Source organism: Rhinopithecus roxellana, chromosome 11, assembly GCF_007565055.1.
Source record: "Rhinopithecus roxellana isolate Shanxi Qingling chromosome 11, ASM756505v1, whole genome shotgun sequence".
NCBI lineage: Eukaryota > Metazoa > Chordata > Mammalia > Primates > Cercopithecidae > Rhinopithecus > Rhinopithecus roxellana.
In genome coordinates, this window is record NC_044559.1 from 124,263,064 (window position 1) to 124,407,242 (window position 144,179).

At 42.3% G+C, this 144,179-nt stretch overlaps 1 protein-coding gene and 1 pseudogene across 3 annotated transcripts; one reads left to right on the top strand and one right to left on the bottom strand.

Annotated features, from left to right (window-relative positions):
- The first annotated feature begins 269 nt into the window (after positions 1 to 269).
- On the top strand, positions 270 to 89,018 carry CUL2 (cullin 2). Of its 3 annotated transcripts, none has more exons than XM_030941101.1 (21): positions 270 to 475; positions 19,081 to 19,221; positions 28,226 to 28,328; positions 30,543 to 30,637; positions 37,585 to 37,690; positions 41,363 to 41,445; positions 51,745 to 51,841; positions 51,939 to 52,049; positions 57,600 to 57,762; positions 61,414 to 61,538; positions 64,357 to 64,464; positions 65,122 to 65,181; positions 66,000 to 66,128; positions 66,233 to 66,319; positions 68,310 to 68,462; positions 69,029 to 69,106; positions 72,482 to 72,548; positions 81,180 to 81,382; positions 83,768 to 83,869; positions 85,611 to 85,727; positions 87,136 to 89,018. In XM_030941101.1, exons 2-21 carry the CDS (start codon positions 19,103 to 19,105, stop codon positions 87,265 to 87,267), a joined length of 2,238 nt encoding a protein of 745 aa, XP_030796961.1. In that variant the 5' UTR covers positions 270 to 475; positions 19,081 to 19,102; the 3' UTR covers positions 87,268 to 89,018. The 3 variants fall into 3 exon arrangements, with proteins under 3 accessions (XP_030796961.1, XP_030796962.1, XP_030796963.1); XM_030941102.1 differs by lacking the exon at positions 270 to 475 and adding an exon at positions 522 to 723; XM_030941103.1 differs by lacking the exon at positions 270 to 475 and adding an exon at positions 859 to 1,006.
- A 34,866-nt stretch (positions 89,019 to 123,884) lies between these two features.
- On the bottom strand, positions 123,885 to 125,099 carry LOC115900494 (annotated as a pseudogene).
- Between the last annotated feature and the right edge of the window lie 19,080 nt (positions 125,100 to 144,179).

Genomic DNA, 144,179 nt, shown 5'->3' on the forward strand with positions numbered 1-144,179 from the left:
AGGATTGTGGTGTCTTAGGATATTCACAGAGGTCTGAAACAAGGAAAACATACTTCTGTTGAAAGCACCATTCCAACATATTGTTATTAGCAGTCCCTGGACTAACGGGTAGTGAATGGGTACTGTGTCCATCAGCTCAGCGAACCGCAATTGTCTCATTGACAGCAAGCCCAGCAAGGAATCACTTGGAATATTAATTTTCGTGGCCTTTTGCAATCACACGAAGCTTGGCTCCCTGCGCTTGCCGTAAAGCAGCCTCTACCATTGCTTTCCGGCGGCGGGGGGGGATTTGGCAGCAGCGGAAGAAGGAGACCGGAGGGTGTGTGTTGGGGAAAGCCGGAGGCAGAGGAGGACGATTGTTTTACGGATCCCGTGATCGGCCCGTCCTTCTCCCCTTTCCCCCCTCCCTACCGCCCCTGTCCCGCCGGGCAGCGGTGGCGGCCTTGGACTTCGCTGTCTTTCCTCGCGGAGACAGGTGAGTGTCGGCGCGCGGGCTCCCCGGGCTTCGTTCCCCACCCCCCGCGTCTCCGGGGCCGGTGGCGGCGGCCGGCCGGGGAGGCGGCCTCGGCGCACAGTAATGGCAGCGCTGTGAACAGGGGAACGCGAGCTGACAGCCGCCGCCGCCGCCTCCGCCCACCTTCCTCGCCGGGGCTTCGTCTTTCAGTCCTTCGGGCTGCCTCCCCCTCCCCCTGTCCCCTGCCCCTTGCCCTGCTTCTGCAGAAGGTAACCCCGCTGAGGGTCGGGGAGCCGGGCTGCAGGCACCGGGAAACTTCCCTTCCCGGTTAATGGGTGGCGGGGCCGGGGCGGAGGAGAGGAGTTGGGGGCGACGAGGTGTGGGGAGAGGGATGTAACGGGGAGGTCCGGTAAGATGGTATCCTGTAAGTGACCTCGGCTCCCGAGAGCGCTGACCCCTAAGCCCTGCCACCCCCTGGACTGGATCCCGGGCCTCCCCAACCCGATCTTGGCCGCCTCTCCCGCGGCCCCATTTTCCTCCGAAGGAGGGAAGGTGAGAGTGCGTGTACTCTTCTAAATATCTACGTGCTCACACGAATACACAACTCTGTGTGTTTGTGTGTGTGTGTGGGGGGGGTGTATCTCATGCATCCTTACCACGAGTGTTTTCACTTTTGTTTCTGCAGAATGCAAAGATTGATAGCTTTGGGGAGGAGTATCCTACGTGCATGCTAGCTAGACCTCTTCTCTCAACACTTAGGGTCTGGTGAAATAAGATCCTCACACGCTTTCTAGCACTTGCTTATCCTCTAGGGAGTCTGGACCATTCCCTACCATTACGTGCAAGCAAATAAAACATCTGTGAATTGCAGACTGTTATTAATGTTAAGCCCACATCTTTGCCCCATGGATTAATATTAACAGTTGAAGGCCAGTACCCTGGGCGTTTAAATTTTGAAGATGCAAAATATTAACATTCGCTATAGATTGTGACTGTTCAACGTAAACGTCTTTGAACTAGACCTGGCCCAAGCCTACCTTCGTAGTAAAGTATGAGAAATAATCACTTTGATCTGATTGACAACTGACTACACAATAATCGCTTAAAAACATTCAAAATACTGTTGCCTACCCTTTAGAATCTTACATCCCTTTTCAAGACAAACACATGAACAAATTAGCTATACTTTGCTTCTTTTGCCCGTATACAGTATCTGGAAGATGCTTCCAAAAGAGTCACCTGAGGTAACAGAAGTACACAATTTTTTTGTTTTGAGATGGAGTTTTGCTCTTGTCGCCCAGGCTGGAGTGCAGTGGTGCGATCTTGGCTCACTGCAACCCCCGCCTCCCAGGTTCAAGCAATTCTTCTGCCTTAGCCTTCCATGTAGCTGGGATTACTGGCATGTGCTACCACGCCCGGCTAATTTTGTATTTTTAGTGGAGATGGGGGGGGGGGTCTCACCATGTTGGCCAGGCTGGTCTCGAACTCCTGACCTCAGGTGATCCCCCTGCTTAGGCCTCCCAAAGCGCTGGGATTACAGGCCTGAGCTACAGCGCCCAGCCCACAGTATTTTGAATTACTTGTTTTTTTCAGTTGCTGTTTATGAATTGGGGGAGCATTTCTACAATGTGCATGCACATAGCGTGGGAAAAATTCCTTTTCAATTGCCTTTTGAGTATTTGGATGTTCTCCTGCATCTAAAGTACTCTTCATTCTCCATCCTTTCTGGTGGCTTTAAATGTTGTATAATTGTGAAGATTATCCATGTCTTTTACCATCACCAGTTTGTCACTAGATTAAATGTTATGGACCTTCTTTAAAGTTGTTTTTGTGTTGTCTGTCAGTTGACAAATATTTATTAAGTACCTGGTTTCTTTGTCAAGCAGTGCTGCAGGCATTAAAGATACAAGGGTAAACAAGACACATTACATTTCTTTTTTTTTTGAGATGGAGTCTCGCTCTGTCACCAGGCTGAAGTGCGGTGGCGCCATCTCGGCTCACTGCAACTTCTACCTCCCAGGTTCAAGCAATTCTCCTGCCTCAGCCTCCTGAGTAGCTGGCACTACAGGTGCATGCCACCACGCCCAGCTAATTTTTGTATTTTTAGTGGAGACTGGGTTTCAACCTGTTGGCCAGGATGGTCTTGATCTCTTGACCTCGTGATCCACCCTCCTCAGCCTCCCAGAGTGCTGGGATTACAGGCGTGAGCCACCATGCCTGGCCGACCCATTAAATTTCTGTCCTCTTGGAGTGTCAATTCTGGCTTGGGATGGAGAGACAGACAGTAAATAAGAAGTAATCTCAGAGAATAAGTGCTGTGTGGGAAATAAGGTAAGGAGTTGTGGTAGTAATTGGGGGATTACTTCAGATACTGTGACCGGAAAAGACCTTCCTGAGGTAAAGTTTGAAATTCTGAGGGGAAAGTTTTCCTGTTTTAGGGAGGAGCAAATGGAAAAACCCTGAGATGTTATCAAACTTGGATCCGACAAACTGAAATTGGCTTAAGGTGGACCTTTATAGAGATTAAAGGTGGGTCCTAGCCAGGGGCTGGATCATGTTGGCTTTTGTTCTTATGATACATTAAAAGGCTTTTGGAACTCTTCTAAACTGGGAGTGATAAGGTCTGATTGAGAATCAGACTCGATTGGAGAAGAGGTGAGAATCAGACTCGATTGGAGAAGAGGAGAGACGCAAGGAGACCAGTGAGGAGAGCAGTGGCTGTGGAGGGTTAAGGTACAAGTGAAAGGTTTTGAGATTTATTTTGGAGTTGAAGATACTTATTGAAATTGTCATGTTTTAGATGAGCATGCAGTTGGGACAGGGGTCACTCCCGGGTTTTTGGCTTCTGCTGAAGAATGATGATGCTGTGTACTGAGATGAAGAGGAGGGTGGGGGAAGCAGGCTGTTGTATGGGATGGAGTTGGGTTGGACATGTTAAGTTGGATCTCGTTGTTCAAGTGGAGGTGAGAAGTAGGTGATTGGAAATAAGTGTGGAACTTAGTGAGAGGTTGAGGAGTGATTCACTCATTCAACAAGGGCTTCTCAAGCACCAGCGTTAAACCAGATGTGTGGATATAGTAGTTTAAAAATGTCTGGCTTCATGGAACTTAACTTCTAGTGAAGAGAGAAAGATGGATATGGAGAGTCCTCAGCGTTTACTTATTGGTATACTAATGTTTTTAATAAAAACTATATTCACGTGGCTCAAAATTTAAAATGTTAGTCTGGGCAACATGGTGAGACCACATATCTACAAAAAATAATTAAAAACAAATTTGCCAGGCGTGGTGGCACATAACTGTAGTATCCACTATTGGGAAACTGAGGCCGGATGCCCAGGTTGGAAGTGGCAGTGATCTATGATTGCACCACGGCACTCCAGCCTGAGTGACAGAGTGAGACCCATTATATATGTTTGTTTATAATATATATGTTTGTTTAATATATATATATGTTTGTTTTAAACAGACAGAAAACCAAAATATACAACTGTTAATAGGAAATAGAATGAAAATCTCTCTCCACTTCTTGCACCCTTGTCATCCAGCTTTCCTTGGAGCCAAAAATTGTTAGCTGTTTCTTAGATATCCTTGGAAAAAAATATTTGTAGACATATAAGCAAATATTGTCCCCACTTTGCAGAAATGGTAGTACACTTACTTTGACATTTGTATTTTTTAGAGTTTAAATAGTACTTAAGTTACGAAATAGGATGAGAACACAGAGAATGTAGAAAGAAGAGGAGAAAACGGGAGTACTGCAGTATATTCTGATTTGGTCCCTGCCCTTGTTAAGTTCATTTTATTTATTTATTTATTTATTTATTTTGAGATGGAGTCTTGCTCTGTCACCTAGGCTGGAGTTTGAATTTTTAGTAGAGATGGGGCTTCACCATGTTGGCCAGGCTGGTCTCGTTAAGTTTTTGACCTACAGGTGTGGAGTTGCTTAAAAGGCTGTTTCCGGCCAGGTATGGTGGCTCAGGCCTGTAATCCCAGCACTTTGGGGGGTTGAGGTGGATGGATCACTTGAGCCCAGCAGCTTGAGACCAAGTTGGGCAACATGGCGAACCCTGTCTGTATAAAAAATATAGAAAGTAGCCAGGTGTGGTGGTGCATGCCTGTAGTCTGAGCTACTAGGGAGGTTGAGGTGGGAGGATTACTTGAACCCAGGAGGTGGAGCTGCAGTGAGCCACTGTACTCCAGCCTGGGTGTCAGAGCAAAGAGGGACTCATTGTGTTACCCAGGCTGGTCTCAAACTCCTGGGCTCAAACAATTCTCCCACCTCAGCCTCTGTAAGTGTTAGGATTACAGGTGTGATCCACTGTGCCCGGCCTTATTTCTTTTTTTATTTGAGACGGAGTCGCTCAGGCTGGACTGCAGGGGCTCAGTCTCAGCTCACTGCAGCCTCCGCCTCCCGAGTAGCTGGGACTACAGGCGCCCTCCACCACTCCCAGCTAATTTTTGTATTTTTAGTAAAGACGAGGTTTTACCATGTTGGCCAGGCTGCTTGTTTCTTTATTTTTACCTTTTTGAACTTTCATTTTAGATGCAGGAGGTACACACGTCGGTTTGTTAGCTGGGTATATTGTGTGATGCTGAGGTTTAGGATACAGTGGTGCCGAACATAGTACCCAACCGATTTTCCACCCTTACGCCTTTCCTCCCTCAATGCAAAAAGCTGTTTCTTTTTGTGAGACTTTACAAAAGTTTGCACTGTTTCTTTTGTGTTCTACCTTATCTGCCTGTTCTTTGTGTATTCTGGAAAAATGTCTGGCTGTGATTGAAAGCAGTGTTTCATATGCACTATCAGGTTTGTTTGTTTTTTTGAGATGGAGTCTCGCTCTGTCTCCGCCTCCCTGGTTCGCACCATTCTCCTGCCTCAGCCTCCCAAGTAGCTGGTACTACAGGCACCCATCACCATGCCTGGCTAATTTTTTGTCACCATGCCCGGCTAATTTAGTACAGACGGAGTTTCACCACATTAGCCAGGATGGTCTCTATCTCCTGACCTCGTGATCTGCCCACCTCAGCCTCCCAAAGTGCTGGAATTACAGGCGTGAGCCACCGTGCCCGGCCCAATCAGTTATTTTTATTTTTATTTATTTATTTATTTTTGAGACAGAGTCTTGCTCTGTCACCCAGGCTGGAGTGCAGTGGCGCGATCTCAGCTCGCTGCAAGCTCTGCCTTCCAGGTTCACGCCATTCTCCTGCCTCAGCCTCCCACGTAGCTGGAACTACAGGCACCCGCCACCATGCCTGGCTAATTTTTTGTATTTTTTTAGTAGAGAGGGGGTTTCACCGTGTTAGCCAGGATGGTCTCAATTTCCTGACCTTGTGATCTGCCTGCCTCAGCCTCCCAGAGTACTGGGATTACAGGTGTGAGCCACCGCGCCCAGCCAGTTATTTTTATTATTTTTTGAGACAGAGTCTTACACTGTCGTCTGGGCTGGAGTGTAGTGGTGCAGTCTCGGCTTACTGCATTCTCCGCCTCTGAGGTTCAAGCAATTCTCCTGCCTCAGCTTCCTAAGTAACTGGGATTACAGGCTGCCCAGCTAATTTTTTTGTATTTTTAGTAGAGATGGGGTTTCACCATGTTGGCCAGGCTGGTCTTGAACTCCTGACCTCATGATTCACTTGCCTCAGTTTACCAAAGTGCTGGGATTAACAAGTGTGAGCCACCACGCCCGTCCTACTCTCAGTTATTTTTAAGTAAATTGGTGACAGGATCAGCCCTAGAATCTTAATATTAGGAAGACTTATGACTGGCTCATGTTAAATCTTGGAAGAACAAGCAGTGATTTGGAATGTTGTGAGATTTATAACAAGTTATTGATCTATGAGATGTATGACTGAACCCTCTCTCAGTAATCAGTTAATCACAATATCTATTCAGAGTAATTTGGCTCTGTGCCTGGGTTTGAATCTTAACAGTAATGTATCTGTCATATTGCAGTTAGCATAATCTTTGGGTTACCTTTAAGAATGTATAGATTTCTATGTCAGTACTTTATATTTGGCTTTTCATTGGGAAAGGCTTATTGGAGACAATTCCTTTGATTCTTAAAAGTTTTGAGACAGTAGTATGTTAGGTTAAGATTGTGGTGTTGAATCTGTAGAAACTTTTGGGATACCTTGAACCCTGTTGATTTTTCTTTTGGAGGAGGAGAGGTGGGGTATTTTCTTTTGCTTTAAGGTGGGGTATTGTCTTGTTTGGTTGTTTGTTTGAGACAGAGTTTCACTCTTGTCACCCAAGCGGTAGTGCAGTGGCCCCATCTCAGCTCAGTGCAGCCTCTGCCTCCTGGGTTCAAGTGATTCTCCTGCCTCAGCCTCCCAAGTAGCTGGGATTACAGGTGTCTGCCCCCACGCCTGACTAATTTTTGTATTTTTAGTAGAGATAGGGTTTTGCCATGTTGGCCAGGCTGGTCTTGAACTCCTGACCTCAAGAGATCTGCCCTCTTCGGCCTTCCAAAAGTGCTGGGATTACAGGCGTGAGCCACTACGCCTGGCCTCTTTTATATAGTTTAACATTATAAATAATATTAGTTATATCTATTAATTCAGTGACTTAGTCTTTTTCTATTGTAGGTTGCTTTTCAAATAATGAAACATGGATTTACCATATGTAAATTTTTAAAAGTATCTTAGCCTTGTTTTAATTCAGTTGAAGGAGAGAAAGTACAGATTATACTCCAGGCTGGTTTTGAACTTCTTGGCTCAAGGAGTCCTCCTGCCTTGGTCTCCCAAAGTGTTGGGATTACAACAGGCATGAGTCACTGTGACCTGCCTATGTTTTATAATCTAATCCTATCAGTATTTTCTTGCTCTGATTTGTTCCATTTTTGACCTTTAGTTTAGCTTATGTCCTTTCGACATGCCCCTACCCTCATTTTGTGGGGGGAAAGCACCTTCTGTTTTCTGGCATCATAAATGTTCTAGGTTCAACTTGTATTTTTCCTGCTTCAGCCTTGGAATCAATCACTTTTCCAGGGAGGAGCTCTGGTTCCTTTTATTGGAGAATAATATTTAGAAACCAACATCTGAGTTCTATGTGTGCTTATTGCCACTGTGGTGTCATTGCTCCTAGGCCCTTCTCAGTGAACAGAGCTAGAAATATATGTATATTCATCCAAGCATACACAAACATCTATGTGTATATCCTTTTATCTTCATGTATATGTGTGTTTGTGTATTCAAAACCATGAGTTTGTAAATGATGCCTTTGACTACAATTCATTACCACAGGATTAATGCTTGCCTTGCCCCTTTATTTATAACTGCTGTTTTCTGATGGTGGGAAATAGAAGATAACTTTCTTTTTTCTCTTTCTTTTTTTTTTTGAGAGGGAATTCAGCATAGGCTGGAGTGCAGTGGCTCAATCTTGGCTCACTGCAACCTTTGCCTCCTGGGTTCAAGCAATTCACCTGCCTCCACACCTGGCTAATTTTTTATTTTTAGTAGATACGGGATTTCACCATGTTGGCCAGGCTGGTCTCGAACTCCTGACCTCAAGTGATCTGCCTGCCTTGGCCTCCCAAACTGCTGGGATTACAAGCATGAAGCACTGCTCTCAGCCAAAGATACCTTTCTAATAGTCATAGTAATTATGTAAGTAGTGTATGGTTACCAAAATAATGAATAATGTGACATCAAGAGAAAGATCCCCAAGTAGTCCTGAGCCTTCAGAAAAATTTTATCTCAAAATATTTCTCTTTTATTTGATAATAGTCTGTCTGAACCAAAAATAATATTTTGTCATCATAGTTCCAAGTATTGTTTTGATTAGAATGCATCCATTTAAAAATTTTTAGAGAACATTTTGCAGTGAGATTCAGATACTTCTCTGACATCAGAACTTTGTACCTGTGATCTAGTTTTTAAGCACTTAAAACGTGCATAACATAAAATTTACCAATTTAACCGTCATTAAGTGTATAGTTTAGTGGTGTTAATTGCATTTACAGTGTCATTGTGACCCTCACCACCATTTCCAAAACCACCATTTCCAAAACTTTTTCATTACTAGACAGAAACTGTGCAACCATGAAGCAGTAGCTCCCCATTTCCCTTTCCCCCAGCATCTGATAACATCTCATCTTCTTTGTGAATTTGCCCACAGATATACTTTTGTTTAAGTAGGACCATATTTTTCACTTTGTGTCTGGTGTATTTGACTTAGCATAATGTCTTCAAGGTTAATCCTTGTCGTAGCATGTATCTGAACTTTTTATTTTGAGAGACAAGGTCTGGCTCTGTTGCCCAGGCTGGAGTGCAGTGGTGTGATCATAACTCACTGCAGGCAAATTTTTTTTTTTTCTTTTCAGTCAAGATGATGTCTTGCTGTGTTCCCAGGCAGGTCTTGAACTCCTGAGCTCAAGTGATCCTCCCATGCTGGCCTCCCAAAATGCTGGGGTTACAATCTTGAGCCGCCTCACTGGCTCTCTTTGGGATTACAAACAGGAGGTGTCAAGAAAGTTGCTAGAGGGATAATTGATATGCATCTGCCATGACTGTATCCCGTTTAATTATTCTTCCGTGCCTTCGTCTTCTATAGCAGTGTCAGGACATAGTTTTTAATGTATTATATAGAAGCCAGCAAATACAGTAGATTGTAGTGCTGCGGTCACATCCTGGGCTCAAGTGATCCTCCCATCCCAACCTTCCTCGTTGCTGGGACTACAGGTGCATGCCACCACACCTGTCTAATCTGTTTGTATTTTGTAGAGGCGGGGTTCACCATGTTGCTCAGGCTGGCTGCGAACTCCTGGGCTCAAGCAATCTGCCTGTCTTGGCCTCGCAAAGTGCTGGGATTATAGGTATGGGCCACTGCACACAGCCAAAAAATGTGTTCTCAGTGTTTCGATAATTTGTGTAAAGCCTGGTTGGTTCTAACTTTGTCTAGTATTCATACAAAATGGGCTTGCTTGTCATGAGGGACTCAGAAATTCAAATTCTCTAACTTACCCAAGATCGGGGATACATATATGAGAATAGTTTTTAAAAAAATGTCAGTTGGTTTCTTAAATTCATTGACTAGATTATTGAACAAAAAGTGAGAAAGCAAGTGAAAATGGCATTAAACTTCAAGCTGACAAGAGCGATGTGAAAACTTAAAGTACAGACTGTGCAGGCTTATATGGAAGTCTAAAGTTCATTGCGGAGAGGGGTCTTTTATTCTGGTGCAGTGGGTTTATTTTTGGAAGCAGGTAGCTGCTTTTTTGAGACAAGATCTTGAACTTTTGGCCCAGGCTAGAGTGCGGTGGTGCCATTGTAGCTTACTGTAACCTTGAACTCTCCCTGTGCTCAAGCCAAGCTCCCACCTTAGCCTCCTGAGTAGCTGGGACTCCCTGCGGGCATGTGTAACCAGAGGGCCTAACTACTGTAATTTTATTTTTTGTAAAGACCAGGTCTCTCAGACCTCTCACCAGGTCTGTTCACTCTTTTTCCAACTCATTTCTTTTTTAAAAAAACATACTACTGGCCAGGCGTGGTGGCTCACACCTGTAATCCCAGCACTCTGGGAGGCCAAGGCGGGTGGATCACGAGGTCAGGAGTTTGAGACCAGCCTGATCAACATGGTGAAACACCATCTCTACTAAAAAAAAAAATAAAAAAATTAGCTGGGCGTGGTGGCACACGCCTGTAATCCCAGGTACTTAGGAGGCTGAGGCGGGAGAATGGCGCGAACCCGGGAGGTGGAGATTGCAGTGAGCCGAAATTGCGCCACGGCACTCCAGCCTGGGCGACAGAGCGAGACTCTGTCTCAAAAAAAAAAAAAAGAAAAAAAAGAAAAAAACGTACTACTAGAAATTCTAGGCTGGGTGCAGTGGCACACACCTGTAATCCTAGCACTTTGGGAGGCCGAGGCTGGTGGAAGCTTGAGGTCAGTAGTTCAAGACCAGCCTGGGCAGCATAGTGAAACCCCATCTCTACAAATACAAAAAGGTAGCTCAGTGCAGTGGGTGTGCCTGTAGTCCCAGTTGCTCAGGAGGCTGAGGCAGGAGGATCACTTGAGCCCAGGAGGTCAAGGCTGCAGTGAGCCAGGATCATACCACTGCACTGGGCGACAGAACAAGACCCTGTCTCAAAAATAAATAAATAAACAAATAAATAAAAGTAGGAATTCTAAAGCAGGAGAGTCATGATGGAAATGACGTTTGTGGAGTACTTAGAGCTCTGTGGGTCAAACCTTACTGCAACAAAAAACTTTGCACCCTTAACCTCCAAGTAAGAAAGGGAATTCTTAGTTATATCCAATGGCTTGCTCATTTCATACAGCAGGATGAAAATGTTTAGATGCATTCTTGGAGCTTATTTTAATATTAAATGATGGCAACATATTTGGTCAGTGTGCACCATTGGGAGCTTTGGGTCCACCTATGGAAATGGAAAATAATGCCAAGTTAATATGGTATTCCACCTGCCTGCCTCCCTTATTCACAGTTTTGTTTTCTGCATTTTAGTTACCCATGGTCAGTGGGGTCTGAAAATATTACATGGAAAATTTCAGAAATAATTCATAATTAAATTCTGTACTGTCCTCAGTAGTGTGATGAAATCTTGCACTGTCCTGCAAAGACATGAATCATCCCTTTGTCCAGCATCTCTACGCTGTCAATGCTTCCTGCCATTATTCAGTTAGTAGCTGTCTTGATTATCAGATAGACTGTTGCAGTTTTGCAGTACTTGTGTTCAGGTCACCCTGATTTTACTTAATAAGGGCCCCCAAAGTACAGGAGTAGTAATCCTAGCAATATGGATACACCAGAGAGGCTTCTGCCACAGAGTGCTTCCTTTACGTGAAAAGTTGAAAGTTCTCAATAAGGAAAGAAAAAAATAATAGGCTGAGGTTGCTAAGACCTACTGTAAACAGGTCTAGTAAGAATTTTTTTCTGTCTTCACAATTATGAAAGAAAAGAAATTGTAAAGAAAGACAAATTCTTACTAGTTTTGCTGTCAAACCTCAAACTGTAAAAGTGATAGTTACATTGTGTAATAAGTGCTTAGTTAATTTGGAAAAGGCATTACACTGGTGGGTGGAAGACATGAGCAGAGACAAGTTCCACTTGATGGCAACATACTGCGCCAGAAAGCATTGAGCCTATTTGAAGACTCAGCAAGGTATCCCCAGAAACGAATGACACTAAGCCATTTACTCTAAGTCAGGGATGGTAATACATATTCAAGAATACAGAAGGTTAGTAGTGAGTAGCCTAATGCCGACCTTCTGATGCTTGTGTCACTCACCTTACTTCGTCTCATTACATAGCATTGTATTTTCTCACACCTTCACAAGAAGGGCAAGTACAGCACAGTGAGATATTATGAGAGACCATACTCATATAACTTTTATTATAGCATATTGTTATAATTGTTATATCTTATTGCTAGTTATTGTTAATCTCTTACTATGCTTGATTTATATATTGAACTTCATCATAGGTATGTATGTATGTATATGGAAAAACATAGTTTCAGGCATCCCTGGAGATCTTGAAATGTATCCCCTTGGATAAGGCAGGGGACTACTGTAAGGCTCTTTATTGGATCTTAAGTATTTTCTCATTTTGTGCATTTAGAAGGAAATCTGCTCTAAGCCTGTTGAGTGGCATTTAAAAACTAATTGTGGTGTCTTAACTATCTGAAGTCAGTTTAGAGCACTCTATTGTATCTTACTGGTAATTTTTGGATGCCAGATTTTTATTGCTGCTAATGATCAATACTGAAATAAATCATCATTCAGGAGTTTTATTCACTATAAAGAGAATCAAAATAGTAAGAGGTTAGCCATTTACATTATTGATAATTATACTTTTAGAAGGTAAGTAAAATACGAAACACCAAAATCAATCTTTTGAGAGACTGTAACTTTTACCTGCTGAAATTATCTAAATTGTTTATTTTTGCTTCAGCAAGTGAGTTCACAGGAACAAATCTCTTTATATGAAAAAAGTCGGGCTGGGTGCAGTGGCTCATGCCTGTAATCCCAGCACTTTGAGAGGCTGAGGCAGGGGGATCACCTGAGGTTGGGAGTTTGAGACCAGCCTGACCAACATGGAGAAACCCCATCTCTAGGAAAAAAAAAACAAAATTTCCCTGGTGTGTTGGCACATGCCTGTAATCCCAGCTACTCAGGAGGCTGAGGCAGGAGAATTGCTTGAACCTGGGAGGTGGAGGTTGCAGTGAGCCGAGATTGTGCCACTGCACTCCAGCAGCCTGGGCAACAAGACCGAAACTCCATCTCAAAAAAAAAAAATTCATCTGATCTTAAAAATATATATATATTTTTTTATTTCTGCTATTAGTAATTTAAATTTTTGGGAGGTGGACATTTTTGTCAGGCTATGTTAACATATCATGTTTAGGGACAGTACCATGTGTTTTGTGAGCTCTCCTACAACTTTAGAAACCTAAAACTCACAGGAAAGTTAAGAGTCTCAGAAGGGAAGAAGGTTAGTAACACCTTTCAGTTAGTAAGAAATGATGTGCTTTCTCCCCTAAAGTTATGAAAATATTAACGATGTTTATGAGTAGGATTTTTAAATTCCTTTATTATGGAAAATTGTAAACACATACCAACAAAAGAATACTGTAATAAATCCCCATGTCCCTGTTATTCATCCTTGACAGTTATCAACTCATGAGCAAGCTGTTTAATTGTGAAGCAGATTTCAGAGAGCATATCATTACATCTGTAAATATATATTTTTATTATTATTTTTATTTCTTTTCCTTTCTTTCTTTTTTTTTTTTTTTTTGTTTTTTTTTTTTTTTTGAGACGGAGTGTCACTCTTGTTGCCCAGGCTGGAGTGCAATGGCGCGATCTTGGCTCACCACAACCTCTACCTCCCAGGTTCAAGCGATTCTTCTGTCTCAGCCTCCTGAGTAGCTGGGATTACAGGCATGCACCACTACACCCGGCTAATTTTGTATTTTTAGTAGAGACAGGGTTTCTCCATGTTGGTCAGGCTGGTCTGGAACTGCTGACCTCAGGTAATGCGCCCGCTTTGGCCTCCCAAAGTGCTGGGATTACAGGTGTCAGCCACCACATCTGGCCTGATTTTTATTTCTTTTTACTTTATTATTATTATTATTTTTTTGAGACGGGATCTTGCTCTGTTGCCCAAGATGGAGTGCAGTGGCATGATCTCGGCTCACTACAACCTCCACCTCTCAGGTTCAAGCGATTCTCCTCCTCAGCCTCCTGAGTAGCTGGGATTATAGGCAGCCACCGCCACACCCGGCTAATTTTGTTTTTGTTTTCGTTTTTGAGACGGAGTCTTGCTCTGTCGCCCAGGCTGGAATACAGTGGCACGATCTCGGCTCACTGCAAGCTCCGCCTCCTGGGTTTCTGCCATTCTTCTGCCTCAGCCTCTGGAGTAGCTGGGACTACAGGCCCCCACAACCGCACCCGGCTAATTTTTTTGTATTTTTAATAGAGACGGGGTTTCACCATGTCGGCCAGCGGGTCTCAAACTCCTGACCTCAAGTGATCCATCGACCTTGGCCTCCTGAAGTGTTGGGCTTACAGGCATGAGCCACTGCGTCTGGCCCCAAATATACTCTTAAGAGAAAAAGGCAGATATATAACAATGTGAATAGTATACCATTTATGTAAAACAGATGAAAAAAAGACCATGTTTGTATTATGTAAAAGGGAATAACAAATCACGTATATGTGTAAAATACACCCAGGAACATATAACATTGCCTCTGGCGATGGGAGGTGGCAGCCAGGTCATACACGGGAGTGGTGGGAGAGAGACTGAGATTTCAGAATTTTATACTAAACGACCATGTGGATGTATTGATACTTATTTCCACCTCATCCCCATTAAATTGCTCTAAAATTTTTGGTAGGATTTTTATAAATCATTTTTAAATGTATAGCAGCTTTATTGAGATATACATCACATACCATTCAGTTTACCTATTTGAAATATACAATTCAGTGGTTTTTAGTATATTCGCAGAGTTTTGCAGCTGTCATCACAGTCAACTTTAGAGCATTTTCATCACCCTGTTGGCAGTCATTTCCCATTTTCCCCCCAAGTTCCCTAGGCAACCACTCGTCTACTTTCTGTCTTTATAGATTTGCCTATTCTTGATACTCCATATAAATAGAATCATACATTATGTGGCTATTTTGTGGCCCTCTTCATTCACTTAGTAGAATGTTTTTGAGAGTCATCCATGTGATAGTGTGTATCAGTACTTCATTTCCTTGTATTGCCAAATAATAATTTATTGTATGGATATATTGCATTTGATTTAACCATTTATCAGTTGATAGACACTTGAGCTATTTCAAGGTCCTTTATGAGTAATACTGCAGTGAACATTCGTGTACCAGTTTTTATGTGAATATGTTGTATTTCTCTTGGGAGTTTTATTTCTCTTTATACTTTCGGAGTGGAATTGCTGGGTCATGTGGTAACTGTTTTATAATTCACTTTTGTAATTATTACTGACAATCATGCATATTTAGAAATTATGCTGTGAGGAAATCAAATCTACAAGTGTTTTCAAATGTAACAAAAATGTTGCAAATATATTAACGTTGACATATGTTTTCTGGAAACAGATAATTAAATAGAAATTTTTATTTTGCAGTTTTTTAAAATGTGGAGCGTGTGTGTGTGTGTGTGTGTGTGTGTGTGTGTGTGTGTGTGTGTTTTAGGGCCCATAAGTGGCCCTAGCCAATGTAACTGTGTGCCTAAAACCCCATTGTTGGAAGAGTGTAACTCACAAGAAAGCTAAAGGGAACTGTGGTGATTTCAGGAGATTTGGATTTTTGCAGTTACTTGATGGGACACAATCTGAGTGCTCATGGGAATCTTGTTAAGGCACAGGAATGAAGAACAAGACTGATATATGAGTTGTTTGACAGCTTGGGAGGTAGAAGTAGTGTGACTGTGGTCCTCTTTCTTCTTTGCTGGGTCTCTTTCACATCCTTATGTAAACTTTCCCTAAATGTTATTACTAAGCAATTTCAAGGAAACAAAGAAACTTAATTTTCCTAGTTATGTGAGCTTTCTGCTGGGGAAGCAGAGAATCTGATGGACTGTCTCAGCATACTTCCTGCTATTGGTTTGTCAGTTTTCAGTGGGTTTCAAGGGCTGGTGCTTCTCGCACCTTGGCTTCCAGATTTTCTGTCCATCCAAGCATGGATTGTAACTGTGTATTTTCCTATAGTACCAGAAATCTATCAATCTCAACAGATAAGTCAGTGTCAGTCTGATTCCATAAAGCCAAAAAAGTCTCTGCAACTGTTAAACTGATTTACAAGCAGTATGTATAAAATAATTCCATTTTATAACAGGAGAAAGTGAACGTGAGGGGAGCATTGCCAGCTTTTTGGTATGCAGTTACAGAATTGTCCGCACTCTCAGAAACACTCAGGTAATTACAGTTCAGAGTGATGAAGTGCTCTGATAGAGGAAAGTATGGAGTTCTCAGGTAATACCTATGCTAGGACACCTTACCTAGCTTAAATGGTCCAAGAAAGTTTCTTAAAAGCAGATGTAGGCCAGGCACAATGGCTCACACCTATAATCCCAACACTTTGGGAGGTCAAGGCGGGCGGATCACTTGAGTCTCAGGAGTTCAAGACCAGCCTGGCCAACATGGTGAAACCCTGTCTCTATTAAAAATATGAAAATTAGGGTGTGATGGCTCATACCTGTAATCCGAGCTCCTTGAGAGGCTGAGGCAGGAGAATTACTTGAACGCGGGAGGCGGAGGTTGCAGTGCACTCCAGCCTTGGTGACAGTGGAAGACTCTTTCTCAGGAACAAAAACAACAAAAAGCTAATGGACCAAGTCCCAAGACTGTCAGTGGGAGTTAGGTGGAATGGGTGGAGGGGGCAGCTAAGGAAAAGAAGAGCACTTCAGGTAGAGAAAATAGGAAGGGTAAAGGCAAGTGTATGAATCAGGCTGATGGTCTCTAAGCAGAGAGAAGTTCCTGGATTGTGATGTCACGGTAGGGAGTACCAGGAGGAGAGGAAGCTTGGGTGCCATGTTGCAGTTAAGCCTAAACTGAATACCGTCTATAGAAGGAAACAACAAACTTCGTACTTTATGTACAATGTAACATGGCCAACTTTTTGGCTTAGGTAGGTTATTTTTGTGTCTTTGATAAGGGCAAGGTCTGAGATTCTGATCTTGAAGTCAAGAACTTTGTTTTTGTCCACTGTATCCTCAGAGCTTGGAATGGTGCCTGGCAAGGAGTAAGTATTCACCAAGTATGTTAGTGAGCCAGCATGGTTGCACACAGCAGCCGAGAGCACCGGCTGCGGCGCGGGTCTGAATCCTGATGCCACCATTACATAGCTTTGTGACCTTAAGCAAATTTCTGAATCACCTGTGACTCAGATTTCTTATTCAGAAAATGGGGAGAACACGACAGGCACGGTGGCTCAAGCCTGTAACCCTAGCACTTTGGGAGGCCAGGGCGGGTGGATCACTTGAGGTCAGGAGTTTGAGACCAGCCTGGTCAACATGGTGAAATGCTGTCTGTACTAAAAATAAAAAATTAGCCGGGCATAGTGGTGGATGCCTGTAATCTCAGCTACTTGGGAGGCTGAGGCAGGGGAATCACTTGAACCTGGGAAGCAGAGATTGCAGTGAGCTGAGATTGCACCATTGCATTCCAGCCCAGGCCGACATCAGCGAGACTCTGTCTCCAAAAAAAAAAAAGAAAAGAAAATGGGGAGAACAGTGGGACCTACCTGTCAGAATGTTGGAAGGATTAAATGAGTTTGCACAGGGTACTTAGACTAGTGCTTGGCTCACAATATACACAATGTAAATATTAACAGCTGTTACTCTTTCTGCTGAGGGCCTGATTCTGGAACATTTGTGGGGCTACACAGGTATGGATGGATTCAGGAAATACTCATATGCACAGTTGATGATAGGATGTGGTAAACGAGAAAGAGAAGGAGGCATGGTTAATTCCCTTATATAGAGCTTAGGAAACTCAGTAAGTTCTCCCGCCACCTCCTCTCCCACCTTCCCAACTTTGCACAGTAAAATCACTGCTAATCTGTTCTAGATCAGGAATGAGTTGAAGGCCAGGAGGTGGAGGCTTTGGTATGTTGAGGAAAGAGGATGTGATTCCACATGGCTTACCCTCTTTTGGATATTTGGCTTTTCTCTGATCTTTTTCATTCTTTTCCATGGAGTCTATTCCTGAACTGTCTTCTCAGCTGGGAACGCAGAAGGGCCTCTCCCAGGCCGTGGCTGGCGGTGTGGCCGCCATCCTCCCCACTCCCTTTGCTCGTTCTCTTTATGCATCATTCCCTCCTCCCATTCTCTGCCTCCCCTTTCCCCCATGGTGGAGGACAAGAGAAAAGATGTTTCATCCTTTTTTGGCCTTGGCTACAGACTAGGTTGGTGCCTCACAATCCTGCTAATAAGGGGAGACTTGAGGGAGGTTGTTAAAACATTTGCCAGAAAAATGTTCCTTAGAGCAATTAAATTTAACTTACAAAGTTTCTCTTTTAATTCTGATCATCTGATGTGATATTGGAAAGATTTAGAATCTAGCTTGAACCAAGTTTCTGTAACCTTGGCACCCTTTTGTTCCAGAAACCAGCTAATTCCTAAATGCAGTTTGTCTGTGAGGCAGGAGTCTTTGAACGCCCTTAAAAGCTCATTCAGGGCTCACGCCTGTAATCCCAGCACTTTGGGAGGCCGAGGCGGGCGGATCACGAGGTCAGGAGATCGAGACCATCCTGGCTAACACGGTGAAACCCCTGTCTCTACTAAAATTACAAAAAATTAGCCAGGTGTGGTGGCAGGTGCCTGTAGTCCCAGCTACTCGGGAGGCTGAGGCAGGAGAATCACCTGAACCTGGGAGGTGGAGGTTGCAGTGAGCCGAGATTGTGCCACAGCACTCCAGCCAGGGCAACGGAGTGAGACTTCGTCTCAAAAAAAAAAAGCCCGTTAGGTTCACTGGAGCCAGGGGTTCCATGCTAGATCCATGCTTTTCATTAGACCTGGGAGGTAGATATCCCAAGAATCTGGGAAGGAGCCTTAAGCTCTCCAGTACAAACCTGACATTTCTTTGGAATCTTTTTTTTAATCTTAAAAGGTCATGGGAATTTTATATTCTACTCCATAATTCATCCCTGTTTGGTTTAATATAAATGTAAATTTCTTCCCTAATCTTATGCCAAAACTGATGCTCCAGGAAGGTAAAACCTTTCATTTTCTTGTGTCTTCTCACAAGGATTCCCTTGCATGCTACCTCATTCCCCACTTTCAGGAGTGCAGAACACAAGGATTTGGGGCCAAAACTTTTCGGTTGAATGTCCTACATTATTTCCCATGATGGAAGTTAGCTTGTTAAGTGGGTCCCCATTTCTTTCCCTCGAGATAAATGAGGACTATAACTCTTTGAAATTATACCCTTGATCATAAATAATTTGTACTAGAAGCTTTCCATTTCCTAGAGTTTGTAATGAATGTAAATAGTCTATGAAATTTCTTGTCTGGATAGTCATGAAAAGATGGTAGTTTTCTCACTCCTTGCATATATCATGCTATTTAATTATGTAGCTCTTTAAAAACAAATAACTAAGCTTATGGAATTAATGCTAACATTGTTATTGTTTTTAATTGACAGATTTCAACACTACACTTGCACAATGTCTTTGAAACCAAGAGTAGTTGATTTTGATGAAACATGGAACAAACTTTTGACGACAATAAAAGCTGTGGTCATGTTGGAATACGTCGAAAGAGCAACATGGAATGACCGCTTCTCGTATCCTTTTAATGGCAGCTCGATCAGTGTTCTCAAATTGATAAACTTGTTGAAAAGTGAGAAGATGTTCAATGTTATGAAAGAACTTTCCTATGTAACTATTTTCTAATGTATTATTATCTACATTTCCAAGTTCATCACCTCTTTTATGGCAATCAGTATTTGATAACCTTTCATTCAACAAATATTTATTGAGTACTTAGTATCTGTCAAGGACTACTTTAGGCTTTGGGAATACAGTTGGTGAACAAAAAAAATACCTTTCTATTATAAAAATAGAAACAGACACTAAGCAGGTTAAAAAAAATCTAATGTCATTGCTTTTAAGAAGAGGTCGTGATAAATGAAAGCAGGATAAGGACGTGGGGGAGGCTTGGAGTACCTGTATGTGTGCTGCTCTTTTAGAATGGGTGGCCAAGGAATGCCTCCGTGAGGATGGTGACATTAGAGCAGAGACTGGAATGCAGCGAGGGAGCAAGCCATGTGATTTTGGGGGGAAGAGTGCGCTTGGTGGAGAGTGAACAGCAAGTTCAGTGACTGGGGTGGAAGCGTGTTTTTTTTTTTTTTTTTTTTTTTTTTTGAGACGGAGTCTCGCTCTGTCGCCCAGGCTGGAGTGCAGTGGCGCAGTCTTGGCTTACTGCAAGCTCTACCTCCCAGGTTCACACCATTCTCCTGCCTCAGCCTCCTGAGTAGCTGGGACTACAGGTGCCCATTACCATGCCCGGCTAATTTTTTTTCGTATTTTTAGTAGAGACGGGGTTTCACCATGTTAGCCAGGATGGTCTCGATCTCCTGACCTCATGATCTGCCCGCCTCGGCCTCCTAACTTCCTGGGATTACAGGCATGAGCCACCGCGCCCAGCTGGAAGCGTGTTTTTCATTAGATTGCCTGCATTTGTGAATTGAGAGCTTTATGTAACAATGCAGATTGGTGATTTCTCTAGGATACCCTGAAGCCTGGTTCCCTGCATTCCTCCATGACAGTGATCTGCTAGACCTAACTAGTGCTGCCCTCTCTAGTAATCTTCTGGGGCTACAGAAGGGCTGCCCTCATTATATGGGGCATACATTCTTTTTTTTTTTTTTTTTTTTTTTGAGACGGAGTCTCGCTCTACCGCCCTGCCCTGGCTGGAGTGCAGTGGCCGGATCTCAGCTCACTGCAAGCTCCGCCTCCCAGGTTCACGCCATTCTCCTGCCTCAGCCTCCCGAGTAGCTGGGACTACAGGCGCCCGCCATCTCGCCCGGCTAATTTTTTTGTATTTTTTAGTGGAGACGGGGTTTCACTGTGTTAGCCAGGATGGTCTCGACCTCCTGACCTCGTGATCCGCCCGCCTCGGCCTCCAAAGTGCTGGGATTACAGGCTTAAGCCACCGCGCCCGGCCAGGGCATACATTCTTTAGAAAAGCTCTGATTTCATAAGATAGTGGTTCAGCTTGTTCTCAATGTCTAATTCAGTTGTTAATATTAAGCTGAATGTGGATGCAAGAACAGTAAAGTTCTTTAGACCAACAGAAAACCATTTAATTCCTTACAACTCCAGTAGGCAGTAAGGGAAGTTTGTTAAGCCAACTATGTTCTGGGCACTGAAGACATGTAAAAGGGTGATGACATTTCGGAAGGCTTCACAGTTTGCAAAGATCTTTTATATTTTTTATGCTATTTGATATCTCAAACAAGTCCATCAGATCAGTGGTGCAAAAATAATTACTTGACTGTAACAGATGAGGAAACTGATGTCAGAGGTAAGGGACTTACTTGTCCAGGGTCACATAGGTAGTAATTGATGGAGCACAGACTTGAATATAGTATCTTAAACATCCAATTTCCCATGCTTTCTAGTATATCTAGAGGATAACCAATGCAGATTCTGCCTTTGAATTAGATAGCTGATCTTTCTGTGGAACCTTATGGATTGGGACAAGAATCTTAATAAAAGTTGAAAAAGTGTTGCTACTTGTATGTTAGTGAGATTGGTCTAGGCATGTTCTTAGGTGCTTTGAAGGATATTTTAACTAAAGGAGTGGAGAGGGAAGAGGAGTTGGTTATAGATGACTACAAGACGAGCAAGAGGAGGGAAAATGAACAGGAGGTAAAGAAAAAATAATTAAAATGTGTTCTCATTGTTATACAGAATTGACAATTTCTTGGTTTTTAAGTGGTTTTGAAATAGATTACTTCCCTGGAAAGTGACCCCTTCAGTCACTGTTATTTCTCTGATGTTATTTGTTTGATCCATCTAATATGGTTTAGTTATTATTATTATTATTATTTTTTAATCTTTACTTTTTAGAGACAGGGTCTCACTCTGTCACCCAGGCTGGAGTACAGTAGTGTGACCACAGCTCACTGCAGCCTCAACCTCCTAGGCTCAAGAGATCCTTCCACCTCAGCCTCCTGAGTAGCTGGGACTACAGGCATGTACCACCACACCTAGATGATTTTGTTAATTTCTTTGTAGAGATGAGGTCTCACTATGTTGCCCAGGCTGGTCTTGAGCTCCTGGGCTCAATCACTTCTCCTACCTTGGCCTCCCAAAGTGCTAGGATTACAGGTGTGAGCCACCTTGCCCAGCTGGTGGCTGGGCCAGTTATTCTTCACTTGATCCTGAATTTTCTTTTCCCCCAAAACAAAAAAAAAATCTGCAAAAATAATGATTAAAGAGTATAGACTGGGCACGGTGGCTCACGCCTTTAATTCCGACACTTTGATAGGCCGAGGTGGGTGGATCACGAGGTCAAGAGTTTGAGACCAGCCTGACCAACATGGCAAAACCCCGTCTCTACTAAAAATAAAAAAATTAGCCAGGCGTGGTTGTGGGTGCCTGTAATCCCAGCTACTTGGGAGACTGAAGCAGGAGAATTGTTTCAACCCTGGGAGGCAGAGGTTGCAGTGAGCCAAGATTGGGCCTGCACTCTAGCCTGGGCAACAAGAGCAAAACTCCATTTCAAAAATAAATAAAAGGCTGTGTTACTGATTGTTATAAGGTAAAATTCCATTATTTTCCCTGTTATTTTGCCCAAGAATATAAAGTTCACTTCTGACCCTGAATATCTTAAGTAGACATTTTAAGGGCCATACAATGTAAATATTTTGAAAAGGAAAAAACAGGTCCCCCCACATTGTTTCAAATATGCATTATTATTTGAACTTTTAGCATGCATTTGTGGGGAGTGTGGATATATATATAACACAAATATGGACAAGTTCATAAAATACACTGTTGCACAAATAATTATAATGCAAGCAATTATGTTATCAATAGAACATTGAACAATAGAACATTGTCAACATTCACTATAACCCCCCCGAGACACGTGACCCTCTAAGTTCACAATCCCACCCGTTTCTGTAGGAGCTAACTACTATCTTGATTTTTGTGCCTGTTGTTTTTGTGGTTCTTTTTTTTTATTAGACATAATGCAGTGATCTCAGCTCATTACAGCCTCTACCTCCCAGGTTGAAGTGATTCTCATACCTCAGCCTCCTGAGTAGCTGGGATTAAAAGTGCCTGCCACCATGCCTGGCTAATTTTTGTATTTTTGGTAGAAATGGGGTTTTGCCATTTTGGCCAAGCTAGTCTCGAACCCCTGGGCTCATGTGATCCAGGCACCTTGGCACTTCCGAAGTGCTGAGATTACAGGTGTGAGACATGGAACCCAGCCTTTTGTGGTTCTTAAATGGTGAATTCTTTGATTCTTGGACTTTATATAAATAGAATAAATAATAATGGTGAATCTTTTTTTTTTTTTTTTTTTTTGTGGCAGGGTCTCTGTTGCCCAGGTTGGAGTGCAGTGGTGTGATCTTGGCTCGCTGCAGCCTCCAACTCCTGGGTTTAAGTGATGCTCATGCCTCATCCTCCTGAGTAGCTGGGATTACAGGTACGTGCCACCATGCCTGGCTAATTTTTGTATTTTTGGTAGAGGCAGGGTTTCACCATGTTGGCCAAGCTGGTCTTGAACTCTTGATCTTAAGTGATCCCCCCCTGCCTCGGCCTCCTAAAGTTCTGGGATTACAGGTATGAGCCACTATGACCAGCCAATGGTGAATTCTTTGATTTTTGGACTATGTATAAATAGGCTGTACCTGGCCCTGTTCTAGTTTACTTTTACTCAAGGTTTTCTCTCTTTTAGTAGCTGTTAGGACAGATTTCCAGACTCCAGCAGCATAATGTAGACATTTTCCTCCTTGAGGAGAAGTAGCATCTAAAAGGTTATAGTAAGTCCAAAGTGATTGTTAGGGGAGACTTAATATTGCCTTCCCTAAACGTACTTCCAGGTAGGAAAATGAGTTCATCCTCCCATTTAAACCCAGGCATACTGTTGTCTTCACTTGTTTTTTGTTTGTTTGTTTGTTTGTTTTTTTCTGAGACAGAGTTTTGCTCTCGTTGCCCAGGCTGGAGTGCGATAGTGCAATCTTGGCTCACTCCAACCTCTGCCTCCTGAGTTCAAGTGATTCTCCTGCCTCAGCCCCCCAAGTAGCTGGGATTACAGGCATGTGCTATCACACCCGGCCAATTTTGTATTTTTTTTAGTAGAGACAGGGTTTCACCATGTTGGCCAGGCTGGTCTTGAACTCCTGACCTCAGGTGATCTACCTACCTTGGCCTCCCAAAGTTCTGGGATTATAGGCATGAGCCACCACGCCTGGCCATCATTTCTAGTTTGTATTCTATCAGGCATCTCTTTCAAACATAGACCAATTTTGATGTCATTTGAAAATATTGAGGCAGGTCATCTGTATCCTTGACACTTTTCACAAGTGTTAGGAGAAGGTCTTAGTAGCCATGGAGTCTGTACGTAGCAGCCCATCATTCTTTCTTGGATTTTACCAAGAAATGTAAATGTAACATTACCATTTTAGAAATGTCAGCAAATCTGGCAGGGCACAGTGGCTCACGCCTGTAATCCCAGCACTTTGGGAGGCGAGTGGATCACCTGAGGTCAGGAGTTCGAGACCAGCCTGGCCAACATGGTTAAACCCCATCTTTACTAAAAATACAAAAAAATTAGCCAGGCATGGTGGTGCTCAACCATAATCCCAGCTACTCGGGAGGTAGGCAGGAGAACTGCTTGAACCTGGAGGGTGGAGGTTGCAGTGAGCCGAGATTGTGCCACTTCACTACCTGGGCAAAAGAGCAAAACTCTGTCTCAAAAAAAAAAAAAAAAAAAAAAAGTCAGCAAATTCCTTTTCACTGTTAATTTAATTTAATTTTATTTTTTAATTGTCAAATCCTTTTTTGGTTGTCTTACCATTTTCAATTTTTTAGATAACCTTTACTTTTACTCCTGTTGCAAAACTCTTACTGTTTTTGACCCACAGCATAATAGAGTTCATACTGTTAAATCTCAAAATTAAGCCCAAGCATAGGAAACACCTTTTAATAGAGAACATGAAATAAGATAAATAACTTCGCTGCTGATTAGGACTATCTTTTGGTTGCAGCTAAGAGCTTTCATTCTGGAACAGCTTAGTTTCTGACTGAGACATTTTTAAACTGGAAAGTTCATAAATAGAAGAGTTTTTGTATTCTGACTCCCTAAAAAATGACTTAGGAAAAGATAAGTCTAGTGAAAGAATGTTTAAGTTGAAATCTGACCTCTAATTATTTTGTGTTTTGTTTTTTTGGTTTTTTTTTTGAGATGGTGTCTCACTCTGTTGCCAGGCTGGAATGCAGTGGCGTGATCTTGGCTCATTGCAACCTCCGCCTCCCAGGTTCAAGCAATTCTCCTGCCTCAGCCTCCCGAGTAGCTGGCATTACAGGCATGTGCCACCACACCTGGCTAATTTTGTATTTTTAGTAGAGACAGAGTTTCACCATGTTGACCAGGATGGTCTTAATCTCTTTTTTAAATTAATTAATTATTTATTTATTTTGAGGTGGAGTCTCGCTCTATAGCCCAGGCTGGAGTGCAGTGGCGTGATCTCAGCTCACTGCAACCTTTGCCTCCTGGGTTCACACCATTTTCCTGCCTCAGCCTCTCCAGTAGCTGGGACTATAGGTGCCTGCCACCACGCCTGGCTAATAGCTTTGTGTTTTCAGTAGAGATGGGGTTTCACCATGTTAGCCAGGCTGGTCTCAATCTCCTGACCTCGTGATCTGCCCATCTTGGCCTCCTAAAGTTCTGGGGTTACAGGCGTGAGCCCCCCACACCTGGCCTCGATCTCTTGACTTTGTGATCCGCCCGCCTTGGCTTCCCAAAGTGCTGGGATTACAGGTGTCAGCCACCATACCCAGCCAACGTTTTTTGTCTTTTAAAGTGTCTTGTCTATAATCGAATCATAGCTGAGTGTTGGAGGTTGAAAAGCTCATTTTTGTAGGTGTTCTTCATAAGGGCTAAACATTTCCTGGTTGGTTGGATATTTGAATAGGTTAGAGAAAAAGAACATATTTAATTGGTTAAAATTATACAGTGGCTTGAGACCCAAAACTATGGTGAGTTAAAACATGAACTTTAAAATTTTATTAAGGTGGATTCACTCCATTAAAAAAATACGTATATTCTGGAAGAGTCCAACAGTGCAGAAGTACTATGTATGGAATGAAGTAGGAGAGTCTACCTGTACCACTTCTCTTGTGTAGCTCCTTTCTGCTTAAGCTGGAGATGTGACACAAATCCTTCTAGTAGATTTTGTTTACATTTACATGCAGTGGATATATTAATTTTGGCGTTGTGAGACATTTGGGCACATAATTAACATGCAAAAATCGTGGTATTGAATAGTTTTAATTTTTCAGTACCAATTAAGTCATATCTTTTTTTTTTTTTTTTTTTTGAGACGGAGTCTCGCTCTGTTGCTCAGGCTGGAGTGCAGTGGCCGGATCTCAGCTCACTGCAAGCTCCGCCTCCCGGGTTTACGCCATTCTCCTGCCTCAGCCTCCTGAGCAGCTGGGACTACAGGCGCCCGCCACCTCGCCCGGCTAGTTTTTTTGTATTTTTTAGTAGAGACGGGGTTTTACCGTGTTAGCCAGGATGGTCTCGATCTCCTGACCTCATGATCCGCCCGTCTCGGCCTCCCAAAGTGCTGGGATTACAGGCTTGAGCCACCGCACCCAGCCTAAATCATATCTTTCAGAAGTAAGTGTGTATATGGCTTTAGGAAGACATAGTTGGAGCAAATAACATCATTATGTTGTATGAAAATTCTAGAAGTAGGTATTCAGAACCATAAGACATAATCTTTGTTAAAAGGTCCACATAGTCTTTGTTAAAAAGTCTACGTAATCTTTGTTAAAATGATTTAGTTACTAATTATTATTAAAAATAAGTAAGGCTGAGTGTGGTGGCTCATACCTATAATCAGCACTTTGGGAGGCCGAGGCAGAAGGATTGCCTGAGCCCAGGAGTTTGAGACCAGCCTAGGCAACATGGTGAGACCCTGTTTCTACAAAAAAATGTTTTGAAGTAAAAATATAAGTAAATAAAGCTTAAAAATATATAAATAGAACCGATCAAAAATTTATAAATAAGTAAATAAATGTGGAGAGGGCTGCTTGTGCTTTCTGGGGTAAGGGAGCATGTGAGATTGATTTTCCATCTCCTTTCCTTCGGTAGGATTTAATAAATCGTCATGTGCTAGGAACTGTGCCTGGGAGCTGGCAGTATGGAGTTGATGAAGGATAGGCTAATGTGGATGGGAAAGGTATAAGTAAATTTTACTGTATAAAAATAAATTTTGTAGAAGAATATATAAAGTGTTGGGGGGGACATAGAGGAGGAAGAATTTGCATCCTTATTTTTAAGTTAATGTTTTTATTTCACAGTATTTCCTAATCTTTCTATTAAATGTAAGACTTCATCCTGAATCATCAGCCTTATTTTCAGTTTGTATCAGCATCTTTAGTTAGGCTGATCTCAGGTTGCTCATAGGTCCTTTATACATTTGGTTAGTGATGGGCAGTTTATAAAGTACTTTAACATATATGAGTTTATTTGGGTAAACTATGGAGATGTCAGGGAAAGGTTCCTTATCTTTACCTTGGAGACACTTGGTGGTGGTCATTGTACCGATCAGATGGCATAGCTTTATCATGGAATAGTCCTGGAGTATAACCACCTGGAGGTCCTGACCTCTGTGTTGCTCTGGTGTCAGTGTTCCTGTGGACAAATGAGCTGTTACCCCCAAAATGCCTTGTCACAGTGGTTGGAGGCAGCATATGAAACACCTAGTTCCCAGAATCATAATGTATTACCGTGTCTGGCCCCAAAGTTGTAAATGGGCTTTGCCTTAAGTCTTATCTTTTGTTCTTCTTGGTCTATAATGTTTCTAATTATTGGAGATGTTGAGAAGATCCAATAAAGCAAAGAATATTTAAAAAAAGAAAAAAAGGAAAAAGGAAATGCCACCCCAGAGAGGCTAGGAAACTGGTGAAGATCACTGGCTAGTGAAAAGTCAAGTCTCAGGTCTTACTTCTTTCCACCCCTCCTGTTATCTACCTCCGGTGAGACTTAGCAAGGTACTTAGTTGATGTTCAGAAACTTAATTGGTATTCCTATTCATGGTATATTTCTTCTGATAGAGTAACGGTAGAGTATCCTAACTGCTGTGATGTAGGAGACTGTGTCAAATGAATAATTTTTGTTTAGTTTCTCAGAATTGCTTAGACATATCTGCCTCTTGTCATATTCCATAGCCCTTCATTGATACTATGCTAATATCCATTCTAATATCAATCTTATTTTGTAGGATTCTGGGTAATTTGAATTTCCAGAAACTCCCTCTGGATTTTAACCTCTCTGATAAGAACCGTTTTCCTTACAGTGTCTTCAAATAATTCTCAGTAAATACTTGTGGAACAAATAAGTGAATGAATCTTATAGTGCTTTTTAAAGTAAGCATGGTTATGTATTCTGTCTTTGTCATATGTATAACAGTATTATGTATATTATAAGCCAAACCATGGAAAGAAGTACTGTTTTTTCATTTTTTAATGCCAAACAAGGTAAATCTCATTATGTTTTAAAGTTGTCTCCAATAAATATGAAAACCTTAATAATTTAACTAGAGATATCTATGCTTTATGTGTGGCCTATCCTGAACCCCTGGGAGAAAGACTTTATACAGAAACTAAGATTTTTTTGGAAAATCACGTTCGGCATTTGCACAAGGTAAGCAATGATACATACATGATATAAATATGTTGATAGTTGTGTGCCTTACTAGTGTACTGTTTTCCAGTGTAGAACTTTTATCAAGGTGAGCTTGTTTTGCTGCTGCTGCTGCTTTTAAAATTTTTTTTATTTTTTTATGTTTTTGAGATGGAGTCTCACTCTGTTGCCCAGGCTGGAGTGTAGTGGTGTGATCTCCACTCACTGCAAGCTCCACCTCCCGGGTTCACACCATTCACCTGCCTCAGCCTCCTGAGTAGCTGGGACTGCAGGCACCCGCCACCACGTCTGGCTAATTTTTTGTATTTTCAGTAGAGATGGGGTTTCACCATGTTAAACAGGATGGTCTCGATCTCTTGACCTCGTGATCCACCTGCCTTGGCCTCCCAAAGTGCTGGGATTACAGACATGAGCCACCGTGCCCAGCCTGCTTGTTTTAAATACAGGAGTAGCTGAGAATACAGACACACACCACCACACCTGGCAATTTTTTTTTTCTTTTTTTTTTTTTTTTTTTTTGGTAGAGACGGGGGTCTCACTATATTGCCTAGGCTGGTCTCAAACTCCTGGGCTCCAGTGATCCTCCCATCTTGGCCTCCCTTGTTTTTGCTTCTTAATCGGCATTTAAAAAATATATACATATTAAGATCTTTGAGTCAAGCACTGTGTTGTTAGGGAAATCAGTTTACTTGCTCAGCATCTTGTAATTAGTAAATGAAGGAGAGGGTCAGCTCAGAGTTTGTTGAGTTTTAAAATGTACTCCTATTCCTCTGGATATTGTTTATACAGCCACATTTTCCCTTGTTTTTTATTCGTATCTCTTGGTAATTCTCTGTCTTTATTATTTTCAGCTTTTTAGCTGCCTTTCATATGCTATATAAAGTCTTCCCAAAATCTAAAATTAAAAAGAAATGGTAAACGATGATAGAAGCTGTCTCTGTGACCAGTGTTTTGATTAGTATGCTACACATAGAGGGGCAGCATCACAGACATGATCTGTGTATAAACAGTGAATTTCGCAGTATTTTGCTATAGACAGCATTTCTAACTTAATTTAGACTACTGATCTAATCAGGAACTGGGTGAGATAATTTTGTGCCTGCGTAAGAATCTTCACTCTGCTTTTTATTAGCTGTTGTAACCACGGGCAACTCACTTAACAACTACCTTATGGACTGAGTTTTGTCTTTCTTTATCTATAAAATGGGAGTAAAACAACACAGTTTATTTAAACTGTGTAACCCTGCACGTGGTCAGGAGTAGATACTTTTTTAAATGGTAAGAATTGGCCTGGTGTAGTGGCTTACACCTGTAATCTCAGCAGTTTGGGAGGCTGAGGCAGGAGGATCATATGAGGCCAGGAGTTCAAGACCAGCCTAGGCAATATAGTGAGACACTATCTGTACAAAAAAAAAAACAAAACCTCATAAGTAAGGCACAATTGATTGTGTGCTGTTTCCCTGAAAATACTGGAAAAAGCTCTACTTTTGATTGTATATGGCATGTGCATTTTAGTGTTCTAATGTGATCATTTATCCACTTATGAAAGTGCTTTTGATAGCAAGTGTGTTAAAGTGGTCTTAAAGTGTTTATGTTTAGTATGTTAATTTAAAGTTCTACTATTGTCAGCTAGTGAACTTTGGTTACACCATAAATGATAACTATGTAAGACATTAGTGATTTTTTTGCAATTTTATATTTTAGGTTACATTGTGTGAATTTTTTTTTTTTTTTAAGAGATAGAGTCTTCCTCTGTTGCCCAGGCTGCAGTACAGTGGTAGGATCTCGGCGTGATCGAGTTCAAGTGATTCTCCTGCCTCAGCTTCCCAAGTAGCTGGAACTTACAGGCGTGTGCCACCATGGCTGGCTAATTTTTTTGTATTTAGTAGAGATGTTGGTCAGGCTGGTCTTGAACTCCTGACCTCAGGTTATCTGCTCGCCTCTGCCTCCCAAAGTGCTGGAATTACAGGCGTGAGCCACTGCACCCGTCTCACTTTATTCTCTATTGTGGATGCTTCACTTTCATGTTGAAGACTCACATCTTTCCCAGTTGTTTCATTTTTAATAAGTGTAGTTAATATGTATTGAGTAAATGTAATTTCTACAGTTTGAATTATGTAAATTATTTTAGAACATTAATTTTGATACATTTTATGGTTGACAGTGAAAATGATTATTGCTTTTCAAGTAAAAATATTTTTCCTCTTTATATAGAGAGTTCTGGAGTCAGAAGAACAAGTACTTGTTATGTATCATAGGTACTGGGAAGAATACAGCAAGGGTGCAGACTATATGGACTGCTTATATAGGTGAGTGTGCCTTTAAAGTCTAGACAAGCTAAGCAGCGTTGCCTGCATTCAATAGTTGACAGGATAATTTTTTTATTACCTATTTCTCACTCACATGTGCAGAACTAAAGCATCCTCTCTGACATGGACTTTTCTCTGCTATGGGGAAAGGTCTATAGTCAGGGTAAGGTGGGTATTTAGGAGCCAGGGAGTGTGTAGAATGTTCTGTGAAAAGTGAAACTGTACTCAATTGCATGGCTCTGTTTCTTCTGATTATTTGCAACCTGTAGCATGTGTTTAATCTCAACAGAGATCAATGTGAAAATTCAATTTGCACGAAACTTATTGGGAAAAACTCAGCTCATGTCCCCTCAATATGTTCTTATTTGGCTGTAGCATTCAGTATTTTATGTTTGATGCAAATAATGTTAGATAAATTACTGGGTTATTTTCCCCTTGAAGTTCTGCATTCCCCATGCTCTAGGCATATTGAATTACTTGTAGTTTCATGATGGCCCGTGGTCTCTCCCATTTTCCTGCCTTTCCTGGTGCTGTTCCATCTGCCTGGATTGCTCTCTCTTTCTTTTCCTATTTTTCTTTCTTTTATTTTGTCCTTTTTTTTTTTTGAGGCAGGATCTCACCTCGGCTGCAGAATAGTAGCATAATCTCAGCTCACTGCAGCCTCAACCTCCTGGGCCCTAGCAATCCTCCCACCTCAAACCCCCTTCTCCCCAGTTGCTGGAACAACAGGTGTACACCGCCATGCCCAGCTAATTTTGTTTATTTTTTGTAGAGATGCTGTCTCACCATGTTGCCGAGAATGGTCTTGAACTCCGGAGCTTAAGCAGTTCTCCCACCTCTGCCTCCCAAAGTGCTGGGATTACAGGCACGAGCCACTGTGTCTGTCTAAATTAGTACTATTAAATTGGTGCTACTTATGAACTTTTAGTCAATGTTGCAGCATGTTTAGTATGTGTGTGTAAAATGATATGAGTAGTTAGTATCTCCATTTTTTACAGAGGAAGAAAGCAATGCTGAGAGCATGATTTTGTTGAAGGTCACTCAGCTAATGAATTGCAAAGGCAGGATTTAAACCCAGATCAGTCTGAATCCGAAGCCCATCCATTTAACTACTTAATTCTACCATAATCTTGTTCCAGAAACATGCTATTTCACTTAAGTAGATTCTACTCTCAATCTTTTTCTTGTATAGGCATACTTTGGAGATGATGTGGGTTCAGTTCCAGACCACCACACAATAAAGGGAATATTGCAATAAGACAAGTCACACAAATTGTTTGGTTTCCCAGTGCATATAAGTTATGTTTATGCTATACTGTAGTCAAAGTGTGCGGTAGCATTGTCTAAGAAAATGTGCACAACTTAATTTAAAATTACTTTATTGCTAAAAAAAAAAAAAATGTTATTGATCATTTGAGCCTTCAGCAAGTTGTAATCGTTTTGCCAGTCTTCTTGCCTGGGTGTTGAGGGCTACTGAGTGATCATGGTGATGGTTGCTGAAGGTTGGGGAGGCAATGTGTGGCAATGTGTCCGAATAAGACAACAATGAAGTTAGCTGCATCAGTTGACTCTTTCTTCACAAAAGATTTCTGTGTAGGGTGCAATGCTGTTGGATAGCATTTTACTTGCAGTAGAAATTCTTACAAAATTGGAGTCAGTCCTCTCAAACCCTGCCACCACCTTACCAGCTAGACTTATATGATATTGGAATCCTTTGTTGTCGTTTCAACAGTGTTCATACCATCTTATTAGGAGTAGATTCTATCTCAGGAAACCACTTTTTCATCCATAAGAAGCAACTCCTTATCCATTCAAGTTATAGCATGAGATTGCAGCAATTCAGTCCCATATTCAGGATCCACTTCTGAGTTCTTTTGATGTTTCCACAACATCTCCAGTCACTTCCTCCTCTGGAGTCTTGACCCTCTCTAAGTCATCCATGAAGGTTGGAAGTGTTAACCAAAATGAGTGACTGAGGCAGGTGTCTTCAATCAAGGTTTATTGAGCCAGCTTAAGGATGCACCCAGGAAAATGCAAGGCACAGATGCATCTGTGGCTGTTTTGTCCAAAGAGGTTCTTAGGAGGTTTAGTGTTTGTACATTTTCCTTAAAACATGAGGGATGGTGGCAGTGAGGCAAATGATTATCTACTTGTGAGACTAATTAATGCCCAGTAAATCTACATTTTATATAAGGTAAACCTTTGAAGGAAAAGGAAATAGAGGAAGAAAACAGTTGTTCAGACATCTCAGGGAAGGGTGAAGAATGATTACTGTCATCTTGCCTTTGCTCTGTGCCTGGGAATATCAGCTAAGAATTGACACTTACCAGGTGGATCTAACAGACCTTAGATTTTAGGAACTAGGCTTTAGATTACAGATCTGGAGTTATAATTGACCTGTCCATGTGTTATGGGAGGATTTACATTTTAACGGTTTCAAGGCTAGCAAAGAATTTACGTTATGAGTGACTTTTTGATGGGGGGTAGTCATAAGGAAATGGCTGAGGTTTTTTGCCTTACACCGGGGGTCTGGCTAATATATAATGTTTCTACACAAAGTTGTAACAGTTATCCGTCCAGGAAAAGGATGACCATTTAGCATGACTCAGCCTCCAAGGTTAAATTCCTGTTTTGGCATAGGAGTTTTGGGAATCCTGAGATTTTATTTCCCTTTACAGAATTGGCATCTTCCAATCACCTGTTCATAATGATATTTAGACCTTCTCCCATGAATCATAAATGTTCTTTTATTTTATTATTAATTTTTGAGACCGAGCCTCGCTCTGTTGCTGCGGCTGGAGTGCAGTGGCACAATCTCGGCTCACTTCAGCCTGTGCCACCCAGGTTCAAGTGATTCTCCTTCCTCAGCCTCCTGAGTAGCTGGGATTAGAGGCACGTTCCACCACACCCGGCTAATTTTTGTATTTTTTTAGTGGAGATGGGGTTTCACCATGTTGGCCAGGATGGTCTCGAACTCCTGACCTCGAGTGTTCTGCCCACCTCAGCCTTCCAAACTGCTCGGATTACAGGCATGAGCCACCGTGTCCAGCCCAGTGTCTTTATTAAGAAGCATATATGTGGTTAATAAATTTGATTGTAAAATACTACAGTGACTTATAAAATAAAATTAATAATGGTGTCCGTATTAAAATGAAAAATGGCACTGTTAATATTTTAAATCATGACTTTATTTAATTTAATTAATTAATTAATTTATTTTTTTCAAACAGAGTCTTGCTCTGTCGCCCAGGCTGGAGTGCAGTGGTGCGATCTCGTCTCACTGCAACCTCTGCCTCCTGGGTTTAAGTGATTCTCCTGCCTCAGCCTCCTGAATAGCTGGGATTACCTGCTATTCAGGAGGCTGCACCACCATGCCTGGCTAATTTTTGTATTTTTTTAGTAGAGGTGGCATTTCACCATGTTGGCCAAGCTGGTCTCCTGACCTCAGGTGATCCACCCGCCTCGGCCTCCCAAAGTGCTGGGATCACAGACGTGAGCCACCTCACCTGGCCATGACTTGATTTTAAAACATTGTATTTCAAGCTTAAATTTACCAAAAGTAGCAATCTGCAATAAGAAAGATATAGTTAATGTAAGTTAGTTTAAATTTTATTCTGTGAGGAAAAGATAATGCTGGTTTGTCCTAGCAGATACAAAGGATGTAAAGCTGCACTAAATTAGTAACCTGGCTCGAGAATATACATCCAGATCTTTGGAATGGATTAGTGAATTCAGGCCTGATCTGCAGATCTAGCATCTGCTTCTATGCTAAGCAGTTTACACTTATTACATAGTTAAAGAAAGCTCCTGTAGAATTCTGAATAGGAAAGTGACATCCTGACAGCAGAATTTTTAGATGAATTAAAGATGCCAGACACTTTGGAAGGCCGAGACGGGCGGATCACGCGGTCAGGAGATCGAGACCATCCTGGCTAAAACGGTGAAACCCTGTCTCTACTAAAAAATACAAAAAGCTAGCCGAGCGAGGTGGCGGGCACCTGCAGTCCCAGCTACTCGGGAGGCTGAGGCAGGAGAATGGCGTATACCCGGGAGGCGGAGCTGGCAGTGAGCTGAGATCCAGCCACTGCACTCCAGCCCGGCGACAGAGCAAGACTCCATCTCAAAAAAAAAAAAAAAAAAAAAAAAAAAAAAAAACAGATGCCAGAAACTGAAGTAGAGCCCAGTCATAAAAGTGTTTCACATGATCGGGGCAGAGGGTAAGCAAGTACATTGGAAGTCAAAGGAAGTAGTGGGAGGAGGTGATGAGTACTTTAGGAAGACAGGAAGACTGACTAATTAAAGCAGGCAAAATGAAAGGATGAGATAAGGGATTCTAATGTTTTAGGTGAGGTTACCGGAATGGTCTTGGTTCCAGTGACCAGAAAAGAAAACTGGTTTGGAGCAGAGATTCCATATTGGAAGGCATATGTAAATGGTAATGATATGACAACTAAGTACCCTCTCCTGAGGGAGCACGCCTCCTTGACGAAATCTTACATTTGTTTCTATATTCTAGCACAGAGTGAGCTCTGTGTGGGCAGAGACCATGTTTTTGCTTTTCATCTTCGTGTTTGCGTGCCTCAGATTGTACCTGGCACACAGTACACCCTCGGCTGATGCGTATTGAATGGGAGTGGAAGACCTCTCCTGAGTTTCTGTGCCAGCCCTGCCACTTAGGAGCTGATTGACCTTTGGCAAGCTCTTTAACCTCTCTAGGCTGCAGCTTTCTTATGTATAAAATGATCATAGGAGTACCACATACATCTGTCTTATAGTAGTCAGCCTCATAAAATGCTTAGGGCTGTGTCTGACAGGTGATCTCAATAAATGTTAGTGATTACTTTTATTTCCTGGTATTCATGGCTTTTATGATCTGGCTGCAGGCTGCTTTTCCAAGTTTGTGTTCTACTGTTAGCTTTTGCTATCCTGGCTGTCTGGATTGTTACCGTTTATTTATTCAGTAATTCATTCAGTAAGTAATTTTGAGGACTTGACTTTTGCCTGCCACTACTGTGGATGCTGTCTACAAGAGGGGTTCTTGCTTTGTAGACTTTACATTCTAGAGAGGAGATGAATGTACAAAAAAAGAAACCAATAAAGGCATAGGATTATTTCATGTAGTGGCAATTACTGTGAAGAAAGTAAAATAGTTGTGCATTAAATAGTTACTTGCTTAGGGCTGGGAAGTGAAGGCTAACTCCTCTGCGGTTCAGGGCAGGCCTGAAAGGTGTGTCTGTGCTGTGAGACTCAGATGAAAGGGGACTACCCTTAGAATATCTGGGATGGGGCACTTAGGTGGAGAGGCCATCCGGTCTCTACCTTTTACTTTTGTCTCTCAATCTTACTCCTCTTTCCTCAGCTGGAAGGCATGGTTGGAAACTCAGCATGAAATTTTGAGAATTGGCCGGGCGCGGTGGCTCAAGCCTGTAATCCCAGCACTTTGGGAGGCCGAGACGGGCGGATCACGAGGTCAGGAGATCGAGACCATCCTGGCTAACACAGTGAAACCCCGTCTCTACTAAAAAATGCAAAAAACTAGCTGGGTGAGGTGGCGGGCGCCTGTAGTCCCAGCTTCTGGGGAGGCTGAGGCAGGAGAATGGCGTGAACCCGGGAGGTGGAGCTTGCAGTGAGCTGAGATCCGGCCACTGCACTCCAGCCTGGGTGACACAGCGAGACTCCGTCTCAAAAAAAAAAAAAAAAAAAAAAGAAATTTTGAGAATTACAGTGAGGATAGAGAGGAAGGAATAAATGGCATTTTAAAGGGGGAAAAAAAGGAGTATGATTTTGTAACTTATGGTCAGAGGACACTAAAATGTCAAATGGTGCATCAAGGTTGTAAGCCAGGGAGTCTAGAGCCTTGACACTAGTGAATATGGAGGTGGAGCTTGTGTAAATGGTTGTGGATATACCACTTTGGAGTCAATTTTCTAGGAGTCATTATTTCTTTTAGAGACAGTCTCGCTGTTACCCAGGCTGCTCTCAAACTGCTGGCCTCAAGTGATCCTCTCACCTCAGCCTCCCAAAGAACTGGGATTACAGGCATGAGCCACTACACCTGGCCAGGAATTGTGTGTTTGTTTCCCAAAATTTTTGTCTTGTTTTGGTTGTCTTTGTTTTTAAATGGTCTGAGTGGACCCTTCATTCTGGTATAGTGAACTTTGAAAAGTGTATATATTCACATATAGACTTCACGGGTTGTTGCCTAAAATGCTGTATTATCAGTAGCTGTTTACACTAGCGGAACCTTTCAAATGAATAGTTTTAGGTGGTGATCATTAAAGGCATTATAGTGAAATGGGATCCTAAAAAGTACACAGTTGAACGTTATGAGTCCTTTCTCCATGTTTTATTTTAGATTTCTGTATTCATCTCAGTTATTCTTAAAGCTAATCACATTTATTAGTCTTAAAATATATTGAACATTTTCATTGTAATTCATTTTCCTCTGGTAGACAAAGTCATCTTATATCTGTCAATCTTGCCCATACTTACTGTCTGTAACACTCTGTTCCATTTTCTTACCTACTGATTGTGATCTTTTTTGTTTAAAAATGAAAAATTGCATTTCTTCCTGGTGATTAGAATATAAATTAGAAAGCTAACTTGACTTTGATCTTTTAACCATTCTCTGTTTAATTTTTGGAAAGTGAACTTTATCTTGACTTTCCCAAGAAGAGTCTGGGAAGTAGCAAACGAGATTGTAGAAATTCTGAAACTTGGATAAGAGCTGTTGGGCTAGAAGGGTAAGGGCTTGCAGAGAAAGGTGGGCTGATAATTTTAATTTTTATTATATTTCTAATCTCTACATAATTCATTTCTTTTGGATTTATTAGTAGGCTATTCCATGGTTGATATGTAACCTTAAAAATATTCTTCTGAAGTTGCAAGTTATTTGCTTTCCTACTAACTTTAACTTAATATCCATTGATACTACATTTATTTTCCAGGTATCTCAACACCCAGTTTATTAAAAAGAATAAATTAACAGAAGCGGACCTTCAGTATGGCTATGGTGGTGTAGATATGAATGAACCACTTATGGAAATAGGAGAGGTAGGAAATTCTTTAAATGACTAGCAAACATAAGTATGTTTTTATACATTGAGGTAATTTGTGCATCATTTTTTAAGAACACTGATTTGGCTAGCTTAATATGGTCAAGATTTAAAATATCCTTAAATAAAATGCTATAGTGATTTCCTAAGAATCCTCAGAGGGATGAAAAAGATGTGACAATTACTCTTTTGATAATTAAATTTATAATGGATGAATGATAGGGTTAATGGTTCTGCATTGTGAAAAAACTCAAAAATAAGTATAAAGTGTTGACGGCCCTGTAGTTAAAAGTACAGGGGACAAGCACTTAAAAGACAGGCTAGAGGAGAGGAAACACAAATTTATGAATTTAACAAATTTATTGTAACTTTACTGTAAAAGTAATTAAACTCAGAGTAAAACAAAAATGGGCAGTTTGGTCAGTTCATGCAAGTTCTTGAGGTACAGTGCAAATTAAAATATGGAAAATTATGCTGATTGTGAAAGAAACATTATTGTACAAGCTTGTTTATTCATTTAATACATCTTTATTGAGTAGCCAGGCATTGGGGATACAATGGTGAACAGACAGAAGGTCCCTGCACACAAAACCTTGTAAGTTCACGTAAGGGAAGCAGATGCCAAATAGGAAATTAGTGTTAACTTGTGATTTGTATTAATGAAGGAAATAAATGGCTAAGAGGCTAAGAGGCAGCATTAGTAGACATTTAAGTTAGTGTAATCCTTTCTGAAAGAAATTGATCAGTGTCTTTCTTTCATTACAATTTAAAATACTTAATAACTTTTGACCAAGTAATCCCAAGTCCTAAGCCTAGTGATCCATACTTGGAAAATAGTAAATATGATAAAATTGTTTAATGTTTAAAAGTATTCTTTGCAATCATTGTTAATAGGGTGCCTAGTGGCTAAACAGTGTAAAATTTCAGCATCCAACATTCAGCAATAAAAAGCATGAAAGAAGAATGTATTATATATATGATTTTGTTATAAAAGTAGGCAAATGGATAAATTAATAGCAGAAAATTGTTCATAGAAACTTTAACAAAGGGGACATGGTTTATGAAAAAATTTGCACACAAAATTATAGGTATATGTTGAATACAAATACAATTGTAGGGAAAAGATGATGTAGAGAAAAGGATCAATGAGAAATACCAAAATACTAACAGTAGTTGCTTTTAGTTAGTAGCATAATAAGTGAATGATTTACTTAAAATTTTCCCTTATCACCAGAACTGTCAAGCACGCTTCTCCTCCCGGAGGAAATCACTGTAAACGATTTAGTCTGCATCTCTTCTGAACTTTACCAGTGTATTTACAAATATTTACATACACACACGCGGCAGTTTTCATTTTACTTTTCAAACTGCAATATAATGGCACACATAAAGTTCTACAACCTATATTTCTTCCCTTTTTTGTTATTAATATCTTTTTACATAAGTTTGTTTTTTGTGAAAGCTTAATATTCTGTAGAGATACAGAGTAATTTTTTAAACTATCCCCTTAATTTTTTTTTTTTCTTTTGAGACGGAGTCTTGCTCTGTCACCCAGGCTGGAGTGCAGTGGTGCGATCTCGGCTCACTGCAAACTCTGCCTCCCGGGTTCATGCCATTCTCCTGCCTCAGCCTCCTGAGTAGCTGGGACTACAGGCGCCCGCCACCACGCCCGGCTAATTTTTTGTATTTTTAGTAGAGATGGGGTTTCACCGTGTTAGCCAGGATGGTCTCAATCTCCTGACCTTGTAATCCGCCCGCCTCAGCCTCCCAAAGTGCTGGGATTACAGGCGTGAGCCGCTGCGCCCGGCCAATTTTTAAGTTTTTGTTATTACAAGCAACACTGCAGTGAACACCACTATTCATTTATTCATTCATTAAGTATTTTTGAACCTCTCTGTGTTATATATGTTGAATACAACAGTGAACAAAATAGAGAAAAATCTTGTGCTCATGGAGTTATATTTATGTATATATCTCTTGGTACATGAGCAGAACTTTTTATAGACTGGGTGTCAGGAAGTAGAGCCTCTGTTGAAGCACATCCTGAAGTTTCACAGCTCTGCCCCATTGCCTTTCAGAGGGGCCTTTACCAGTTTCCCCTTCCACCACATGTGTAAAATACCAGTTTTTCATGTATTGCCTCCCCAACCCCCATTCATGCTATTTAAGAAGAAAGAAAGGCAAAACTTGGACAGTGTTCCTTGTGGGAAGACAGATGCTTAATTACCAATGGACCAGAATAAAATCACCCTAGGGAAACAATAGAGAGGCTAGCAACAGCCTATCTGGATATAGTTAGGGTGGAAAAAGAGAAGAATCAAACAAACAAACCAAAAAAAATTGGTTTTCAGTACTGGAATAATTTATACTCTGTGGGGAAAATATATTTGAAGTTTAAAGACCTAAATGTGAAAGGCAAAGCTTGAAAACTTGGAAGGCAGAGTAGGAGCACACACATGCCTCTTACCTTAGGGCAGAGAAGGATTTTTTTAAAAACAAAAAATACCCATGATAAAGGAAAAGATTGGTAAATTTGAGTATATTAAACTTTAATATATTTTTACCAAAACATAATAAAGAAACTGAGCAGTTAATTTATTGGGACAGACTGTGAAACTTTCAAGGGATTGATTTCCACAGTATATAAAAAAACTCTAGCTTTTATTAAGAACAAGACAAACTTTAACAGACTAATGGGCAAAATTAGGAATGGGCATTTCACAGGGAAGAAACCAAAATGGACAGTAAACATTAAAGAATCCCCAGCTTCACTCAGTAAAATGAGAGTTAAAACCACAAAGAGACCCTGTTCTTTGTTTTTTTGGTTTTTTTGAGGCGGAGCCCTGCTCTGTCCCAGGCTGGCGTGCAATGGCAAGATCTTGGCTCACTGCAACCTCCACCTCCCAGGTTCAAGCAATTCTCCTGCCTCAGCCTCCCAGGTAGCTGGGATTACAGGCGCACGCCTCCCCACCAGGCTAATTTTTGTATTTTTAGTAGAGACGGGGTTTTGCCGTGTTTGCCAGGATGGTCTTGATCTCCTGACCTCGTGATCTGCCCACCTCAGCCTCCCTAAGTGCTGGAATTACAGACGTTAGCCACTGCGCCTGGCCTAAATTAAGATTTTTTTTTTTTTGAGACAAAGTCTCACTCTTATCCCCTAGGCTGGAGTGCAATGGCACAATCTCGGCTCACTGCAACCTCTGCCTCCTGGGTTCAAGTGATTCTCCTGCCTCAGCCTCCTGAGTAGCTGGGATTATAGGCGCCTGCCACCGCACCTGGCTAATTTTTGTGTTTTTAGTAGAGACAGAGTCTCACCATGTTGGCTAGGCTGGTCTCGAACTCCTGACCTCAGGTGATCCACCTGCCTCGGCCTCCCAAAGTGCTGGAATTATAGGCATGAGCCATTGCACCTGGCCTAAAATTAAGATTTTCAATTAATAATAAAGCCTTAATAATGTTGATAGGGCTAGTAGAATGGTCATTGATATTTCAAATTAGAAATTTATTTTCTTTGAATTTTAAAATTTTTGTTTAGGTTTTATTTGAATTTTGAACAATTAGTGTAAATACTTCTTTTGATGAGTATTTTTAGTTAAAAAAAAACCTTGAACAAATGTAAAAAACATATACTAAGTAATTCAACCCTGATGATTTTTGTTTTTCCTGGCAGCTAGCATTGGATATGTGGAGGAAATTGATGGTTGAACCACTTCAGGCCATTCTTATCCGAATGCTGCTCCGAGAAATCAAAAAGTGAGTGCGAACGTTTATCTTGCTGAGTCAATTTTATTTTGGTGTTTGATACGGTTAAAATACTGTACAGTTGCATAGCCAGGGCTAGCCTTGGGGCTGGTTTTACCATAATGAGCCTCATTTTACTTCTAAGTGCCAGCATTTTTAAGTTGTTTCATTTTCTTCTTCTTCTTCTTTTTTTTTTTTTTTTTTTTTTTTGGTGTGGGGAGCTCTGGTCTTTTCTTATACCCTAATATACTCAGTATATAAATAAGTATCTGAGGGAAGTGATTCATGTGCTTTTCAGAGCCGAAGCCTCTTAGATTTTCTAGGCAGCGCCCTGAGTTGCTTGTACATATTATCTGTTTAAATCCCAGTGAGGACTGCCTATTCAGGAAGACAGATTCTTCTAGTTAGTTGGTTACCTCTTAGCCTCAGTGTTATAATCAATAACTTGCCTAATTTTGTGATACAAATTTATGGGAAAATGGTTTTCCACTCTACCCATGGCTCAGAGTGGTTGATGCTTTTTCCCTAGTGCTGTGTGAATGCAATTTAGTACAAAGAATATTTTCCTGTGGAGTCTAGAATAGAACATCCTTGGATCATCTCTGGCTCAAAGACTCTCAGAAGCACTCTGTCAGTCACACAAATACATATCCAATAAATTCCAGGTTACTGGGACTGATGTTACAGGAGTTATCTAGACCAGTGAATTGTGGTGTAATAATGGCCACTCCACCTGTATCTGTGTTCTTCAAGAAGACCCAAATGAGGAGTTTTTTAAATATGAGGAATAATTTGTCAAAGCCATGGTACTTAGTATGGGACTCCTGGGAGGAAGTAAGGGATTAAACACACACACCCACCCCCACGCCTCACATAAGAGGATAAGAGAATATTTTTAAATTTTTAATACCAAATAGAAAGTAGGTGGTAGCAACTGGTAACTTGATTTTTAAAAATTGTTGCTGACCATTTGAATGATTCCATTGTTTTTAGAGATTGAGAGCTGGAGAGGAAAGGCAATAGTGAAGCACTAGGGTGTAACCCGTTGTTTTTCTTCCTCTTTTCTTCACAAAACTATGAGCTAAAAGAACACGCCCAACAAAACTTCTAAGTTCTAATATAATTCCTTCTGCTAAAATATACTAACTTTTCTTTTGACTTGGAATTCAAGTACTTAAAAGTATAATGACAATACTGCTATACTTTCCAAATGTACTTTTATGAAATATCTTTTTTAATATAATTTTGTTCCAACCTGGTAAATTTTTCTTAAGTGTGATTGTTAGTTTGCTGAAAATCAATGTGATGAAAAATATGTAAGAAAAATGATACAGCTATAGCATATTAATTCTGGAAAAGATAGATTATCTGGTCTGCTTGTCTTATTTTTGTTGTTATAATCGGCTTCCATTAAAGCATTGTTTTATATACTTTACTGAGATCTCACTTATTCTTCATGACAGCTCTCTTAGGTAGGGTTTTGCATGTTAAAGTTGAGGAAACTAAGACATATTAATAATAGAAATTAAACATGGGAACTGCATACCAAGCATTGTTGTAAAATTTTTACATGCATCTTCCCATTTAATCCTTACAACACTAGAAGGCTAATACTATTAGTGTCACCATTTTACATGCATGACATCCTTGACAGGCAAAGTCAATGGTGGTGATCTGACTCAGATCATTTGACTCCAACCTCCATCTAATAATAATTCTAAGGATTCACATCTGGGCTATTCTAACTCTGAATTCATTATGCCTGTCCTTTTTTCCTTTTTAGAGATAGGAGTCCCGCTCTGTCTCCCAGGCTGGAGTGCAATGGCACGATCTCAGCTCATTGCAGCCTCCGCCTCCCGGGTTCAAGTGATTCTTCTGCCTTAGCCTTCCAAGTAGCTGGGCACCACCATGCCCTGCTAGTTTTTGTATTTTTAGTAGAGACTGGTTTTCACCATGTTGGCCAGGTTGGTCTTGAACTCCTACCTCAAGTGATCTGCCTTTCTCGGCCTCCAAAAGTGCAGGGATTACAGGAGTGAACCACCATGCCCAGCCTTTATGCCCTTTTTTTTTTTTTTTTTGAGACAGAGTCTTGTTCTGTCGCCCAGGTTGGAGTGCAATTGCATGATCTCAGCTCATTGCAACCTCTGCCTCCTGGGTTCAAGCGAATCTTCTGCCTCAGCCTCCCGAGTAGCTAGGATTACAGGCATGCATCACCATGCCCGGCTAATTTTTGTATTTTTGGTGGAGACGGGGTTTCACCATGTTGGCCAGGCTGATCTCGAACTCCTGACCTTGTGATCAGCCCACCTGGGGCTCCCAAAGTGCTGGGATTACAGGCGTGAGCCACTGCACCCAGCCTATGCCTGTCTTTTATGCACAGAATATTTCTTCCATTCCTGGCTCCAATACCTTTAACTCAGTGGGGAATACATTTCAGTTTTATAATGCTTTGAATATTCTAGTGTTTTCACACACATTTTTATTCGGTCTTAAGGAAACAGCAAGTTTTATTTACAGGTAAATAAATTGAATTTCAACAAAGAGAAATGAGTTGAAAACTTGAATGTAGCTAATGAAATGGGCTTCATGCTTTTAGCCTTCCACTTGGGGTCTTTCCACTGCATTACTTTAACTCTTTACGCATTGTTGTTTGAGCTAATATGGTCAGACCATAACTTCCATTACCATGTCTGAGAAGCTGTAGTAGAAACTCTCCATATGTATTTTATCTAATCCTTATAAGAGGATATGATGGTGAATGTTATAAACTCATTTTAAAAGTGAGGAAAATGAGACATGAGAGAGTAAGCAACTTACCTATGTCATGTAAGTAGTAAATGGCAGAACTGGAATTAAAACTTAGGTCATTTTTTGGTCCCTAAGTCTATGGTCTTACCCATATATTCATACATTTTTAGAAATAGTTCATTCAAGTTGCATCTTATTGCCATTTCTACTAAAGGAGAAGTATTTTATTGTGCATACCTACAACTTTGTTGTAGAAGGTGCTAACCAGACTTACAGAATAAGTTCTTTTCAGGTCTAGCAGAGCTTGTCACAAATTTGATTTCCTGTCGATGTATTGACACTTTCCTTTTCCCATATTCATCCCTGGGTTCCTAGATACTGTTACACGTCTCTAAAGAACATTTCTGGCCGGGTGCAGTGGCTCACGTCTGTAATCCCAGCACCTTGGGAGACTGAGGCAGGCAGATGACTGGAGGTCAGGAGTTTGAGACCAGCCTGGACCTAGTGAAACTGAACCTAGTGAAACCCTGTCTCTACTAAAAGTATAAAAATTAACCAGGCGTGGTGGCGGGTGCCTGTAGTGCCGGCTACTTAGGAGGTTGAGACGGGAGAATCCCTTGAACCCAGGAGGTGGAGGTTGCAGTGAGCCGAGACTGCACCATTGCATTCCAGCCTGGGCAACAAGAGTGAAACTCTGTCGCAAAAACAAACAAACAAAAATACATTACTCTGTGCTCATAGTTTCTCAAATGTGGCAAATGAAAATCAAGATTACACTGGGAAAGTTTAGTAGAAGCAATTTTCCTTCTACAAAAAAATTACAGAGTAAGATATGCTGATTGTAAAAAAAGAATTGAAATGTACAGAAGGTTAAAGAGAAAAGTAAGAAACCTTTCTGGGCGATGTTAAGAGGACCATAGAGACTTTAGCCCAAACCCAGAGAACCTTCAGCAGTCTCCCATTTTCTTGTTGTGTTAAAAAAGGCAGGGAGGGGAGGGGAAGGCTGGGCGCAGTTGCTAACAGCACGTTGGGAGGCCAAGGCAGGTGGATCACCTGAGGTCAGGAGTTCGAGACCAGCTTGGCCATCATGGTGAAACCCCGTTTGTACCAAATATACAAAAAATTTATCTGGGCATGATGGCACGCACCTGTAGTCCCAGCTACTTGGGAGGCTAAGGCAGGAGGATTGCTTGAACCCAGGAGGCAGAGGCTGCAGTGAGCTGACATCACGCCACTGCACTCCAGCCTCAAAGACAGAGCAAGATTTCGTCTCGGGGGAAAGAAAAAAAAAGTTCTGGTTTCTTCTCGTACCTTCCTATTTGAAGGAAGCTGCTATTAAGATTTTACAGTGTGTTCTAATAAAAATTTTCTGTGCATTTACATTTGTGTATGTGTGCACACTAGTACATATATATTTATATGGACATGCATATCTGTATACAGATTTACGTATAGTATTACACATGTTCATATGGGTATACATTTGGGGAGCATTTTGAACATAGATATCTGGCTCTCCCCCATAGCTACTGATGCACACTCCAGGGAGAGTAAGAGCTTATATTGTTATAAAGCTCCCCAGATGTTTTTATGCATCCAGTTCAGACCAGTATTTGTGAGGTACTGGTCTGCAATAAATAATTCTCCACATATTTCATAAAGCTTTTATTGGAGTGTTTCCTTTTTTCCTTTGGATGTATTGCAAAAGTAGGTAGAATACTTAAAAATATATTCTTTCTAAAAGTTTAAACAAGAAGAGATTAATGGTTGGTGTGAGACTATAAAGTGGGAGTATGGGGAGATTCCTTAATGGTGGTAGAACAATTCTGTCTTGAATATGGTGGTGGTGAGATGAATATGGACATGTGATGACATTACATGCATAGTACCATACACACATAAACACAAATGATTGTGTGTAAAAACTGGCAAAATCTGAATAAGATCTATAGATTGCACCCATGTCAGTTTCCTCATTTTAATACTGTACCATAGTTATGTAAGATGCTACCATTGGAGAAAGCCAGGTGAAGGGTACATCAGATCTCTCTTCATTATTTTTGCAACTTCCCTTCAGTCTGTAATTATTTCAAAATAAAATAGCTTTTTTTCAGTTTAAACAGTGTACAAAATATCAATGTTCCTTTTTTATTTTCTTCCTTTTGCCGTAGGCTTCCTTTCCCCTCCTTGTAACTTTTGAAAACTGGTTGTACCTTTGTATTTATTTAAGTGCAGTGGTTTCATCTCTTTTGGAGGGACCTTTGTGTTCCTTTAGGGTCATGATGAAAGCTGTGGAGCCTCCCGACATAAAAATGCTTGGTATGCATAGGCACACAAAATTGTTACATAATTTTAAGAAGGTTTATGGAATCCCAAGGCCAGAATTGCTGTTTTTGCATTTACTTAGTGGGTTTCTCTGTCCCCAATCAGGGAATTGCTTAGCAAATTTTAATCTGAAATAAGTCTCTGCAGTTAATATTTGATGAATCAGTAAAAGTTTTTTATGTTCTGAAGTAATAACTCAAGAGCAAGACAGTCATGACATACACACCCTCTCTCTGTTTCTTACAAGAGTGGTTCTGTTTCAGAACTCTTTTCTGTTCTCTTAATCAATTTGTTTATCCTGTGCCAATGCCTCACTGTGTTTATTATTGTAAGGCTTGATATCTGGCAAGATAAGTTTGCCCTCCAGAAACCAGAAGTGTTCTTGCTGTTGTTTGGCCCTTTGCTCTTTCATGTAAGTGTTATAGACCCCTTTCCTAAAACAAAATTTTCTGTGGAGACAACCACAGTGGCTCATGCTTGTAATGCCAGCACTCTGGGAGGCCGAGGCAGGAGGGCTACTTTAGGCCAGGAGTTTGAGACCAGCCTGGGCAACATGGCAAGAACCTGTCTCTACAAAAATAAAAATAAAATTAGCTGGGTGTGGTGGTGTACACCTGTAGTCCCAGCTACATGGGAGGCTGAGGTGAGAGGATTGTTTGCGCCTCGAGGTAAAGGCTGCAGTGAGCCATGTTCGTGCTGCTGCATTCCAGCCTGGATAGCAGAGACCTTGTCTCAAAAGAAAAAAAAAATTCTGTGGGATTGATATTGAATTGAATCTATAAGTTAGTTTGAAGAGAGTTTCCGTCTTCACAGTTTTAAGTCTTCTTATCTATGAACATAGCATCTTTTTCTCTTTATTATGCCTTCTTTAGTATCTCCTAGTTAACTTTATTCTAGAGTTTTCTATAAGCGGTTTGTGTGGTTTTTGTTAGATTTATTTCAGGGTACTTGATATTCACTGATATTACAAAAAAGTGTGTGTGTGTGTGTGTGTGTGTGTTTTTTTTTTTTTTTTTTTTTTTTTTTTTTTTTTTTTTGAGGTGGGGAGGCAGAGTCTCACTCTGTCGCCCAGGCTGGAGTGCAGTGGCATGATCTTGGCTCACTGCAACCTCTGCTTCCCCAGTTCAGGCAATTCTCCTGCCTCAGCCTCCCGAGTAGCTGGGATTACAGGCGTCTGCCACCATGCCCGGCTAATTTTTGGTATTTCTTAGTAAAGACGTGGTTTCGCCATGTTTACCAGGCTGGTCTTGAACTCCTGACCTCAGGTGATCTGCTTCCCTCGGCCTCCCAAAGTGCTGGGATTATAGGCGTAAGCCATTGTGCCTAGCTTGTTTATGGATTTTCTAATATTAAACTATGCTTGTATAACTAGGATAAAGGCTAGGTTGATCCTTGTCCATTATAGTTTTTATAGACTATTGAATTTGATTTGCTGATGCTTTATTTGGAAGTTTGCATCTATGCCCATGAGTGGAACTGGCCTGTAATTTTTCTGTCTTGTAATGTCTTTGTCTGGTTTTGGCATCCAGCTTATCCTTGTAGAATGAACTATTGGGTATTTCCCTCTTTTTCTTTTGAGTAGAAAAGTTTGCATACAATTGGGATTATCAGCTTCTTAAATGTTTAGTAAAACTGAAAAACCACCTGTACCTGGGGTTTCTTTGTAAGATGATTTGTTTGTATAAGATTTTTAACAATGCCTCTGTTATTTCAGATCTTAAGACTAGTCAGACTTGTGTTTCCTCTTAAATCAGTTGTGAATTTTTTTTTTTTTTTTTTTTTTTTTTTTTTTGCAAAATCATTGGGAAATAGTTGTGTAACAGTGTTCTCTTTTAAAAACTTTATTTGAGGTAATTTTAGATTCATACCCAGGTTCCCCTAATGTTACAACTGATAGTGTATTTATGAAAATGGGTGTATCGTTATTAACTAAAACTACAGTTTATTTGCATTTGCTTTTGCACTGATGTTCTCGTTCAATCCAGATCACAAAATCACATTTAGCTATCATGTCTCTATTCTGTGGAACCCTTTCCTTTCATATATGACCATAAAAATGTTAAAGAGTAGTGGTCAGGTATTTATACAGTGTCCCTCAATTTTGGTTTTTGTGATATTTTCTTATGATTAGACTGAGACTATGGATTTTTGGAAAAATACCAGAAGGTAATGTACCCTTCTTATCAGATTGTATCAAGGAATAGATGGTGTCAACATGACTTCTCATTGGTGATAACTTTGATCATGATGATTTGGCGAAGACATTGTTTTCATTTTCACTTGGAATAATGTCTTCCTTTCATTCATAATATTGCGTATTCACATTTTCTTTTTTTGATCGCTTTTATTAGAGGCGTATATATTTTGTTGGATTTTATTCCCCCTAAAGAACTAACTTTGGCTTTATTTTTTATTTTTTATGTTTATTTTATTTATTTATTTTGAGATGGCATTTCACTCTTGTCGCCTGGGGTGGAGTGCAATGGTGTGATCTCAGCTCACTGCAGTCTCCACCTCCCGGGTTCAAGCAATTCTCCTGCTTCAGCCTCCTGAGTAAGTGGGATTATAGTTGCCCGCCACCACGCCCAGCTAACTTTTGTATTTTCAGTAGAGATGGGGTTTCACCAGGTCGGCCAGGCTGGTCTCGAACTCCTGGCCTCAAATGATTGCCTCCCAAGTGCTGGGTTTACAGGAGTGAGCCACCATGCGCGGCCCTAACTTTGATTTTAAATGATCTCTAGTATGTTGTTGTTTTCTCTTTCATTATTCTACTCTAATTTTTTTCTTTCCTTCTTCTGGGAGACAAGTGTTTTTAGATTAGACTGAAATAGGTGCAGAACCCTTGGAGGGGGAGACATTTAGAAATCTTTAACCAAATTATTTTTTATTGTAATCTAATGTGTTCACTCACAGAATTGAGCAACTATCATAGAGAATTAAGCAAATATGGAGGTTGAGGTAGGGTTTCTGATGTGAGTCACATCTTTCTTTTACAATGAATAGAATTCTGTGTATTTAAAATTGTTTTGTAGGTGGGAATGTCTGTTAAAGGAAATAAAGAAGTTAGTAATTTAGTCAGCATATTATAGAACTGCTTTTTAGAGTTATTGATCATTTTGTTCTACTTTATTATCTGGAAAATTTTATCCATGATATGCTTCTTCTCTCCTGCTGTTTAGTTACCCAATGGTAAGTTCATATAGGAAAAGCAAAATAACTGTTTGTTTCTTTCCTTTTTAATAACCCAGTTTTTGGGGGGTTTTTTGTTTTGTTTTGTTTGAGATGGAGTCTTGCTCTGTCGCCCAGGCTATAGTGCAGTGCATGACCTTGGCTCACTGTAACTTCCTCTTCCCAGGTTCAAGCAATTCTCCTGCCTCAGCCTCCTGAGCAGCTGGGATTATAGACATGCACCACCATGCCCAGCTAATTTTTGTATTTTTAGAAGAGACTGGGTTTCACCATGTTGGCCAGGCTGGTCTCCAACTCCTGACCTCAGGTGATCTGCCCACCTTGGCCTCCCAAAATCCTGGGATTACAGGCGTGAGCCACCGCACCTGGCCAGTTAGCTTTTTAAACTTTACCAGAATGAACTTAGGCTTAAACTAGTGAGGCCTACCTCACTTTATTAAACTCTTCTCCTAGTGGCGTATATTAGGTTCCTTCCAGTTTTTCCACTAACACCACTCTTGTTTCTGTTGTGCACGTATGCAGATGTTTGCTTGGGGTCATAGAGTATGTACACTTAGAGTTTTGCCAGTATGTCCTCCAAAGTATCTGTTCTTCCACCACAAGCAGAACATGAGAAAACAGTTCAGATCAGTATTACACCAGATTGAATGTGGGCTTATGTAAGGTCACACATGTGACCCAAGCCATGGAAATGAGCTCACATGTGTGACCTTATTATATGAACTAATCAGCAATATCAAGATATCAGGATTCCCTATGAATGACAGAATTACTGTAGCCATATTAATTCATGTCCAAAAAAAGTTTCCCAGAACATCAAAATAATTAAAGGAAGAATCAAAGAGGACTAGAGGGCTTCAGAGGCGGGGAAGGACTCTAGTATGTAAAGGTGATTGCCTGGATGCTTTTCCTTGATGCCTTTCTTAAATGATAGAAAATTCCTACATCCTATATAAAGAGCAAGAAGCTCCTACTAGGGAATGATGATAATGTGTTTTCTGTTGCTCTCTTTGTGACATTAATGCAAAGAAGAAGTTATTTTAAAGTAGGTTGGAAGAGTGCGTGTAGTGAGATAAAACATAATGGTTTGATTTGAGCATTGGTACTAGAGTCAAAAAAATCCCAATTTAGAGCTAGATTATTTTACTGTGGCTTTAAACAAACTTTTTTTTTTCTATTTTATTTTTCTTTTTAAAAAAATTTTTGAGACAGGGTCTTACTCTGTCACCCAGGCTGAAGTGCGGTGGTGCAATCATGGCTCACTGTAGCCTCAACTCCTCCTGGGCTCAAAGGATCCTCCTACCTCAGCCTCCAGAGTAGCTGGGACCACAGGCATGTGCCACCATGCAAGGCTAAGTTGGTTTTTTTTGTGTTTTTTTTTTTGTATGGGGTCTCCTATGTTGCCCAGGCTAGTCCCAAACTCAGGACTCAAGGGATCCTCCCACCTCAGCCTCCAGAGTAGCTGGGACCACAGGTGCGTGCCACCGTGCATGGCTAATTTTTTTTTCTGAATGAGGTCTCACTGTGTTGCCCAGACTGCTCACAAACTCAGGACTCAAGGGATCCTCCCACCTTGGCCTCCCAAAGTGTTGTGATTACAGGCATGAGCCACGGTGCCTGGCTCTATTTCATATTCCTTTAATTAGAAAATCTAACATTCATCTACATGTCTTAATACGATTAAGACATTGTAGTTTGTAGTGAGTGAAATTCAAGCATTCTTAACCACCAGTATTAAAGTTTTGAATTGATGGGCTCGTATCTACTTTGTTAAAATTAAAGAAGTGTCATCTTAGTACTGGCATAGTATCTTGAACTTTACAATCAGTTTTCCTTTTATTTCTCGAAATGACATCTAATGTATACGTTAACTATCATGAATATTAACTCAGCTGTAATATGAAAAAAATTGTTAAGATTCATGCATGTATCTTTTTATAGTTCTTTACACTTTGATTAGACCAATGGAATAAGCCATATTTTGGCATACTTTGGTATATTTCCATAGATAATTTATATTCTCGTATTTTGTGTTATGCCTTGTTTTAGTGATCGTGGTGGAGAAGACCCAAACCAGAAAGTAATCCATGGGGTTATTAACTCCTTTGTTCATGTTGAACAGTATAAGAAAAAATTCCCCTTAAAGGTAAACAGCCTCCTTTAAAAATATAAATAATCAGACTGTTAATTTTTTAAACTGCTTGTTCTAATTTCTTCTAATATGATGTAATTGATTTATTCAGTTTTATCAGGAAATCTTTGAGTCTCCCTTTCTGACTGAAACAGGAGAGTATTATAAACAAGAAGCTTCAAATTTATTGCAAGAATCAAACTGCTCACAGTATATGGAAAAGGTAAGAAATAAAACATATTAAATATGTTTATCTATTTTTGTATCTGGCCTGGTTTTATTTAACATCGTTCTTAGTTTTGGGGGGGGGTTTTGGTGGAAAAAGATGGTTTATTTAATCATTAACTCTGAGTTATAGTTATTATACAATAACATTGTTAAGTCATTGCTCTTGTTGTAACATTTTCCTGAGAAAACAGTACCCTTCCAGTGTTCATCATAATTGATGCTTTTTGATAAATCCTGACTGCCTGGATTAATATCTATGTACATTCTTGGCAGAATAATAAACTGGATTTCATGCTTAGTGGTTTGTTTAGAGAATAGGATAAGTGCAGAAGCTCTGTGTTGAGGTTTTTTTCTTCATTTAAAATGAGAGGAAAAATATGAGGGAAAATATAGTAATGTCTAGAATGACATTTGGATAAGTCACTCTTTTGGTCTGTTAAGTTCTTGGAAAGCTGAGAGACAACCCCACATGAGGTGGGTGTTTTTTTTTTTTTTGGAGACATGGTCTTGCTCTGATGCCCCGACTAGAGTGTAGTGGCTTGATCATGGCTCCCAGACTCAAGTGGTCCTCCTGTCTCAGCCTACCAAGTAGCTGGGACTACAGGCACACACCACCACGCCCAGCAACTTTTAAAATTTGTTATAGAGATGGGGTCTCGCTATGTTTCCCAGGCTGGTCTCAGAACTCCTCAACTCAAGCAGTCTTCCTGCCTCAGCCTCCCAAAGTGCTGGGATTATAGAAGTGAGCCATTGCACCCAACCAAGAAATTTTAATTGATCACTAAACCAGTACATACTGGTTATCATATGTTAAATTCCATTTATATTTTCTCAGTAGTAGAAGAAAAAAAAATGGTCATACAAATTAAATCACCATATATAAGCTATATTAGAATTTCTAGCCATGTTTTTTTATCTGCAGTGTTGTATTTCAGGCATTTTATTTTGGATGATTTGTGTTAGTTTATGAAGCCAGGAAAGCTCAAGTCGTGTAAGTGGATGAGCTGTCCTCCTACATCTGTAGGCCACAAGTTACAAAGCATCAGTGCTTACCGATACACTGTTCTGTCATCCACAAAGCCCAGATCTAAAGGTCTTAGTTGTTTGACTCTCTTCCTGCTTTTGTTACTAATTAGCTCTGTCCCCTGAGCAAATTATCTGGAACTTTACCCCCATCGATTAAGTTCAGGTTATACTAGATCAGTGGTTCTAAGCTCTTAGCCCTTATTGCACCTTAGACTCTTGTTGAAATCTCTAGATCCAGCCCTAAGAATCGCACACAGATTATCTGTGATACATACACTTTGCTCTATCTGGCTCTCAAAAAGATGCCACTGGCAAGTGCTGGCAGTAGCCCAGATGTCTGTCAGAAGTTGAAAGGATAAGCAAAATGTGATACATACGTCCTTTGGAATATTATTCATCCCGTGTAGTGAAAAACTCTCAAACCATGTTTTTTCTTCTGCTCTGACATCACAGCAATGCTCATCAGCACAGAAGGCTTCTGTAAACAAAGTTGTGGCTCTTTTCTCCCACTCACCAAGCAGCAGACACCAGCTAGGTGTCCTCCAGTTCAACTCTAACACCATCTACTTGAGATAGTGGCCGATCGCACAGATTGGGGGCTGAGTCTCCAAGACTGCCCTGCACACCCCCAGACACCAGTCACAAGGCTGGGCCTCCAGACTACTGACTGACTGGCTTTCAAGTTGAGGTCCTACAATACACTCTTTGGGTTCCATTAATTTGCTAGAGCAGCTTACAGAACTTAGGGAAACACTCGGTGTTTACTAGTTTATTAAGAAGGATATTTCAAAGGATATAATTAGACAACCACTTGAGGAGATACATAGGGCAAGATCTGAAATCATCCCCGAGTGCAGGAGCTTCTGTCCCTGTGGAACTGAGTCTTCTTCGATTTTTGTGGAAGCTTCATGATGTCAGTAGTCTTTCCCCCAGCGTACAGGGTGGGGTTTTCTCTGGGGAGGGTCTTATGACCCACAGTCAGAAAGGTAGGGCAAGATTAGAGTCCTGCCTTGAGGCAGGTGAAAGGAGAGTAGGAGAGAAATTCTGTTTCCTGAGACTCAACACACTCAACATTGTAACTAAAGACTGTAACTAGGACTAAGGGAGTTATGAACCAGGAACCACAGATGAAAACCAATGTACATGTATATCACAATACCACACAGTCTTAAAAAAGAATTGAAGTTATGATACTTGACACAACATGAATCAACCAAGAAAATGCTATGCTAAGTGAAAAAAACCAGACACAAAGGGGCAAATATTCTGTGGTTCAATTTATAGGAAATATCTAGAACAGACAAATTCAGAAGGACAGGAAGTAGATTAGAGGTTATGGGGGGGGGGGAAGATGTGGGGATTTGTTACTTAATGGTTATAAAGTTTCTGATGGGGTAATGAAAAATATTTGGAAGCAGACAATGGGGGTGGTTGCACAACACAGTGAGCGTTATTTAATGCCACTGAATTGCCCATGTAAAAATGGCTAATGTAAATTTTATTATCTATGTTTTTACCACAATTTAAAGCTGATAATGTAATATTATCAGCTTTACTGTATTACTGATTATGTATTACTGATAATGTAATATACCAAAACCATTGAATTTCACACTTTAAATGGGTGGATTATATAATATGTAAATTACATCTCAAGGTGTTAAAAGGGAGGGAGGGGCATTGGAATAAATTATGTTTGGAAAAGAGTGTTTATTAGAAAAGCTTATTTCAGGCCGGGCACGGTGGCTCAGACCTGTAATCGCAGCACTTTGGGAGGCTGAGGCGGGCAGATTACGTGAGTCCAGGAGTTCAAGACAAGCCTGGGCAACGTGGCAAAACCCCATCTCTACAAAAAGTTAAAAAACTAGCCACGCATGGTGGCGTGGTCATCTAGTCCTAGCTCTTGGGAGGCTGAAGTGGGAAGATCACTTGAGCCTGAGAGGCGTAAGTTGCAGTGAGCCAAGATTGTACCACTGCCCCCCTGCCTGGGCGACAGAGCGAGATCCTGTCTGACAAAAAAAGAAAGAAAAAGAAAAGCTCATTTCAGGGAATAATGTTGGACCATATTAGCTTCAAGGGCAAAATCCTGGACTTTGTTCTCCATTTAGTTAATTGGGAGATGAGTCAGTGCAGCCTTCCTGCCTCCCTTGCTGCATTCCTCTAGCTTTGGCCTTTCCTTCCCCCAGTGGTTTTACAGCTGTTTGAAGCCCTGCACTGGGGCAGTCCAACTTTGTCTACGTTTCTCTTGATATGCACCTCTCTCCCCTAAGTTATCATTGTTTTATGTTTTCCTTCTTTCATCCTCTTTCACCTCTCTCAGACCCACTGTAATTCCTGTTGCATAAGTTAATTTTAGCGAGCAGGTTAAAGTCACTGTAGTATGCTCTGAATGACTAATAGGCTTAATCCTTTTTATTTGTTATAAAAATAGCCCTTAAAGGATTTATTGTTAACCAAAATGCCTTTCTTAGCTGATGTGATATGTGGTGAACACTTTTGTCCTCTAGACGAGGGGTCCCCGACCCCCAGGCTGAGGACTAGTACTGACCTGTGGCCTGTTAGGAACCGGGGAGGACCAGTACTGACCTGTGGCCTGTTAGGAACCTGGCCGCACAGCAGGGAGTGAGCAGCCGCTGTGTGAGCAGCCACTGTGTGAGCATTACCTACCGCCTGAGCTTCGCCTCCTGTCACAGCAGCAGCATTAGATTCTCATAGATTCTCACAGGAGCGTGAACCCTATTGTGAACTCTGCATGCGAGGGGTCTAGGTTGTGCGCTCTTTAGAAGAATCTAATGACTGAGGATCTGAGGTGGAATACTTCATCTGGAAGCCACCTGCCCCCAACAATGCCGCCCCGACTCCGTCTGTGGAAAAAGTATCTTCCACCAAACCTGTCCCTGGTGGCTAAAAGATTAGGGACCCCTGCTCTAGACCCCTTCTTGCCCAACCTGAGTCTATGACTTTGCCCTGAACTCCTGGCTTCAAAGGGTCACACAATAAGAAAGATAGGACTGTGGGACCCTGCTGTCTAGAGCTTCATTTTTATAGAAAATTTCTGATATGCTTTCCAGGAATGATTTTCACTCCTTGTGCCCAGGCCAACTCAGCAGCACTCTCCAAAGTGCCAGGTGTATGTAGTTTCCTGGGAACACTTAATTTCAGAAACTCTAATTACACAGTTTCATGTTACAGAGTGTTTCCAAGCCTGTGCATTTGTCTGTGTATATATTGTTATTTTGTCTTGAGATAGAAATTAGTCAAATTCTTTGGTTATTTTCCTTATTGGCTAGTTCTTGTTAATATTAAACAGTGTTATTTGTAGCTCAGCGCTTTACGTAGGATAAACTTTAATGAGTCTTGATTGACACACTTGACTATGACTAAATGTATATTTACTTTCAACATTTTTATTTTTTATTTTTATTTTATTTTTATTTATTTATTTTTTGAGACAGAGCCTTGCTCTTATTGCCTAGGCTAGAGTGCAGGGGTGCGATGTCGGCTCACTGCAACCTCCTCCTCCCAGGTTCAAGCAGTTTTCCTGCCTCAGCCTCCTGAGTAGCTGGGTACTACAGGCACCTGCCACCACGCCTGGCTGATTTTTTGTATTTTTGTAGAGACGGGGTTTCACCATGTTGACCAGGTTGGTCTCAAACTCCTGACCTCATGTGATCTGCCTGCCTCGGCCTCCCAAAGTGCTGGGATTACAGGCATGAGCCACCTTACCTGGCCTTATTTTTATTTTTTTGAGACAACATCTCTCTCTGTCACACAGGCTGGAGTGCAGTGGCACAATCTCGGCTCACTGCAACCTCTGCCTCCCGGGATGAAGTGATTCTCCTGCCCCGGCCTCCTGAGGACCTAGGATTACAGGCATGCCCAGCTAATTTTTATATTTTTAGTAGAGACAGTGTTTCGCCATATTGGCCATGCTGGTCTTATACTCCTGACCTCAGGTGATCCACCTGTCTTGGCCTCCCAAAGTGCTGGGATTACTGGTGTGAGCCACCGTGTCTGGCCCCTACTTTCAAAAATTTTAATGAAATCTTTAATACGATAGTTAACTATCATGTACATACAGTTCCATTTACAAGAAGAGAAACCAACGTAAAATAATTAGATTCATCTACTTGATCTCAATATAATTTACTTTTTAATTTGATAGTTATTCATACAGAGATCACCTGTTCTGATTTTTAATCATCTGTACCCACTTTTCCTGTTACATGTTATGTTGTCCACGTAATTGGATGATGGTATAGGTAAATGAAGACAAAATGCAGACTCTTTAACTTTAGTTCTTGCTTATAAGACTGGTGGAATGTAGATGACAGCTCCTAGCTTAAATAAAAATTTGAAATGATTTATGGAATGTGGGTCTAAATTGCTTGTGTAACCCTTATTACCTTTGCCATGTTTAATTCAGCCATTAAAATTTGGCTGAATTACTTGCTGATATTACAGATTTTTCCTCATAGTAAAACTTTGTGTTCATGACTGTAAGAATATATTTCTGTAGGTTCTAGGTAGACTAAAAGATGAAGAAATTCGATGTCGAAAATACCTACATCCAAGTTCATATACTAAAGTGATTCATGAATGTCAGCAACGAATGGTAGCAGACCACTTACAGTTTTTACATGCAGAATGTCATAATATCATTCGACAAGAGAAAAAAAATGGTAAGTTTCTACCAAACATGTGAGTAGAAATTAAATTACACATCCACCTTTTATATCATCTTCTAGTCACTGTTGGTTTAATGCATGTTTTAGTAACAGTCTTTAAAATATTTTAAATAAACTTTGACAGATTATTAATACTTTATTTTGAAAGACTATTTTGGGCAAGTGTTTTCAAAGAGTGTTCTAAAATCAGAAGAAAAAGTGGGAAATTGTGTTTATACATTTTTATATATTACAAGAGCTAACTTCCTTAATACATTTAGAATTCCTGATAAACAGTGGGAATAAAGACAAAGACTATAAAAAGGAAATACAAATATTATATAACAAAAGTAATCATTTATATAACATGAAAAATAGCAATATCTGATTTTATTTTATTTTATTTTTGAGACAGAGTCTCACTCTGTCACCCAGGCTGGAGTGCAGTGGTGCGATCTTGGCTCACTGCAACTTCTGCCTCCTGGATTCAAGTGATTCTCCTGCCTCAGACTCCTGAGTAGCTGGGATTACAGGCGTGCATCACCACACCTGGCTAATTTTTTTGTATTTTTAGTAGAGACAGGGTTTCACCATGTTGGTCAGGCTGGTCTCGAACTCCTGACCTCATGATCTGCCTGAGTTAGTCTCCCAAAGTGCTGGAATTATAGGCTTGAGCCACCGCGCCCAGCCTCTCTGATTTTTTAACAAAACAAAAAACATGCATTAATTTTATAAGGAGGAAAGATAATAAATATGTATGTTTTATTTAATTAATTTATTTTTTTGAGATGGAGTCTCGCTCTGTCACCTAGGCTGGAGTGCAACGGCACAGTTTTGGCTCACTGCAACCCCTGCCTCCCAGGTTCAAGCAATACTGCCTCAGGCTCCCGAGTAGCTGGGATTGCAGGTGCGTGCCACCACACCCGGCTAATTTTTGTATTTTTAGTAGAGATAGCATTTCACCGTGTTGGCCTCCTGGTCTTGAGCTCCTGACCTCAGATGATCCACTTGCCCCGGCCTCCCAAAGTGCTGGGATTACAGGTGTGAGTCACTGCGCCTGGCCATTAATCAGGTTTTTGTTTTGTTTTGTTTTGTTTTGTTTTTTCTTCTTGAGACGGAGTCCCGCCCTGTCACCCAGGCTGGAGCGCAGTGGTGCGATCTTGGCTCACTGTAACCTCTACCTCCCGGGTTCAAGAGAGTCTCCTGCCTCAGACTCCCGAGTAGCTGGGACTACAGGCGCCTGCCCCCACACCTGGCTAATTTTTGTATTTTTAGTAAAGATGGGGCTTCACTCTGTTGGCCAGGCTGGTCTCGAACTCCTGAGCTCGTGATCCGCCCGCCTCCGCCTCCCAAAGTGCTGGGATTATAGACGTGAGCCACCAGCGCCCGGCTGCATGTTTTTTAAAGCAACATTGATTTCATAGACCCAGGACAATGTAGTCAAAACACAATTTTAATTCCAAAAGTCACTGTCTTGAAGAGTATGATGGAAAGACTTTAATGGCCAGCAAGACTTATTGTAAAACCTATAATAATTAAGACAGTGAGGCATTGGTACAAGGACAGACAGATATCCCAATAAAATGAGAGACCCCAGAAACAACCCACGCATATGTGGCCACTTGATGTAAGACCAAGGTGGCGCTGCAGAGCACCAAGTAAAAGATGGTCTTTTCAACACACATTGCTCAGTCAATTGGATATCCATTTCGGAAGAAAATGAAATTTGATCACTACGTCAGATACCATATACAAAATCAGTTCACTAGAGTTTTTATCTAAATGTACAAGGTAAAAAAAATAACACTTCTAGAAGATAATATCGGAGAATATCTTCATAACCTTGAGATAGGGAAAGATATTTTAAATAGGACACAAAAAGCCCAAACCACAAAGAAACAATTGATCCAGTGAACTACATTAAAATGAAAAACTTTGGATTATTAAAAGGCCATTAAGAGGGAGGAAGATTGCTTGAGCTCAGGAGTTCAAGACCAGCCTGGGCAACATGACACTATCCCATCTCTACAAAAAAATACAAGCATTAGCCAGGTAGGGTGGTGTGCACCTGTGGTCCCATCTACTTGGGAGGCTGAGGTGGGAGGATCACTCATGCCTGGAAGGTGGTGGTTGCAGTGAGCTGAGATCCTGCCAGAGCACTCCAGCCTGGGTGACAGAGTAAGACCCTGTCTCAAAAAAAAAAAAAAAGCCATTAAAACCACTGGATCATCAGAAGACACTTATAGGGTAATGTAGCTGCAGTAGTAAAGATTTATATCCAAAATCTAAAATGGCCAAAAAACAGACACTGCAGAATAGAAGATACCCAGATGGCCAATAAACATAAAAAGAAATGTGAAGCAGCAGGAGATTTTGAACACTGAAGTGAGAGTATAAATTGATGCAACTACTTTGGGAAACTGGCATTGACTGCTAAGTGGGATATATTATGTATATTTTATGATCCAGCAGTTCTACTTCTAAACGTATAACCACCCCACCGTACCTTCTGACCGCCAGTGCCTGGACATATGTACAGAAAGACTTACAGGAATGTTCATATTATTAGTATTTGTAATAGCTCCGTAAACTGGAACAGCTCAAATGTCCAGTAACTATAGAATAGTACAGTATATTCACACAATGGAATATTATAGAGGAGTGGAAATGAACAAATTAAAGCCAGGTACAACAACATAGATGATCCTTATACACATTTTGTTGAACACAAGAAGCCAGATGTGAAAGAATTGTGTGATCCCATTTTTATATATAGTTCAAACTCATCTGTGATTTAGAAGTCACAGCAGTGGTTACCTTTGCAGAGGAGCAAGAGTGTGTGATTGGAAGGAGGCGTGAAGGGGACTCCTGGGTGTAGGTAATGCCTATTTCTTATCCTGCGTGTGATTACATGGGTGTGTTGTGTATTCACTTGCAATAATTCAGTAAGATACACACTTATGGTTTGTATACTTCTCTGTGTATGTATGATGCTTTAATAAAACATTTAAAATAAAACCTACTACACTGAGAGATCATTATTTACCTCCCAGTGTTAGAGATCAAAACGTTTGGTAACACATTGTTGGCAAAGGAACTCTCTGCTGTTGGCAGCTGTGGTTAGAAGGATCTGTCTACAAGATTAAACTTTGACACAGTAACCTCACTTTTGGGAATTTATGTTGCATATATTCTTGCTCATGTATAAGATTATTGATTGCAACATTGCAATATCAAGAGACTGGAAACCACCTGAATTTCCATCAGTTGTTAAGAAATTATAATATATCCACATAATGGAGTACTGTGCAGCTGTAAAATACATAGAAATGCTTTGTGTACTGATAGGAAAAGACTACTAAGTTAAAATGTGTTCTGAAGCTACAAGTAATATACAAAATACAGTACACTGTATTAAAAGGGGCAAAGGGAAGAATATATGTATTCCCTTGACTTTGCACAAAATATCTTTGGGAAGATGTTAAATAACCACATCCCTTTGCTGTGGGGAGAGGGGCTTGGGTGGCTGGGAGGTGGGCATGGGGGACTTTTCTCTGGGTACTCTGCACTTGGACCCATATATTGTATTCCTGCACTTGGATCCATATATTACCTAATAAATGAAAATATTTAGGAGTTAATCCTCAGATGTCTTTTTCCTCTCAGACATGGCAAATATGTACGTCTTACTCCGTGCTGTGTCCACTGGTTTACCTCATATGATTCAGGAGCTACAAAACCACATCCATGATGAGGGCCTTCGAGCAACCAGCAATCTTACTCAGGAAAACGTGAGTTGTGTGGGGAACTGCAGTGTTTTCCTCCTAATCAGATCCATCGTGGAGTCTTTCCTTGACTTTACTGTTTTGAAAGATGAAAGAAAAAGTCTTACCATGCCAACAAAAGAAATGTCTTTATTCAAATATTTTAAACCTAGAGCTTGTTGGACTCATTTTGGAATTATCAAATTATTAGAAAGCTATTGATGAGATAGGCTGCTGCTTAGCCATACAGAGGTGTCTGTTGAACAGTTGTTAACTTTTCACAGAAAAATAAGCTTGCCATTTCTAAGTAACTGTGTTTTTGTGTAATTGGCGTTGATAACATAATTTGTTGTCATGGTAGTAGTATTAATCAGCGGTAATGTAGACAACTTGTAATTTTCCTCCTTTCCATATTCTGTGAATTTGGTTGTCTAGGAAGCAAATTTAGATTAAAATAATCTTCTGTAAGTATATGCTTGCTGCCCCAAATGCCCGAAACAATAACCCTCGTATCCCTAATACTCATCTTCCTTGAGTACTTTGCCAATCACGTGACTGTAACAGTTTGTCTTTCCCATCACCAAATCTTGTTATTACTGGTGAGGGTTGATGAACAAGAGACGTAACTTCAAATGTTACTATCTCTTTTTTTTTTTTTTTTTTTTTTTTTTTTTTGAGACGGAGTCTCGCTCTGTCGCCCAGGCTGGAGTGCAGTGACCGGATCTTAGCTCACTGCAAGCTCCGCCTCCCGGATTTACGCCATTCTCCTGGCTCAGCCTCCCGAGTAGCTGGGACTACAGGCGCCCGCCACCTCGCCCGGCTAGTTTTTTGTATTTTTTAGTAGAGACGGGGTTTCACTGTGTTAGCCAGGATGGTCTCTATCTCCTGACCTCGTGATCCACCCGTCTCGGCCTCCCAAAGTGCTGGGATTACAGGCTTGCGCCACCGCACCCGGCGTTACTATCTCTTCTTAAGTAGAGCTGTTTGCCCTTAATCTGTAAGATAGTATCTGTCACGCCTGTAATCCCAGCACTTTGGGAGGCCGAGGTGGGCGGATCACGAGATCAGAAGATTGACACCATCCTGGCTAACATGGTGAAACTCCGTCTCTACTAAAAATACAAAAAATTAGCCGGGCATGTTGGCGGGCGCCTGTAGTCCCAGCTACTCAGGAGGCTGAGGCAGGAGAATGGCGTGAACCCAGGAGACGGAGCTTACAGTGAGCCAAGATCACACGACTGCACTCCAGCCTGGGCGACAGAGTGAGACTCCGTCTCAAAAAAAAAAAAAAAAAAAAACAAAAGATAATATCTGTGTGTATGTGTGTAGCCGTCACTGTTTAGGAGCACTTTTTAGAGGCTGTTACCTTAGCGACAGATTGGTCTTTGGCAAGTAATAATTTTTAGTTTTTATGTTCTGCCACAATAATGTGTAAGTTTTCTATTTTTTAATTTCTTCAAATTCCTTTTACCACAGTTTTCTATTTTTGTGGAACTATTAGTTTGTATTATGCAGATTTATTACTCTGTATTATTTGTCACACTTACTAGCTTACGTTATTACGTTTATAGATTCCATGTCCAATGACATGGGGCATGGAAGCATAGAATTTTGTGTCAAGGCTGGGAGATTGCCGGGCGCGGTGGCTCAAGCCTGTAATCCCAGCACTTTGGGAGGCCGAGACGGGTGGATCACGAGGTCAGGAGATCGAGACCATCCTGGCTAACAAGGTGAAACCCCCGTCTCTACTAAAAAATACTAAAAAACTAGCCGGGCGAGGTGGCGGACGCCTGTAGTCCCAGCTACTCCGGAGGCTGAGGCAGGAGAATGGCGTAAACCCGGGAGGCGGAGCTTGCAGTGAGCTAAGATCCGGCCACTGCACTCCAGCCCGGGCGACAGAGCGAGACTCCGTCTCAAAAAAAAAAAAAAAAAAAAAAAGGCTGGGAGATGGAAACATAAGTGAATACATTTGTAGTAGACTCAAATCCAGCTGACTTAGTTAAGTCTTAGGTAGTAATTTCTTCACGGTTATCTCCATTAAGAGGGAAAACTCACTTTTGCACTATTAGGTATTTCTTCTCTCTGAGATGTGAGGGATTGTCTTGCTGAGTTCAAGGGGTCTCTGTTCTCAGGGTTACTGGCTTTTTAACTCTCCTCTCTCTCAGCCTTCAGTGACTTTGCAGGCAGTCTTTGCTTATATAAGCCTCTATGAAAGTGATAGACCTGGTAGTTCAGGTCTTGTTATCCTTAAGTTATTCCAACACAGTAGAAAAGTATGCTTTTGTTGGCTTCTTATGGCAGGTACTAGACAGGCTATGACATTAGCTTGTTGTGTTGAATGACAAGCTGTTTTCTTTCTTTTTTGTGTGTTTTTGTTTTTTTTTTTTCTGAGACGGAGTCTTGCTCTGTCGCCCAAGCTGGAATGCAGTGGTGCGATCTCTGCTCACTGCAACCTCCACCTCCCTGGTTCAAGTAATTCCCCTGCCTCAGCTTCCCGAGTAGCTTGGATTACAGGTGCACGCCACCACGCCTGGCTAATTTTTTTGTATTTTTAGTAGAGACAGTGTTTCACCATGTTCGCCAGACTGGTCTCGAACTCCTGACCTCAGGCAATCCGCCTGCCTCGGCCTCCCAAAGTGCTGGGATTATAGGCGTGAGCCACCATGCCCGGCTGACCAGCTATTTTCAACACCAAAGTTTTAAATTTTTAAAACCACTTTCTGAGAAGTGTGCATGTGTAAAACATAATTTCCTTGAGGAAAAATTTACTCAAGTCTAATAAACCTAGTAGTTTATCCTTGAACCTTTTAAAATGTGGTTTTGTACTTATATTTCATATTTTTAGATGCCGACACTATTTGTGGAGTCAGTTTTGGAAGTGCATGGTAAATTTGTTCAACTTATCAACACTGTTTTGAATGGTGATCAGCACTTCATGAGTGCATTGGATAAGGTAAGTTTTAAATACGTATATACTATATATGTACATAAAGCTCTGTCATTCTTTAGGCAGTTTCAGGATTAGACTCCTGGTATGAGATTTCTGACCTCGATATGGAGATTAAAGATGAAATTCAAAATGGAAATAACTTTTAAATTATTAACTGAATAGTAAATTGAATGCTTGTAGAATTTCCCATGATTATACTATATAAGGGGAATTTTTAATCTGATATCTTCTGGATAGACATGCATAATTTTACAATTTTTAGTACTGATTTTTTTCTGTGGCCATAATACTTAGGCTATATTGAATAATATTTGAAAAGAGAATAGATATGTTTTACGTGAACTTTTGTATACTTTAAAGGAAAGTTACTTACAAGATTGTTGTACGTTTTTTTTTTAAGTAGTGTTATTTTATCTGTTCAAATTTTGGTAATGAGTTACAGAGTATCTTGCAATAGCAACAGGATGTATAGATATTTTGTAATTAGAGAATAAAGTCAGAGGAGTCTACTGTGTTAGGTGGGAAAATATTAACAAACTACCAGCAATGCTGTGTTGTATGTGGCGGGGTAATTTTGGATGTACAGATTATGGCCTATATTGAACTAGCTGTACTTTTTCCCTATGGCTGGTGGTTAATTATGGCCTGTTTTTTATGTAGGCCCTTACGTCGGTTGTAAATTACAGAGAACCTAAGTCTGTTTGCAAAGCACCTGAACTGGTAAGTTTGGTGTTTGCTGAAAAGTAATCTTAGGAAAAGTCAGTATTAGAAAAGGAAAACTGAGAATATCAAATTAATTTGGTTTTTGTAGCATTTTTCAGAAAAACAGAAGGAAAATTGTCTACATTGTATATAGTTTGGCATTTATGTAAGGAATGCAACATACCGTGTGTCTTTTCTTAAAAAATAATCATTTTACAAAGTTTGGGTTTTAATGTATGTCTATTTTGAAATAATTTGTAATACTTTTCATGTAGATTGTTATATCTGAAATCTAAAGGAAATCTGATGATAAAGTTTGGGTAACCTTTGAAGGAAACTTGCTTACAAGGTTTTTGTAACTTTTTTTAAAGTACTTGTTCAATGTCAAAAATTATAAAACCACTCGAAACTCACCCAGGTGTTCTTTTAAAAGTTTATATTACCCATATCAGTTGCTTTATTGGTCAATAAGTGATGATTCGATATTTGACTTGTTCTTTTAAAAAATTTACCTTATGATGTGTATTTTATTTAGTTTACACTTATGATTATTACATAAAGCTTTAGAAGCCTGGTGTGGTTGTGCATGCCTGTAGTCCCAACTGCTTGGGAGGCTGAGGCAGGAGGATCCTTTGAGCCTAGGAGTTTGAGGCTGCAGTGAGCTATGATGTTGTCCACTGCAATCCAGCCTGGGCGACAGAGCAAGACCCAGTCTCTTAAAAAAACAGTAAAAACTCTGTCCACTGATCTTATCTTGTATCACCACTTTGCCTCCTTTGAGGCATGATATATACAGAAGCAACCTTTGTAAGATTTATTATCAATTTCTACATGAGCTTGCTAAGTACTGTGACAACTTACTGAAGAAGTCGGCGAAAGGGATGACAGAGAATGAAGTGGAAGACAGGCTCACGAGCTTCATCACGGTGTTCAAATATATTGATGACAAGGATGTCTTTCAAAAGGTATGTTGTGAACAAAAAAGTTTTGTTTGTGTTTTGGTCAACTTTATTTCTGAATGCTAAATCATTAGAAAGGAAGTGATCTTTTAAAATATTTTTAAATGCAGTTCTACGCAAGAATGCTGGCAAAACGTTTAATTCATGGGTTATCCATGTCTATGGACTCTGAAGAAGCCATGATCAACAAATTAAAGGTAATGTAAGTCTTTAATCTGGTACTGTCCTAGAAATTCACTCACAAGCACGTAAAGATGTTCATTGCAGCATTGTATGCAGTAACAGGAAACAATTCATCCAGTTAAATGTATATTTTTATATTCACACAGTGGGATATACAAATACTATATTAAAAGGACAAAATATGTATGTTTATATATGAAGATTCACAGGATAATCAGTATTAACGATAAAAGATTATTACTACTTTAAATGAATACACCTAAAATATTCCTTTAAGTACAAATTTTGGAGTGCAATTCCATTTCAATTTATTTTTACATCATTTCAGCTTGCTTGCACACCGATAAGTGGTAGCAGATTTTTATTTCTCTTGCGTTATTCAATAACTTTTCTTGCATAGTAGACATTTTGAATATAATATGCACTCCTTTTTTCCTTTTTTTTTTTTAAGAGATAGGATCTCACTCTGTTGCCCAGGCTGGACTCTAACTCCTGGGCTCAAACGATCCTCCGGCCTCAGCCTCCTGAGCAGCTGGGACAACAGGTGTGCACCACTTCACCCAGTTGCTATGTGCTCTTTTTTAAACCTACAAAAAAGAAACAAAAAAACAACTAGGTTTTTAATTTCTAAAAGTAAGAGTTGGCCAGGTGTGGTGGCTCACACCTGTAATAGTAGCACTTTGGGAGGCCAAGGCGGGTAGATTGTTTGGGCTCAGTAGTTCGAGACCAGCCTGGGAAACATGGCAAAACCCTGTCTCTACCAAAAATACAAAAGTTAGCTGGGCTTGGTGGCTAGTCCCAGTTACTCAGGAGGTTGAGGTGGGAGGATTGCTGGAGCCTGGGACATTGAGGCTGCTGTGAGCCATGATCACACCACTGCACTCCATCCTGAGTGACAGAGCAAGACCCTGCCTCTAAATAGATTAATTACCCAAAAAAAAGTAGTGTTAATGAGCTTTTTATATTTCAAGATTAGAGATTCAGATTTTCTGACCTGGTAACAACATAATTTTGAATTTTTTTTTTTTTTTTTGAGACGGAGTCTTGCTCTGCCACCCAGGCTGGAGTGCAGTGGCCGGATCTCAGCTCACTGCAAGCTCCGCCTCCCGGGTTTACGCCATTCTCCGGCCTCAGCCTCCCAAGTAGCTGGGACTACAGGCGTCCGCCTCGTCGCCCAGCTAGTTTTTTGTATTTTTAAGTAGAGACAGGGTTTCACCGTATTAGCCAGGATGGTCTCGATCTCCTGACCTCGTGATCCGCCTGTCTCGGCCTCCCAAAGTGCTGGGATTACAGGCTTGAGCCACCGCGCCCGGCCCCCTATAATTTTGAATAATTTTAAAGAAATAATTGTCTTCATTACTCAGTAGATGCTATTAAAAATATGCCTAATATGCCTAAGTAGACCTTTTTCAGTTGACTACTGGCTGGAGTATTCCCAGTAATCATTTATGTAATCTTTCATTTGATACTATCTGTAAACCTTATAAGAGCCAGCAGCTGTGGTATGCGCCAATAGTCCCAGCTACTGGGAGAGTGAGATAGGAGGATGGCTTGAGCCCAGGAGTTCGAAGTTGTAGTGCACCACGATGGCTCCAATGAATAGCCACTGTGTTGCAGCATGGGCAACAGTGAGACCCCATGTCTTTAAAACAAAACACAACATAAAATCCTTATAAGGTATCTTATGTATAGTAATGGGGCATTTTGCAGTGCTGAAATAAGAGATGAATGTATAAAAAAGTTTTTGTTTATGGGGAGATTTATTGTTCCTAGATAGGTGGTTTTTATTCACTTATTTAAAATATGCCTTTAAAAAGAAAGAAAGTTTGAAAGGTTTTGATTAGTTGCTTTGACTTATGAGGAATATATTACTAGTCCTTGGGTGTAAGTGTACATGCAAGAACCTTTGACCAAAGACCTAGCAATACTGACACATTCTTATTAACCAGTATGACTTATTATTTTTCTTTTGAAGTCATGTATTTTCTAAAACTTTTTTTATAGCAAGCCTGTGGTTATGAGTTTACCAGCAAGCTACATCGGATGTATACAGATATGAGTGTCAGCGCTGATCTCAACAATAAGTTCAACAATTTTATCAAAAACCAAGACACAGTAATAGATTTGGGAATTAGTTTTCAAATATATGTTCTACAGGTATGAATATGTGTTTTACTATGAGCATTTACTAATCATTTCAGGACTTTGATACAAAGGATTCATAAATGGATGCCTGATTACGTTTGGTTCTGTCAGTAGATCGTGGCTTCCAAAGTCCTATTGATTTGGGCTGGGCGTGGTAGCCTTTGAGAGGCCAAAGCGGGCAGATCTCTTGAGCTCAGGAGTTCCAGACCAGCCTGACCAACACAGTGAAAACTCATCTCTACTAAAAATACAAAAATTAGCCAGGCGTGGTGATGCGTGCCTGTAATCCCAGTTACTGGGGAGGCAGAGACAGGAGAATCACTTGAACCACCGGAGGCGGAGGTTGCAGTGAGCGGAGATGGTGCCACTGCATTGCAGCCTGGGTGATGGAGTGAGACTCTATCTCAGGGGGGAAAAAAAAAGTCCTATTGATTTGGAATGAAATGTGCCATAATAGAAATACTCAGATTTTATCAGCATTTTGAGGAAGAAAAAAATGTTTTAGATGTTTAGATTATTTAATAAATATTTACTTTCAATTTAGATGTTGATCCATTTAGCTTATTTTTTCCTTCTAGGCTGGTGCATGGCCTCTTACTCAGGCTCCTTCATCTACGTTTGCAATTCCCCAGGAATTAGAAAAAAGTGTACAGATGGTAAGTTTGCAGGAAATATACTAGAAGACTAAAGGAATTTTAATAATTGTCTTCATATTGTATCACCTTTAATATTTTTTCAAAGTCTTAAGGGTTCACGTGATAAAAATAGATTCACAAATTATAGTCAATCTGCCCTTTGGGAAGAATGTAAGTTGTTGTAGTTACTAATATTAAAACTAAAATGCTAAGAATGTCATACAGTTCTTTGTCAAAGCATGTCTCTTATTCTGAATAAATCTGTCATCTGCTATTAAGCAGTTTTAAATTATAAAAATGTTGATATCAGAAGAAAGCTTAGAATTCAACACTTAAAATATCACTTACCAGTTTTCCTTTTGAATTTTGACCAAATACCTCATTCAACTCTTGTAATATTTTTTGTTTCTGTCCTGTAATGTAGGTGAGTATATGTGAAGTAACTGCTGGTAGAGTAAGTAGTAACAGTGATCGACAGTGGTAATAATAGAGGAGAGTGCTGTAACCAGTCAGGTAGGTTTCAGGAAGGCAAGCATGATAGACTTTCAGAATAGGAGGCTAAATTAGGACTTCTTACATCTTCTCTGAAAAGACATTGTAGCACAGACTGTTTTAGAAACCATGAAGAAGAGCATTTGTGCAGACATTCATTGGATGAGGCAGACTATAATCCAAGGTTATTACAAATTTTGCAGAAAGGATACATCCCAAAGTGCTGGGATTTCAGGCATGAGCCACCATGCCTGGCCTTGGCAGTCTTTTACATTTCTTTTTAAAAATCCTGTGTCCCTGATTGAAATTAAGGGAGGGAATAGGAGCTGACAGAAATGAAGTTTCCCTTTAGTTTTTTTCTTTCCTCTTTCCTTGAAATAATTATTTTCCATTTATAGTTTTTACTCCTTAAACTTTATTGATGTATAGCCTTCATCAGGTTTTAGTTTTCCCATTTACAAATAGGAAGTGAGTTTCTTTCTGTCTCTAAAATTCTGATTCCAAAAATACTGTTCTCTCCATTTGAATTGTCTCCAATTACCAGTAGAGGGAGTTTGTCCTTTATTTTTTTCTAGTAAAGTCCAAGTTTTCAGACACATAGGATTGAAATCCATTTGTATACTTAATAATGTACAGTTTTCACATGTAAATTAATTCATCCTGCCTTAGTGATGATTTGCATTTTTTTACATCTTAATCTTAAATATGACTATTTATCAAGAATTACCTTTATTTTACACCAAAGTGTCTCAAAACTGTAGAATTAAAGATGTAGTTAAAAATAATTTCTTTTATACTTTAGGCCAATAAATCTTAATTGTTACATTTCTTTTTTACCTAGGCCAAAACCCTGAATAATATTAAGAAGTATTTAAAGTAGCTGGGTGTGGTGGCTCACGCCTGTAATCCCAGCACTTTGGGAGGCCGAGGTGGGCGGATCACGAGGTCAGGAGATTGAGACCGTCCTGGCTAACACAGTGAAACCCCGTCTCTACTAAAAATACAAAAAATTAGCCGGGTGTGGTGGCATGCACCTGTAGTCCCAGCTACTCAGGAGGCTGAGGCCGGAGAATCGGTTGAACCCAGGAGGCGGAGGTTGCAGTGAGCCGAGATTGCGCTGCTGCACTCTAACCTGGGCGATAGAGCGAGACTCCATCTCAAAAAAAAAATAAAATAAAATAAAAAGAAGAAGTATCTAAAGTAGAGTATAATAATGTAGCTATCTATTAAAGGTAAATAAACTCATTGAATTTTTAAGGCTCTTTGAGATCTAATTAATGCCCTTAAAGGGCATTAATTTCTTACTAATAAGCTTTGCTAACACAATTATTTTAATGACATAACCAAGGAAGGTTTTATAACTTTGGTCTTTGTAGTGCCGGATGAAATGATGAATTTATTGGAGTCTGTTCTTGACTAGCTATAGAAATGAGAGTCTTTGTAGTCAGATTTTAAATGTAAGTATGAGTCCGTATCTTCTTTTGGCATATTGATATTATCATCAATAAAACTTTACCAAATATTAGTATTGAAGAGGTAAAACATGTTTTTAGAGCATGGAATATACATTTTAAAGCCAGTTTTGCACTTTAAATTATGAGCATTTTAAAGCTGGAATTTATCATTTCCAAAAGTGTTTTGAGAAAAAATGAAAGATTTTTTAAAACTTTCATTTTGGTTTTGTCCAGAGATTCATTGTAAATGTGTTATAGATAAATTGTGAATTATATAGTAGTGATTGAATTTTATTGATATCCCTCGGGATTATTAGTCAGATCATACTTCTGAAATCCCCTTATGATGTATTTCAATTTGCTGTTTGTCTGGATTAGAACTAAGCAGGCAATCTGAAGTATTCCAGGTGCTAGTCATTTCCTGTTCATCCTGCAAAGGGATTGGTGGATCTGCTGGTAGAGGAGGATGCTGCACCATTAGAGGGAAAATAGGCTCAACAGATTTCAGCTTCCCAGGACTAGGCAAACTTAGAGTAACTACTGAAAGAATTGACTCATTTTCTTGGCTGGAGCTATTAACTTTTGCTCTTAAGGAGTGGTCATACTATAGCTGACAGGTCAGTCATTGCTGACTGCTTTATGTGAACTTCCTTTTTAAAATACAAAAGGTAAAGTTTGATATACAAATAAAAGCTTTAAGTATGTTATATATGGTACATCATGCTAAAAGTTTATGCAGAATTCTGAACTGGCATAATGCAGTTTATTTTTTAGTTTTGTAAAAAAATTGAGTTTTTATCTTTTTCACATTCAGCATCATTTTTCCTCTCTTTATTGTATACTAACTCTTTATTAAAGAAAAAGGAACTCCGTATTTTTGTCCTGTAATTACACATTCAGTCCAGGGAGGAATGTTTAAAATTTCAAGGCTACATTAATAGAATTTAAATTTAATTGTTCACAATTATATCAGCAAAAGAATATCCAGAGACATACTCTAAAACTTCGTATTTGTGTCTGATTGAATGTGGAAGCTATATGTTGGCAAATGGGAGATTAGAAATCAAAATGGGGTTTCTGTTTTCATGGTGAAATATATATGTTGCTGTGTTTGGTTAGTAAGTGGAATTTATAAAGTCCATGTTAATATTATTCAGAAATGATAATCACTGTGTCATTTCAGAAAGTCAAATTTGTAGTGCTGTGGTTTAGTGGAGAGAACTCTAGAACAGGTTGTCAATTAAAAGAGCTGGAATAACATGTGTATAGCCTTGATTAGGGACTACAGGAACATGCTTTCTCCTCTGTAAAAGAAGGAGGTAAATCAGATTGGCTATAATGTCTTTTCTAATAGGAATGGTGTTTATTGCTTTTGTAGTATAGTGTTAATTAACTAGGCAAGTTATAGTAGCTAAAAATAATGTGTTTTTTTGTTTGTTTGTTTTTACAGTTTGAATTATTTTATAGCCAACATTTCAGTGGAAGGAAACTTACATGGTTACATTATCTGTGTACAGGTAAAATGCATTTAATTATATCTGACTTAATGAAATTTACCTGATGCTTATATTAATTTAGAAACAGATTTTCTGTGGCCCAATTACAGTTTTTAACCTTTTCTCTTCCATCAACCTTTTTCCCCATTAAAGCAACTAACAATGAAATTCAAATGAAAGTATAGCACTTTTTAATAGTATTTCATATTTATACTGTTTATAATCTTTCTGCTTTTAAAGAAATGTTCTGACTTTATACTGATTTATTACATTTCTGTAGCCAACCACTACATTAGCAAATTTATTAGAAACTCAGATTTGATATTTGATGGGTCAGACACACTTAGAAACTTGTTCTCTAAATATGCCAGATCTCCTTGCCAATTTCATTATTAAAGCATCGTAAGGAGACCTAACCATTTCATTTTTACTTGTGATACTGGAGTGAATGCAATAGATAGTAAAGCTTTTTGCAGAAAGTCCCACTTAATTTTCAATAGTTTCCAATTTTAAAAAACTTTAGTCACAATCTAATTTCCTTTGCTTCTTTCTGGAACAATGGGGTCCACTTACTTACGGTGGGATTAATACCTGAATTACTGTGGACTGTGTGTGGAGTTACCTGAAGATGTAAGCCAAAGCAAACACTTGAATTTTCTTTCTCTCTCTCTTTTTTTTTTTTTAACTAAACTATGCTTTGGCAAGTTCATTGAATCACTTTTCCTTTGTACAAGAAGGAAAGGGTATATATGCTAATATTTCTTAGAAAGGTACAAGAAAATCATTTGCCAAACCTTTATTAGGAAATATGTTCTGTCTCCTCCCCAAGGAAGATTTCATCCAAGTAACTGTGATACTTGCTGTTTATTTGACTGATTTACACCTTGGGAAATGTAATACATTAGTAAAACATTTCTCTATCTCATTGTATTAGTAATACATTTTGCATTACTTATGTAAGTTGATCTTTATTGAGCAAGTTGGACATTCTAATTTTTAAAATAATTTTTGAAATAAGGAGATTTTCACTGATACTCTTAGTGGTGGTTAAAATTTGACCTTTGACTAAGCGCAATGGCTCATGCCTGCAACCCCGGCACTTGGAGAGGCGGAGACGGGTGGGTCACTTGAGCCCAGGAGTTCGAGACCAGCCTAGGCAACATGGCAAAACCCCATCTCTACTAAAAATCCAAAAATTAGCCAGGCATGGTGGAACACACCTGTAGTCTCAGCTACTCGAGAGGATGAGATGGGAAGATCACTTGGGCCTGGGAGCTGGAGGCTGCAGTGAGCCATGATCGTGCCACTGCACTCCAGCCTAGGCAACAGAGCAAGACTCTATCTCAATCAGTCAGTCAGTAAGTTGACCTTTAATTTTACAGATATTCTATTTTCATTTAGCAAATATAATTGATTTTAAGAAAAAAATGCTGGGCCAGGGTTTTATATATTTTTTTTTTCTAAGAAAGCTAATGTATCGGCCGGGCACGGTGGCTCAAGCCTGTAATCCCAGCACTTTGGGAGGCCGAGACGGGCGGATCACGAGGTCAGGAGATCGAGACCATCCTGGCTAACATGGTGAAACCCCGTCTCTACTAAAAAATACAAAAAAATTAGCCGGGCAAGGTGGTGGGCGCCTGTAGTCCCAGCTACTTGGGAGGCTGAGGCAGGAGAATGGCGTGAACCCGGGAGGCGGAGCTTGCAGTGAGCTGAGATCCGGCCACTGCACTCCAGCCTGGGCAACAGAGCGGGACTCCGTCTCAAAAAAAAAAAAAAGAAAGAAAGCTAATGTATCTTAGTGTAGTTCAATTTAGCTTGCTTTTACTTTGCATAAGTATCTGTCTAGGGGAGTTTAAACTTCCTTGGTTATTCTCATTTCAGCAATAATCATGTCTCCTAAAGTAATTTTTATAAGGGGCTCATTTTTTTCATAACAACTAGTGGTGTATAAGAAGAAAATAAATTTATATACATAGTTTTTAGCCATTGGAATTTAGTTCGAAAATAGTCACCAATATCACCTAAATAGGAAAGAGAATATCTTTCTGTTTTTGAGCTATACTAAATTTCTAAGCTGATACATAATAAGTTGATTTGGGAGCTCTTTTGTTTGTTCATTTCTTTTATCTTATTTAATATTATTTGTGTTTTAGTTAAAACCAAATAGTTACATACTTTGGAAAGAGAACCTTATAAGTTTATTTTTTTTTGAATCACTGAAGGTACTGAAAACACCTGTGATCTATCAGTGAAACCAGGAGTTGGAGTTGTTTTTCTTCCCAGCTTTAAGATATAATTGACACATAAAAATTGTATATATTTTTCAGTGTACAGTGTGATACTTTGCTATATGTTTATATTGTAAAATGATTAACTCAAGCTAATTAACATAGGTAGCATCTCACTTATCTTTTTGTGGTGAGACCATTTAACATCTACTGTCACAGCAATTACTGTCACAGCAATTTCCTTTGTATTTTGTTGTTGTTGTTGCTGCTGCTGTTTTTTGAGACAGAGTCTTGCTCTGTCATCCAGGCTGGAGTGCAATGGCGTGATCTCGGCTCACTGCAACTTCCACCTTCTGGGTTCAAGTGATTCTCCTGCCTCTGCCTCCTGAGTAGCTGGGATTATAGGCACACACTACCACACCCAACTAATTTTTGTATTTTTTGTAGAGATGGAGTTTCACCATGTTGGCCAGGTTGGTCTCGAACTCCTGACCTCGTGATCCACCCACCTCAGCCTCCTGAAGTGCTGGGATTACAGGCGTGAGCCACCGTACCCAGCCTTGTCACAGTAATTTTCTTTGAAGTTTACTCCACAGTGTGATTAAGAGTCACCATGCTTTATTGCGGCACTATTCACAATAGCAAAGACTTGGAATCAAGCCAAATGTCCATCTGTGACAGACTGGATTAAGAAAATGTGGCACATATACACCATGGAATATTATGCAGCCATAAAAAAGGATGAGTTTGCGTCCTTTGTAGGGACGTGGATGCAGCTGGAAACCATCATTCTTAGCAAACTATCACAAGAACAGAAAACCAAACACCGCATGTTCTCACTCATAGGTGGGAACTGAACAATGACATCACCTGGACTCGGGAAGGGGAACATCACACATCGGGGCCTATCATGGGGAGGGGGGAGGGATTGCATTGGGAGTTATACCTGATATAAATGATGAATTGATGGGTGCTGACGAGTTGATGGGTGCAGCACACCAACATGGCAGAAGTATACATATGTAACAAACCTGCACGTTATGCACATGTACCCTAGAACTTAAAGTATAATAAAAAAAAAAAAAAATTAAAAAAAAAAAAAAAAAAAAAAAAGAGTCACCATGCTATATGATAGAGCTCCAGAACTTACTGGTCCTAACTGAAACTTTGTCCCCTTTGACCAACATTTTTCGTTTTATTTTTGTTCTCCATTTATTCATTTAACCAAAAGGTTCTCACACACCATGTGTATTGAAGATGCTTGTTCTAGATTACCCATATATGACCTAAGGCTCCAGGACTTCTTTAAAACACTGGCTCTGAGGCTGGACAGATCGCCCAGAGTTCTGTTTCTCGAGAACCCCTGTTACTTCCACTTAAACACAGAATGAAAATTAATCCTTCCTAGTCCATTGCTATATTTCCAGCTGAGTGAATACCCCAGAAAAGGTTAATTTTTCTATTGTAAATGAAGAGTCTTTACAAATGGTTGATGGTACACAAAGTGGTATTTAGGGGAATTTAGAATTAGAAGACCTGTGGTCGGAGTTATTAGTTCACAACTTACTAGCTGTGTAATCTTGAGCAAGTTACTTAACTCCTTTGAGCCTGTTTCCTCGTCTTTATCATTGTAAAATTCATTGATCAATTCAAAGAACATTTTCTGTATCTCAAGTACTTCTAAACACCAAGTGGACAGAAATAAAATACAGAGCCTTAGCCCTCAAAAAATGCTCATGTCTAGTAGGCAGACAGACAAGCACATAGTTACGGTACAGTGTTTTGAACGTGGTGGAGGCCAGCCCAGGGCGTAACACAGAATGGTGGTGGCAGTCAGGTCCTGGCGAGGGAGGGCTTCTGGGGAAATCACATCTCAACTTGTTTTCTTTTTTTTTTTTTGAGACGGAGTCTCGCTCTGCCACCCAGGCTGGAGTGCAGTGGCCGGATCTCAGCTCACTGCAAACTCCGCCTCCCGGGTTTACGCCATTCTCCTGCCTCAGCCTCCCGAGTAGCTGGGACTACAGGCGCCCGCCTCGTCGCCCGGCTAGTTTTTTGTATTTTTAAGTAGAGACAGGGTTTCACCGTATTAGCCAGGATGGTCTCGATCTCCTGACCTCGTGATCCGCCCGTCTCAGCCTCCCAAAGTGCTGGGATTACAGGCTTGAGCCACCGCGCCCGGCCTCAACTTGTTTTCAAGAACTAATAGGGCCAGGTGCAGTGACTCACACCTGTCATCTAGCACTTTGGGAGGCTGAGGCAGGAGAATCCCTTGAGCCCAGGAGTTCAAGATCAGCTTGGGCAACATAGTGAGACCCTATCTTGAAAAAATAAAGTAAAATAAAAATAATGAATAGGACTTAACCAAGCTAGGTAAAGTAGAGTGTTGAGAGTGTATTACCAACAGAGGTAAGAATTTTAAGAAGCAATCTGTGATGCCAGATGTTACAGAGTGAGAAAAATCCTGAAAATTCCAGTGAATTTATGACTAGGGCTTTGGATAGAATTAACCATAAGGAACAGTTTGATAAAAACATACAGATACTTGATAAAGAGATATGACCAGACAGTGTGACAGAAACCATTACACTGTCTGCATATAAATAAGTTTTATTTGTGGCAGAGCAAGAAGTTGCTGAGATTCCTGGTCAGTTGCTGAAAGACACGTTGAGAAATGATGAACTCAAAGAAGATAAAACTTCACCAGACAGTACATAGTATGGATCAAGCTAGATCTTTGTGAACCCTACATTATAGTATGTGTTAGTAGTTACTAGTGTTTGCCAAAATAAAAGTAACACCATACAATTGTGCATACCTTAAAAGGTAATGATTCTATTGACTAAGTTTGTCTCGCTTTTGTTTTCAAATACTTCCAACAGCTAAAAATAGGGAGGGGTGTTAATGTTGTCTAATGTCCAGTCCATATTCAAATTTCCCTGATTGTCCCAAGTTGACTTGCTTGACTGTCAGAGGTCACTAATTGTATTTGGTTGTTACGCTTCCCTTCCACTGTCTCACTTCTCAGCATCATCTGACATACCGTTTTGAACACACCAGGCCAGTTGTCTTGTGGAATATCCAGTACTCTGGATTACTTATTTGGGATTTTTTTTTATTTTTTACTTTTTAATTTGTTTTCTATTCCTTGTATGTTCTAGAAAGTGGAAATTAGTTCTAAAGGTTTGATTATATTCAGTTAAGTGTTATTGGCAAGGGTATTTCATAGCTGGTCCTGTGTATTTCATATTGCATATTTCAAAGGCATCTAATGTCAGGTTGTCTCACTATTACAGATGCTAAATTTGGTCATTCGATGAAGGCAGTAACCGCCAGATATCTCCATTGTAGAGGCACTCTTTCCCCTTTTCGGTTAGCTTAGCAGACAATCTGAGGGATGATACTTTGGCATGAATACCCTGTTCCAGGAACCTAATATAGTTTTAGCCTCCACTGATGATCCTTGCCAGAATCAGTTGTTTCACTACTGATTGCAAAATGGTGATATTCTATCATGCCTTCAGCATTCCCTGAGAGAGTAGAGAGCTGACACAGATACTGGGTAGTGACTTGGATGAAACTGTTATGAGAGTTCTGCCCACTCGTTATTTCCTGTCATGTACATGCTGCTTGAATTATTGTTGGCTTACTTTAAGTATCATGTATCAGAATGTTTTATTTTACTTTTTAGTCTCTTAGAGTTCACCAACCTATTCTGCAGGGTAAATCACCACTCTTGTCATTTCTCGTTTGTGTTTACATCACAGTAATTAAATGAATCATCCAAGTTTGGGGCTTCCTTCCCCCGCCCCCCCCCCCATGCTTCCCACCCCTTCTCCAGTCTTTTCAGTAAGAGTATGGTGCTAAGAAAAGTGGGAAGAGGTCAATGTACCCCAATTCCTGGTAAAGTATTGAAAAATAGCAAGAAAGGGCACAATGCAAGAATGAACTCAATAAGAAGTACATGATACTTTGGCCCCTCACATAATCTCCTAATGCTCTTTGGGTCTCGTGGTGCTAAACGACGACTTTTGTGTGGCAGAAGACTGATTCTGTTTTCAAACCCATGGCAGCATATTACAGCATCAGTGACATCCTGGCTGATGGTGCCACTTAATCATCTTGGTGCTTGATGCATAATTCTCTGTTTCTGCATATGTTTAAGTTGTCATTGCAGAAATAACAAAATGCAATTTATGTAATGTTTTACTGCTTACCACATTTTCCAAATTTGATGTTGGTAAGAGCCCTGTTTATAGAAAGTGTTAATAGTGTATGCCAAATGATAAGTTTTTACACAAGCTGTTTCTATGAATTGGATATTGAATTTAATATATTAAACCTCCTTTTGTGAAAATTTAAAGGATTATGAATTTTTTCTCTTGGTGTTCCCATCCAAATAATTCTGAAAACTATTTCTGAATATCAGTTTTATCTAAAATAAGTCAAGGCATAAATGATGATAATCAAGATAGTATTGCATTTACGGTGATATTAAGCTAATGAATTCACTCATGGCCTTTAAAACCTTTTTTTTTTTTTGAGACGGAGTTTCACTCTTGTTGCCCAGGCTGGAGTGCAATGGCGCGATCTCGGCTCACAGCAACCTCTGCCTCCTGGGTTCAAGCCATTCTCCTGCCTCGACCTACGGAGTAGATGGGATTACAGGCATGCGCCACTACACCCAGCTAATTTTGTATTTTTAGTAGAGACGGGGTTTCTCCATGTTGGTCAGGCTGGTCTCGAACTGCGGACCTCAGGTGATCCGCCCGCCTCAGCCTCCCAAAGTGCTGGGATTACAGGTTTGAGCCACCGCGCCCAGCCTAAAATCTTTAATGAGGTAATGAATACATAAAGCAGAAAACCTTAATCGGAGTTACTAATTCTCCTTGAGAGGGAAAATGCAGTCTCTGGGGTAATTTCATGAGAAATACAACTTCCTTGAGTTAACAATGAAGAGCTTTAAAATCAAATCTCATGTTGATTTCATTTATAATCCGTTCAGCAGTCAAATAATGCAGGCTGTGTGTGTGTGTGTCATGAGCTTTCCGTGTGCTGATGTCATGCTGCTGTCTCCCAGGATGTTGCAGAACTGTAGTATACATAATACTTGCTCTATCTCTTGGAGCTCAGGGTCGTTTAGCATACAGAATTTCTTTTTTTCTTTTCTTTTTTTTTTTTTGAGATAGATACTCATTCTGTCTCCCAGGTTTGAGTGCAGTGGTGCGATCTTGGCTCACTGCAACTTCTGCCTCCCAGGTTCAAGCGCTTCATATACCTTAGCCTCCCGAGTAGCTGGGATTACAGGCATATGCCATCATGCCCGGTGAATTTATGTATTTTTAGTAGAGACAAGGATTCGCCATGCTGACCAGGCTGGTCTCGAACTCCTGGGTTTAAGTGATCTGCCCACCTCGGCCTTTCAAAGTGCTGGGATTACAGGCATGAGCCACCGTGCCTGGCCCATATGGAACATATTTATGAAAACATTCAGATTAAATGTTTTTCATTTTTATGAAAACTTTCAGATTAAATTCTTTTGCTATCAACTATTTCAGCAAAAGAATGGGTGTGCCTATTTGTCTCTCCTTTCATACCTATTTGCCTCTAGGAAGTTATTGGAAAGAAAAATGTTATTTATAAGACATAATAGCATTAATTTTGGCCGAAATTACAGCTTAGACAGGGCTGTAAAAGCATTTTCCATATGGCTGTAGACCTCCCAGGAGGCTTGAACCTTCCATGGGAGACTTGAGTCAGTTGCTGGTATCACTTTCCCCTTTGTCTGTCCGTCCATTTCTCCTTCAACAACCTCCTTTATTGTTTGGGTTTTTTGTTTCTTTCTTTTTCTGCCTAAGTCTTAGTGTTTCTATTAATACTTAAAGACTTTTTTTTTTGAAACGGAGTCTCGCTGTGTCACCCAGGCTGGAGTACAGGGGTGCGATCTCGGCCTGCTGCAACCTTGGCCTCCTGGGTTCAAGCGATTTTCCTACCTCAGCCTCCCGAGTAGCTAGGATTACAGGCATGCGCCACCACGCCTGGCTAATTTTTGTACTTTTAGTAGAGACAGGGTTTTACCATGTTGACCATGCTGGTCTCGACCTCCTGACCTAGTGATCTGCCTGCCTCGGCCTCCCAAAGTGCTGGGATTACAGGTGTAAGCCACTGTGCCCAGCCTTAAAGACTGTTTTAACCTACTGGTGAAGTTATGATAGCTTAACTGATTTATACCATATACTCAAAACTAATAGAATTCCATCTTCACCTCCCCAAGAAACAAAATGACTAGCTTGTTAACAGCAGTGGCTTTACAACAATTTAATAAAACTATTCGTTCACTCTTTCAGAGGAAAATGTCTGAAATAGAGTAAATTTGAAATGTTTCTTTGAATGGTCATTTCACTGTCAGTTTTTGTTTTAATTGTAGGTGAAGTTAAAATGAACTATTTGGGCAAACCATATGTAGCCATGGTTACGACATACCAAATGGCAGTTCTTCTTGCCTTTAACAACAGTGAAACTGTCAGTTATAAGGAGCTTCAAGACAGCACTCAGATGAATGAAAAGGAACTGACAAAAACAATCAAATCATTACTTGATGTGAAAATGATTAACCATGATTCAGAAAAGGTATGTAGTAATATTCCAAAGAATTTAAGCATTATCAACATTAAAGCTTTTTCATGAGACGTTGGCAGTTTTAAAGTAAGGCTGTAATTGTCATTGCGCCTTGTGCTCTGGAAAGCACTTGTATTCACTACATTACTGCATACTCCATAGAGCTGTGAGCGTAAGGCAACACAGAGCGTGCTGTGTGAGTTGGTGCCATGTGCCCTTTATAGTTTGATTTTATTTGTCCTATACTGTTAAAGCTTATTGAATAATTGTAAAAGAATTGCCATCTGGAAGATTTTGATTAGTTGAGATTTTGAAACTAGCCTTTAAAGACTTTCTGGGTTTTTGGTTTTATAAATGTGCTTAATTTCGTGGTTCTATACCAGGAAATAACAGCCTGTTGATGTCTCTTTGTACACATATTTAATATGTGTAACTCCATTCCAAGTATTCTTAATGTCAGCACTCAATTAACTATCATCTGTTTTTAACCACCATATATTTTTGATACCTGTCGCAAGAATAACAGGCCATTAGTATATTACTTTTTTTCTCTGTAACTTTTTTTCTAGTTACAAGATTTCATTGTTTTGTTGTCATAGTATATCCTAGATGTTTAAATAGTTAAAAATGCAACAGAGGTGGGATTATATCTCCTTCAAATTATTGTGCTTATAAGAAAAAAATTTCTATAAATAATGTTTTGTTTTTATTTTGATAAAGTTAATAGCCTATAGTTTATTTCTCTCATCAATTCATTTTGCTGACATCCCGAAGATGATGACATTTTATAGTCTACAATTGAACAACTGTAAAAGGCATATATTCTGAAATTCAAATCAATGTTTTCATAATTTTGAGAAATGATTTTTCTGGCATCAGAATCTTAGCAAAATACAGATTTTTTTTTTTTTTTTTTTTTTGAGATGGAGTTCCGCTCTTGTTGCCCAGGCTGGAGTGTAATGGCGTGATCTCGGCTCACTGCAGCGTCCACCTTCTGGGTTCAAATGATTCTCCTGTCTCAGCTTCCTGAGTAGCTGGGACATGCCACCATGCCCAGCTACTTTTGTATTTTTAGTGGAGATAGGGTTTCACAATGTTGGCCAGGCTGGTCAGGCTGGTCTGGAACTCCTGACCTCAGGTGATCCGCCCGTCTTGGCCTCCCAAAGTACTGGGATTACAGGTGTAAGCCACCGTGCCTGGCCAAAATAGGGATTTCTTAAGGTTAATTATGGTTTTTAATTTTAGGCTAGTAAATGCTTACAGGTTTGATATTTTTTTCTAAAACATGCTGCCCAGAAATTGACAAAGTAAACATAGATTCCTTGTTTGCACTTTAAATTTTATTTTATATTATTTTTATTTGTTTTTGAGGTGAGATCTCACGGTGCCACCCACGTTGGAGTGCAGTGGTGCCATCTCAGCTCACTGCAACCCCCACCTCCTGGGCTCAAGTGATAATCCCGCCTCAGCCTTCCAAGTAGCTGGGACCACAGGTGTGAGCCACTATGCCAGGCTAATTTTTAAATTTTTAATAGAGACCGGATTTTGCTGTATTGGCCAGGCTGGTCTTGAACTCCTGAGCTCAAGCACTCTGCCCACCTCAGCCTCCCAAAGTGGTGGGATTACAGGCGTGAGCCACCATGCCTGGCCTTTTAATTTAATTATGAATCCGTCCATTCCTTAGCAAAATGTCTTAGATTATTATTGAGAATTAGTTCATCTTCCAAATGCCTTTTGATCCTTCTGCCAGAGAAATTCCACCCTATGATATCAGTGGCTTTCTTAAGCCTGATATAGAAGTTGTTATTCTAAAAATTGGCTCAACAGTTTTCCTCTGAGCAAAGGCAACTTGCTTCTTGAAGAGTGAATAAAAGATGGATTGAAGTAAACGTTTTCACCATCACCCCAGGTCACGGCAAATTGATGCTGTGTGCTACTGGAGGCACAGCCTTCTCCTGCCGTCAGGCCATTTACAATGGGTATTTTGTTACTGCAGCATTTGTAAAAAAAATTTGGTTTTTCAGAATGGGGTGATGGAAAAGTTATGAACTTTGGTGTTTCATAAAAATTAAAATGTCAAATTTGAGGCAATGAGCTTGACTCTTATTTTATCAAAAAGTAGTGTATATATAATAGTAGGACCAGAAAATAGCTTATTCCCAAATATAAACTGCTTAAGATTCTGGCAGATGTAAAAGTAGAAAATAAAATTGGGTTTTTCCTGTTTGTTTGAACAAAAGAATTATTTTTCTCTTAAATTTGGTAATCTGTAATATAAAAGTTGTAAGAGTGGAGACTTTTTTGCTTGGTCATTAGTTTAGTGGAATTGCTTGCAGCAAGTTCTTATTTATAAGATTTTGGTTTTTGTAAATATAAATGTTTTATTTTTAAATGTAGGAAGATATTGATGCAGAATCTTCATTTTCATTAAATATGAACTTTAGCAGTAAAAGAACAAAATTTAAAATTACTACATCAATGCAGAAAGACACACCACAAGTAAGTGTTTTTAATGTCAAGTTTTTTTGAGGGGAAACATTTAAGCATTGGACTTTATAAGTGTTTACACTGAGATTGTGCAAAACGTTGCACAGCAAAATTAATAGTGGGGTATGTCTTTTCTGGTTTGTTGTTGGCATTTATTAACCTTACAATCAAACAGAAATCTCTACTTGTATTTTAGTTTTTTCTAAGGAGAAGAGTATGGTTTTGTTGTATTTGCTTTTAAACCACTAGAATGTGTAACTTTACATCCTTTCTGAAAATTCCCACATTGAGAAGTCATAAAATTTCATATTTTTCATTTGTAAAATAAGGGAAAGTTCTATAGCTTTTTTTTTTTTTTTTTTTTTTTTTTCTGAGACGGAGTCTCACTCTCTCACCCAGGCTGGAGTGCAGTGGTGTGATCTTGGCTCACTGCAAGCTCCGCCTCCCAGGTTCACGCCATTCTCCTGCCTCAGCCTCCCGAGTAGCTGGGACTACAGGCGCCTGTCACCACGCCCGGCTAATTTTGTTTTTGTATTTTTAGTAGAGATAGGTTTTCACCGTGTTAGCCAGGATGGTCTCGATTTCCTGACCTCATGATCCACCCGCCTTGGCCTCCCAACGTGCTGGGATTGCAGGTGTGAGCCACCGAGCATGGCCTACAGCTCATTTGTTTCAAATGAAAACTTGTCAGTAGAGAATGCTTCTTAAACTTTCATATGCAAATGAGCCACCTGGGCATCTTGTTCAAATGCAGATTGTGATCTACTGGGTGTGGAGTGAGGTCCTAACAGGCCAGTATGAGGAGGGGACTTCTGCTCTTCATTCTTTTAACTCAGCAGTGATTGTTGCTTTGGTCTAGGATAGACTGTTTCTATCACTTATGCTTCCTGATTGCCTCCTGTGTGCAGTCCTTGGGCTGGTGCAGAATGTGAAGATAATATAAGACATTAGACCCTCTCCAGAAACTTAATTCCCCATGGGGGAGACAAATATTAATTGCGATTCACTTTGAAACCTAAAATGGTCAAGATTCCATTTTCCTCCAGGCTAATACATAAATATATAGATTGTATTTTGTCTTTGAAAAGCTATGAGGAGATCCTATTAATGTGGCATGGCCTGCTTCTATGCCTTGCTTCTCCTGTGTTTCTTGAGCTCCGTGGAGATAGGCCCCCTCTCCTGGCTTCTCTGCTTGAGCCACATAAAATGGCACTTCACAGCTGTTCCCTTTGAAGCCTGATCCAGTATGCATTTGGAGCTAATTACTGCAGTTGACACAACTCCATCTAAAAGCATTGTGATACAGATTCTGTAATCACTAATAAGAAATGATCTTGCAAATTATTGCTGTGTCCTCCTTTATTACCTGTTTACCTTAACAGTACAGTTTATAATAATGTAAATTTTTTTCTAATAACCTTTCAACTTTAACCCTAGAAATTGTAGAGCAGATGTTTTAGCAGTGGTTATGTGATATTGGCACAACAAAGCGGTATAATTTGCTCAGTATTGTGGTGCATGCCTGTAATCCCAGCTGCTCAGGAGTCTGAGGCATGAGAATCATATCAACCCAGGAGATGGAGGTTTCAGTGAGCTGAGATCGAGTCACTGAACTCCAGCCAGGACAACAGAGTGAAACCCTGTCTCAAAATAAAAAAAAAAAAGTATTTGCACTCACTGATAAAATGAATTTAAAACAAGTTCAGTGACCTAATGTCTTGTTGGGTCTTTTTTATTTTCTTCTGTAAAACAGGAAATGGAGCAGACTAGAAGTGCAGTCGATGAGGACCGGAAAATGTATCTCCAAGCTGCTATAGTTCGTATCATGAAAGCACGAAAAGTGCTTCGGCACAATGCCCTTATTCAAGAGGTAAAAAGAGGGCAGTCCTCAGGGCTTCTTAGGATAGAGGGCATTGTCATTGTACAGATTCAATCTCTTCTTAAAGAGGATATAGAAATAACCTGATCCTCAGATAGCATAAAGAAATGTTTTATACTTAATCAGAATCGTACTCACTTATAATTTCAGTATTAAATTCGGATTTGCAGGCTGGGCACAGTGGCTCATGCCTGTAATCCTTTTTGTTGTTTTTGTTATTGTTGAGACAGAGTCTTGCTGTGTCGCCCAGGCTGGAATACCGTGGGGTGATCTTGCTCACTGCAACCTCTGCCTACCGGGTTCAAGTGATTCTCCTGCCTCAGCCTCCTGAGTAGCTGGGAATACAGGCGTGCACCACCATACCTGGCTAATTTTTGTATTTTCATGGAGACAGAGTTTCACCATGTTGGCCAGGCTGGTCTCGAACTCCTGACCTCAGGTGATCCACCTTCCTCGGCCTCCAAAAGTGCTGGGGTTACAGGCGTGAGCCACCATGCTCAGTGGACACCTGTAATCTGAATGCCTTGTTAGGCCAAGACAGGAGGATCACTTGAGTTCAGGAGTTTCAGACCAGCCTGGGCAACACAGGGAGACCCCATCTCACCTAAAAAAAACAAAAAACAAAAAAAAAACAAAAAAAAACCTTAAATAATTAGCCAGGTGTGGTGGCACACCTGTAGTACCAACTACTTGGGAGGCTGAGGTGGGAGGATTGCTTGAGCCCAGGGAATGAGCCTGCGTGACACAGTGAGACGCTATCTCAAATGATAATAAATTCATATTTGCTTTGGCTTTATTTTAGAGGTCTAAAACTTACCGATTCATTGAGTCTTCTGTGCAGTTATTGAAGGAAGTTGACCCATCATTCATTCCATAACTACCTGAGCCTACCATGTGATAGACAGCTGGGCTGGTCCCTGGGATGTAGTACAGAGCAGCTGAAGATGTGGCAGGCTGTTTTGGAGTTCACAGTTTAATGGGGGAAGAAATACACTATTGAAGTAATATGCAAATAAAATATAAAATTATATTAACATGCACTAAAGGAAAGGTATGCAGTACTATGAGAATGTATTAAATATCCTGGCCTGGGGTCTGCTGGGGGAAACTCTCTTGAGAAAGTGGTGTTTGAACTAAGAACTGAGAGTTGAGTTAACGTTAAATAGAAGCTTGGGGTTGTTTGTGAGTACTTAGATTAGTTTATTGTTTCACTTAATTATGTATCATTATTAGATTTTGCTGTATCCATTTTCCACAATTTAGTTCCTATTTTCATACTTAATTTGGCCCATTTGTTGAAACCTCAGTACCTTTGAGGCACTTTAAACTGATTGGTTAAAAGTAATTACTTACAGCTGAAAACTGGCAGTACTTTGACTTCGACATCTCTCTTCCACAGGTGATTAGTCAGTCAAGAGCTAGGTTTAATCCCAGTATCAGCATGATTAAGAAGTGTATTGAAGTTCTGATAGACAAACAGTACATCGAACGCAGCCAGGCGTCGGCAGATGAATACAGCTACGTCGCGTGATGTCGCTCTCCTCCAGCGTGGTGTGAGAAGATCATTGCCATCACCATTTGGTGTATTCCTGTGGGAAAAAGCAGGCCTGTGCCTCCATAATTTGGTCATTTGGCAGCCCCTGTTTTCTGCTGTTTACAACATCACCAGTGCCACGTCATGAGCGTCAAAGAAAATGCCTAGAGATATTTCAAGCTCATGTCATTATGACATTTCTTAAAACTTTATTAAAAGAATGAGTGAAGTATTGCTGAAATGTGGACATTCGGTTGGGTACCATGCTTTTTCTCCCCTTCACGTTTGCAGTTGATGTGTCTTTTTTTTTTTTTTTTTAATGTATCTTAAAGGACATAAAATTTAAAAACTTAAATATTGTAATATGACAAATAACCTAATAATTGTATCTACATTAAAATGACAAACATGATACTGCTGCTTGTCAAATAAAAAAAATAAAGAAATAGAATGCCTTTTTTATGTGGATGGAGTATCAGGTTGACCACAAAATATATTGACTCAAAGCAGCTAATGCATCTTTAGTTGCGTTTTTATCTGAATGGTTTAATTCACTTGTACTCCTATTTAAATCCTACATGAAAAATGTCTAGATTATTCTTGAATGCATAGGACTGCATTCAGGATAAAGAATGCTTTATTTTTATGGATTAGATATATTGGATCTAAACATTTTGAATCTTGAAGATGTAATTCTATCAGCAGCTTCTGGTGGTGTGCTACCCCACAGACATCGCAGAGTGTGAGCAGGATGTGTGGTGACCTCAAGTCTGGCACAGAGAGAGCTTTTCATTCAGAAGTTGTCTTTCTTCTGTTGCATAATCCATTAGTTCTAGCATAGACTAGTACCCTAGCTCTATGGCCTTCCCTGAGTCTTAGGAAATCTGTGATACCAACATATTCCTTCTATATGCCTTCCCTACCTGTTACCCTTACAGCCCTCCTCCAACAGTTTAGATACCAGAGTCACTCTCATCAATTACAGATGTGCTTAGCAATGCATAACCTAAATGCTTTTTTTAAAAAAGAAAATTGTACATTGTACTGGGTGCCATATATATAAATCCCATTATTTTGTTTATTATATATATATATATATCAACAGCAGTGTTAGAATACTGCGATCTATTATATTTATTGTCTATCAACACCATTACCACCACCACACCCCTCCTCCCTCAACAGACAAACAATTTTTCTTTCTTTCTTTTTTTTTTTTTTTAAAATAAGAGATGGGGTTTCGCCATGTTTCCCAGGCTAGTCTGGAACTTCTGGCCTCAAGCAATCCTGTCTCTGTCTCCCAAAGTGCTGGGATTACAAGCGTGAGCCACTGCATGCATCCAACACACAATTTTTAAAATCCGGAATATTTTAAAGCAAATTGCACAGAAAGTATTTCACTTATAATACTTAAATAAGACCTTTAAAAAATATCCACAATTTTATATTATTACTCCTAACAAAAACAATAATTACTTAGTATCATCTAATAGGTGGTTGATATTTAAATTTGTTGTTGTTTTGAAATGGCTTTTACAATTGGTTTATTCAATTGCATTTTTTCTAACTCGTGTCTCAAGTGTTTTAAAAATCTGCTGAACTTACAATGACTTATATACTGTATTTCTCATTTTACCTTTCTTCCAAATGAGGAAATAATGGCAAACCATATAATATTGTACATTCACTGTCAAAAAGCAAACCCTTGTTTTGATAACTTGTTGATTGATAAAAGTTTTCCAAATTGATTCCTTTTTTCTTAAATATTTATAAATGTTAAATCAAGTCTTATCCTGGTATCTAATTGTCAAGAAAATATACTGAAAAATGGACAAAGTACTTGTGCGAAGGTCTACAGAGATGGCTTACAAGAGTTTTCTTCACATCCTTTCTCCATTTTACCTGAAAGGAAACATCTCTCGCATGAGGAAGAAAAGAGGACAGATCCATTCAACCAAGGCACCATTCAGAAAATGAGCAATGTTTGGAATCCATTGCAGCACACACCTTCCCCTGCAGAGTGCAGGGAAGAGTTGTAGTCTTGTCAAGTTAGGTCAGGAGATTGAAGTCATCACTGCAGAAGCCGTAGCACACAGCCCAGAGCTCTGACCTGGCCGCCCTGCTGTGCAATAACTAGTGCGAGTGGGCAAAGTAGCCCAGAGCTACGAAAAGGAAAAAGGAGCAGGGAGAGGAGGATTTTCTATGCTTCACTGCAGAAAACACAAGTGAGCAAAACCCTTAGAAGTTTTTTAGAAGTCATTAATTCTAAGGCAGTTTACGTGTATGAGTCAGTGATGCATTTTATAGCCAGTCAGCATGAGGCCTTGTCAACATGCCAATATCCTTCCCCTTTGAAAGCAAATATTTAATTGCTACTGAAAGTGCAGACTTATTTTAAGGTTTAGTACAATATTTATGACCATTTGCTTTAATATAAACACTCTGGGGGTTGTATGCTGTTTTTGTTGCTTTAAGACAGGGTCTCGCTCTGTCACCTAGGCTGGAGTGCAGTAATGCAATCACGGCGCACTGCACCCTCGACCTGCCAGACTCAAGTGATCCTCCCACCTCAGCTCCCAAGTAGCTGGGACCACAGGCACATGCCACCACACTTGGCTAATCTTTGTATTTTTTGTAGAGACAAGGTTTTGCCATGTTGCCGAGGCTGGTCTCAAACTCCTGAGCTCAAGCAATCCGCCTGCCTCGGCCTTCCAAAGTGCTGGGATTAGAGGTGTGAGCCACCATGCCAGGCTTTATTTTCTTTATAACTTACTATCTTAGGATTTTGTAACCTATATATGCTACCATGCTATCCCATGTCCACTTTTTAAAAAAACTTTTTGAGTATAACTGATGACAGGTGCTTCCACCTATGTTATTTTATTTAATCTTCAGGTAATCCTGTTTGGTAGGCAATGCTGCTTTTTTCATAGGTGAGGAAACTAAATGAGACTTTTCCAGGAGTTACTATTGTAAACTGCAGAACCTGAATTTAAATGCCAGTCAATTCCATGGATGTTATAAGTATGGCCTCTCTATGTATATAGCCTCTAAAATAAGTAGAAATAACTTCATTTCATACATAAAGAATAGTTTTTCCTGACTTTTTAGAATAACAATTTATTTCTAGTTAAATAATGTATGATGAACACTTCATTTATTTAAGATGTTGTAAATACACACGATTAAGGAATTTGTCTTGGCACATAGCTGATTCATGACAGGGTATTTGTGAATGTAGTATTTTACATTCACATGTACTATTACAAAACATTTATTTCACAGTGTATATATACTTAAAAGTTGTTACCAGTTAATTTTGTTGAGCTATCTACTAGAAAAGGATAATTATTTACCTCTTAATTTTTGGTTCCAAGAATAAATTCTTGGTTGAGCAAGGTCAAAGTCAAGATGTGAACTTTAAAAATACTAGTCCTGGCCGGGCGCGGTGGCTCAAGCCTGTAATCTCAGCACTTTGGGAGGCCGAGACGGGCGGATCACGAGGTCAGGAGATGGAGACCATCCTGGCTAACACGGTGAAACCCCGTCTCTACTAAAAAATACAAAAAAACTAGCCGGGTGAGGTGGCGGGTGCCTGTAGTCCCAGCTACTCGGGAGGGTGAGGCAGGAGAATGGCGTAAACCCAGGAGTTGGAGCTTGCAGTGAGCTGAGATCCGGCCACTGCACTCCAGCCTGGGTGACACAGCGAGACTCCGTCTCAAAAAAAAAAAAAAAAAAAAAAATACTAGTCCGTGGCTGGGCACGGTGGCTCATGCCTGTAATCCCAGCACTTTGGGAGACTGAGGTGGGTGGATCACCTGAGGTCAGGAGTTCAAGACCAGCCTGACCAACATGGAGAAACCCTGTCTCTACTAAAAATACAAGAAATTAACTGGGCGTGGTGGCGGGCACCTGTAGTCCCAGCTACTGAGGAGGCTGAGGCAAGAGAATCACTTGAACCCAGGAGGTGGAGATTGCAGAGAGTCGAGATTGCGCCATTGCACTCCAGCCTGGGCGACGAGCAAAACTCGGTCTCAAATAAATAAATAAATATACTAGTCCTAAGGGCTGTTGCACATGGGCCATAGCGAAATGAATGGAAATTAATATGGAGAGACCCACTAGTAGAGGATTGCTATGTTCTTGGAGCATATCAAGGCCAAAGCAATTAAATTAGGCACTCCTTTGAAATATATGGCCCCATAGGCCAGAATTTATTAAAGGTAGGATTTACTAATGGGGAAAAATGCTAATTTTCATAAGGAATGGCTGTACTACCTATGAAATTGTAAGATATTTTTTTTTCTTCCCCTGGCCCCTATCCACAACCCAGGAAATTCCTCCTCTTATCATCTAGCCAACAGGTACTGGTGCCAGGGCGTTACACTGGGTGCAAGATATGCAATGATGTGCAGAAAAGATGCGGTCTGTGCTCACATGGAGCTTCCAGTCTTTAACAGTCAGTCAGAGCTGTGTCATTCCATATGTGGTAAGTGCTTGTGAAGGAAATCCTGACTGCTCAGGAGGATTTCATAAGAGAGGTTAATGGGTGGAGAATGAAGGTGGGAGAGCACATTCTAAACGGAAGTGACAGCAAAGATCCTGAGATAAGAGGCATCCAGAACCTGGAAATCAAAAAGACCAGTGTGGCCAAATTATTTGCATTTTAAGCAGAGAGTGATTTGGTTATATTTACATTTTTAAAAGATGATGGCAATGTTTTCATAACTTGGCTAGTCAGTGTGTGAATATTCATTTTGTTAACATGCTTTATGGTGTACATATTTATATATTATTTTGCTTTGGCGTTTGTGAACTATGTCATAATATTTGTAAATTTCTTTTTTTTTTTTTGAAACAGAGTCTTGCTCTGTTGCCCAGGCTGGAGTGCAGTGGCACGATCTCTGCTCACTGCAATCTCTGCCTCCCAAGTTCAACTGATCCTCCTGCCTCAGCCCCCCTAGTAGCTGGGATTATGGGCACACACCACCATGCGCAGCTAATTTTTGTATTTTTAGTAGAGATGGGGTTTCACCATGTTGACCAGTCTGGTCTGGAACTCCCAACCTCAGGTGGTCCACTCGCCTCAGCCTCCCAAAGTGCTGGAATTACAGGTGTGAGCCACCACGCCTGGCCAATATTTGTAAATTTTAAGGGAAAATGGATCAGAAGAAATTAGGAGGTCTGGGCAGGAGTAATCTTTTACAGAGTCTTGCTCTGTCGCCCAGGATGGAGTGCAGTGGTGCCATCTCGGCTCACTGCAAACTCCACCTCCCAGGTTCAAGCGATTCTTGTGCCTCAGCCTCCCAAGTAGCTGGGATTAGTTTGCATGACCATGCTTGGCTAATTTTTGTATTTTTAGTATAGTCAGAGTTTCATCATGTTGGTCAGGCCGGTCTTGAACTCCTGACCTCAAGCAATCTGCCCACGTCAGCCTCCCAAAGTGCTGGGATTACAGGCATGAGCCACTGTGCCCAGCTCAGGAGTGATCTTAATGACAGTGGCTACTTCCAGAGGGATCAAGTGGATGAACCGGAGTGAGTTATGGTTTGAGACAGGGTGAGTGGGGGAACGGATGAGTCAAGGATGGCAACCTAGATTTTTGGCTTTCACAATTAATACCATTTAGCGAGTTAGGAGGATCCTAGAAGCCAGAATGGAGAAGGAAGTTAGTAGGCTGGGTTTTAGACAAAGTGCACTTGATGTGCTTTTGAGATGTCCAAGTGCAGCAGGTGGTTGTAAAGGCTGAAGGTTCACTGTGCACCTGTTCCCATCCTGATTCTTAGAAACCAATCCTTAGAAGCTGCTTGAACCATTCTCCTTTCTCTGACCCTAACCCGTGAGTCAACACTTTCCAGGTTCATTGTGACTAGAGAATAACAAACATTTATTACCACATGAATGTGCTGCAGACATGTTAAGTCATAAAAATGGGAATGAATAGGAATGAGATTTTTCCTTTAGTTATTTATATATTAATACATTCTAGGATTTGCCTTCCTGTGTTGCAGTGAGTGGTCTTTTCACCCCCGCTTTGAGGTGAGGACACATTTACAGAAGCGGGGTCATTGAGCCCAAGGTGAACCTGCCGGATTCTCTGTCACCAGGCTGGAGTGCAGTGACGTGACCTCCGCTCACTGCAACCTCCACCTCCAGGTTCAAGTGGTACTCCTGCCTCAGCCTCCCGAGTCACTGGGACCACAGGTGTGCACCACTACGCCCAGCTATTTTTTGTATTTTTCGTAGAGACAGGGTTTCATCATGTTGGCCAGGATGGTCTCGATCTCTTGACCTCGTGATCCACCCGCCTCGGCCTCCCAAAGTGCTAGGATTACAGGCGTGAGCCACCGCACCCAGCTGGTTCTTTCTTATATTCATAAATCTTTGCTCACTACTGCTTTTGCGCTGTACTCCTGGCAAGCTTAAAATGAGTCATCAGCAAAGGAAGAAACCTTTGGAAACCAACATGTGGAAAAGAATTTGGATAACAAAGGGCGGTATTAGATGTTTTGTTATTGTTTTCCTTTTTTCCATTGTTAGTAGCTTACTATTTATAGTTCTAGTAATTGAAGAATTGTAGACTGTGTTGAAGTTTGCAGCCTTGGATAAGGAGTAAAGTTAGTGGGTTGCTATTTTTGTACTTGGATGGCCAGACTGATATTTTCCTTGGAGGAACTTTGATGCAGAAAAAAGGATGAAAATTTTCTGTGACTTTCATAAGCAGCCCTGTTCGGGTATCAACTAGCTTATGGGGCTGTCCCTACCTCAGTAGTACTCAATCCTATGCCGAGAGCCTCAGCATTCTTAAATGGATGGTTTTCAGGCTGTTTGTCTTTAGGGGAAAAAACAGGTATGATAAGCTCAGATCTACTTTTAGCAGAAACAAAGCTTGTCTAGTGGCCGGGCGCAGTGGCTCACACCTGTAATCCCAACACTTTGGGAGGCTGAGGTGGGGATCATTTGAAGTCAGGAGTTCGAGACCAGCCTGGCCAACGTGGTGAAACCCAGTCTCTACTAAAAATACAAAAATTAGCAGGGCGTGGCACACACTTGTAGTCCCAGCTAGTCAGGAGGCCGAGGCATGAGAATCACTTGAATCCAGCAGACAGAGGCTGCAGTGAGCTGAGATCCTGCCACTGTGCTCCAGCCAGGGTGACAGAGCCGTCTCAAAACACATGCGCGCGCACACACACACACACACACACACACGAAAAAAAGAACGCTGGTCTAGCATCAAGTGTACCAAATTTTGGCCTGAGGAGGTCAATGATGCAGGAGAAGTATACTGATGTTAAAGGAAACTCGCCAAATGCAAATCAATGCAGTGCTGCAAAGTAGATATCTGAGACACTTTGTTTAAATTGTACTTTTATTTTTTTTTGTTTTTTGAAATGGAGTCTCATTCTGTCCTCCGGGCTGGTGGCACAGTCTCAGCTCACTGCTGCCTCCGCCTCCTGGGTTCAAGCAGTTCTCCTGCCTCAGCCTCCAAGTCGCTGGGATTACAGACGTGTGCCATCACACCCGGTTAATTTTTTTTTATTATTATTATTATTTTTTTTGAGATGAAGTGTTGCTCTTGTTTCCCAGGCTGGAGTGCAGTGGCGCGATCTTGGCTCACTGCAACCTCTGCCTCTCAGGTTCAAGCAATTCTCCTGCCTTAGCCTCCCAAGTAGCTGGGATTACAGGCATGCACCACCATGCCCGGCTAATTTTGTATTTTTAGTAGAGATGGGGTTTCTCCATGTTGGTCAGGCTGCTCTCAAATTCCTGACCTCAGGTGATCCACTAGCCTCGGCCTCCCAAAGTGCTGGGATTACAGGTATGAGCCACCATGCCTGGCCACCCCGGCTAATTTTTTTGTTTTTAGTAGAGACAGGGTTTCACCATGTTGGCCAGGCTGGTCTCGAATCTGAGGTGATCCACCTGCCTCAGCTTCCCAAAGTGTTGGGATTATAGACTGAGCCACCACACCCACCCTAGATTGTATATTTTAAAATAATCGTCTCTAACTGTTGACAGCCAAGAAAGATGAGGACCTCCAGCCACTTGATAATGGTAAATTGGAAATACATGGTGTCAACAGTCAGGAAGGTGCATGTGCCTTCACTTGTAAGTTACTTACTTGGCTCTGGTTTGGGCCGCCATCTCCACTGCTCTGTAAAGTAGGGAAGAGAGCTACTCAAATTAAGGAAGAGGCTTCAATAGCCAGCCACCACTACTTTTCTGAACTATTTCTGGTATTTGACCTCCAAGTCTAAATGGAGTGAGCCAGTTTGCATTTCTTGGGCAGTTGCACCCTTAGTGGGGGTCAACCTTAGCTCTCCAAAAGTCAGATCAGGCTCACTGCTGACCCAGTAATTAAAATTCAATCTAATTAGATCTGAAAGTTCTGACAGCAATTGGAAGTCATTGAAGCAACCAATGTGGGATTCTTTAGGAAGCAGAGATGAGGGGAGAGAAAGCAGAGAAAGGTCAGACAGCCAGCTCATTTTGATCCCTGCTAGACCATCAAACCCACCAGGGACTATCCATGAAAGGGCAAGTATGTGACCAACCAAGGAATCTCCTGGGATGCAGCAGAACACAGTATTATAGTGCTGTGGTTTCCAAAAATACACTTGAAAAATACAAGTGTAATGTGAAGTGTGATGTGAACTCAAAATTAGGGTATTTGCATGGGTGTGAATGTTCATTTTTATGAAAATCATCTGTGCATTCAAGTTTTCCAGAGAAACAGAACCCACAGGATATATATATATATATATATACACATATATATATATATACACACATACACACACACACACACACACACACACACACACACACACACAGAGTTGTCTCTCAGTTTACATGGGGGATTGCTTCCAGGACCCTCACGGATATCAAAATCCACAGATGCTCAAGTTCCTTATACAAAATGATGTAGTATTTGCATAGAACCTATGCACATCTTCCTGTATGCTTTAAATCATCTCTAGATTACTTATAATCTCTAACACAAGGTAAAGGCTATGTAAGCAGTTGTTATACTGTGTTGTTTAGGAAATTATAAGAAGAAAAAGAAGTCTGTACATGTTCATTACAGATGCAACTATTCTTTTCTTTTTTTCAAATGTTTTTGATCTGTGGTTGGTTGAATCCATGGATGTGGAACCCATGAATACAGAGGGCTGACTGTTCATGTAAAATGAGATTTATTTATTTATTTTTATTTATTTATTTATTTTTGAGACAGAGTTTCACTCTTGTGGCCCAGGCTGGAGTGCAATGGCGCAATCTCAGCTCACTGCAACCTCCACCTCCCAGGTTGAAGCGATTCTGCTGCCTCAGCCTCCATAGTGGCTGGGATTACAGGTGTGTGCCACCACACTTGGCTAATTTTTTGTATTTTTAATAGAGACGAGGTTTCACCATGTTGGCCAGGCTGGTCTCGAACTCCTGACCTCAGGTGATCCCCCTGCCTCGGCCTCCCAAAGTGCTGGGCTCATAGGCATGAGCCACCGCGCCCGGCCCAAAATGAGATTTATTATAAGGAATTGACTCACAAGATATTGGTGGTTGACCAATCCCACAATCCACTGTCTTCTAGCTAGAGACCCAGGAAAGCCAATGGCATGAATTCCAGTCTGAGTCTGAAGGCCTGAGAAGGAGGAGTGCTAATGGCATAACTCACATTCCAAGATAAGGAAAAGACTGATGTCTCAGCTCAAGCACTCAAGTAGAAAGACAGAATTCAACCTTCTTTCACCTTTTTCTTCTGCTTGGGCCCTCAAAGTGTTGAATTATGCCTACCCATGTTGGAGAGGACAATCTACTTTAGTCAGTCCACTGATGCAAATGCTACTCTTTTCCAGAACCTCCTCACAGACATACCCAGAAATAATGTTTAAGCAGATATCTGGGCATCCTGAGGGCTAGTAAGGTTGACACATAAAATTAACCATCACAAGTCTACCTCTTGTCAACTTGGCACCTGTATGCCTCCCTGTAAAACATATTTAATCTCTAAATGAAAACAGTAACAGGCTGGACACGGTGGCTCATGCCTGTAATCCCAGCACTTTGGGTGGCCGGGGAGGGTGGATCATTTGAGGTCAGGAGTTTGAAACCAGCTTGACCAACATGATGACACCCCGTCTCTACTAAGAATACAAAAACTTAGCCAGGTGTGTTGGCACATGCCTGTAATCCTAGCTACTCAGGAGGCTGAGACAGGAGAATTGCTTGAACTCAGGAGGTGGAGGTCGCAGTGAACGGGGATCATGCCACTGTACTCCAGCCTGGGTGACAGAGCGAGACTCCTCAAAACAAACAAAAAAAGTCAATAACAAGGTCATAGTTCCACCTAACATGATACAACTAACTACCCTATATGCAACTGAAAACGCACCAATCCCTTCCCCAAAAGAGGAGGTAAAATCCATCAGTGATGTTTATTCTTCTATTGGTAGCCCGTAACTTAAATACTAGGGTGTAAAATTAATAAATACTATGATATAAAGTCAGTATTTATGTTATATGATAAGGGAATAAAAGATGAAAAATAGAAACTCAAACATTCATAACAAGATGAGGAGGAAATATGACAATTACATTCCTTGTTTTTGTAACTGGTCACATGGCCATAGCTGGTATTTGTAACCACCTTGTTTCTACTGCCCACTGTGTATTCCCTTTGCAGCTGGTTGTAGCTCTTCATCTGGTGGGGTGACCCAAATCTTTATTTCTGAAGAGTCTAGGCCATTAAGAGTCCTGCCTGAATTGGGTTGTTGTGGTTTTCCATTGACCCTAATCCTAGGTGGTACCAAGAGGCAACCTTAAGGGATCTCCTGTAATCCAGATATATTCTTCCTGATCTTCACTGTGGAGTAGTTGTCCAATTTCCTCCTGGTATTCAGCATCAGTCACCCCAGCCATCACAGGAACTCCCTTCTTTGCCTGTTGATTCAGAGCCATGAGAAGCTCAAAGTGGCTGGGGACACTCTTAACTTCCAGTTCAATGAAATCATTGCTGTGTTTCCCAGTTGAAGCATTCTTCCCTCCGGAACTAAGACCTCTAGGTCACCAGAGCATAAGATTACGGGGCCAGGAAGCAAAGATTTTGCTAATGGGTTACCAAGGGTAATAGTGAACAGTGATGCTGTCACTTTCACCCCTTGATTCCTGGACCTGTGAGTCCTGACTGGGTGGAAAGGCTGATACCACTGTGAGGAGAGAGGCTGATACCACTAGGGTTGTAGAGACCTCTTCCACTGGCAAAAAGACTCATCAGAATTCAGGGACTCAGTGCCCCCTGCTTTGCCAGGATCTTGCCATACGTTCCCACCTCAACTAACAAGATTCCATTCTTTCTCAATCAATGCTCTCACTTTAATAGTGGGCACTCTGCAAGGCCAAGAGTACAACTTGAAATGAGATTCAGCCAGACACAGGGTGAAATTCTGTGTTTGATTTTCAGCGATCTCAGCTCTGCAGCTATAGGGAATAAAGGTGAGAAGGCACCCTTATCTATGAAGCAGAGCAAGTGAGCCCTCACCAGACACAGAATTGGCTGCTGCCTTGATCTTGGACTTCCCAGCCTCCAGAACTATAAGACATAAATCTCTGTTGTTTATAAATTATGCAGCCTAAGGTATTTTGTTATAGTAATCTGAGCTAGTCAAGACAATCTTCCTCCAGCCTTTCCCATCTTGGTTGATGGCAACTCCTTCCAGTTTCTCAGGCCAAAAACCTCGGAGTTTTTCTTTACTCATGTCTTTTTTTTTTTTTTTTGACGGAGTCTCACTCTGTCACCCAGGCTGGAGTGCAAGGCCTCTCGGGTTCAAGTGTTCTCCTGCCTGAGCTTCCCAAGTAGCTGGGACTATAGGCACGCGCTACTGCACCTGGCTAATTTTTGTATTTTTAGTAGAGATGGGGTTTCACCATGTTGGCCAGACTGGTCTGGAGTTCCTGACCCCAGATGATCCACGTGCCTCAACCTCCCAAAGTGCTGGGATTACAGGCGTGAGCCACTGTGCCCGGCCCTTTACTCATGTCTTTCACACTCTACATGTAATTCATCTTGAAACCCTGTTGGCTCTATTTTCATTTTCTTATTTTATTTTTTCAAGAGGCTATGTTGCCCAGGCTGGTCTTGGACTCCCAGACTCAAGCGATCCTCCCACCTTGGCCTCCCAAAGTGCTGGGATTACTGGCATGAGCCACCATGCATGGCCAGGTCTACTTTCAGAACATATTCAGCACCTGGCAGACAGGTCCCACCAGAGACAATGACGGTAGGCCAGCAGAAAGCAGATGTGTGTAAAGCAGTAGGCTGCCAGATCAATATATCAGGATGACTAGAGGCAAGGGATGTTCAGCAGGGTAGACAAGCAGAAGGTGCCATCAGGAAGGAAGTCCACAGTTACCAGGGCCGTAGCTACTGAGCCCAGAATGGGCAAGCCAGGCACAGGACTGGAGGAACTGAAGCACCAGGCAGGCTTCCATGACAGAGATCCAAGTGGAAGAAGCAAGGCAGATGTCTAGTTCACCCAACTAGGGCCTGAAGGTCTCTGAAGCAGGAGGAAATTCATGCATCATCATTGGGCACCAAACAAGCCTGAATGAGCAGTGCTGAGCTATGGGCCTCTTACCCCAAAGCAGGGAATGGACCTGGAGGCTAGAATGGAGAAATGCCTGCAAGGGAGGTCAGCAGGTCCCAGGCTGGGGAGACTGGGGGAAGCTGAGCTGGCAGTCAAGCTGACTGGACACCATTCAAACAAGAAATGCCACAGGATCCTGCTTCTGAAGCACTCAGCTCCCAAACAAAAAACATGGAAGACAGTTGGGTGGCTATAGTGCGGATCTCCAGATGGTATTTCCTGGGTCTTGTGTCTCCTGGGACCAGGAGGATGGAGGTTGAGTTGAGTCTTAAAGGCTTAACCTTTCACACACCGAAAAACCCTCTTCCCAGCAGCCCGACAGCAAGTCCTCTGACCTCTGTAGTAACTTTTCTGGTATTTAAGTCATTATCACCTCCCAAAGTTGCCTCTTCAGTGGACTCCACGTTGTGGTCCCTCCCTCTGTCTTTCCTGGTCTTCCCCAGCTCTGCATGCTGCTCTCCATTCCCCAGACCCACATGTTCTGCCACACCTCTCACCAGCCCCTAGGTACTTTAATACATGGGAATATCTGTTGTTGCTACATGTCCCTAGGTCAAAATTTTTTCTTTTTTCTTTTTTGAGACAGAGTCTCACTCTGTTGCCCAGGATGAAGGGCAGTAGTGTGATCTCGGCTCACTGTAACCTCCACCTCCTGGGTTCAAGCGATTCTCCTGCCTCAGACTCCTGAATAGCTAGGGCTACAGGCACACGCCACCATGCCTGGCTAATTTTCATACTTTTAGTAGGGATGGAGTTTCACCACATTGGCCAGGCTGGTCTTGAACTCCTGACCTCAGGTGATCTGCCTTCCTTGGCCTCCCAAAGGGTTGGGGTTACAGGCATGCCTGGACTCAAAAATGTGTTTTCTAATACTATTTTGATAACAATCCTTCAATGTTGTTGGTTTCCTTTATAATCCTGGGTATTTTATTTCAAGCACTGAAAAACATTACTGTGAGAAGAAGATCAGAGACTCCAGAATGCCACATGCTCTGCCACAGCTCTCACAGCAGGGCACCACAGGCCTCGTGCATCCTGGGCCGTGTGAAGCTCAAGTCACAGTGTTCCTCGTGCTTCTCCTTCCTGCTTAATCCTCCTGTTTTATTGGCTGAGTCCACCAGCTGGGCTTTAACCAAGAGTCTACTCCTCTAGTTCCTTTTACTTTCTTCATTTTTTAGAGACAAAGTCTTGCTCTGTCACCCAGGCTGGAGTATAATGGTATCATCATAGCTCACTGCAGCCTCAAGCTCCTGGGCCCAAATAGTCCTCCCACCTCAGCCTCCCGAGTAGCTGGGACTACAGGCACACACCACCATGCCCTGGCTAATTTTTTTTTATAGAGATGGGGTCTCCCCATGTTGCCCAGGCTGGTCTTGAATTCCTGGCCTCAAGAGATCCTCCTGCCTCAACTTCCTAACCTGCTGGGATTATAAGTATTAAATCAAATTAGGCTAAAGCTACCTCCTTACATATTTTAAGTTCAACCTAAAGGTTTCTCTGTACATTGTGGACTATAAGCTAAATGGAATTGTAAACAGACTATAGCCTACTCTTGTGCCAACCAACCAGTTTTGGCCAATCAAATGTGGTCAACTGTTCCAACCATGTTCTAATAAGGCAAATGCTGAGCTATAACCAATCCGGCTGTTTTTGCATTTCTCTTCCATTTTCTGTATGTCACTTTCCTTTTTCTGCCCGTAAATCTTCCACCACGTGACTACGCTGGCGTCTCTGAGTCTACTCTGGCTCAGGAGATGGCCCAATTTGCCAGTCATTCTTTACTCAATTAAACTCTTTTAAATGTAATTTGACTAAAGTCAAATTTTAATTTTTTTTTTTTTTTAAACCACAGATTTGAGCCACTGAACCTAGCCCCTTAGTTTCTATTCAGTGACCTAGCTTCCTGCCAGGCCTTCACCAGGCCTTGTCCTGGTGATTGAATGCTGGTACCATGCGTTCTCTTTTTTGCCTCCTGCCCTCTACATACCCCACCACCAGCTGTGACGGTCCTTTGAGGAAGGATCTTTGGAAAGCTTCCTGGCATCCTTTGTCCTGCCTGCTGGAGGGGAGTGCCTGGTCCCAGTGATTGTCCCAGATGGTGCTGAGTTTATTACATCCTCTGACACTAGGCTCTGAGCTGCCTAGAAGCCCTGGCTAGAATCAGACTCTATCTGCATTGATTATTTTTGTTTGTTTGTTTCCATTATCTGGTTCTACTACTTCTCCACAGACCTCTTCCCTACCTAGTTCTCCTCATGCCTCATGCCCAGGACCACCCTTTGGTTCTAGTCTAGTTCTCTGGAGCAGAAGTGAAGACATGTCATTCCCCTGCTATATGGTAATTCTTCATAACTTTTTTCCTGCAAGCTCAACATTCCTCCTTGATGATAGTTTCTAACTCATTTTCTGCAGCAGTGCATACACTTCTGCTCCCTAAAGTGCTGCTGGAAGGGCCACTTATTAGAACCAGACCAATTGTTCACGTGCTTACTGCTTAAGAGACTCATGACTTGTCTCTAATGACTAGAAGCAAAGAAAGAAGCTGTTTTAAGGGGGAGAATCTGCTTTTGAATCCAGCCCCCACTTATGTTTTTGGCCAAAATGAAATAGCTTCTTTCTTCATGCACAGCAGAAATACCCAGGAAGCCACCTCAGTTCTCTGGGTTAGAGTATAAATGTTCTAGGTGTTTCCTCTCTGAGCCAAATAAAAGGAATCCCCAGAATTCCTAGAGGAATTTGATATGTAAGAGTTAACACATGTTACCCTGCTTTTTCCAGATGAACGAGGACGGAGGGCATCTTCCTCCCTGACGCCAGGCTGGAATTGCTTGGGTGACTAGCAAGCAGGTTGCCAGCATCTATGCCACTATGAATCGAAGGGTCTGGAAAAATCTCGACCAAAATACTTTCTGAGCACCACCCTTACCTCAGTGTCTAAGATTTCTCTGTTCAAGATTCCCATGGGTTTAAGGTGTCAGAGTTCCTGGTCATTGTGCAAACTGGTTTTCTGGAAGGGCTCTCGTTTCTGAATGCCTCTGCTTTTTCCCCCAGCAGATGCAAGTCACCTTTCTGTCACCCTCAAGGGGCCAGGTCCCAGGTCCTGAGCTCCAGTTGGGAGGAGATAGTTTGAGGAGCTCTGAAAGAGGGAGGGTCAACCCTGGAGACTGGGCAGAGGTCCTCAGTGTGGGGAAAAGGCGGGAGCGCTGGGAGGCAGCTGCATTTGGAATACAGATTCCCCCGCCTCTGGCAATCTCTGTCTCCCTCTGGTGGTTTCAGCTCTCAAAATTACAGGCAGTCTTTGTAAGTAACTCATACATTCCAGTACCAGGGTGACTTTTTAATCTTTTGGCTCATGTCATTTTCTCCCAGCAACTAGGGTCTCTGCATTTTGTCCTGTTGTCATGGCAACTGGTTCTCTGCAAGCTTTGGGAGCTGAAGCTGTAGAGCTGGCTCGTTAGGGAGGCTGCCCTCTCTCTCCAGCTCAATGGGGAACGGTAGACATTTGGAATTTGAATCATTCTAGTCCATTGAATAGCTTGCCGAGGTGACCCTGAGCAAGTTCCTTCACATCTCTTAACGAACCAAAACTATAGTGTTATCGTGAAGATTGTATGAGATAACTTATCTGAAGTTCCTAGCGCCATGCCTGACATACTATTTTAAGTGTTCGATAAATAATATTTGCCTTCCCGTTGATTCAGACTCCACAGGCAACAATAAAAAATTACTGCTCTAAATATTTATCTTTTTCTCTCTGCAGCCTTTCACGGAAGTTGCCGTGGTTCCACATCCCTAAACCAATGAGACACAATGGCAAGTTTTTCTTCCTACCTCTGTTTCAACCACCAGCTTAACTCCCCTTCCTGAGTGCAGCTAAAGCTGTGGCCATCAGGCAGGTGAAGCTTGGTGCCTCCTGTTCAACCAACAGGAATGACTGAAGCAGGATGGGGGGTGGGGCCAGCAGTAAGAAGCCCAGAGCAATGACCAGAGCTCCCTTTCTGGGGAGAGCTGGGCTGGAGAAAATCTATGCACTGCTGATCTCCTAAGGAGAGAATTTCAAGGATGAAAAGATGGTGTCCCACAGGCCTGAGGCTGTACAGATCTAGCTTCTGCCATTGAGGACAGCAGGGACAATAAAGCTTCCCAGATCCCCTTTCAACCTGCCAGCTGGCATGTCACCTACCAAAGGGGAAGCCAATCCTAGACCTTGCACTACTTGAGAGATTGCAAAAGTATCCAGTTAGCTCGGTCTGGACCTCAGTGATAAATAGACTCACGAGTGAGCTAAGGAAAGGAACTGGTCCATCTGAAAGGAACCGGCCCAAGGAAAAGCAGAAATCTATGAAGGCATTCAATAACTTGGACCAAAAAGGAACAAGAAAGTAAAATTGAATATTTGGGTGATGGTTACACTAAAAGCCTAGATTTCCCCACTACAAGATATATCCATGTAACAAAACTGCACTTGTACCCCTTAAATTTATATACTAATATAAAATAAAATAAAATAAAATAGAAGAGATTCCTTTTCGTTTTGTTTTTGAGTCTTACTCTGTCACCCAGGCCTGGAGTGCAGTGGTGCCATCTCAGCTCACTGCAACCTCCTCCTCCTGGGTTCAAGCAATTCTCCCAACTCAGCCTCCCCAGTAGCTGAGACTACAGGTGCATGTCATCACGCCCAGCTAATTTTTGTATTTTTAGTAGCGACAGGGTTTCACCATGTTGGCTAGGCTGGTCTCGTATCCCTGACCTCAAGTGATCCGCCTGCCTCAGCCTCCCAAAGTGCTGGGATTACAGTTGTGAGCCACTGTGCCCAGCCAGAATAGAAGAGATTCTATTACAGCATAAAATACTTTGCGGAAATAAGAAACAAGGCCGGGCGCAGTAGCTCACGCCTGTAATCCCAGCACTTCGGGAGGCCGAGGTGGGCGGATCACGAGGTCAGGAGATCGAGACTATCCTGGCTAACATGGTGAAACCCCGTTTCTACTAAAAGTACAAAAATTAGCCGGGCGTGGTGGCACACGCCTGTAATCCCAGCTACTCAGGAGGCTGAGGCAGGAGAATCACTTGAACCTGGGAGGCGGAGGTTGCAGTGAGCCGAGATCATGCCACTGCACTCCAGCCTGGGCGACAGAGCAAGACTCTGTCTAAAAAAAAAAAAAAAAAAAGAAAAAATAAATAAGAAACATGAGTTTTTCATTTTAAATTTCAGTTGATGATTGAAGAAGAGGATAGTTGCAGGCTAAATTAGTGGCCCAGAAGATTCAGTGAGAGAAAAATCTCAAAACATAAAACAAAATTACAAGCAGATGGAAATATTGAAGAAACTGACAAAGTCTTTGAAGTCTAGATTCAGACAACCTTACATGTAAATGATATAATGCCTAGAAAGGTTTTTAAAAAAGAAACATAGAAGAGAAGCTATAATTAAACCAAACCTATAATAATAATAATGATAATAAATCCTATGTACTAAAAAGAAATTGAGTATTCAAAATGAAAGAATTCACCAAATCCCAATCTGGATTAATAAAACACTTAAGGAATATCCTGGTGAACTGGGCCCAGTGGCTCATGCCTGTAATCCCAGTACTTTGGCCAGGCTGGTCTTGAACTTCTGACCTAAAGTGATCCACCTACCTCAGCCTGCCTCAGTGCTGGGATTACAGGCATGAGCCACTGCGCCCAGCCTATATAACTGTTAAGGTAAAAGAAATATATTCAAAATTACACAAGATTTAGAATTATTTTCTAAATAATTTATTATCCTACACCTACTTCTGTTTGATGAAAATATTCCAGAAGAACTTTAATTAAATGATAAGTAAATCAGAAAGAAGACCACAAGATTGTCATGATGAGTAATGAACTTCTGTGTGTGTGAGTGTGTGTGTGTGTGTGTGTGTGTGTGTGTTGCAATACTGGGTAAGGGAGCAGAAGGATAGTTACAGCGTTCTTAAGATTTTATCTTAAAAAAAAAAAAAAAATGATTTTATCTTACTGGCCAAGGAATGGAGTGCCTTGGTGAACAGAAATATTTGATAGTGTGCTTTTATTTTTCTTTTCACAGGTAATGGTAGAGAAATATTTGTTTATGTGTATCCAGTATAAAATGGAATCATTAGTGAAATGGAAAATTACATCAGAACTTTGCATTTTTCAGGTCTGTTAAGGAATGACAGAATGACACACCCGTTCCTTGCTCCATCCCCACTTCCGATTTCCACATCCATACACTGGAAATTCTTGATTTCTTTAGCCAAGACACAGAAGCTCAACAAATTAAAGATACAATGCAGGACTAAAAAAGATGTGTTTTTTTGGTGCCGATAGAATCTTGCCTGATTTGAGAGGTTTAATTCTAGGGTGTTTAACAGCCCTTTATTTTTTAGGACTTGCATTCTGTTCAGGAAAAATTTATATAAACTCCCTTAATACTTGTGTGTAATGAATGGATACAAACATGAGGGGCTGCTTGTTGTGTGTGTGTGTGTTTGTATGTGTGTGTGACAATCTATGTCTATTGGAGTATTTATGACATTAATGTTTAATAAAGGTATTGATCTATTTAGGTTTAAATGTACCATCTAGTTATGAGGGTCTTTAAATTTTAATTTGTTTTTATTTTATTTCATTTTTTTTTTAGAGACAGGGTCTCCCTCTGTCACCCAGGCTGGAGTGCAGTGGCATGATCATAGTTCACTGCAGCCTCAAACTCCTGGGCTCAAACAATTCTCCTGCCTGAACCCCTGAGTAGCTGGGACCACAGGCATATGCCACCATACTTGGCCAATTTTAACATTTTTTGTAAAGATGGGGTCTTGCTATGTTGCCCAGGCTGGTTTCCAACTCCTGGCCTCAAGTATTTTTTCTGCCTGGGCTTCCTAAAGCCCTGGGATTACAGGCCAGGTTCAGTAGCTCATACCTGTAATTGCAGCACTTTGGGAGGCTGAGGCATGCAGATCACCTGAGGTCAGGAGTTCAAGACCAGCCTGACCAACATGGTGAAACCCTATCTCCCTGTCTCTACTAAAAATACAAAATTAGCCGGGTGTGGTAGCACTTGCCTGTAATCCCAGCTACTCAGGAGGCTGAGGCAAGAGAATTACTTGAACCCGAGAGGCAGAAGTTGCAGTGAGCCGAGATCCACCGTTGGACTCCAGCCTGGGCGACAAGAGGAAAACTCTGTCTCAAAAATAAATAAACAAACAAACAAACCAAAGCACTGGGATTACAGACAGGAGCCACAGAACCTGACCTAATCTTATTTATTTTATTTTATTTTATTTTATTTTATTTTATTTTTTTGAAACAGAGTCTCGCTCTCTCACCTAGGCTGGAGTGCAGTGGCACGATTTCGGCTTACTGCAACCTCTGCCTTCCGGGTTCAAACGATTCTTCTGCCTCAGCCTCCTGAGCAGCTGGGACTACAGGCGCCTGCCACCATGCCTGGCTAATTTTTGTATTTTTAGTAGAGATAGGGTTTCACTGTGTTAGCCAGGAGGGTCTTGATCTCCTGACCTTGTGATCTGCCCACCTCAGCCTCCCAAAGTGCTGGGATTACAGGTGTGAGCAACCACGCCGGGCCCCTAATTTTATTTTTAATTTACAAAGTAATAATTGTATATATTTGTGGAGTACAATGTGATGATTTGATACATGTTGACAATGTGGACTGATTAAATCAAGCTAATGAACATATCTATCACCTCACATACTGGCATTCCTCTGTGGCGAGAACTTTTTTTTGAGACGGATCTCGCTCTCTGCCCAGGCTAGAGTGCAGTGAGGCTATGTAGACCCACTGCAACCTCCGCCTCCCAGGTTCAAGTGATCCTTCCACCTCGGCTTCCCGAGTAGCTGGAATTACAGGCACACGCCACCACACCCAGCTAATTTTTGTATTTTTAGTAGAGACAGGGTTTCATTATGTTACCCAGGCTGGTCTTGAACTCTGACCTCAAGTGATCTGCCCACCTTGGCCTCCCAAAATGCTGGGATTACAGGCATGAGCCATCACACCCAGATCTTTGTGGTGAGAACCTTTACAATCTAATTTTGAGGGTCTGCAGTTTCTTGAGTTAATTTTAGAGCCAGGAAGGTCATATCTTTGGAGTGGGAGTAGGGATCAGGGTCAGTTCCTTGGCATCACTGAGTGGTCCCTCACCATCCATCTTTCCAGCTGGAAAGCATCTTGCTGGCCAATCTCCAAAATAATAAGCAGGAAGGGTAAAATAAAGGAGGATGTGATCACATCAGCAAAGAAAAAAAAAAAGAAAAAGAAAAAAAGTAAAGAGAGGAAATGCCAGTGTAAAATAAACGAAATAAATAGTAAAGAAGTAATATTACTAACAATATTAGTAACATTGTTGCTAATGAATAGAATGCATTGTGGCATATTATATGTGGATCTTCTGTTTATCATCTTGCTAAACTCTCTCCTTTATATATTCAATCTTCTAGGAGAGGATTCATACAATCACAAAATAATTACAGTTTTATTTCCTCCCTTTCAGGCCTTTGACTCGAATTTGTTTTCTTTGTATTGGCCGGAATATATGAAATAGACATGGTCATATGGGGCATCTTTGTCTTCTTCCTGATTTTAAAGGATACTAATTATTTTAATGGAATTTATATAGGCCTCATGAAATGAGTTGGGGAGTAATCTATTTTTCTCTCCTCTCTAGGAAAGTCTATAAAATTAGAATGACATTTTTCAAAAAAGTTGACTTGTCTGTGAAACTAACTGGGCTTGGTATTTTCTTTGTAGAAAAAGAGACCATTTCTGACATTCATCATACTGTTTAGCAAGCCACCACTTTTACAAATGAAACCTATTTATGACATTCATTTTGCTACTAAAACCCTGCTCTATTGATCAACATATGTACAGTGAAGCCTTTGTGGTAACTGACTCTGCTGTGCGGCCTTAAGGTGAAATGTCAGCTGACCACTCTTGAAGAGCAAGTTCCTGATTAAAGACATTGACTTCCCTGAAGTGTATCTTAAACGAACACACACACACACACACACACACACACACAGAAGCAGGCATGCCTACACACATCGCATTATCCTTGCCAAAGTACCTTAAAGAAAGTTACAGTATTTTAAAGTAAATTAATCTCCATGCATTGATTTTTTAAAATCTAATTTTAGGATCCTGGGCTGACGTCTTTTTGACACCAAATTAATGTCAAATCATTTGCTTCCTGACTTGTTGAAACATGAATACCTGGAAAGAAAAGTTCTCTGTGAAGCAGAGATTAGTGCTATGAGAAAGAGGAAGAAAGGCATCTACAGCACGCCTGAGCAGGCTCTGTAGGTTCAGTCCTTAAGAGTCAGTCCTTCAAAAACAGATTGAACTCTTACTCCCAAAGATAAGATCACCCTTCTGGAGGAAATGTCAAAATTTAAGAAATCAGAATAAATCCTTTCTTAACCATTCCTGCATTCATGTAGCAGTTATTGGAGGTCTCCTAGGGGCAGGGCACCATGATAGACACCACAGACACAGAGAGTTACTTGTCCTCAAGCAACTCACAGTCTACATAGGATTAAATAGAGAATTAGCCAGGCGTGGTGGCTCACACCTGTAATCCCAGCACTTTGTGAGGCTGAGGCGGGCAGATCACTTGAGGCCAGGAGTTGGAGACCAGCCTGACCAACATTGTAAAACCCTGTCTGTACTCAAATAAAAAAATTCGCTGGGCATGGTGGTGCGTGCCTGTAATCCCAGCTACTCGGGAAGCTGAGGCAGGAGAATCACTTGAACTGGGACCTGGGAAGTGGAGGTTTCAGCAAGCTCAGGTCACGCCACTGCGCTCCAGCCTGGGCTATAGAGCGAAACTCTGTCTCAAAAAAACAAAACAAAACTGTAATGACCAACACAAAATCAGATCCAATTTACTACTTGAGGGAACAAGGCCAAATAATGAGAATCAGTATCAGCAGACAGTAGGGACAGACTCACAGCTACTCCTGATAGTGCAACTACTAGATACAAACTGTAAAATCCCTATGCCTATTATGTTCATGGAGATGGAAACCAACATTTTCAGGAAGGAACTGTATCTATAAAAAGTTACACTGGGCTGGGCACAGTGGCTCAGGCCTATAATCCCAGCAATTTTGGAGGCTAAGGCAGGAGGATCACTTCAACCCAGGTGTTCAAGGCCAGCCTAAGCAACCCTGTCTCTACTTTTTTTTTTTTTTTTTTTTTTTGAGACAGAGTCTCACCCTGTCATTCAGGCTGGAGTGCAGTGGCGTGATCTTGGCTCATTGCAACCTCTACCTCCCAGGTTCAAGCAATTCTTGTGTCTCAGCACCCCAAGTAGCTGGGATTACAGGCTCACACCACCATGACTGTCTAATTTTTGTATTTTTAGTAGTGATGGGGTTTCACCATGTCGACCAGGCTGGTCTCAAACTCCTGACCTTAAGTGATCTGCCTGCCTCAGCCTCTCAAAGTGCTCAGATTACAGGCATGAGCCACTGCTCCAGGTCAAAAAAAAACTTTTTAAATTAGCTGGGCATAGTGACTCACACCTGTTACCCCAGCATTATGAGAGGCTAAGGGGGGAGGCTCACTTGAACCCAGAAATTTGGAGCTGCAGTAAGCTGTAACTGCACTCCAGCCTGGGGGACAGAGCGAGACCCTGTTTAAGGGAAAAAAAAAAGTGACATGCATATTTGAACAAAAAAATTATATCTGCCTGGGTCCAAATACAAGAGAGAAAACACATTGCAATTTAAATGGGGAAACTTAATATAAAGAATTATTGGCCAGGCATGGTGGCTCACACCTGTAATCCCAGCACTTTCAAAGGCCAAGGCAGGAGGAGGGCTTGAGCTGAGGAGACTCTCTCAGGAGACCACCCTGAGAAACACGGCAACACCCCATATCCACAAAAAAAAAAAAAAAAAAAAAAAAAAAATTAGCCAGGTCCAGTGATGTATGCCTGTAATCCCAGCTACTCAGGAGGCTGAGATGAGTGGATCAATTGAGCCACTGCACTCAAGCCTGGGTGACAGAGCAAGGCCCTGTCTAGGAAAAAAAAAGAAAAAAATTACTATAACAAAGGATTAGAGCTGGGTGCAGTGGCTCATGCCTGTAATCCCAGCACTTTGGGAGGCTGAGGTGGGTGGATGACCTGAGGTCAGGAGTTCGAGACAAGCCTGACCAGCCTGGCCAACATGGTGAAACCCTGTCTGTACTAAAAATACAAAAAATTAGCTGGGTGTGGTGGCAGGCACCTGTAATCCCTGCTACTCAGGAGTCTGAGGCAGGAGAATCATTTGAACCCAGGTGGCAGAGGTTGCACTGAGCCGAGATTGTGCCACTGCACTCCAGTCTGGATAACAAGAGTGAAACTCTGTCTCCAAACAACAACAACAACAACAAAAATCAAAGCATTAGAGTAGCAAGGGATTGACTAGTAAGAAGTAAATGCCTCTAAAAATATAGAACTGGCAGATTTGAAGAGCAGTCGCTAACTCCAGGGCTGAGATAGAGCACCTTAGCCCATGTCCAGGGCTCAGATTCTGACCCTGTTGAGAGGCCATGGACAGCTCTGGCTCACTGGAAGGCAGAGAAGTTGCTGAGCTGCTGCACTGGTGGAAATGCTGGAAATCTGCCTGATGTGGTTTGGCTGTGTCCCCACCCAAATCTCATCTTGAATTCCCACAGATTGTGGGAGGGACCCAGTGGGAGGTAATTGAATCATGGGGGCAGGTCTCATGATAGTGAATAAGTCTTATGAGATCTGATGGTTTTAAAAAGAGGAGTTCCCCTGCACAAGCCCTCTTCTATTGTCTGCTGCCCCGTGAGATGTGTCTTTTGCCTTCTGCCGTGATTGTGAGGCCTCCCCAGCCAGGTGGAACTGTAAATCCATTAAATCTCTTTCTTTGGTAATTTGCCCAGTCTCAAGTATGTCTTTATCAGCAGTGTGAAAACAGACCAATACACTGCCCTTTAGGGTGCTGGGGAAAGCTGTCTACAGGGAAGGACGTCACTAGAGATGAGATGCTCTACTACAAAAGTGCCAGGGGAGGGAGTACTGGTTGCATTGCTGGAGCTGGGTGCTGAGGAAGCTGCACTCACTGCAGAAGCCTACACGGGAAAAACCATGCCCTCTGCAAGAGCCTGCCCAGCCGAGTACACTGGGACCTTCACCTGCAGTGTCTGTCCATCATTCTCCACTGAGAAAGCCTTGGTGTCTGCTAGCATGGGAAAAAATAGTTAAGGGACAAGATCCACTTTCACAGAGCATCGAAAGGGGTGAATTTGTTTTGTTTTGTTTTGTTTTTGAGATGGAGTTTCACGCTTCTTGCCCAGGCTGGAGTGCAATGGCACGATCTCGGCTCACTGCAATCTCCGCCTCCTGGGTTCAAGTGATACACCTGCCTCAGCCTCCTGAGTAGCTGGGATTACAGGTGCCCACCAACATGCCCAGTTAATTTTTGTATTTTTAGTAGAGACGGGGTTTCACCATGTTAACCAGGCTGGTCTCAAATTCCTGAGCTCAGGTGATCTGCCTGCATTGGCCTCCCAAAGTGCTGGGATTACAGGCATGAGCCACCATGCTTGGCCTAAAAGGATGAATTTGGAAGCAAGAGGCAATACATTGATAACCAGAACAAGAAATCAGAAGAAATTTTCGAAGTGAAAAATAAAATAGATAAAATTCAGAACACAATAGAAGGATGTAACATAGATTAGACACAACTGAAGAGAGAATAAGGGTACTGGAAGATAGATGAGGAGGATAGAACATACAGAGGAGAGAGCAAAAGACATTTATGACAGAGTTGGAAGGTTCTAAATCTGCACCATTCAATCGGGTAGCCACTAGCTATATGTGGTTATTTAAATTTAAATTAATTGCAGTTAAATAAAATATAAAAAAATTCAGTTTCTCAATTGCACTAATCACATTTCAAATGCTTAATAGTCACATACTGATACATAACACAAATGCTCAATAGCCCCAGCATGGACACAGATTCAGCAGGTTGTATTAGTGCTGGTCTAAATTGATTTAATTGGAGTTCCACAAATAAAGGAGAAAAGGGAGCAGAAGCAATATTTGAGGAGTTTTAGCTGAACAGTTTCCAAAACAAAAGACATAAAGCCACAGTTTTCAGAAGATCGAAAACCCCCAAATCCAAACAGGATAAATAAAAAAGAAATCCACAGCCAGACCTAGTAAATCTCTGGGAATACCAAAGACTTAGTGGCAAAGAGTTGAAAGCTTTCTCTTTAATGTCAAAAACAAGATAAGGATATCTACTGTCACCATGGCTATTCAACATTTCTTGGCCAGTGTCATAAATCAAGAAAAGGAAATCAGAGGCACTACAACTGCAAAGAAAAGACCAACTGTTATTTGAAGGCAATGCTATTATGTACTTAGAAAATCTTTTAAGATTTACAGAGAGGCCGGGCGTGGTGGCTCAAGCCTGTAATCCCAGCACTTTGGGAGGCCAAGACGGGCGGATCACGAGGTCAGGAGATCGAGACCATCCTGGCTAACACGGTGAAACCCTGTCTCTACTAAAAATACAAAAACTAGCCGGGTGAAGTGGCGGGCACCTGTAGTCCCAGCTACTCGGGAGGCTGAGGCAGGAGAATGGTGTAAACCCAGGAGGCGGAGCTTGCAGTGAGCTGAGATCCGGCCACTGCACTCCAGCCCCGGTGACAGAGTGAGACTCTGCCTCAAAAAAAAAAAAAAAAAAAAAAAAAAAAGATTTACAGAGAACTTGTTAAAATCAGTAAGTTGCTGAATACAAAGTCAGTATACAAAAATTTCGTTATAAATGGTGGTTAAATGATTTGAAATAGAATACCACTTACAGTGATATGAAAAATATAAAGTACCTAAAAATAAATCTTATAAAACATGAGTAAGATCCCTATATAGAGAACTATAAAATAGCTTTTCAGGAAACTAAAAACAGCTAAATAAATGGAGAGAGATATGCCATGCTTAAGAACTGAAAAACTCACTATTGTAAAGATATGGGTATCCGTAAATTGATGAATAGATGCAGTGCTATTCTATCACAAGAGTTTCTTTTGACAATCTGATTTTTAAATTTATATGAAATACAACAACAATTGAGACCCTCAGCCAGGAACAGTGACTCGCACCTGTAATCCCAGCACTGTGGGAGGCCGAGGCAGGAAGATTACTTGAGCTCAGGGTTTCAAAACCAGCCTGAGCAACATAGTGAGACCCCGTCTGTACGATTTTTTTTTTTTAGATAGAGTCTTGCTCTGTCGCCCAGGCTGGAGTGCAGTGGCATGATCTCAGCTCACTGCAGTCTCCGCCTCCCAGGTTCAAGCAATTCTCCTGCCTCAGCCTCCCAAGTGGCTGGGACTACAGGCATGTGCTGCCATGCCCAGCTAATTTTTGTATTTTTAGTAGAGATGGGGTTTCACCATGTTGGCCAGGATGATCTTGACCTCCTGATCTTGTGATCCACCTGCCTCGGACTCCCAAAGTGCTGGGATTACAGGCGTGAGCCACCGCACCCGGCCAAAATATTTTTTTTAAGTTAGCTGGGCATGATGGCACATGCCCATAGTCCTAGCTACTCAGGAGTCTGAGGCAGGAGGATCTCTCGAGCCCAAGAATTCAAGGGTGCAATGAGCTGCGGTTGCACCACTGTGGTCCAGCCTGGGTGACAGTGAGACCCTGTCTCAATTAAAAAAACAAAAACAAAAGAGGGCTAGGTATGGTGGCTCATTCCTCTAATCACAGTACTTTGGGAAGCCGAGGCTGGTGGATCACCTGAAGTCAGGAGTTGTAGACTAGCCTGGCCAACATGTTGAAACCCCATCTCTACTAAAAATACAAAAAATTAGCTGGGCGTGGTGGCAGGCATCTGTAATCTCAGCTACTCGGGAGACTGAGGCAAAAGAATCCCTTGAACCTGGTAGGCGGAGGTTGCAGTGAGCCGAGATCTTGCCACTGCACTCCAGCCTGGGTGACAAGAGCGAAACTCCATCTCAAAAAAAAAAAAAAAAAAAAAAAAAGAAAAGAAAAGAAGATCCCTCTTTGAAGTAAAGCAAGATGGAAAGAGTTACTCTTCTAAGCATGGAGACTCATAAAATTGTACAATAATAAGCCAATGCTGTGATGGTCTAACAATCAGCAATAGAACAGAATAGAGGGCCCAGACACAGATCCTTAAATACATAGACATTGATACCTTTTTTCTTTTTTTTTGAGACAGAGTCTTGCACTGTCACCCAGGCTGGAATGCAATGGTGCGATCTTGGCTCGCTGCAACCTCCGCCTCGTGGGTTCAAGCGATTCTCATGCCTCAGCCTCCAGAGTTGCTGGGACTACAGGTGTGTGCCACCACACCCAGCTAATTGTTTGTATCTTTAGTAGAGATGGGGTTTCACCATGTTGGCCAGGATGGTCTCGATCTCCTGACCTCATGATCTGCCCACCTCAGCCTCCCAAAGTGCTGGGATTACAGGTGTGAGCCACCACACCCAGCTGATTCTTGACAGAGGTGTCACTGCAAAGAAGTGGGGAAAAAATGTACTTTAAAATAAATGATCCTGGAATAACTGGGCATCCACAAGGAAAAAAAAAAATAGAAACTTGTCCCCCACCTAACACCATGCATAAAAGTCGATCCTAGAGAGGCTGTAGAAAAAAATGTGATAGGCAGATAAAGCTCTTAGAGGATGATATAGAATTTCATGATCTTGCATTAATGCTCTTTTTAAAAAAAAGATCAATACATTTACCTACATTAAAATTAAAGGCTTCTGATCATGAAAAGACACTATGAGCAAAATAAATAAGGCCAGCCCGCCACAGACTGGGAAAAGATGCTGAGAACAGGTGTAACTGACAAAAGGATTATACCAAGAATATTGAAAAAATTGCTACAAATCATTAAGAAAAGGACAGATAACCCAATTGAAAATTTGGGAAGAGACTGAATTTTACAAAAGCAGAAATCCAGATGGTCAATAAACATATGAAATAATGCTCAACTTCATTAGTAATTGGGGAAATAAAAATTTAAATCACAATGAAATACCATTACCCACTCACCAGAATGGTTAGAATTTTAAAAACAGGCTATTTGAGGAGTGAAGCAACTGAAAATTTCATGCATTACTGGTGGGAGTTAGTTGGAACAGTCTCTTTAGGAAACAATGTGGCACTGTCTTCTAAAGTTGAAAATGTGCATACCCTGTGATTCAGCAATTCTACTCCTAGATATACACCCCCACAAAATATGCTCATAGCAATGAAAAGAGGTGTATAAGAATGTACATAAGCCAGGTGCAATGGCTCACAACTGTAATTCCAACAGTTTGGGAGGCCAAGTCAGCAGGATCGCTTGAGTCCAGGAGTTCAAAAGCAGCCTGGGCAACGTAGTGAGACCCCCATCTCTACAAAAATTTTAAAAATTAGTTGAGTGTCATGGCACTTACCTGTAGTCCCAGCTATTCAGGAGGCTGAGGTGGGAGGATCGCTTGAGCCCAGCAGTTTGAAGTTACAGTGAGCTATGATGGTGCCACTGCACTCTAGCCCGAGCAACAGAGGAAAACCTTCTCTCTAAAGAAAAAGAATTAATAAAGATAAATTTAAGAACACATAAAAAAATTAAAGAATATACATAGCAGCATTATTTGAAATATCCCAAGACTGGAAGGAACTCAAATGTCCATCAACAGCAGAATGGATAAGTGGTACAATGAAAATTGTATTCATCGGAAACAATAAAGATAAACTCCAGCTACGTGCAGCAACGTGGGTGAATGGGCTCCACTAACAACCAAAGCCACAGGAGGAGTCTCATGTGAACTAGAGAAAAGTGAACACGCCACACAGAGAAGCACTTATTTGGAGATGCCTCTGTTTCCAGCCCCCAAACCTGCAGTCCTACCAGCTTCTGCCTGGTTCACACCACCTCCTCTTTCTTACAATAGAAGGGGTATTCATTTTGCCATCTCTCATGCTGTGGATTCCTTCCCATTCTTGTATCTTCAACTCGCCCTCTTGATGGGTGCCCCCTCTTCTCCCAGGGTTCCTTATCTTAGCAGTTATTTATTTACTGTTTGTTCCCGCTGACCTGAGCTGTGCCTGGCCATAAGGATGGGGCTCAGAGACTGCTGTTGTCTGATGCATGCAGGGTTTGGGACACTTCACCACGGTCTTATTCTTTCCTCCATTCCCATCGTTCCCATCTCTACTCCAGAATCCCACATTCTCTCGGTTGCTGCCTCTGGCCTCTGTGATATAATACCCACAGTGCTAGGAAGCATTATTTAAAATGTTTGCCGGGCACAGTGGCTCATGCCTGTAATCCCAGCACTTTGGGAGGCTGAGGCGGGGGATCATTAGAGGTCAGGAGTTTGAGACCAGCCTGGCCAACATGGAAACCTTATCTCTACTAAAAATACAAAATTAGCTGGGTGTGGTGGCATGTGCCTGTAATCCCAGCTACTCAAGGGCTGAGGCAGGAGAATTGCTTGACCCCAGGAGGCAGAGGCTGCAGTGAGCTGAGATCGCACCACTGCACTCCAGCCTAGGCAACAAAGCGAGACTCTGTCTTGAAAAAAAAAATTAATTTTTAATTTTTTGATTTTTTTAGAGATAGGGTCTCATTTTGTCACCCAGGTTGGAGTATAGTGATGTGATCACAGCTCACTGCAGCCTCAAACTCCTGGGCTCAAGTGATCGTCCTGCCTCAGACTCCTGAGTAGCTGGGACCACAGGTGCACACCACCACATTGGGCTAATTTTTAAAATATCTTTTTTGTAGAGACAGGAGTCAGTCAGTGTTGCCCAGGGTGGTCTCAAACTCCTGGCCCCAAGCGATCCTCCTGTCTTGGCCTCCCAAAGAGCTGAGTTTACAGGCATGAGCCACTGTACCTGTCCCTAGATTTCTTATCTAGAATGCATCTTGTGGAACGTCTCTTTTCTCTTAATTGGTCCTTCATTTCTCTGTTCAGAAGGTACAATCTGAGAAGAACAAAGGTTTACCTTAGTTTCTGATGGCTCATAAGGTGACACCCAGAACATCAGACCTCTACTCAGGCCAGGATTGTCCTTAGAACACCCTCTCAGTGCAGTTCTCTTCCTCATCTGCTTCCTCCACCTCTATTTTGAAAGAGAGATGCTCAGCTGAAAGATTTGCTTTGAGGCTAAGTTATGAGAGCTCCTGACAGTGGCAGCCTGACCTGTGGTCACTACAGGGCCCTACATGTGGTGAAAGTTGATAGTAAGGGAGCCAGGTTCAATGGCTCACACCCAGCTCACCCAGCACTTTGGGAGGCTGAAGTGGAAGGATGGCTTGCGCTTGCGCTCAGGAGTTAATGGGATGTCACTGTTTCAGGAACCCTCTGTGTTCTCTAACCCAGCGGCTTAGGGTCTGACTCCACACACTCCCCTCCGTGCTATTCGGGGTCTACCAGCATCCAAGGTCTCTGCTTCTGGGTGGAGGCCCTCACGATCCTAAGGACCACAGCACACAGCTGGTGCCTCAAACCAGGGCATCAGCCTGTATCCTGTGCCCAAGGTCACGGCCTTACCACCAACCCTACCCTTGCTGGTCCTTCCTGCCTTTGGGGTCTTCTCACGGTTTTACTCTATTTCCCCAGCTAAACCCCTGTGCCCACCTGATTCTTTTTTATTTCACAAACCTTCTTGGCTTTGAATTTAGGTTTTCTGGGAGTGCTCATTTGAATTTGACAAACATTCTTTGAGCTTCAAAGACAGGTATGGTGTCAGCCTTGGAGGAGGCTTTAACTTTGTAGTAAAAATCAGCTGGCCAGGCACCATGGCTCACGCCTGTAATCCCAACACTGTAGGAAGCTGAGGCAGGTGGATCACCTGAGGTCAGGAGTTTGAGACCAGCCTGGCCAACATGGTGAAACCCCATCTCTACTACAAATACAAAAATGCAGCTGGATGTGATGTCGTGTGCCCGTAGTCCCAGCTACTTTGGAGGCTGAGGCAAGAGAATCGCTTGGACCTGAGAGGCAGAGATTGCAGTGGGCCAAGATCGCGCCACTGCACTCCAGCCTGGGCAACAAAATAAGACTCCGTCTCAAAAAAAAAAAAAAAAAAGCCAAAAAAGTACTTTTTTTTTTCCTCCACAAAAAGTACAATGCAGAATGTGGTGAGTATTTCCCCAGATGGAGAAGCAACTTGTTAGGAGATTCGTTACAAAAGAGTAGTGGGAAGGAGGGGAGGGCAGGCTTCCCAAGGCTTTCTTTAGAGATGTGGCATTGGGCTGGGCTTGAAGGATGGAGATGCTTTCAGAAGCCCAGGTGTGGGGAGAGGGACATGAGATGAAGGGACAGCATGTCCAGGGAATCACTGAATTCCAATGTGCTTCAAGTACAAGTAGAGAAGGGAAAGAGAGAGAGATGACAAAGCAAGGTTGAAGTGATGTCACTGAGGATCCCCATGTCAAGCCAAGAAGCCTAAATCTTTGTAGATAAAGGAGAGCCAGTGAGGAATCTTGAGTCAATAAATGCCTAGGCCTCCATGTGTGAGCCATTCTGATCCCCACTCAGTCACCGATTTTATATCTGTAGCCTCTTAAGAATCCACCCATGTCCCTCCATCCCTGCAACCTTAGTTCACACCACCACCTTGTCTCACTGGGATACATACAACAGTCCCGTAACAAATTTTCCAATCTCCAGACTCCCCTCCGCCCCCTCCACTCCTAAGGGTTTCTCCCCAGCAGCCAGACTTGGTTGTTGTCAAAGTCCAAATCCAATCGTGTCAGTTTCCTGCCTTGGAACTTTCAAGAGCTTCATGTTACCCTTGGGATCAAGTCAAAATTCCTTGTATATTACACACCTGGCCCTTCCCAGCTCCACTGCACCAAACTGTCTCTACTTCTGCAATCCCTTCTGCAGGAATGCCACTCCACCCATCACCTAGTGACCATGGCTCAGCTCTGGGCGGCCCCCCAGCGGCCTCTCTGACTCCCACCTCCTTCTCGGGCTTTGTCAGTGCACTGCGCTTCTTACTCTCTGTCCTAGCACCTGTCACAGTGTTGAAACGGCCAGTTCCTTCATTTTTCCTCTGCTCTCAGTTTTATTTTTTATTTTTTACTTATTTGTTTTTTGAGACAGAGTCTCACTCTGTCACCCAAGCTGGAGCACGATCTTGGCTCACTGCAACCTCCACCTCCTGGGTTTAAGCAATTCTCCAGACTCAGCCTCCTGAGTAGCTGGGATTACAGGTGTGTGCCACCATGCCCACCCCTGGCTTTATCTCCAGACTCAGCCTCCTGAGTAGCTGGGATCACAGGTGTACACCACCACACTGGCCCCGGTTCTATCTCCAGACTCTGCCTCCTGAGTAGCTGGGATTACAGGTGTGCACCACCATGCCCAGCCCTGGCTTTATCTTAGCATCTCTATTTTCACAGTGCAGGTACTAGGGGCTCAAAAAAAAAGAGGTCCTCAAAAAGATGGATAAAACACCCACCCACTTTCTCAGCTGACCTCTCCTGGCTCATGTCAGTCCCATACCCGCTGGGCAAATTTGCTTCTTTCTTTCTTCTCTTCCCATCATCTTTTTTTTTTTTTTTTTTCCTGAGACAGGGTCTCACTCTGTTGCCCAGGCTGGAGTGCAGTGGCACCATCATGACCCACTGCAGCCTTGGCATCCTGGGCTCAAGCAATCCTCCCACTTCAGCCCCCCAAAATTACAGGTGTCCACCACCATGCCCAGTTAATTTTTTTATTTTTTTAAAGAGACAGGGTTTCACTATGTTGTCCAGCCTGGTCTTGAACTCTGAACTCAAGGGATTCTCTCACCTTGGCCTCCAAAATTCTTGAGATTACAGGTGTGAGCCACCTCACCTGGCCCCATTGTCTTTCTGTCCCTAGTTCTGCCCCAAGAGGTGACTGTGGTATAGCAGAAAGAGTCCACACAAAATCATTTACGAACAAAGCCTGGAGTGAAACAGCAAGTGGTTAACAGCGGTGGCTCTCAGGGGCAAGACAAGAGACAATATTCTTTCCACCTTTTTTTGTATTTATCAAATTCACTATATTTTCTAAAGGGAAAATGCTTTTTTTTTTTTTTTTGGTAAGAAAGAGCAGTCCGGGTGCAGTGGCTCATGCCTATAATCCTAAAATCCAACATTTTGAGAGGCCAAGAGCCCAGGAGTTTGAGACTGCTCTGGGCAACATAGCAAGGCCTTGTCTCTAAAGAAAATTAGCTTGGCATGGTGGCACATGGCTGTAATCCTGGCTACTCTACTCAGGAGGCTGAGGCAGGAGGATCGCTTGAGCCCAGGAATTCGAGGTTACAGTGGGCTATGATGGCTATGATTGTGCCACTGCACTCCAGCTTGGGCAACACAGTGAGACCCCGCCTCTAAAATAGTAATAGTAATAATAATAAAAGATGGAGCACTAGATCAAGACTGAAAGAGCTTGATTTAAGTGAGAATAGCAGAGTAGTGTGTATAGTAAATATCATTTGTCTAAAAAAAGAAAAGCAGAAAAATATGTATTTATAAAATCTCTATAGGCTGGGTGTGGTGGCTCACGCCTGTAATCGCAGCACTTGGGGGGCCAAGGTGGGCAGATCACCTGAGGTCAGGAGTTCAAGACCAACTGGCCAACATGGAGAAACCCCATCTCTAATAAAAATACAAAAAAATTAGCTGGGTGTGATGGCGGGCACCTGTAATCCCAGCTTCTAGGGAGGCTGAGGCCGGAGAATCACTTGAACCTGAAGGGCAGAGGTTGCAGGTTGAGCTGAGACTGTACCACTGCACTCCAGCCTGAGACTGTACCACTGCACTCCAGCCTGGGTGACAGAGAAAGACTCTGTCTCAAAAAAAAAAAAAAAAAAAAAAAAAAATCTGGAAGGTTACATAAGACATGAAAAACATCAAAGGCTTCTGCAGAGAAGAGGCAGGAGGCTGGGGCCCAGGGAGACAGGATTTCCACTATATCCCCAACTACACTTGGGATTTTGAACTATGTGAATGTATTACCTACGCAAAAAATAAATTAAAAAGTATACATATATTTATTATAAATATTAAAAAGTATAAATAAAAAAGATTTGAGGCTGGGAGTAGTGGCTCACATCTGTAATCCCAGCACTTTGGGAGGCTGAGGAGGGAGGATTGCTTGAGGCCAAGAATTCGAGTCCAGCCTGGGCAACATAGTGAGACACCCTCTCTTAACAAAACAAAAGTGTTGAGTTTGAATTCTGAGCCACTAGATAACTTTGGAAACATCACTTTCCCCATCTGTAAAATGGAGAAAACAGTACCTGTTTCAGGCAGTCTTTGCAAGAAACAAATGACATGTGAGTGTCTTTGGTGACCCTCTGAGGCACCCCACAGAGGTAAGGGCTTGTCCTCTGGCCTCCCGATTCCCCAGGGCCCTCCCTCCTTCTCACCCTCTCTTGCCCTCCAAATGAAGCTGTCAAGGCCAAACTGTGCGCCTGCCAAGATGGCCCCCACTGGAATCCCTCCCTTGGCTCTCTGCCTGTTGGAACACAGCTAATAGCAAGGAGGAAAAGCCACACTTCGAGGATCTGGGCATTTCAAGGCAGCCAAGCAGCTCTTTGTTTTCTCAGGCTCTCCGCTTGCCAGCTAGTTCCACACATTAGAAATGTTTTGGGTCAGCTCTGCAGTTCTCAACCATAGCACATCCGTCTTATTTCATGACTACTTCCCTATAATAGCTCTGGGAAAAACTGCACTAGGCCTCGTCCCAAACCACGCTGCTGGCATCCCAAGCTGCATTCAATATGGTGTCTTCGGGTAGTAATTATAAGAGAAGTTGAAAACTCCCGAGACTTCCTCGGGTTTGGTCTGGAGCAACGAGGAGCTGTTTGGGTTGAGTTTCTAGAGAGTTGTCATCACTATGACCTTCAAAATGCTTGAGGCAGGAAGAGGAGCTTAATTTACCATGTTTCTGCTGATTCCAATAACCCTGCTCTTCTCTGCAGCCCAGTGGCTTTTTTTTCCTCCTTGATGTGGATATTTATTGAGTGTCAATGCAAACTGTGATGCTGAAGGAGGTGCTTTTTTTTTTTTGGAGACAGATTACATGCGTGAGCCACTGCACCCGGCTGAGGTGCTTTCTTTGTTGCCTGGGATAGGGTTGCCAGATTTGGCAAATGAAAACGCAGGATACCCAGTTATATCAGAATTCCAGGTAGTGAAGAATTTTTTAGTATAAGTATGTCCCATGCAATTTTTAGGACATACATTGAAATCATTTATTGTTTTAGTATATAAATATGTCCCACGCAATATCTGTTTTTCTGTTGGTTTGATTGAGTTATTTATTTATTTATTTTTGCCTTTGTTTTTTGAGACAAGGCCTTACTCTGTTGCCCAGGTTGGAGTGTAGTGGCATAATCCCAACTCACTGCAGCCTCGACCTCCTGGGCTCAAGCAATCTTCCCACCTCAGCTTCTCGTGTAGCTGGGATTACAGGTGCACAACACGATGCCTGGCTAATTTCTAAAGTTTTTCAGAGATAGCGTCTTTCTATGTTGCCCAGGCTGGTCTCTAACTCCTTGGTTCAAACAATCCTTCTGCCTCAGCCTCCCAAAGTGCTGGGATTACAGGTGCAAGTCACCATGCTCGGGCCTCCCGTGGAGTATTTGTACGTACTTACATTGTAAATTATTCACTGTTTCTCTGAAATTCAGATTTAACTGGACGTCCTGTACTTACTGAATTTATTTATTTATTTATTTATTTATTTATTTATTTATTTATTTATTTATTTTCTGTCCCTAATACTTTATTGGTCCTCTCTAGGCCTGTGTGCAGCTGGGTGGGTTTGGGGGAGGGTGTCACTATTCACCAGCTCCCAGTTGGAGGCATGAGAAGGCCTTGGCCTAGCTTTTCAGGGTCCCAGACTGTGGAGTTTGGAGGGGCAGATCTGGCCTTTCCTGGGTCAACATAGGGCACCCGTGTAGGGGCACAAGCTCACGATCCATCAGCCAGCCTAGTTGTGTTTGAAGAAGTATTCCTTGCTGTCATTCACGCTGGGCTTGATCATGTCACTGCCAGGCTTCCAGCCGGCAGGACAAACTTCCAGGTGTTCATCTGTGTACTGAAAGGCCTGGACCAGCTGCAGGGCCTTATCCACAAAGTGTCCCACAGGCCAATCATTAACAGCAATCTGGGGAAGGACATCCTTGCCATGGATGATAAAGAGGCCCCTGCAGGCCAGGCGTGGTGGCTCACAGCTGTAATTCCAACACTTTGGGAGGCCAAGGCAGGCAGATCACCTGAGGTGGGGAGTTTGAGACCAGCCTGACCGACATCAAGAAACCCCGTCTCTACTAAAAATACAAAAATTAGCCAGGCGTGCTGGCACACTCCTGTAATCCCAGCTACTCGGGAGGCTGAGGCAGGAGAATCGCTTGAACTGGGGAGGCAGAGATTGCAGTGAGCCGAGATCTCGCCACTGCACTCCAGCCTGGACCACTCCATCTCAAAAAAAAAAAAAAAGAAGAGGCCCCTGCAGCCAATGCCCTCGTCTGTTTTCGGCACGTCATACTTCTCAGACACACTTCAGGTCACGTCAGCAAGCAGAGGGTTGTCCAGAGGGTCCAAGCCTGCCTCCCTCCTTCCAGGGGGTGTTGCTCCAAGCCAGATGGGTGAACTGAGTCCACCGAGGTCCCTAGCACTTCGCAGCTTTCAGAAGTCCTCAGCGCTGAATGCGATGATCTCTGTGGGGGCACACAAAAGTGAAGTCCAAGGCTCAGTGGCTCACACCTATAATCCCAGCACTTTGGGAGGCCGAGGCTGGCAGATCACCTGAGGTCAGGAGTTCAAGACTGACCTGACCAACATGGTGAAATCCCATCTCTACTAAAAATACAAAATTAGCAGGGCGGGGTGGCACATGGGCATCCCAGCTACTTGGGAGGCTGAGGCAGGAGAATCGCTTGAACCCAGGAGGCAGAGGTTGCAGTAAGCCGAGATCGAGCCACTGCACTCCAGCTTGGGCAACAGACCCAGACTCTGTTTCATAAAAAAAAGTGAAGTCCAGAGGATGGAAAAAGAGGATCACGTGCTTCCCTCTGTAGTCCAACAGCTTTACCTCCTGTAGGCTCCATCCACCACAGCAGGGGCCTTGAAGTCAGGGGTGAGCTTTCCGATGTGCAAGTTACCGGAGGCCATGACTGAAAGCTCCATGGGCAAAGGCCAGACGCAGGATAACCAGATGTGTGGACCTGCGTTCTCAGCACCCTGGGCACCCTGTATCTATTTACCCGGCCACTCTGCCTGTGAAAGACATGAGCAGAATCCTCTTGAGTCATGCAGAGGAGACAGGAGGCCTATTCCTCTTGTTCTCCGGCCTTAGCCTGCTTCTTTATTTTCTTATTTTTTTTATTATTATTTTTTAGAGATGATCTCTCTGCTGCCCAGTCTCAAGTTCAGTGGCACGATCATGGCTCACTGCAGCCTCTAACTCCTGGCTCAAGCGATCCTCCCACCTCAACCTCCAGAGTAGCTGGGACTACAGGCACACACTACCACGCCTGGCTAATTATTATTATTTTTTAAATTTCTTCTAGAAACAAGGTCTTGCTCTGTTGCCCAGGCTGCTCTTAAACTTCTGGCCTCTAATGATCCTCCCACCTCAACCTCCCAAAGTGCTGAAATTACAGGTGTGAGCCACTGTGCCCAATCTGGCCTGAGCTTGCTTCTTTAGCCCAACTCTCCGCCCCGGGTCACAACATGAGAACCCCTGTAGGGACAAGGCGCCAGTGCACTCGCTTTGACTGGCACTCTCTACTGTGCACGGGGCCTCGCCCTGCCTGGCACCCACTTCCAGAGCCCGCCTAACCTCCGAGTCCTGCGGCTGCCGCTCTGCCTGTGCCTGGGATCCGCCCACGTGGCTCTGCTGGGGCTGCCAGGCTCCCTCTTTAGCGACATATCCGCACTTGGTTTCCCCCTGGGTTTCTTCTGTGTCCACTCTGAGGAATAATTCAGCCTGATTCCTGATTCCGTGCAACCTGAGACCCTGCTCGGATTCTAGATCCTGTGACCCTAGCTCTCAACAGATCTGTCCTGTCCTGTTTTTTTTTTTTGTTTTTGTTTTTGTTTTTAAGATGGAGTTTTATGCCGGGCGCGGTGGCTCAAGCCTGTAATCCCAGCACTTTGGGGGGTCGAGGCGGACAGATCACCTGAGGTCAGGAGTTCAAGACCAGCCTGGCCAACATGGTGAAACCCCGTCTCTACTAAAAATACAGAAAAAATTAGCTGGGCATGGTGGCAGGCGCCTGTAATCCCAGCTACTGGGGAGGCTGAGGCAGGAGAATCACTTGAACCTGGGAAGCAGAGGTTGTAGTGAGCCGAGATCACGCCACTGCACTCCAGCCTGGGCGACAAGAGTGAAACTACGTCTCAAAAAAAAAAAAAGATGGAGTTTTGCTCTGTCATCCAGGCTGGAGTACAATGGTGCGATCTCAGCTCACTACAACCTCTGCCTCCTGGGTTCAAGCGATTCTCCTGCCTCAGCCTCCCAAATAGCTGGGATTACAGGCACACGCCTCCATGCCCAGCTAATTTTTGTATTTTTGGTGGAGATGGGCGGGGGGGGGGGGGTTCCACCATGTTAGCCAGGCTGGTCTCGAACTCCTGACCTCAAGTGATCCAACTGCCTCGGGCTCCCAAAGTGCTGGGATTACCGGTGTGAGCCACCGCGCCCTTACCCTGTCCTCTTAAAATGGTTCTGCCTGCTGACTTGATGTTAGAATGTAGCTCAGAGAGGATTTTTGTTTTTAAGAAGCAGCAGCCACTATCAGTCTAGAGGCCCTACTTCCATAAACCCAGCCACTCTCCTTGAAATCCTGTTATCGAAAGCCCTGAGCCAATTCTGAAGGCAGGAGTCCATGTGCAGCCAGGCAGTGTCCCAGCCAGCACCCTCGCCATGGGCTTGCTTTGCTCAGGGGTGGCAGCGATTGGGGAGTACTTTCTGCACTTTTATTCTGGCTCAGCAGGTGAGTCTCCAATAGACTCTGGGCCAGAGTCCTTAGAGAGAGCTGTGGCATGCAAGAAAACAGAATTCAAACTCACTTCTGGATCTCTTTGTGATGCCAGATGCTCTGCTGGCTCCTGGGGACACACGCTCACTCAACGACTGAATGCCCTGGGACTCCCTTGCAATGGCAGGCCATGTGACTGGGGCCATCCTGCCAGCTGGTGGCCTCCAAGATGGCACACAAAGATGCCTCCCTGTGACCTCTTAAAGTCTGACCTTCAGCCAGAGGACATAAAGTACCAAATCTGTGTGTGTTTGCTGGTCTGCCATGACAAAACACCACCAACTGAATGGCTTAAAGCCACATAAATTATTGTCTCCCAGTTCTGGAGCCCAGGAGTCCAAAATCAAGGTGTTGGCAGGGTCGTGCTCCCTCTGACACCTGCAGGGGAAAACCCTTCCTTGACTCAGCCTAACTTCTGGTGGTTTGCTGGTTACCTTTGGCATTCCTTGGCTTCTGACAGGTCCCTCCCACCTTCTGTTGTCACATGGCATTCTCCCCTGTCTTGTGGGCCAGAGGCTGCCCATGAACAAAATATTTTAACACACACTGGTTGGTATTTAACAGACAAAAATCAGAAAGTGTGGATTTCCATAGGACTTTGTAACTGTGACCACAGCTTAGGCTTTGCTGGGGAGCAGGTGACAGTCTTATCACCAGCGTGAGTGTACATGGGTTTGTTGTGTCTTTTTCAAAGAATAAGCACAGAAGAAGGGTGGAGGGAATAGGTTCTGTGCATGTGAGGTGGGATGTGAGAGTGGGGACAGAGGGAGAAAGACAAAATGCCCGGAGGCAGGCTGGACGCGGTGGCTCATGCCTATAATCCCAGCACTTTGGGAGGCTGAGGTGGGCGGATCAAAGCCTGGCCAACATGGTAAAACCCTGACTTACTAAAAATACAAAAATTAGCTGGTCATGGTGGTGCCTGCCTGTCTTCCCAGCTACCTGGGAGGCTGAGGCAAGAGAATTGCTTGAACCTGGGAGGTGGTTTTCTGTGAGCCAAGATCACACCACTGCACTCCAGTCTGGGCAACAGAGCAAGACTCCATTTCAATATATATATATATATATAAAGGAGTTCACTCTTTTTTACATATAAAGAAAGGAGTTTCGCTCTTGTCACCCAGGCTGGAGTGCAGTGGCACGATCTCAGCTCACTACAACGTCCGCCTCCCGGGTTCAAGCGATTCTCCTGCCTCAGCCTCCCGAGTAGCTGGGATTACAGGCACTCGCCACTAAGCCCAGCTAATTTTTTCTGTATTTTTAGTAGAGACAGGGTTTCACCATGTTGGCCAGGCTGGTCTTGAACTCCTGGACTATATATATATATATATATTGTCCAGAGGCAGGAGCTGGTGGCAAATGATGCCCTGGGTAGGTTGGGGCAGGATAGCTCTGTGTGAGGAGCTGGAGGCCCAACACTCATCCCTCTATGGCCCTGTCCCCGGGCTGTGTTCCTGAAATTCACATCAACTGTCCTCATCCGCACTGGGTCCCTGCAGAACCATCCATCCAACCTCTCAAGGATTTCCTACTTCTCCGGCAATTTCCTCAATCACCAGAAGAGGATTTTCTTTTCTTTTCTTTTTTGAGACACAGTTTTACTCTTTTTTGCCCAGGCTGCAGTGCAGTGGAGCAATCTTGGCTCATTACAACCTCCACCTCCTGGGTTCAAGTGATTCTCCTGCCTCAGCCTTCTGAGTAGTTGGAATTACAGGTGCCCACCAGCACGCCTGGCTAATTTTGTATTTTTAGTAGAGACAGGGTTTCACCATGTTGGTCAGGCTGGACTCCTGGGCTCAAGCCATCCTCTTGCCTCAGCCTCTCAAAGTGCTGGGATTACAGTCATGAGCCACCACATCCAGGAAAATGGATCCTTAATGTATAAATATACTGGGAGTAAAAGAGGGAAAATAGGAATATGTGGTACTGGGAAGAAAAAACTTTTACTCAATCCTCTTAGGTTTGGAAATTGGAACCCAGGCTGGGTGCAGTGGCTCACGCCAGTAATCCCAGCAGTTTGGGAGGCCAAGGCAGGCGGATCACCTGAGGTCAGGAGTTCGAGACCAGCCTGACCAACATGGAGAAACCCCGTCTCTACTGAAAATACAAAATTAGGCCAGGTGCGGTGGCTCACGCCTGTAACCTTAGCACTTTGGGAGGCTGAGGCAGGTGGATCATGAGGTCAGGAGTTCAAGACCATCCTGGCCAAGATGGTGAAACCCTGTCTCTAATAAAAATATAAAAATTAGCTGGGCGTGGTGGTGAGTGCCTATAATCCCAGCTACTTGGGAGGCTGAGGCAGAGAACTGCTTGAACCCAGGAGGTGGAGGATGCAATGAGCCAAGATCAGGCCACTGCACTCCAGCCTGGGCAACAGAGTGAGACTTTGTCTCAAAAAAAAAAAAAAAAAAAAAAAATTAGCCAGGTGTGGTGGCATACGTCTGTAATCCCAGCTACTTGGGAGGCTGAGGCAGGAGAATCGCTTGAATCTGGGAGGCGGAGGTTGCGGTGAGCCGAGGTGGCGCTGATGCACTCATGCCTGGGCAACAAGAGCAAAACTCTGTCTCAAAAAAAAAAAAAAGAAAAAGAAAAAAAGAAAGAAAAGAAATGGGAGCCTTGCGAATTAAACTCACAATACAGATTAGCAAAAGGAAAGACAGATTTAATTATGTACATCTGGGATTTTGCAGAAAAATGTGACTCCAGCGAGTGGTTAGAAATTGGGGGTTAAATACCACCTTCACAGGTGAAGGGAGGGGAGCAGGAGCAGGGCACTTAAGGGAAGACCAATGACTTTTTTTTTTTTTGAGACAGTTTCACTCTTGTTGCTCAGGCTGGAGTGCAATGGTGCGATCTCGGCTTGCCACAACCTCTGCCTCCCGGGTTCAAGTGATTCTCCTGCCTCAGCCTCTGGAGTAGCTGGGATTACAGGCATGCACCACCACACCCGGCTAATTTCTGTATTTTTCGTAGAGACGGGGTTTCTCCATGTTGGTCAGGCTGGTCTCGAACTCTTGACCTCAGGTGATCTGTTTGCCTAGGTGACATATTATTTTTAGGAAAGATAAATGGGTTCTGGCCGGGCGTGGTGGCTCAAGCCTGTAATCCCAGCACTTGGGAGGCCGAGGTGGGCGGATCACAAGGTCAGGAGATCGAGACCATTCTGGCTAACACGGTGAAACCCCGTCTCTACTAAAAATTACAAAAATCTAGCTGGGCAAGGTGGCAGGCGCCTGTAGTCCCAGCTACTGGGGACGCTGAGGCAGGAGAATGGCGTAAACCCAGGAAGCGGAGCTTGCAGTGAGCTGAGATCCGGCCACTGCACTCCAGCCTGGGCAACACAGCGAGACTCCGTCTCAAAAAAAAAAAAAAAAGAAAGAAAGATAAATGGGTCCTTAGGAGAATAGACGGGAAATAGGAGAGTTTTGTGACAACATCTAGGTGTGGTGACAGCTTCTCTTTGTCTCCAGTGATAGGAGTCAGTCTTCCCCACCTGCTTCTCTGAAGGGAATGTGTGGTAATTAAGGTTTTTCATGTTATTTTTGGGGAGGCTCTGCTTGTTAGGCAGATAAGAACTCAAAGGACTTCTCAAAATATTTTTTATGGCTGGCGTGGTGGCTCACGCCTGTAATCCCAGCACTTTGGGAGGCCGAGGTAGGCAGATCATTTGAGGTCAGGAGTTTGAGACCAGCCTGGCCAACATGGTGAAACCCTGTCTCTACTAAAAATACAAAAATTAGCCGGGCCTGGTGGCACGAACCTATAATCCTGGCTAGTCGGGACGCTGATGCAGGAGAATCGCTTGAACCTGGGAGGTGCGGGTTGCAGTGAGCTGACATTGCGCCATTGCACTTCAGCCTGTGTGACAGAGCAAGACTCCGTCTCAAAAATAAAGACGGGAGTTTATTATTTATTTATTTACTTTTAGAGATGAGTGTCCTCCTGTCACTCATCCTGGAGTGCTGTGGTATAATCATAGCTCACTGCAGCCTCAAACTCCTGGTCTCAAGTGATCCTCCCACCTCTGCCTCTCACGTAGCTGGCACTACAGGCATGTGCCCCTGCACCCGGCTAATTTTCTTATTTTTTGTAGAAATGGGGGATTGGCTATGTTGCCTAGGCTGGTCTCAAGCACCAAGACAAGCGTATTTATTTATTTATTTAAAACATTTTTTAAAACAGACATGGGGTCTTCTTACATTGCCCAGGCTGGTCTTGAACTCCTGACCTCAAGCGATCCTCCTGGCTTGGACTCCCAAAGTGCTGAGATTATAGGCATGAGCCACCGCACTCAGCAAGACATGAGTTTATTAAGAAATATCAGCTGGGCACGGTGGCTCATGCCTGTAATTCTAGCACTTTGGGAGGCCGAGGTAGGTGGATTGCCTGAGACCAGCCGGGCAACTCGGTGAAACCCCATCTCTACTAAAGTAGAAAATTAGTTGGGCGTGGCGGTGTGTGCCTGTAATCTCAGCTACTTGAAAGGCTGAGACAGGAGAATTGCTTGAACCCACGAGACGGAGGTTGCAGTGAGCCGAGATTGCGCCATTGCACTCCAGCCTGGGTGACAGAGCAAGACTCCATCTCAAAAAAACAAAAAACAAAAAAAAAAAGAAAAAGAAAAAGAAAATAAAAAAAGAAATATCTACAGCTGCAGGACTCACAGGGAGACCTGAAGAGGGAGACTCTAGACTGTGCTTCCACACAGGTTCCTAAGTGCACTCAGAAATGGCCACCAAGGGAGTGACAGCCACTACCAAAACCAGGGACCACTGTGCCAGATGGTCACTGCCCCAGCTGTCAGCAGCAGGCCAGCCTGTACTCCACAACCCACACCTGCAAAACGCAGGCCTGTCGCGCTGCCTCCCTCCCCACTCAGTTCCAAATCAACGAGGGACAAAGGTCCAGGTGATAGGTGAAACCCACCCCCCAAATCCATCCCTTAGTGGTGAGAGATGCTGGGAATGGAAGTGATTTTTAAATGCTCTGTTGGGAAAGTGGCTTTACCATATGTGGAACTATTCAGTAGAATTTTATGCAGCGTGGTAGCTCATGCCTGCAATCCCAGCACTTTGGGAGGCTAGGGTGAGACAATTGCTTGAGGCCAGGAGTTCAAGACCAGCCTGGGCAATATAGTGAGATCCTGTCTCTACAACAAAACAAAAACATTAGCGGGGTGTGGTGGTGCATGCCTGTAGTCCTAGCTACTCAAGAGGCTGAAGTGGGAGGATCACTTGAGCCCAGGAGTTCAAGGCTGCAGTGAGCTATGATTTTGCCACCATACTCCAGCCTGGGCTAAGTATGCATATACTTTGATAAAAAGAATTTAAAAAGCTGGGCATAGTGGCTCATGCCTGTAATCCCAGCACTTTGGGAGGCCAAGTCAGGCAGATTGCTTGAGGTCAGGAGTTCAAGACCAGCCTGGCCAACATGGTGAAACCCTGTCTCTACTAAAAATATAAAAATTAGCCAGGCTTGGTGGTGCACACCTGTAATCCCCACTACTCAGGAGGCTGAGGCAGGAGAATTGCCTGAATCTGGGAGGTAGAAGTTGCAGTGAGCTGAGATCGCACCACTGTACTCCAGCCTGAGTGACAAGAGTGAAACCCTGTCTCAAAAAAAAAAAAAAAAGTATAAAAAAGAAAAAGGTTTTGTGATCTTTAAATAGAGCTAACTTCTAGCATTATCAAGCAATAGGATGCGTTGGCATTTTCATGAGGGGTAGGCGGAACATTCTCGGAAGCTTTGGTTTTCCTCTTCTCCTTTATTCTAAGGGCTGCAGAGAAGCCATCTCGCTGGCCGCACTTAAGTAGAGGGTAGGCAGGGAGCTATGTCTTTAATTAGGAAAGAAAGGCCCTTGGAAAGCTGGTGCCTTCTTCCCCAGGGCCTTCTTACAAGCTCATACTCCTCACTTCCCCTTTCCCCAGGCCCCTGAAGATCCAGATCTGTATCACCATTTGAAACTTGATGATCCTAACAGCAGTCCTCTGAAATTGCACTGTGTCTTTGGTCAGACAGCTGGCTGAGCACCTCCCCAAGGAGAGGTGGCCATGAAGGAAGGCAGAAGTTGCATACACCCAGTGGCATGTTTATAGCAGTTTTGCAGCTTATACACACACACATGCATACACACACACATACACACACACACACACACACATATATATTTTTTACAACCTACCTAATCTAAAGCTTTGTGTTTGGTGTGAGAACCTCTGTGATGAACCAGCCCTGGAGAGCAAAGGAACAGAACAGGGGTAGGAAGAAAGGACCACTTGTCACAGAGAGCTCTGAAGGGCAGCGTCAGTCCAGCAGGTGTCTGTGTTACCTGTGAACATGGGTACACTGGAGTGAACCGGCCACAGGCAGCCAGGGCTCCCTTGGGGCATGTCTGGTTTCCATGCCAGCTGAATGGCAGATCACGGAACACAGAGGGGAAGCCCAGAAGGAACTGCAAGGAATTTTTTTTTTTTTTTTTTTTTTTTGAGATGGACTCTTGCTCTGTCACCCAGGCTGGAGTGCAATGGCACGATCTTGGCTCACTGCAACCTCTGTGTCCCAGGTTCAAGCAATTCTCCTGCCTCAGCCTGTGGAGTAGCTGGGATTACAGGCACGTGCCACCACACCCGGCTAATTTTTGTATTTTTAGCAGAGACGGGGTTTCACCATGTTGGCCAGGCTGGTCTTGAACGCCTGACCTCAAGTGATCTGCCCGCCTTAACCTCCCAAAATGCTGGGATTACAGGTGTGAGCCACCGTGCTTGGCCAGGAATGCTTTTAATGGAATCTTCAGGGCAAGGGAGGACTTTGCAGAACAACTTCACATTTAACTAACTTTTAAGGTTCACAGTTTTTGTTTGTTTGTTTGTATTTTTAATGGTATAAAGATCACTGATTGGCCAGGCATGGTGGCTCATGCCTGTAATCCTAGCACTTTGGGAGGCCGAGGTGGGTAGATCACCTGAGGTCAGGAGTTTGAGACCAGCCTGGTCCAACATGGTGAAACGCCGTCTCTACTAAAAATACAAAAATTAGCCAGCCGTAGTGATGTGTGCCTGTAATACTAACTACTGAGGAGGCTGAGGCAGGAGAATTGCTTGAACCTGGGAGGCGGAGGTTGCAATGAGCCAAGATCATGCCGTTGCACTTGAGCCTGGGAGACAAGAGCAAATTCCATCTCAAAAATAAATAAATAAATAAATCAAAATAAAAAAATAAAGATCACTGATCAATGGGGACACCATACAGTGTCAAGTCCACATTCACTTTCACCATCCCAGAGTGGAAAGGCATGAGTTTCTTTTCTCCTTGCTGACTTACTAACTACCCTCACTTTGGCACTGAGCAGAGAGAGCAGCCCCCACCACACCCCAAATGCACACAGGGCCTGACCCCAGTTCAGTTATTCTTTTATTCACAAATTAGACCCTGGGCACGTTGATGACTGATGTACGTTGTGTTTTTTTTCTGTTGAAATTCACTTCTGGAAATGGTCGGTTGGGGAAAAGAGGTTCCACAGTGAAAATATTGCTGCAGTGGCTAAGTGGGAAAGGAGAAAACAGAAGCTCCTCCTCAAGCTGATGATGGGCTGGGAGCGGTGGCTCACCCCTGTAATCCTAGCACTTCAGGAGGCTAAGGCAAGAGGATTGCTTGAGGCCATGAGTTCAGGACCTGCCTGGCAACAAAGTAAGACCCCATCTCTATAAAGATACATTGAATTATTTATTTTGAGACATAGTCTTGCTCTGTCACCCAGGCTGGAGTGCAGTGGCATGATCTCAGCTCACTGCAACCTCTGCCTCCCAGGTTCAGGTGGTTTCGTGCCTCAGCCTCCCGAGTAGCTGGGATTCCAGGCATGTGCCACTGCACTCAGCTAATTGTTGGTATTTTTAGTTGAGACAGGATTTCACCATGTTGGCCTGACTTGAACTCCTGGCCTCAAGTGATCTGCCCGCCTCGGCCTCCCAAAGTGCTGGAATTACAGGTGTGAGCCACCCTACCCGGCCTAAACTAAATTTTTTATTTTTGTTTTTATTTTTCGAGACAGTCTCACTCTGTAGCCCAGGCTGGAGTGCAGTGGCAAGATCACCAGCTCACTGCTACCTCCGCCTCCTGGATTCAAGTGATTCTCATGCCTCAGCCTCCGAGTAACTGGTACTATAGGCGCGCACCACCACACCTGGCAAATTTTTATATTTTTAGTAGAGACGGGGGTTTCACTATGTTGGCCAGGCTGGTCTCGAACTCCTGACCTTGTATTCTGTCCACCACAGCCTTCCAAAGTGCTGGGATTACAGACATGAGCCACTGTGCCTGGCCTAAACTAAATTTTTTAAAAAGCTTACGACTGGCCGGGCGCAGTGGCTCACGCCTGTAAACCCAGTACTTTGGGAGGCCAAGGTGGGTGGATCATGAGGTCAGGAGATTGAAATCATCCTGGCTAACACGGTGAAACCCCGTCTCTACTAAAAATACAAAAAATTAGCCGGGCATGGTGGCAGGTGCCTGTAGTCCCAGCTACTCGGGAGGCTGAGGCAGGAGAATGGCGTGAACCTGGGAGGTGGAGCTTGCAGTGAGCCGAGATCGGGCCACTGCACTCCAGCCTGGACGACAGAGCGAGACTCCGTCTTAAAAAAAAAAAAAAAGAAAAGAAAAGAAAAGAAAAGAAAAGAAAAGAAAAGAAAAGAAAAGAAAAGAAAAGCTTATGACTAACTGGAAAAAACAATGTTCCCAGAGACCCTGACCAGAGGCGAGAATTATGTTTATCAAATCTTTTTCCTTACTCTACCTTTCCTTGCCCAGGCTAGTTTATAGACATAGAGTGCTGAAAAAAAAATTCGAACTAGATTTTCAAGTCCCCCTGGGTACCCAGCCCTATTTGTGCTAATTTCGAAGTGGTTAAATCAATGATTCCCAGCCCTGATTTTAGGACACCTACAGGCATCTTGAATTATTCCAAGGGCTATTGTGAAATTCCAAAAATAAAATTGCTTTTATTTCCTGCATTTAAAAATAAGTACACACCTTGTGCTCGCTAAAATCACATGCTTTTGGAGGAGAAAGGTTGTGAAATCCTGCAGAAAAACTCATTTGGATTCCAGCAGTTTGGCCACAGCAATCAAAATACCACTTTATATTTGGGTAACACTCTGTGGCTTTGAGAGCGCTTTCTGATAAGTAGGTTAGTGGGGACATGTTTGAATGAACACAAAAGATGCTTCTTCTAGCCTGGATGTTGCACTACAGGTAGGAAACAACCATGTGGCCTTCCTCTGGAGCACATACTGGTTCCTCTGGGACATTTCAGTTTGTCACCAGCTGGTGGAGGGGGAGTCTGGAAGGAGGCTGGTGGCACAGGCGTGGGCTGCAGTGGCCTGGTATGGGCAAGGCCAGCTGGGTGATGGGGGCATCTGGTCACTGTCAAAGTGAAGAAAGAGGAGGCTTTCCCCTGAGCCCCAATGAGTCTCCAAGTCAAAGCTCGAGGCAGCACCACAGGATGGCCAGGTCCCCGGCTCCAGAACTTTCCCTGGCTGCCAGATGGGCAGCATTCTTTGCTTTATAGTGAGAAAGGGAGGCCATCAAACCTTATGTGATTGATGTCACTGTCGAGGATCCTGTGACTGCCATGGCTATTGTCTCCATTGTGTCTTCCCTGTACAGTGTCCCCGGGGTCCTGGGGAGGCCCATGGTTGAGGACTGTCTTTGGAGCCCTGAGGAAATGGACGTGGGACCTGAGTTGGGGTGTGGGAGAGACCCTGTGAGCTTGCTGAGCTTCCAGTGGAGCCAGGGGAGCAAAGAGCAAAATGCCAAGGCTGGCGTGGAACACGCCATACTCTAGGGAGCAACTTTTCTTAAAAGCCACTTTAGGCCAGCGCGGCAGTGGACACCTGGGAGCCCCAGCACTTTGGGAGGCCGAGGCGGGTGGATCACTTGAGCCTGGAAGTTCGAGACCAGCTGGCCAACATGGTGACACCCTGTCTCTACTAAAAATACAAAAGTTAGCCAGGTGTAGTGGCGGGCTCCTGTAATCCCAGCTACTCAGGAGGCTGAGGCACGAGAATCGCTTGAACCCGGGAGGCGGAGGTTGCAGTGAGCCGAGATCATGCCACTGCACTCCAGCCTGGGCGACAGTGTGAGACCCTGCCTCAAAACACACACAAAAAAGGAAAAAGAAACCCTTATCTACAAGCCATCAAAAAGGTGGGTCTTGGCTCCCTACAAATAAACACCTTGCTTTCTCCCACTACCAACGTCAATATAAATATCTGGTCTTACTACACCAGGGAGCCAACCCCAGTTTGGTTCTACAACACTACAGCAACTTCTGCCATTTTTGCAGATTAGAGCACGAGCCTTAGGCCGTCAGCGGGGAAGGCAGGAACCTGTTTCTCCGGCTCTGGCTGGGCTCAGTTCCCGGGCTGCTTCCTCCTGCTGGCAGCCCAGGTTAGCAGCCTGAGTTCGGGAGTGGTTTCTTGGCAGGGAACCAGGCACTTGGGGACTGAAGAGAGCAATTTACCTTTTCTAGGTTCTTCCACCTCAAGGGCCTCCCAGCAGCCTAAATAAGTTGCTAATACAAAGTTCCTAAAGCACTTTACAGTTTACAAGATGTTTGAGCAAATATCAATTCAGTCCTCCAAACGACATTATGAGGCAATAACCTGATGTTAATGTACCTACCGTGGGTTGGCAGATGCTTCCTTACCTTAGTGATTGGGTTTGCTATTTTGCGGATGAGGAACTGGGAGGTCCAGCAAGTAACGGAGCTGATGAGCAGCAAGGATGGGATTGAGGCTCAGCTCTGCTTTATTCCGAAGCTCATGCTCCTCACCAACTCAGTGTGCCGCCTCTCTGTAGAATTCTTGGAACTTGGTTAGTTCAGACATGCAAAGGTCTGCTCCCATGGGAGGTGGGTACCTGCATTCATAGTAGGTTGGTAATTATTTTACTTATTTTATTTTTATTTTTTTGAGACAGAATCTCAGTCTGTCGCTCAGGCCAGAGTGCAGTGGTGCTCACTGCAACCTCCGCCTCCCGGGTTTAAGTGATTCTCCTGCTTCAGCCTCCCGAGTAACTGCAATTACAGGCACCCACCACCATGCCTGGTTAATTCTTTGTATTTTTAGTAGAGACAGGGGTTTCACCATGTTGGCCAGGCTGGTCTTGAACTCCTGATCTCAGGTGATTCGCCTGCCTCTGCCTCCCAAAGTGGTGGGATTATAAGCATGAGCTACTGTGCCCGGCCTGATAATTACTTTAAAACCAATACCATGGAAATTGAATATCCGAGAGCAAACTTGGTTTTAACAACATATATATATATATATGCATAGGCCAGATGCGGTGGCTCACACCTGTAATCCTAGCACTTTGGTAGGCTGAGGCAGACAAATCACCTGAGGTCAGGAGTTCAGGACCAGCTTGGCCAACATGTTGAAACCGCATCTCTACTAAAAATAACCAAAAAATTAACCAGGCATTGTGGGACTACATGCCTGTAATCCCAGCTACTCAGGAGGCTGAGGCAGGAGAATCTCTTGAACCTGGGAGGAGGAGTTTGCAGTGAGCCAAGATTGTGCCACTACACTCCAGCCTGGGCAACAAGAAAGAAACTCTGTCTCAAAACAAAACAAAAAAGCTAGATAAACGTAAGACAAAAACCAAGAGAAAATACTTCTAGATACTTCTATTGGAAATAAAATTTGGAGAGGTTCAGGAAGGCCTCTACTTAACTGATAATGCTCTTCCCTCCTCTTGCCTCCGGGATCACCCTGCTCAGCACTGCGCCCACCTAGTCTATTCCCACGTGCAGGGCTAAATCAGGCATTCTCCTTGTGCTTTTGATGTCATGGTGGACAGGATGGCTCAGGGGTCTCAGGACTGAGCAAATGGCTAAGGGTGGAGGAAGTACTCAAATGACTGATAAGACCAGCTAGAAAAAGTTAGCAAGGGATGTAATCAATGAGGTTTTGGGTATTTGTCCCCAGAAATCTATTCCAAAGGATATACTTAAGTGTTTAATGAGTGAACTAAAGTTGAAACATAAAACTGCATATTAGGCTGGGCACATTGGCGCAACAAATCTGTAATTCCAGCACTTGGGGAGGCCAAGGCAGGAGGATTGCTTGAGCCCAGGAATTTGAGGCCAGCCTGGGCAAAAGCAAGACCCTATCCTATTAAAAAAGAAAAAGAAAGAAAGAAAGAAAGAAAGAAAATTTAAATAGCTGGATGTGGTGGTATGTGCCTATAGTCCCAGCTACTGGGGAGGCTGAAGTAGGAGAATCACTTGAGCCCCGGAGATCAAGGCTGCAGTGAGCTAGGATCACACCACTGCACTCTAGCCTGGGCATCGGAGCAAGACGCTGCCTCAAAAAAATAAAATCAATTAAGAATAAATAAAAATTAAAAGTAAAAACGCATATTATACCACTAACTCATGCGACTCATGTATGAAATTCACGCATAATGTGTATTATGGTAATGTTGCCGGAAAGGGTCCTGATCTAGACCCCAAGAGAGGGTTCCTGGATCCAGTGCAAGAAAGAATGCAGGGCGAGTCCATAGAGTAAAGTGAAAGTACATCTATTAAGAACGTAAAGGAATAAAAGAATGGCTACTCCATAGGCAGAGCAGCACCGAGTGCTGCTGGTTGCCTTTTTTTTTCTTTCTTTTCTTTTTGTTTGAGATGGAGTCTCGCTCTGTCACCCAGGCTGGAGTGTAGTGGCACAATCTCGGCTCACTGCAACCTCCTGGGTTCAAGTGATTCTCCTGTCTCAGCCTCCCAGGTAGCTGGGATTATAGGCGCCCACCACCACACCTGGCTAATTTTTGTATTTTAGTAGAGATGGGGTTTCACCATATTGGCCAAGCTGGTCTTGAACTCCTGACCTCAAGTGATCTGCCCGCCTCGACCTCCCAAAGTGCTGGGATTACAGCACAGTAAACCACCGCGCCCAGCTGGTTGATCTGCCCACCTCAGCCTCCCAGAGTGCTGGGATTACAGCGCGGTAAGCCACTGCTTCCAGCTGGTTGCCTATTTTTATAGTTATTTCTTGACTATATGCTAAACAAGTGGTGGATTATTCGTGAGTTTTCCAGGAAAGGGGCGGGCAATTCCCAGAACTGAGGGTTCCTCCTCGTTTTAGACCACATAGGGTAACTTCCTGAAGTTGCCATGGCATTTGTAAACTGTCATGACACTGGTGGGAGTGTCTTTTTAGCATGCCAATGCATTACAATTAGCGTATAATGAGCAGTGAGGACGACCGGGGTCACTTTCGCTGCCCTCTTGGTTTTGGTGGGTTTGGCTGGCTTCTTTACCACAGCCTGTTTTATAGCAAGGTCTTTGTGACCCGTATCTTGTGCTGACCTCCTAATCTCATGCTGTGGCTTAGAATGCCTATCCTCCTGAGAATGCAGTCCCTAAAATAGGTCTCAGCCTGATTTTATCCAGCCCCTACTCAAGATGGAGTTGCTCTGGTTCAAATGCCTCTGACAGTAATAAACACAATTTTCCGATCCATAGGTGAAAATCATTTGGCAAATTAATAATAATGATAATCAGTTGGGGAAGGGGCAGGAGCAAATAAATAAATAAAATCATGATAATCATATCAGCTGTAGATAACCAACACATAAACCCACATAGACTCCTAGGATTTGGCATAGTTTCTTCGTATTTGTGAAAATCATAGCTAAAGCTGTGTAAGTACATCAAGGTTCACTTTATCATTTGAAGAATTGTCCTATTACGTTTTTGTTTTTTGTGAGATGGAGTCTCGCTCTGTCATCCAGGCTGGAGTGCAGTGGCATGATCTCGGCTCACTGCAACCTCCGCCTCCGTGGTTCAAGTGATTCTCCTGCCTAAGCCTCCCGAGTAGCTGGGATTACAGATGCCTGCCACCATGCCTGGCTAATTTTTTGTATTTTCAGTAGAGACGGGTTTCACCATGTTGGCCAGGCTGGTCTTGAACTCCTGACTTCAGGTGATCCTCCAGCCTTAGCCTCCCAAAGTGCTGGAATTACGGGCGTGATCCACTGCACCTGGCCTTATTACGTTATATTTTACTCTCAAAAAATAAGACTATAGTCTTGAGTAAAAAAAGTATTTCAGGCCGGGCGAAGTGGCTCACGCCTGTAATCCCAGCACTTTGGGAGGCCGAGGCGGGTGGATCACGAGGTCAGGAGTTCAAGAGCAGCCTGATCAACATGATGAAACCCCGTCTCTACTAAAAATACAAAAATTAGCCAGGCATGGTGGTGCGCACCTCTAATCCCAGCTACTTGGGAGGCTGAGGCAGGAGAATCGCTTGAACCTGGGAGACAGAGGTTGCAGTGAGCCGAGATCAGGCCTCTGCGCTCCAGCCTGGGCGACGGAAAAAGACCCTGTCTCAAAAAAAAAAAAAAAAAAAAAAAAAAAGGTATTTCAGAAAAGTATTTCTTTCCTCTTTGAATAGATCATATCTGATCATAACTGACTGTGTGCTTTTAATTTATTTCAGTATTATTACCATGTGAAGTTAGATCTGAATAAAAAACAACTGTCATTCCCCAAGGAATAATATACAAGATAGAAAATTGCTATCATTCTGCATTTATACTGACAGACAATTACTAAATGAAAGATCTGGGATTTTACTTCATTTTCTGCAGTTGTCATGCAAAGCAAATGTCTATTTTCATCTGGGAAATAGGATGCATTTAAAAAATCAGATTAAAAGATGCATATAGTTGAAACTGTGTGTAGCTTCAAACACTGGAGAATATTCTTAATGTAATGTTTTATTCTTCCTCATTATTAGCTTCCATTATCAGATATGGATGAAAGGAAAGGAAAATTTCTGAAAATTACTTTTCAGAAATCATGTGGCCAGGCACAGTGGTTCACGCCTATAATCCCATCTCTTTGAAAGGCTGAGGCAGGCAGATCACTTAAGACCAAGAGTTTGAGACCAGTCCGGGCACTATAACAAGACCTTGCCTCTACTAAAAAATAAAAGAACTAGCTGGGCGTGGTGGTGTGTGCCTGTGGTTCCAGTTACTTGAGAGGCTGAGGTGGGAGGATTGTTTGAGCCCAGGAGGTGGAGGCTGCAGTGAACCATGATTACACAACTGCACTCCAGCCTGGGCAACAGAGCGAGATTCTGTCTCAAAAAGAAAAAAAAGATACAGGTCATAAAGACTTTACTGATAAAACAGGCTGTGGTAAAGAAGCCGGCCAAAACCCACCAAAACCAAGATGGCAATGAAAGTGACCTCTGGTTGCCCTCACTGCTCATTATATGCTAATTATAATGTATTAGCATGCTAAAAGACACTCCTACCAGTGCCATGACAGTTTACAATCCCATGGCAACATCAGGAAGTTACCCTATATGGTCTAAAAAGGGGAGGAACCCTCAGTTCTGGGAACTGCCCATCCCTTTCCTGGAAAACTCATGAATAATCCACCCTTTGTTTAGCATATAATCAAGAAGTAACTATAAGTATGCTTAGTCAAGCAGCCCATGCCACTGCTCTGCCTATGGAGTAGCCATTCTTTATTCCTTTACTTTCTTTTTTTTTTTTTTTTTTTGAGACGGAGTCTCTCTCTGTCCCCCAGACTGGAGTGCAGCGGTGGAATCTTGGCTCACTGAAACCTCCGCCTCCCAGGTTCAAGCGATTCTCCTGCCTCAGCCTCCAACCTTGGCCTCCCAAAGTACTGGGATTATATGCATGAGCCACCATGCCCAGCCTCCTTACTTTCTTAATAAACTTGCTTTCACTTTACTCTATGGATTCACCTCGAATTCTTTCTTGCACAAGGTCTAGGAACCCTCTCTTAGGGTCTAAATCAGGACCCCTTTCCAATAACAATAAGGCTACTGTAACCAAGGGACTGAACTTATAATGTTATGATATTTTCAACAATTTTAATTTAAATAGCCACCAGTACTAGTGGCTATTGCTAACCAAAATAAAATTCTATGCCTGCCCCTGCAACCAGCTGAACAGACCCCTCCTCTTGGTCAAGGGCATTCCAAAGTTAACATGAAACACTAATTCAGGCCGTGATGGGAATGGGTGGTCGGACATGCCTCATTCTACCTTCCTCCCTTTGGAATTCAGGTACAGCAACCAGCATTAACACTAAAACAGAGAGCTTAAGACTGACCAAACAGACTTTTAGTAGAAATACCATACCAATGTGATAGATAGCAAGCTCTGAAATAAATGGAAGAATTTTACCCTAAAATACATTTCCCTGCAAAGCTGTCAGTTGGGAAAATCTACATTCTGTAGAGAATCCCTTTCCCTTTCCAAGTCTTTTTCCTGATCCAGGAGAAATTAACTAAGAACCTGGCACATTTTTAAGTCTGATAAGAAACATTTCTCATCTATTCTCTCTGAAGCCACCTACTTGGAGGCTTCATCTGAATAATAAGAACCTCGGTCTTATTAAATGTCTTAATCTAGACATTTCCTTCTAGAAATTTCAGGTCTTTAGATAAACTCTTTCAACCAAGTGCCAGTCAGAAAATCTTTGAATCTGCCTGTTCTTACCAGGAAAGGATCTGATCCTGATCCTAAGAGAGGGTTCTTGGACCTTGTGCAAGAAAGAATTCAAAACGAATCCATAGAGTAAAGTGAAAGCAAGTGTATTAGAGAAGGAAAGAAAAAGGCTGGGCGCAGTGGCTCACGCCTGTAATCCCAGCATTGTGGAGGCCGAGGCGGGCGGATCACTTGAGGTCAGGAGTTGAAGACAAGCCTGCCCAACGTAATGAAACCCCGACTCTACTAAAAATACAAAAAGTAGCTGGGCATGATGGCTGGTGCCTTTAATCCCAGCTACTTGGGAGGCTCAGGCAGGAGAATCGCTTGAACCAGGGAGGTGGAGGTTGCAGTGAGCGGAGATCGAGCCACTGCACTCCAGCCTGGGGGACAGAGTGAGACTCTGTCTCAAAACAACAACAACAACACACAAAAACAAGAAACAAAAGAACAGCTATTTCACAGGCAGAGCAGCAGCATGGGCTGCTCAACTGCTTATATTTATTGTTACTTCTTTTTGGCGGAGGGCGGGGGGCGGGGGGGTTGCAACAGAGTCTTGCTCTGTTGCCCAGGCTGGAGTGCAGTGGCATGATCTCAGCTCACTGCAGCCTTCGCCTCCTGGGTTCAAGTGATTCTCCTGCCTCAGCCTCCCAAGTAGCTGGGATTACAGGCATGAGCCACC

Bases quoted from the DNA above. Each gene is read 5' to 3' on its own strand.
- CUL2 (XM_030941101.1), top strand. From the start codon at position 19,103: ATGTCTTTGAAACCAAGAGTAGTTGATTTTGATGAAACATGGAACAAA. The intron at 66,320-68,309 runs GTAATGTAAGTC...CTTTTTTTATAG, and splicing joins CCATGATCAACAAATTAAAG to CAAGCCTGTGGTTATGAGTT. The intron at 85,728-87,135 runs GTAAAAAGAGGG...TCTCTTCCACAG, and splicing joins ACAATGCCCTTATTCAAGAG to GTGATTAGTCAGTCAAGAGC.